This window comes from Acartia tonsa, chromosome 4 (assembly GCF_053477335.1).
Source record: "Acartia tonsa isolate MP-2025a chromosome 4, ASM5347733v1, whole genome shotgun sequence".
NCBI lineage: Eukaryota > Metazoa > Arthropoda > Copepoda > Calanoida > Acartiidae > Acartia > Acartia tonsa.
In genome coordinates this window covers 26,775,147-26,886,373 of record NC_137263.1, presented here as the reverse complement: position 1 = coordinate 26,886,373, position 111,227 = coordinate 26,775,147, and the positions used below count along the sequence as shown (strand labels likewise).

The 111,227-nt window shown below is 33.2% G+C and overlaps 6 protein-coding genes and 1 pseudogene across 12 annotated transcripts; 2 read left to right on the top strand and 5 right to left on the bottom strand.

Annotated features, from left to right (window-relative positions):
- Positions 1 to 3,543: 3,543 nt before the first annotated feature.
- Positions 3,544 to 17,160, bottom strand: LOC145316614 (uncharacterized). The gene is made up of 12 exons (XM_080157252.1): positions 16,534 to 17,160; positions 15,224 to 15,332; positions 14,418 to 14,557; positions 14,022 to 14,089; positions 8,498 to 8,746; positions 7,968 to 8,042; positions 7,167 to 7,346; positions 6,570 to 6,703; positions 5,751 to 5,923; positions 5,127 to 5,250; positions 4,522 to 4,982; positions 3,544 to 3,908 (listed from the first exon to the last, which is right to left on the bottom strand). Exons 1-12 carry the CDS (start codon positions 16,687 to 16,689, stop codon positions 3,843 to 3,845), a joined length of 1,935 nt encoding a protein of 644 aa, XP_080013378.1. The 5' UTR covers positions 16,690 to 17,160; the 3' UTR covers positions 3,544 to 3,842.
- Positions 17,161 to 20,553: 3,393 nt separating this feature from the next.
- On the bottom strand, positions 20,554 to 31,968 carry LOC145318281 (uncharacterized). The gene is made up of 5 exons (XM_080159597.1): positions 31,888 to 31,968; positions 31,237 to 31,406; positions 22,492 to 22,651; positions 22,213 to 22,270; positions 20,554 to 21,926 (listed from the first exon to the last, which is right to left on the bottom strand). The coding sequence occupies exons 2-5, from the start codon at positions 31,356 to 31,358 to the stop codon at positions 21,292 to 21,294; spliced, it is 975 nt and encodes a 324-aa protein (XP_080015723.1). The 5' UTR covers positions 31,359 to 31,406; positions 31,888 to 31,968; the 3' UTR covers positions 20,554 to 21,291.
- A 423-nt stretch (positions 31,969 to 32,391) lies between these two features.
- On the bottom strand, positions 32,392 to 37,241 carry LOC145315412 (uncharacterized). Its single transcript, XM_080155394.1, has 6 exons — positions 36,975 to 37,241; positions 35,171 to 35,318; positions 34,704 to 34,936; positions 33,986 to 34,053; positions 33,076 to 33,200; positions 32,392 to 32,486 (listed from the first exon to the last, which is right to left on the bottom strand). Exons 2-6 carry the CDS (start codon positions 35,295 to 35,297, stop codon positions 32,392 to 32,394), a joined length of 648 nt encoding a protein of 215 aa, XP_080011520.1. The 5' UTR covers positions 35,298 to 35,318; positions 36,975 to 37,241.
- Positions 37,242 to 39,467: 2,226 nt separating this feature from the next.
- LOC145316613 (actin-related protein 2/3 complex subunit 1A pseudogene) lies at positions 39,468 to 40,890 on the bottom strand (annotated as a pseudogene). The gene has a single exon (XR_013878622.1). The product of XR_013878622.1 is annotated as an actin-related protein 2/3 complex subunit 1A pseudogene (transcript).
- A 250-nt stretch (positions 40,891 to 41,140) lies between these two features.
- Positions 41,141 to 67,547, bottom strand: LOC145316612 (uncharacterized). The gene is made up of 22 exons (XM_080157250.1): positions 67,062 to 67,547; positions 64,328 to 64,387; positions 61,619 to 61,726; positions 58,750 to 58,936; positions 58,385 to 58,522; positions 55,227 to 55,355; positions 51,722 to 51,884; positions 50,598 to 50,713; positions 48,665 to 48,814; positions 48,254 to 48,373; positions 47,500 to 47,692; positions 46,898 to 47,226; positions 46,226 to 46,531; positions 46,017 to 46,105; positions 44,774 to 44,848; positions 44,334 to 44,522; positions 43,992 to 44,055; positions 43,475 to 43,576; positions 43,007 to 43,080; positions 42,753 to 42,822; positions 42,116 to 42,413; positions 41,141 to 41,701 (listed from the first exon to the last, which is right to left on the bottom strand). Exons 1-22 carry the CDS (start codon positions 67,136 to 67,138, stop codon positions 41,511 to 41,513), a joined length of 3,228 nt encoding a protein of 1,075 aa, XP_080013376.1. The 5' UTR covers positions 67,139 to 67,547; the 3' UTR covers positions 41,141 to 41,510.
- A 3,888-nt stretch (positions 67,548 to 71,435) lies between these two features.
- LOC145316611 (glycine receptor subunit alpha-4-like) lies at positions 71,436 to 83,201 on the top strand. 2 transcript variants are annotated; one of them, XR_013878621.1, is made up of 8 exons: positions 71,465 to 71,880; positions 74,069 to 74,151; positions 75,056 to 75,265; positions 75,753 to 75,853; positions 76,542 to 76,977; positions 78,971 to 79,016; positions 79,458 to 80,416; positions 80,806 to 83,200. XR_013878621.1 is itself a non-coding variant. In XM_080157249.1 (7 exons), exons 3-7 carry the CDS (start codon positions 75,065 to 75,067, stop codon positions 80,192 to 80,194), a joined length of 1,521 nt encoding a protein of 506 aa, XP_080013375.1. In that variant the 5' UTR covers positions 71,436 to 71,880; positions 74,069 to 74,151; positions 75,056 to 75,064; the 3' UTR covers positions 80,195 to 83,201. The 2 variants fall into 2 exon arrangements, 1 of the variants encoding a protein (XP_080013375.1); XM_080157249.1 differs by having other exon boundaries at positions 71,436 to 71,880; positions 79,458 to 83,201.
- Positions 83,202 to 89,251: 6,050 nt separating this feature from the next.
- On the top strand, positions 89,252 to 99,436 carry LOC145316610 (ribose-phosphate pyrophosphokinase 2-like). Of its 5 annotated transcripts, XM_080157244.1 has the most exons (12): positions 89,276 to 89,332; positions 90,102 to 90,139; positions 91,657 to 91,787; positions 93,011 to 93,127; positions 94,060 to 94,209; positions 94,692 to 94,809; positions 95,521 to 95,628; positions 95,861 to 96,011; positions 97,208 to 97,289; positions 97,687 to 97,765; positions 98,430 to 98,515; positions 99,076 to 99,436. In XM_080157244.1, the coding sequence occupies exons 1-12, from the start codon at positions 89,304 to 89,306 to the stop codon at positions 99,220 to 99,222; spliced, it is 1,236 nt and encodes a 411-aa protein (XP_080013370.1). In that variant the 5' UTR covers positions 89,276 to 89,303; the 3' UTR covers positions 99,223 to 99,436. The 5 variants fall into 5 exon arrangements, with proteins under 5 accessions (XP_080013371.1, XP_080013370.1, XP_080013374.1 ...); XM_080157245.1 differs by lacking the exon at positions 90,102 to 90,139 and having other exon boundaries at positions 89,252 to 89,370; XM_080157248.1 differs by lacking the exons at positions 89,276 to 89,332; positions 90,102 to 90,139 and adding an exon at positions 89,570 to 89,606.
- The last annotated feature ends 11,791 nt before the right edge of the window (positions 99,437 to 111,227 follow it).

Sequence of the window (111,227 nt, the reverse complement as noted above, 5' to 3'; positions counted from 1 at the left end):
TTAAAATCATTTATTTTGTTAAATGACTGTTTGGGCTTTTTTGTAACGCTTATAGATTTGCTACGCTTTCTACCTAACTGTTACAGAAATCGTCATGGAAACTTTCAAATCAATGGGATAGTTTTAACATGCTTAAATTCACGATAAGAGAAGAAATCTGTTGTAATTTATGGTGCTGAAATTTTATGCTTTATGGTTACTGTGTTGATATGCAACTGATATCCACATCTAGAAAAAATAGTTTCATTCGGATATCAAAGTTGTGAGGTTGAAAATATTTTTCCTGTCCTGACCAATCTAATCTGGTGTTGACAATCATCCTATCCCTCATGGCCTTCAAAAAATTCTTCTGTCTTTTTGGTAAATATATAATCTTTATGATTTGAAATTGGACCATATCAATCATAATTCAATGACAGTTTAATTATTTATTTTACTATTGTTATTTGTGAAAATGATTGTTGTAGTACTTATCCATTTTAAAATTTTTAATGGCTAATCCTAATATAAAAGTAACAGAAGGTTTTTCTGCGTGTCTATTCAGAAGGATCTCTCTCGCTAAACACTGGACCGATATGGAACTCCTTTGCAATGAACTTCTTATATTTCAAGGGAAGGTTTGTAACTATTTAGGAGGAAGGTATCTCCACTTCGACAAATAAAAATGAGATCCCCTATTTTTTTTTTTTTTTCCTGACACTAAACATAAAGTGGAGGGTCAACTCCTCCCCCCCCCCCACTCTTCCCTCCAGTGCATTATAAACACGAGAGTAAGAAAATCATAATCATAGAGAATAGAATATTGAATGCTTATATTATATTCTTTTTAAGAAAAGTTATAGTTATCAACTTTCCAACTTTCTTTTATAAGAATGCTTGTTTACATCAGAATCTTGGAGATTTAGTGTTTATAATACCATAAGAGGTAAATAGGTTGGGGAGCTGTACAAAAAGTAAAGTAAATCTATATTAGGTTGTGATATTGAACTCTCTTATGATAACTGCTTTCCAGAGGTTTTTTATAGTTTGATTTTTATTATTCTTTAAACAGAATTATAAAATCTTGTAAAGTTCACGGTAAACTCTTGGTAAAATAAAAATTGATTTTATGTTAACAACGTTACAAGATGCATACGAAGGTTTACAAATGAACTGGAAGAGCTTAATCTCGATGCACAGCACAACGTCAACTCGCAGTTGACACAAATGCGACATATTTTACGTGTTTTATCTATAGCAAGACATACAAATGCCTCTTTTATTTTGTTTCAAGTAAATTTTCAAAATAACAAGTAATTCTATTAAATATATATTTTCTTACCCTTCTTACCCATACCAAACTTTTTTCACTTCATCTTATTAACCGTAAAATATGAATTATGTGTGGTGATTTTTTATTTATTAATTGGGCGGAATTGTAGAGTAGGAAATAAAATATAGTATATCAAATCAATCTTTGTCTAATAATTGTGTATTTTAGTCCATAAGTACGAGTTACATGCCATTAGATTATCGAATTAATGACGGCCAATACCATATAGTCAACGTAAATATTGTAAAAAAAAATATTTTGAAAAAATCATGTCGATATTCATTCTGCAAGGAACATTTTTTTTATCAAATCCATATTATTAACATATTCCCTTGAAGTTGCGTATCTATATAATACAAACAATATGGAAAGGAGGTGATTAAGAGTGGTCTTCTCTATAGAAGAGATTTGAAAAGATCTGAATCTACCATTTATTACTTAGTTTTTTTTTTATCATGAACTAGTGGTTTCGCCTCTAGCCTTTAAGTGAAGCCCCCCCCTCCCTAAGAAATCTTTTTTAGTTATCTCCGATAATTTGCATATTTTATTTTGTCTTATTTATATTTGGAACTATGTAAGATTAGTATTTGTAAATTGGTGTAGTATTTTGAATACACGATAGACTTAATTCTTACAAGAATTCGCTATGCAGAATATTTTTAATTCAATCTTTTCATCGAGTTAATTAAAGATCCTATTAAAATAGTCACTCTAATATGCCGTAATCACTTTATTTTCCCCAGTCTGAAGCTTTCAGAAGGTGTGAAAATATATGAATATTAAATAACATATTTGTTTTCCCCACTTTGCCAATGCAATGTGGCAGATTAGGTTTGTTATCACTTTCTCACATAAACACGTTTAAAAGAATCGCAAATAGAAAAGTACTGCATCCAATTATTTAATTTTTATTATAATCTGCAAACATAAAAACATAAAGCAAACGATAAAAGAAAAAAAAATCAATGAGCATAAAACTAGCATTGATACCATGAAAGTAAAAATAGATTGCCTTTTTGTATCTAGTATTTGACATTTAAGATAAATTGCAGATTTATTAATTTTAGATCGAGAATTTGCGCTTCTCACATCTGAGCGGAAATTACGGGACACCACCAGATTATGTCCAGGTTTATAAAAGGTATTTATTCAATTGCACATTATTTGATGTAGTACAATCAAGGAGTATTCTTTTATTAATGATCAGAGTCATGCACAAAGTTTTATAAAACGAGTGTAAGTCATAAAAGAATGAAAAACGCAAAAGACATTGGTATCTTAAATTATTTCCCTTGGGGAGTGTTGATCTCCCCCTCCAGCACGATTCTAAATTTATTCTAATATCAGAATTTATCACTTTTTTAACAACTATGCCGATCTAACAGTTTTTGACGGTTTAAGAAATCTACTGTTTCGTGTTTCGATATTTGTTGCACGCACCTTTTAAAATATTTGGAAAAATGTATAAATATGTACAATAATAAATATTACATTATGAGAAGAAATATCAAAAATCTAAAGCTTAATGTAGACTAAGCCCAACAAGTCAGAGAAGAGGACTAACGAACATAAGAAACATAAAGTAACAACGCATTTAATATTGAAAAATATTACAGAAAGCTAATGATTGTTTTTTTTTAAATAATTACTTTGTATATGGAAATATATATAAAATATATTCTTTAAAACAATCTAAAATATACACAAAAATTTTTTTTCTTTGAACCGTTATTTCAAACTTAAATATAACTAGATGAAATATAACTGACCCAACATTAACTGGTTGTCTGCGCGCGTCAGTTGCGCATTTCAGAGAGCATAAGCGTAAAAAGCGTATAAAGATCTAGATATTATGCATTCAGAAAACTTGTATTGGTCAGATATGTTATGGGTATATGTATGTAAGTACACCAATTTAAATTTTTTATTTGACGTAGGATTTTGTTTTCATAAACATAATGATTTCAAGAAAAAATAAATAGAAAGAGGTTATTTAAAAAATAACAATTTTGTTACAACTTTTAAAATATTTTCTTCTGCTTTCTTGTTGGTTCTTCATATACTAGCAGATACGCCACTAGAGGCCTCTTTGGTCTCTAGAGGTGGTTGAATTCGACCCCTCAACCCCTTTTTTAATATTGTAGTTTCAGAAGGAAAAACTAAAATTCATTGTGGAGGCTTATTCTACATTTTAGTATATTTAGGTGAGAAAATATATAAAAAAAAGAAGAAAATTTTATATTTCTATTAACTCTATCACAGTCTAGTTAACTTGTTAACAACAATTATTCTAAATGTTGCATAAATGATTTATAATTTAATATTTACATACAAAATTGTGGTTTCATATAAGGATTCTTGAGACTTTCAATAAATAAATTTATTTTACAATTTTTTAATTCTAAAAAACACTCAAAAATTATTTTTTCCTTTTTTATTGTTTGAAAAAAGATAATTTCTATAATTTATGGAATATATAATTTAAATGTCAGAAATTTAGCATCATAAGAATTTGAAGGATATGATAAGTTTATAAGTCTGATGTTAATCTCTTTTGTTTCTTGTATGCCCAGAGCCATAATATCAGCACCAACATCTGAATAATTCAGAATAATAGAAATACAAAATCTTATTAGGAAATTTCATTCTAAAAAAAATTGACTATTTGTTCATTTGAACAAAAAAAATATTTTAATTTGAAACATAAAGTGTAAAGAAAGAAAGTCAATGGGTGCTTATCCCTTAACGGTTGGGCCCCTTGCAGCACCTTTATCGGTCGAGGGTGGGGGGGGGGGGGAGGGGCGTTCAACGCCCCCCTATTATCTCAGCTCCTATACCTCCTATTACAGCTAGAGGGCTAAAATATTTTGTGCATGTCCCCTGTTTGATAATAAATTTCCTACTATGAGTGAGTCAAAGTCAATTTTTGCTTCCTTCACCCTTTTATTTAACAACCTTTGTTTTTAGAGATAGAAAAAACCGAATGGTTAAATAATGATGAAAATTAAGTTGGTTAATTTGTCAAATAAAAATAAATCTATAATATTTAATAGTATTTTCAAGATAAAATTTTTAACTGTGACCTCCTATGAATGCCCTTTACTTAAAAAAAATGATCTATTTTTATTTAAACATGGACAGACATTAACCAACATTCAACAATAGAATATAATCTTATAATTGAATAAAAACTAGCTGTACCAGTTTACCTGTACACAGAGTAGCAAAATCCAGATAAGAACTGCCGAGGGACCACCACCACCAGTTATACCTGGCCTTACATTACTCTCCACTCTATCCGTCCTGTTCTCATTGGATATATTGAGACTATCCTCATTAAATGGAAACCTGTCCATGATAACCATAATACCCGCCACAATCACTGTCTGGTTGCCTACAATTTCATCCTCATCAACAGCCATTCTCCTATTCCTTGTGGAATTTAAACCTGGGATGCTGGTTGCTGTTTCCTCGTTGATATAATAATCGTATTCTATATGATGTGGTGGACACTGTACAGGAGCACAGGTTGGCATACACAGGGTCACCAGAGCCTGGAACTGAACAGTGTCACTGCTGGGAAATTTGAAGGCATCAAACTTTGTCCTGAGAGAGCTGGAGTTGGGCACTGCCTCCAGGGATTCCATTAGGCCAGGGTTTGATGGACAACCTGAATAAGACATCTACTTTAAAACATGTCGAATGAAATAAACTAATTCAAAAAAATTAACATTTTAATAGTTAAGATATTTTAAACTACTATGTTGCGTCAAAATTTTTTTTTGTATTCTTTAACTGTATTAAAGGATCATACCTTTTGAGTCAATAAGAAGAATTTGATTGGTATCAGCTCCGTCCATTGCCATGAGATCCTTGATAAACATTCTGTAGCCACTCTCCTCGCCAATATCAAATATTAAGGACAGGGGATCACCAATCTAAACAATTCTCTGTATTAAACTGTATCCGTTACTTAAGCGCGTGAACAGATATTCCCCAGAGGTGTACTGTGTAGGCCATTATTAGATAACCTACAGGGAAGACAATGTCACAGGATTCTGAATCCTCATCTCGCGCGCCAATCATGTTCTTTAATTATCCCACAAAGTGTTGTTTTATTTGTGACTTTTATAATATAAACCAACCAAAAGCGTGCACAGGGTTTTGTCAGGGTGGAGTATTTCTTAAGAGACAGAAAAGAGGGGATTGCAGGCATTCCCAATCTTAATTTAAAGGGGGTGTTAAAACCCACATTCCGCACGCTTTTTTTATGAATTGCTGAAACATGAAAATCCAGATATTAACCACGCTGAAGACCCAAGGTAAACCAATTGGAAAACCTATGCACTAATGTAACCTAATTCTTTTACTATTCTAACCCAACTTTCCTAAATCTATTTGTAAAACATATGGTTGGTATTCTAGGCCTACCACTCACCTTAGCTGTGTTGATATTATTACCATCTTGATCCGCTATTCTCATAGTAATGTTTGGAGGTGCTATAAGAGCTGCGGCTGTTTCTGTATCACTATCAGTTATATCCTCGGGTAGTTGGAAAGCGGTCTTTACATGGAGATTATTCATTCCATACTCACATCTTGCATGGAATCCTAAACAATAAAATAAGAATATTAGGTAAGGACGAATTTGCACCCAAGAATAATAAATATAAATTAATCTAGTCTATGCCTAAATATTGCTGTGAATAATTTTCTGAACTCCTCCGCTCAACATCATAACCCCAGGCTTTACAAGATGACATCAACTTGATTTAGAATAATGACATCAGCTATGTAAAACTATCCTATTATCCCCGTGGGGTCACTACATACATACATACCAACATCTAGACTAGTGATGACAACATCATTATGACTGTTGAATAATGACATCATCTATGTATAACTATCCCTCCTATCCCTGTAGGGTCACTACATACATACATACCAACATCTAGACTAGTGATGACAACATCATTATGTTGAATAATGACATCATCTATGTATAACTATCTCTCCTATCCCTGTAGGGTCACTACATACATACATACCAACATCTAGACTAGTGATGACAACATCATTATGTTGAATAATGACATCATCTATGTATAACTATCCCTCCTATCCCTGTAGGGTCACTACATACATACATACCAACATCTAGACTAGTGATGACAACATCATGATGTTGAATAATGACATCAGCTATGTATAACTATCCCTCCTATCCCTAAAGGTTCACTACATACATACATACCAACATCTAGACTAGTGATGACAACATCATGATGTTGAATGATGACATCAGCCGTGTAACCGCCAGTTGTGTCTCTTTGAACAGAACATCTGACATCTTTGTAGCCAATACTCAGCTCAAATTCATTACTGGATCTAAAAAATTATACATTTTTTGTAGTTACTAATAATCATTTTCATTTCTTTATCTGTGGTCATTGGCTGTCATTCATTCAATTAATTTCATTTGAAAATTTATGTTTCGCAACTGATTTTCGGCTGTCTTGTGTCTCATTGCATTCAAAAGAGATATTTTACCCAGCTCTTTATTGCTCTTTAGGGCCTTTAAAATTTTTTGCCAGCCTGGGTGTTAGAAAAAAAGGATGGGAGAGGACATAGGACTTTTTATTACACTAGTCCTTAAAAATTTTCAATGAGGTTTTCTTATTAGTTGGCTGAATTTGGGGAATTTTATTGAATCTTTAGTGGTTGGGTCATTAAGTTGAGTGTCCAAATGTTTCAACCACTAAAAGTAATCTACAAAAGGGGTAATTTTTGTTAATTTTCATTAGATGTACATCTTATCTTATCCCTTTAAATCCCTGAGAAAATGTATTACCTGACGTCATTCATACAAGAATGTGGCCTAGTCATTGTATAAATTTTTCCTCTGAAGATGGACTGTGCCTGGACCTGGACAATCATACTCTCAGCTGTACACACCACTGTCACGTTATAGCACGGGGTCATCTCATAGATACGAGCTCCACTCAGAGATAGGTATCCAGAGTTTATATACCTGCAACAAAGGTCAAAATTAATAACAAAGAAGTTTTGGAAATTTTTGAGCCAAAATAGAAAATTTTTTTTTACATTACTGCCAAAAATTTGTCACATAAAAGTTTGAAATAATTTAATTTATCATTGAATGTTTCTTTAGATACTGTGATAAAGGTAGTATTACTTTAAACAAATCAGAGAGAAAAAGAAAAATAGAAAAAGGGAAACAATTAATCATTTACCATCATTGGTTCATAATAAAATATATAAAAGATTATTTTAGAAAAATCGTTTATACCCTCAGTAGAAAACTCGCTAAAAGTTGCCTTATAAAAGGCTAGTAGTTCATCCCCTTTGGGGACAAAACATGAATTTAAATTTGTTTGGACAGGTAGCTAAAGATGGCCCACTGGTTAAATAACCACATATCTTTGAAGACCATATATCTGACCAAGAAGACCATAACTATGACCTAGAAGACCATTTACCAGACCTTGAAGGCAACATATCTGACCTTAAATACCACATATCCGACCTAGAAGACCATATATCCGACCTAGAAGACCATATATCTGACCTAGAAGACCATATATCTGACCTAGAAGACAATATATCTGACCTAGAAGAATAAAAATCTGACCTTGAAGATTGTGTAGTATGATGACTGAGTCTACATACTCCAAATCCAATTTCATTCCAATCGAAACTCCGACACCTATATAAAATTTTTAAAAATTTACATTTGTTTGTGTCTGACTGTCTGTCCTTCTGTCTGTTAATCGGTACTGCTAGGGTTGCCTGTTAATTAAAGGTGCAAGATATTAAATTATGTTCACTTCATCATTACTTCCCTTAACTTCCTCCTCCCTTAATTTCCTTCGTCCTTATATTTATCTTTCACTTACCCTTCACTAACCATAGACATATAAACATTCCATAAAGAGAAGAATGAGGGCGTGATTTCCGGTCGGTAAATAACATAATTATGCATGAATTGGGATCTGATGTGTTTGACAACGTAACTGTAATTTTTTTATTACCCCTTGTCCCTGGACGGTACAGTCACTCAAACTTTCTTATATTTGTTTCTATATCTTTCTCTCTAGATTCATGTTAACAAACATGATATGACTTCAACGGATAAAAATATTTGATTAAGGACAAACCTACCTGAAACTGCTTTTCTTGCAAAGTTCTTTACACTGTGTCCTTGTAAAAACTCCTTCATAAACACTATCCACTGTCTTAGCAATCCTGCCGGACATTTCAGTGATGCCACAGGTATCTGCTGCCAGCTGGCAACCTGGCTCCAGATACACAGCTCCAGGTGAAGCCGTCAATAATTCATCTCTCAGAGTTGTGTCCAGATTCCATTGGGAGAAATGACAAAGTCCTCGTTTAGGATCAAAACTTGCTGAACTAAAATATAATATTAATTTAAAAATATGGCAAATTTTATGATTTCTATGAAAACTATTAAAACTTTTAAAAAATTTATCTAGAACGGTTTATTAAACTCATTTATGATGAAAATTACAAAGCAACAACAAAAAAAGATAAGTATTATGATTTTTGTATTAGCCATGAGAAAATTTTATTAAATGAACCACTATTTATAATTCTTAACTTTAGACAAATTTTTAAATTCTAACATTTTTTGCTAGCTTAATACCATAAAAAGTAAGGACTTCAAGACAAAAGCCTAACAATTAAAGGTTTCGTTATCTGTCAAAATTTGTACAAATAATGAGGTTGTAATAAACTCAATCTCAATTGGAATAACGGCTTAATAGCTGTCAGTATTCATTGTTTTTGTTAATGTTCTCCTTCATGGTATACAAACGGCTAAGGAGGAGGATATTTTTTTGGGAGGATTTGGGAGATCGCCCACCCTCTATTTTTAATTTTAATTTTTAAAGGAAAAATGCAAAAAAAATATTGGGAACGAAGATTTTTAGGGTCGGTTTCTCTTGGGAAAAGGTGTTTTCCCCCAAAACAGTTAAAAACCTTCACAGGACCTATGAGAAGCCACATCGTAAAGTAGAAGCATATCGGTTTAGAGGTTAGCGATATCCTTCGGTACAGACAGACAGACACAGAATGATTCTGTTACTTTTTTATAATGATCACTTTTAAAATTTTTTTTTGCAACTTTGCACTTCTGAGTATTGTTCTTCTTGGTCTGCATAAAAATATTGGTATTTAACATATGTGTATTCACTTTTTTTTGCATACAAATAAGAATTGTGAGAATTAAATATGGCTGTAAGGAATGCATATATCACAAATATGAAAGTAAAGCTTTCCAAATCATTAATGACCATATGGCCGCTAAATAACCATAATTTTAATTAATTACTTTTAATTTCTGATTTTTATTACAATTTGTATAAGTATTATTAAAAAAACACTAAAAAAATTGGTATTTATAAAAAATATGATATAAGCAGCCGCACCTAATTGCTTCGCGACTACGGCTGAATATTAATTTGCGTTTGCAGCGTGGCTGCGACTGAGGCTGACGAATAAGAACCAAATCAGTCTGGCCATTCGAAAGATCTTAACAAACGGACCTTACCAAATCATTAAAAAATATAACGTTATTATATAGTCTTATTTGCAGAAAAGTTGTTTGTTGTAAATTGATATAAAACTTTTGACAAAAGCAAACCTTGATAATAAGATAAAAAAATGTGCCTAAATTATCCATTGTTAGGGTTTACGCCTGACGCAATTATGAGACAAGCAATTGCGTAACTCTCCGTAGGCAAATAATCTTATGAGTTGGCAAAGATTTGAAGTAAAAACAAGGTTAAGTTTGCGCAATTTTCTGGTAAGATAAGCATTATTTTCACACACCATCATCTACAAAACAACTTTCAAATTAATTCTAAATTGAAATAAACTAGCGGGTGTGCAACTACCATATTAGGACTGTGTCTTAAAACTCTTAAAAGTAAAACTCAATGCAAAAAAAACGCAACAGAATGTATATGGTTGTGTCTGTCATAAGCGAAGATTCTCACTAACCACTTAACCAATTTGGTTGTCATTTACAGTTTCTTATAGATACAGAGAAGGTTTAAAGAGGGCAGGAGGGGACATACACAATCCCAAGAAAAATTGTCCATAGAAATTTTTTTTTCAAATTTTTTTTTATTAAAGCTAAAATGATAAGGATCGACTTTCCCTTCCTTGAGGTTCCTATGAAAGTATTTATGGGCGTAGTCTCTAGTTATATATAAAACATAGAGTGATCAACACAGTTTAATTAAACATGTTATTTTTATTTGATAAGTCCAATACACAATGTTTCATGTTAAACAAGGATGACAACATCCATAAAAGCGAAGCACTGAAACGGTAGGACAAACAGACATTAACACTTGTATAGTATCTGAACTGAATAATCAGAATTTAAAAGTATAAGAGTCGAAGCAAAATTGTAAGTAAATATGTTGAAAAACTGCTTGAATCAGGATAATGTTTATGGACATACTTACATTTTTGGACTTGATTTTAGAGTTGCTTCGCTTATAATATTGTTCTTTGTTGTCCCAGGAATCAATATACCAAAAATCAGATCAAACGGATAATTAGAACACTTGAAAATTTGTTGTTAAAAAAGTAGAAAAATCAACATGTTTAAAATGGACGTACGGACATTCTGGTAATGATTATAGAGTTGCTACGCTTTCTAAATCGTACCTAACTACTACAGGAATCATCATGCAAAGTTTGAAATCGATAGGACAATTCTAACATGCCTAAATTAACGAATAAAAGGTATCTATCTCGGACGGACGGACGGACGGACGGACGGACGTACGGACGGACGGACGGACGGACGGACGGACGGACCGACCCTAATTATAGAAAAGCTTCGCTTTTAAAAATGATAAAACAATCTACAATAAAAAGAAGCAATAAATAGAAAATATGCAAACAAAATCACTTGACTGTATATGTATTTATATACATATATACATGTATATATTTTAATGTAGTCAATCCATGTAAACTCTGATATTATGAAAAACACACTATTGTATACTAGGGGTACTAAAGGTTTTATGGGAAAACAACTCCTCCTCAATTTTCAATTTGAGTTTTTAAAAGAAAAGGTATAAACAATTTTTTGGGGATCATTTTTAGGGGGGAGGGTGAAGATATCCACATCAAAATTAGTTAGAAACTTTTCCTGGACCTATAAACTTCACCGTAAAGGAAACCCATATCCTACGCAACAGACAAAAAGGTTACTACTTTATATAATGGGATATAGTGTATTGTCGTGATAAGCTTTCAATCAGTAAAACAATATAACCGCATTTGTTTCGTAATTGATGCAATATTCATGGGAACACGGATGACAGTTAGTAAGTTTTTAACTTCTACAGATGGAATAATAAATAAGGCTATAGATACAAAATTACAAGATTTAATATGGACGTTTTACTCAATGTGATTCTTTTGTAGAGTAGCTTCGCTAGTAATATTATGATATAAAATGTAAGCAAAATCCTAGGAAAATTACATAAAAATCTTACTTCAGGAGGTAGTCAATCAAAATCGAAAAAGTGCCCGACATTTTTTAGAGTACCATAAATACATGAAATGTTACTAAACTATTGACACAGGAATCGTTACAAAAATCAAACTAAAAAAGCTAATATTATAAAACAACATTAGTTTCATTAGTAAATTGTTAAAAATTGGTTGAATGCCAAATTTTGATAGTTATTTATCGCATGCATTATAGCTTTCCACGGATAGTAAAGTAAAAAATTAAATTCCAGTTTTGTTGACCCCGGGCCAAAAATTACTTGTATTAATTTTATGATTTTTATTACATTTGTAGAAAATTGTCTATAAAACGGTAAAATACACGATTTTTCAGTATTGCATAAAACTGTTTATGATTCAAGGAGTTAATAATACTGGAAACAAATATTTATACGCCGCGCCAGTGATAAAAAAAAATTGAGAGAAAGTGTGAAAAAGACGCATGTTCACGAATTTAAATGATCTTAAGTTTAATTAAACCTTAGTTAAAAGTATCCAGGCAAGCAAGAATAATCATCATAAAATTAGAAAGTAAAAAATAACAAAACATCAATTAAGGAAAATATTTTTAAATGAATTATCAATGTTTTTTTTTAGTGCTTAAAGAAATATTAAAAGATGGATAATAATAGAGTTGCTGTAACTAGCTAATTCATAAAATTATAAAAAAAAAACGAAATATTGTATTTTAATTGTTCAATCTATGTAAATAAGTCACGGATTTCTATCCAGATAAAGTTCTATGATAAAATCTTCTGACGAATGTAAAAAAATTGAAATTTAATAATATTAAAATCATACTAAATCAATATCACTTTACCTGGTAAAAATTATTTCCTTATCCTATAACCATCGAAGCAATTAAAAAAATTATTCATAACTAATAAACCTAATTTTTGTATATTTTTTTATAGTTTAAATAAATGATGAAATGTAAATTGATTCTAAATTAAAATATCACAATTTCATGACATTAAGTCCTTGGTTTCAATTGCTTAGAAAATTGTGTGAAGGTTTAAAATGTTACAATCTAAATGTTGATATCATGCAAATTAAGTAAAGTAAATTCATTAACATTCCACAAACCTTTCATTAGAAAAAAGAGGTTTGATACGAGTTATTGGTTAGTGAAAGTGGAATCGCACCTAACATGTAGTTTTCAATTTACAAGTTTTTTTTCAATGTCTAATCTTTTCTACATAAAAGATCAGTTCAAATGCATTAACCGTGCGTGTGAATCCTATTAACAGTAAGAGGTAATCTATTGATTGGCAAGCAAATCTAAAAATCTAAGACATTTGAGCAAGATAATCTTACGACAGATAATAACAATGAACTTTGGTTAGAAAACAAATAAAAAGTCAGGATTATTGAGCTTCATTTCTCAATCTCAAATGTCCGTCTTTGAGAAGCAGTGAAAGGGAAACGTGCTTTTAAAGATATACGACTAGAATTATTTGAATTTTCTATACCAATGAGCATTCAGTAAAAATTTCCTTGGAACGTCAGTCTGTCGGTCATGCTACAAAAGACCAATATTTATATTTAATATAAAAAGGTTTTGTGATTTTTACTATCTAGATATATGTTTATTTATTAATATCACTGAATATCTGCACTATAAATCACTTATTCAATTGGCCTTTCCACATTTTTTTGCGTTCGCTACTTATGGATGTTGTCATCCCTGTTTTAATACATTATAGTTAATTTCTATACTTAAATGCCTATAGGTGCACTTTTTGTTATCGTAGTTTAGATATAAATCTATAGATGAATATTTTTCAATCAATTCATTTCCGTTGAAAAAAAACTGTGACATGAACACATGTTTATACTGATTTTATAGAAAAATTACTTCAAAAATAAGAGGTCTACAAAAAAAAACGATTGCATATCTAAATTCTATGGAAAATTTTACATCTACTACTTACTAAAAGCACCGACTAGCTATCTTAAATAAAAAGCAAAAAAACTAAGACAGCTTCTTTTCCATGAAAATAAAATAAAATAAACTTAACTTTTAATCAAGGTTCAGAGCCTGTTTTTATCCAGTGCAGTGCATGGAATTAAATCAATCAAATTCAAAGCCGTGCTGGAAAATATTACAAAGTTTAACTTAGTTTACCTGCATTTCGTCTTCTTTTTTAAGCATTTTACAGCACAATCAATTTCAGAGCTTGAATTTACAGATGTCTAAAAAATAATGTAATAATAATTTCTTATTGTACATTTTTATATTCGTAGAAAGCTGGATATAATACGATGCTAGACATAGTTTTTTTTATATGAATGAGAACCGGTTCCTATCCACCGGATTCGAATGAATACGAGAAAAAGAATGATTTTCTTGTCTGATATTCAAGATAGACGGCTGATTATTTTTATGTAAATATTCTTTATACCATGGAGAAGTATATTCTATATACTTGGTTCGTCTGTCGGTAATGGTCTTATCATCTAAAAGACTTTAAATTACTATTGGAGAAATCCGTAAGTCTTTAGTATAATAAAATATTTTCACCTGGGGATTTTGTATATTGAAGTTATAAATAGTCTCGACCATCCATGGACTATTAAGAGGACATAATTGTAGTAAATCAGGTACACAAATCTTCTCTCCATATATATTATATTCATCAGAAGTCAGATCATTTGAATCATCTAAATATTAATTAATCCTATTATATAAAGTAATAAGCTTTTTTTGTCTGTAGCAAAGGATCTCGCTAACCGATATGGTCCTTCTTTACGCTGAAGCTTCTTATAGATCCAGGGAAGGTTTTAAAACTATTTTGGGGAAGGGTATCTCCACCCTTCCAATAAAAATGACCTCTCCCCCCAACAAAAAAAAATTATATTTTTTTCTTTTTCCTTTTAAAACTGAAATTGAAGGGGGGGGGGGGGGTCAACTATTGGGCATAGCCGCTAGTATTTTATATTAACGAGCTTGATTTCAATATACACTTGATTGTATTCAATGCAATAAAAAAATACGATATTAAAATTGTTTATAATAAGACAGAGGATAATTTTAAAAAATGATTCAGCCAACGTTATAATTATCCTTATAATATGATTCCTAGCACAACAAGGTATGACATTATAAGCGTAGCATTTCTTTAAAAAGCCCAAAAAATGTAAAAAGTTCTTGCATACAATATTTTTCAGACCTAGAAATATATATTATGCCAATCAAATTCTGACACTCTACATATATTAATGTTTGTTTGCCCTACCTTCTAAATTTTAGATCTTAGCTTTTGTGGTTATTTTTTATTTTCTTTAATTTTTCATACTTTCTTTAATTTATAAAAAGCAACAACTTACCTGATTTTTTTGCTAAAAGTTGACACTGTTGTGTTGTCTTGAAATTAAAAGCTTGGCACTTTTGTTCTGCTTTACAATATTGTATACAGTCCTCTACTTTATACACATCCTATACATATTTATTCATTGATTCGGCGATTTGGTTTTAGTAAATAGATATAGTAGAAAGACAACCTTACCCAAATGCTTTATAATAAGAAAATCGACTATTTATAGCACGGCATCATTATGCAAATGAAACGAAACAAGGATGACAATAAAAGCTAATAAAAAGATGAATTGTCAGAAATAATACGTTTTTCCTATATCATTTTTAAATGAGGCGTTGACATCCCCTTACTATACGCCACTGACTACAATACTTGTGTCAAAAACTAAAATATCTCCTAAGTCATAACCATCCCGGAACCTAATGTTAGCTTCCTATAAATGGAGAACTCATATGGTTTAGTGGTTGGCGAGACCTTATTGGAAAAAATAGAAACCTTACTACTTAAAATAATATAGATAGAAACACAACTTATTGTTTCTCATTTTGTTCATGGAATACAATTGTTTGATCAGTTCAATTAAGATGTTAGAAAAAAAGGAATAAACAAGGATGACAACATCCATAAGTAGCAAAGCTCAAAAATTATGATTGTATATCAGGAAATAAAAAACTATAAAGCAGTGTCATATAATAAATATTAATATTGGTAAAATAGGGAAATCATCACGCAACCTTATAATCATGAAAACCTAAAAATCTATAAATCGATCTAGCACCGCAATTAATAGACAAATCTTAATGAAACTTGATGGAAATATGTAGAACAATATCATACTTAATCCCTGATAATTTCAACCTCAATCCTGAATAGGAATTAAGAAAACCATGAAAACCTAAAACATCTAGGAATCGATCTAGCACCCCAATTAATATAAAAATATTGATAAAACTTGGTGAAAATATGTAGAATATAAAATTAATTAATCCCTGAAAATTTCAGCCCTTTATCTTGAAAAGGGGTTAAGAAAATCACGAAAACGTAAAAATCTAGGAATCGATCTAGCACCCCAAATAACAAACAGACAGACAAAACAATGTAAATATTAGATAGGCATATATAGTGGGAATCTTCACTAAAAATTTCAGCTGTCTATCTTGAATAGGAGCCGAGAAGATCACGTTTCCCCCAATTCATTAATAACGGACAGACGGACGGACATTGTGAATTATAGAGTAGCATCGCTACTAAAAATATATGTCTTTTGAATCTTTAAAGAGAGTTTATATTATAGGATATTTGTTTTATAAGATATCTTACCTTAACCAATCCAATAACATTTTTGGTTAAAAATTTGTTTCCAATGGTAATAGAGAAGGATATATCTCCGGGAGCACAATCAAGTGACAGAGACAACACAAATTTCTCTGTGAGAATCATCACAACAAAAATAATTAGTTTTATAATCAACACCATCTCTCATCACTATTTGGTAATTTTAACAATTTCTTAAGCATTATGGTAAAAAAGACTATGTTTTATATAACTAACTTTTCTTTCCTTTTTAATTCATGTAATTATATGAATTTAAAAAGGGTATAAAATAACACTTGTAAAAGTATTAATTTAGTATTGTGTTTTGTGTGAAGTGAACAATTTGGAAATTTAGCTCCGGGTAGAAAATTTAATATCGTCGTGGATATAATAATTATAGGTTCATATTTCCTTACTTCATATTATAATCACAGTTCCAATTTAATATTAAGGTTTCATGGAACATGTAACGTTAAAATTTTAATATGTCTATTTTTTATCAACTTAACTTTTTAAAAACTTTACACTAGCTATTGTATTTTTGCACAATGTTCTTGGATTTTATTATGATATCATGATTAGATTTAAAGCTATTTTCAATGAAGGTAACCGCATGCAATGCAAACACCAACTATTTTGCGTCTTCACTCTGGGGCAGGGCGTACTAGGAGAGGGAGCTAGGGTACCGGGGGGGAGGAGGGTACTTTACAATGGATTTAAAAGGAAGTCTCCGTATTTCTAGAATCTAATTCAATCCTTGCCAAGCGATTTGGTTTCCGTCGACAAACAAAAGGGGAAACGAGACGCGCTCTGCGCCATGACCCGGTGTGATAATAAGCGCAGATTAGGGAGGAATAAAATTGAAAGAATTAAATCGTTTGGACAATTAGAAAAGGGTTAAAGCTTGCATATTGGAATGTATAACTGTAAAAACTCTCAATGAGAAAACAAGAGAAAGGAGCAAAAATATACTAGAAAAAATCTGAAAAAAAAACTTACAATCAATACTCTAATAGCAGCCTTTTAAATCAAAGTTGCAATTTTATTAAAAGCTAATGAAACATTTGGATTTTAAATGTCCTGATTTAATTTAAGGCTAGCTTGCACACTTCTTCTACTTGGATTCCAATCTATACTTTGATTTTGAGTTTGAGATAACTATAGTGATGTAAGGCATCTAGAGGAAGACTATATCACGTTTATACTTTTCATCAGTTTTAAATAATAGCTATTTTGCTTAATGAATAATTAGCAGGGATCTTACGTGATAAGACAATGAACGATAAATTGATTCATGGATGCTACTAGTTTGGAACCAACCAATTAAAATTCAATAATAGAACCCAAAGTTTTTGAGCCTATGAATAAAACACGTGGAAATAAAACTCAGTGTAATGTCCAATGTTGTTGTTGTTATAGCCATGATTCTCTGAAGTTAGGACTCAGATGCACACGGAGACTGGAAGTGAGAATCCTTTGGCCAATCTTAGATTGGTAAGCTTCGCGCACAGCTGATTGTATTCTATGTTACATTACAAGCTGACCCGCAATTCTCGTGGAAGCTACTCAATTATTACGTCACCCTGGCCTAGAGTTTTGGCAGGTGTTCCATATTAAGCCACCCTAATTAATGCCAATCTCATACGAGGAGCATGGATGAGGGAAAGCATGGTTAGAGCTGCTTGATTTGTAGAATCCTAACTTCCTACAAATTTCCCCCCTTACAACCCTAGGGCATCTTAGGGAAGGTTGCATGATCATAATCTGACAAATTGCGACAGCATTTGTCAACCAAGTGCAAAGTCTATGTGGGGACTTAAACTCGGTTTTTCCCAACCACAGCGTAGTGCGCTAACCACTACACTATGTCCAATGTCCCCTCCCTCCTCGATAATTTGATCAATTACCAATTAATTATTAAGTTATTCAAAATTAAACAAATTTCAATGTTCTTGATTTGTTTGTTTTGATTTTTTCTGGTTGCTGGCGAATAAAATGATCCCGCTGTGCTCCTCATATATTATAAAACAGAACCACCTATTAAATCTAACTAACTTCCTCTGCGCCCTATCCACCCTCTCCATCTCCCTCTCCTTCACCTCGTAAGTAAGGCACATGTGTCACGTATAGTATACAGGGTGTCCTTAAACCATATACAAATTTTCTATTTTTCTATTTTCTATTTAAAAGTGGTCAAATCTGATGAGATAACGATATATTTGAGAAAAAAAAACTGCTAAAAAATATTTAAAAACCATGATTTTGTGTAAAGATAAAGATATCTGAAATTGCTGGTAAGAATTGGATATGGTTTTTATGGGAGCTGGGGTACTTTGAGGCTACTTTCCTAACCTCCCCCCTATAAGCTAGGTGCCATGCACTAGTCATTATATAACAATTAGTTAATAACTGAAATAGCTTTAATATGAAAGATGAATGAAAAGAAAGAAAGGTGACCCCGTATGTGATAGTGGTTTCTCTTTACTATTTTACTTTAAAGCAGCTTCTCCACTCTACGATACACTCACAAAATATCTAGATTAATTAGAATACACGGAGTCTGTAGCCAAGATCACAAATAAACAATAAAAACTTTTTCTTGTAAAAACCTTGTTTTATTTGTCCATGTTACTTTTTAGAAACTAAGTAAATAAACACCATCTCCGAATAGTTTTACTAAATCTTGATTTATTGATTCAAAACAAACTATCAGTGTCAAAACTTTTTAATCAATGATATTTATTAACAACAAGTTGATTTTGTTTATCACCATTGGAGATGTATTTTAAATTATCGTCAATTGTCTATCCGTTAAGATTCCTGTATTAAATATAAGGTTTATAGTGAATTTGATCAACAAATATCTTAATTTAGTTACAAACTTACATAGGTTTTTATTGGCCTATTTCTAAGACTAGTTAAATAGACTAGCAAATATAACATTACCCTTTTAACCCAAGGGTTTTTATTTATGACTTGTAATTATATGTAATGTGTATGTTTGTGTGTGTGAGTGTGTGTGTAGCAAAGCGTGGGAAAGAGTTATTGTCGTGTAGTTCATCCATCTCACTCTCCTTTTTTATCACAACTAAATATCCCCTCTCTGTGAAGATGTGAATATATTCTTCAAGCCAAGCATGAATACAAAAGTTGGTCGAGGCGTCTCCATGTTTTATGACACTTACCTGTCTTTCTAAATAATGAAGAAATAACATAGATAAGAACCTACCCGTAACCTATATCAAGAATCCCTGAATTGAAGAACTCACTTGTTTCTATGGTTATATAGATATTAACGGACAAAAAAACTTTTATACTGTTTATTGTATGATATACATACAAAGTAGACATTTAATTACTTTCTATTTGTAGATTTGTTTTCTAGCTGAAGCTCAACCCCGATACCTTCTTTACAGCTATCTCTCTATAATAATTAGAATAATGTTTACCGAACTTATTGCACGAAATTGTTCTTGTTTTCTTGACTATGCCTTTATTTATGTGAGATTTCTCCATATTGAACTGTCGAGAGATGTTTCTTTTATTTTACAGGGATACAGGGATTACACATTTAAATTTATCTTTCTCCAACATCATAAATTTGTTAATTTCACTTTTACTTCCTCAAAACTAGCGAAACTATGTAATTTCTTGTTCATAGTTGATCAACATCAACAAACTGACAATATTTTACATTAAAATATTAAAAATAAAACAGGGATCCAATAAGAATACAGCAAATCTTAAAAATAACTGCTCCATTTACATACCCTGCTATAAAGTAGTTTTGCTTCCAACTAATGTTTATCCATGTATGCAAGAACAACCAAGCTTTTTTTCAAGGGGGCAAAATGAGGGGTTTTATTTTTTGAGGTCTATGCATGTATGGTTAAAATTTTTCACGTTCTTAGATTAAAATAAATTGTATATTTTGTTATCTTTATTATAAGTAACAAACTAAAAAATATATTCATATTTATATACAAAATTCATCATTACATGAAAATTATAAGTGAACAAGCTAGACAATATTTCATCGTTTAAAATAAATGTGCCTAGAAAAATTTCTATCGCTAAATTTCATATAAGGTGTTCATTTTTGTTTTAAGAGCCCATAACTGCTGTGCCACTTTCTATTTCACTTTAAAGTATAAAGTAAAGTTATTTCTTTTTATACAGGAAAAATTTATTTCTGGATTTTCTGTAAATTCAAAAAATTCCAATTAGTTCATTTTAAGATGAGTGTAAGTTAAGGAACTTTTAAATTGATAAATTTTAGCTATAAGGAATAGGTACTAAACTAAGATTTTAGTTGTATACAAAAGCAAAGGGTATGAAAGGAAGAAATTAGGAAAGGTGATTGAAAAAAAGATTTAACACATTTCAATGCCTAATATCCTAACCTCACCATGATTAACTTGATAAAAAGAGACGCATCTGGTAAATATATACATAGACATATTAGACAGCTAAAAATTTACCTATAACTTCTAAAATACATGAGATAAAGATCTTATTCATGGCGGTCCATAATTTGTATTAATTTTTATTAGAACTTAGTAAGACTTACATATGATCTGTTTTAGCTTTTTACTTTGGAATGTTTTTAAATGTACTAGATACTTTTTTTTCGGGATATACACATTATTATTGTCAACTGTCTACAGATATTACATTTCTACAATAAAATAAAACTGAATGAATGGATATAATATACGTGGATATTATGACAAAGTAATTATTTATCGATTACTGAATGTCACATTAAAGAACTTTCGTTTCTCTGCCTGAATAAATTGAATTTACATCACCGAGTTGGAGAGCATCTGAATAGTCAGGTAAGGAGGGAGACAACAGCAGGCTTGTCGAGCTTGCCAAGGGTAGGGACGCAGCGCTGTCCACAGGTAGCGATGATGTACTTTCCACGGGCAGCGGTGCAGTGCTATCTAAGGGTAAGGACGCTGTGCTATCCATAGGAAGAGACACTGTACTGTCCACGGGTAGGGACACTGTACTGTCCACGGGTAGGGACACTGTACTGTCCACGGGTAGGGACACTGTACTGTCCACGGGTAGGGACACTGTACTGTCCACGTGTAGGGACACTGTACTGTCTACGGCAGGGCTATTTAGGGGCAAGGAAGGAGAGATCTCCAGGTGTGACAGAGAAGGAGAAAGTACTGTTGGCAATGAAGGATTGTTACAAATATGCTGCAGAGATGGTGATATAGGGCTTGAAAGAGCAGAATATCTTGGAGGTCTGTCAGACTGGGTGCTGACCTCCTCAGAGGAGCTCTCATAAGTTGGAGGCCCATGGGAACATTCTATATCAATAGAACATGCGGATTTTACAGAATTGTCCGCATATTTTTCGTCACCAATGATACTCTTTTCATCACCTGTAAATTCGTATGCTAGAATTATGCTTATATGTAGTAGGATTTTGATCATAATAAATATCTTATTGACATCAAATTAAAAAAAAGTACTAGGTTAAATTTAAAAAGACATTAGACCAAATCCTAAAATTTTTTAGGATAGCCTGTGAGTAAGAATTTTAACTACGATAATTAATAAGAATTTAATACTGTTGGCCAAAATTTAGTTGAAATAGTTTTTCTTTCATTAAATCGATACAGTTAGGAAAATTTTATGGCATTGCAAATAATATCAAGATGTTCTTACTTTGAAATAAAGACTCAGTTTCAGCTATAGAACCAAGTTGGGCACTTTCCTTTACAATCTAAAATTGAATAAAAATAATGAATAATGATAATTAATGAAATAAAGTTACATATATATTCTTTGATTCGCAAAGAATTTAGTAATACTAAATATTTAATAATTTTTGTTATAAGTGAAACTCAATTCTTTCATTAAATTTTAAATTGTTTAAATCAAATTTCAATGTAACTTAACGATGCGTTTTACTGAATTTGCTTTTCTAAATTATAAAAAAAATACCTTTAGATAAGGTTTAGCTAATCTTTGTCTTGCTGAACCTCCAAATAATTTTTCTGATAACTTTTTTAATGTTTGTTTTTGTTGTGTGTCCAGCAGGGCAAATGTGAGATCACAATCATCCTCATTGAGCTCCGCTGCTTGGCGCGCAGAATATCTTTTCCTGAAAGGTTTAACGTAAAAAAAAAAATATATTAGATCTAGGTATTTTTTCATTTAGTCCATATATTATAATATATTCTTAATCATATTGGACAAAAATGACTAAAGTTAAAGAAGACTATTTGTCTGCTAGAAATTCTTTTTCCAAAGATGGAAAGATTATTGATAGATATGACAGACTAGGGCTCAGTAGTTACGGGCGCAGCTATAGCCACCCTCAACTGCGTGGCTTGAAGAATGCACATAACAAGCCTCAGCCACAAGTACCAAATTTTAATTTAGCCATTCCGAGAATAGAAACTCAGTAAGGGGAGAATAGAAATTAGATCCATTGGCAGACAGACAAACTAATGCTATAAATGCATTGTTTATGTGGTATCCGCCGAGGATAAATGGCAGACACCGGAGTTCAATTAGATTACGGCAGTGTGACAGACGTGGACACCTTACTATAGAGAAGCTACGCTTCTCTAGCATTCACTAGATAATAATCAACATCTATTTCAGTTGTCACTTTATTGAAGGTTTAAAGGATACTAAAGCTATATACAACAAACAATAACTACATGGATAGGAATAAATAATCACAACATAAAAGCATTATAATACATATACAATAGTCAGTTTGGGCAATAATGATCCCCCATCCCTGGAAAGGGTGGGGGGAATTAAGAATACAGTTAACCATAATAAAACATGACAGATTCAATCATTAATTCTAAGCATAGGGAGGGGGTCGTCAGACCCCTTCCCCAGGACTCGGGGGAGGGCCATTGACCCTCCACCGAACCCCGGTCAGGGGTGCCATATGCATGGCTCACGGTTGCCGAATACCACAACTCTCCCCTCGGAAGGCTGGGAGAGGATTCCCTACCAGACTTCCGACAGTGGTTGAGGCCTTCGGTCCGCTTCCTTAGGGCTAATATATATGTACAAGCGATAATGATTCAATGGAATCCTAGTGGTGAGTGTTTCTCAGGGTTGGTGGGCTCCCAACGTGGGGTAAAATGCAGAGGCTGACTTTGGTTGGACACGTTGTTCAACGCCGGCAGGTGTCAGGTTGGCAGGTGGCACAGTTGCTGCTGGGACAGTCAGCAGTGGGGCATGCTGGTTGTTGTTGGCCGCGGCTGGGGCACTGGCGGCCAAGTTGACCGTCTGGGCAGCGGCCTGCCCTCCCGTGGGGCCGCGGGGTCGGCCAGAGGGCGGTCCTGGCCTACCTGGGCGGTCATGCCCGCTATCGGTGGATTGCATGGACACCATTTCCTCGGCTGCTTCCCGGCCGATGGGTATGGCATCCCAGTCTACTGAAAAGTCCCGGGACTTGGCATGGGTGAGCCTGGCTCTAGCCAGGGCCTTCCTATACAAAGCTGGATGGTACAGGAACACTTGTGACACCGCATTCAAGGCCGCTCGGACGCCTCCCTGTGCTGCTGCCAGGGAAATGATGGTTAGGTCCCCCAGCAGTTTGAGGATCAACAACAGCAGACACAATATGGCTGCGCCATCTCCCCACTCGTGAATAGCTTGTCTGAACCCAGCCCAGACATCCAGGGCGGCCTCCCCTTCCTCCGCCAGTCGGTCGATGTTGTAGGACACTATCCCATGGTCGCCTGTGGCCGAACAGCTGCCTTGCTGAACGCATGACCCATAGGACAGGCCGGTCAGCATGGCGCTCTTATATGCTGGGAACGCCAGCAGCTGCTGCCAGTCGTCCAACTCGGCCTGCGAATACAAACCCCCTGAACTGAAGTCATCCAAGGGTTCTGTCAACAGCTGCCTGGGCGTATCCAGCGGGGGTGGCCTCTTCTTAGGAGCGGGGGTTAACTCTATCCAGCCTTCCTCCGCGTGCACAGTCAGGGGGTAGGTGGAGGAGCAGGGAATCTTGGTGGCGTGGCCGCTGTACACTCGTGTCACGGCGTCTACAAACCCTGTGGGCTCTACTGGCACTTTGTCCCAACACTCCTTGTGTTCACGGACAACATATTTATTGCGTTGGCAGGTCAGCTGGAGCAGGACATCTCCCCTCAGCACCGAGAACGTGCTCCCCTGGACGCGCACCGGGTGGGCCGGGTCTAGTTGCTGGAGCTTCCAGCAGTTGGCCGCCACTTCTTCTGCTGCTGTGCTTTTCATGCGGGTCTCCAGAGTAAATCCAATGTAACCTGCATGTATCTGGGCCTGCAGGGGAACATCCACATCCCTGGCCGATACTCTGGGTAGCGCTGCCGCGGCGGGGTCAGCTGCCACAAACAATGCTGGGTGGTTGGTGGCATGGGCCTCAAAGTTGCAGTTCACTATTGAGGTGGGGTTGGTCATGTTGATGAAAAACTGGGCCTGATGGTCAACCAGGAACGCATCCATCACTAGGCTGGGCTGGAGGCTGCGAATCAGCCTCAAGGGGCAATCTCTCCCCAGGTGATCCCACACGTAGGTGGCTTCCCCAGTGATGCAGGACAGCTCTGAATGGGGACACTCCAAGGTCAGGTGGTCAGATTGGGACTCCACCCGTCCATCCTCTACTACATAGGTCTCTTCCTTAACCAGCAGCCGTCGCTCCTGGAGCACTAATTCATTGCGGTACAGCTGGCCCTCGAAGTGGACGTCCTCCCCTTCACAACCCACCCCCTCGGGGCTGTTGACGAGGGCGCCCACCATGTCGAGGGTGAAGAACAGGGGGTGGTTCAGTTGGAACGTCAGTGGCTGGGTCTTGCCTGGCAGCGTGTAGACACGGTTCCTGGCCAGGTCTCGGCACGTTTCTGGATCTATCTTGGTTGGCCTCATGAGGGTGGGGACCGAGGTCACCTTGAGGTGACCCCATACCCCACACCTGAATGTCCACTGGGACACAGTGAGCTGGCAACTGTATCCTGTTGTTTCCCTCACCTTGACTTGCTGCAGGACGTGTACTTCATGGCCCAGGGGCACCTCCTGGTGTAAGGGTTCCGTGTTACACATCTTCTCCTTATTGTAGGCTGTGACGTGGGTGGGGTTGGCGCAGTCCCATCCCACCAGGACGTAGCTGGTTGTAGGCCACACGGCTGCCAGCAGGAGGCCCCACAGGACCATCCACCAGTGAGAGAAGCTTCCAAGCAGCCATCTACCTCGCACACGCGGCTGGGGATCTTCGGCTCGGGTCACGGCTGCTTCTTGGGGCTGGACACGGCTGGGCTGCTCCTGGCTAGATACAAATTTCCATTGAGCGTTATCTTTGTGTGGCCGGGGCACCCCGATACCCTCCCCAATGACAGACTGGCAGGCGACTGGCACCTGCCTGGGTGTCGGCTCCCCTAGCCCCAAGTGGTCCCTTCCCTGATCCAAGACATGCCCAGTGGCATGGGGCTGAAGTGCATGTGGCACAGGCTCGCCCTTACTCACGTCCCTCCCCTGCCCTAGGAACTCAGGTGCATGAGGCACAGGCAAGTCCTTATTTTCCCAAATTTCAATCTCCCCAGCCTCTGGTGCAGGGGGCACAGGCAAGGCTGGGGTTTTACAATGGCTTGGATACAACACATTTATCAAATTTAACTTATCCTGGCTCGACTGGGGTTGCTGGGTAGTTGGGTTCCTTCGGCTGGCAGGGGGCTCTGGATGGTACATAGTTGGGCTCTCCCTGCAGGTTGGTGGCGCTGGCTGGCTGGGGGTGACGGGTGTCACCCCTTCCTCTGGGACTGCTGGCTCGTTCCAGGATCCAGGTCTCTCGGTGGCGGCGACGGTTGTTGCCCCAGGCACCAGGTTGGAGGCTGGCTCGTTCCAGGATCCAGGTATCTCGGTGGCGGCGACGGGTGTCGCCCCAGGCGTCAGGTGGGAGGCGCTGGATAGCACCCCCCAGTCATCACAGGTGGCGGCGCCGGGTGGCGCCCCATACATCGATGTTGATGCGCTGGCTAGCGCCTCCTGCCTCTCTCGTTCAGCGGCCGCCAGGGCCTCCCCGTACATCGTCTCAGTGACGCTGGGTAGCGTCCCTCCACTCTTGCTGGGTAGGCTCGGCCGAGCAGGCTCCATCATGTTGAGGCTAAAAGGCTAGGGCCTCAGGACCTCTGGCTCGGCGATGTTGTAGGGTTGCACCAGCTCCGGCCCCAGGTGGTTGAGACTGAAGCCCAGGCCAACCCGGTTGGGTTCAGCCGCGCCGCCCAGTACGTTGATCCTAGCTGGAATGGTCCCAAACTGCGGCATCCCGTCGGCTCGGTCCGCGGCTTTGGGGGCGGCTGCTTGCTGCGGTGGTGCTGGGGGCGCGCTCCCTTCCATGTGGGCCACTCTGCTGGGCTTCCCTGGAGGGGCACCCTTGTCGGCGGTGCGCCTGCGGCTGGCTACCTGGGCCCAGTCAGCTCTGCACTCGGCCGCCGTGTGACCGTCGTAGTGGCAACGCTCGCACTTGGCAGAACGGTCACGGCGTGGCTGGGTGCGTCTCTCCTCTAGGCTAACTTCCATCGGCGTCGGGCAGTCTCAAGCTCTGTGGCCTCTCCCCTGGCAGCGGAAGCAGCGACCTGGAACCTTGTCATCTGGAGCGACCCTCCCCATCTGGTGGAGACCCGGAGCCAAGGCGCCAATCTCCATTGGCTCCGACTCGTCATATTGGGGCAACTGGATGCAGGCAGATCCAGTCAGCCCGTCGGTCGAGTCCACCAAGCACACACCTTCCTTCAGTTGCTTAGTAATCATGGTGACGGTAAACATGGCCTTACGAGTGTACTCAGGTACACTCGTAATTTCATGGCCCATCATGATGCGTTTTACATTGGCGTTACGAATTCCACGATTTAATTCGTCCACCAACAACTCGAGATCCTCATGGCTGTAGGCGTCCCTATACAAGGCACACTTAGTTGATATGTACGCTTGTATAGGTTCTGTCGAGTGTTGCTTGTAATCCCTAAACGCTTGTTTAAGCGTTTGGGATTCAAAAGCAGGACGAAATAGCATTTCACACTCGGCCTTGACCTGTTCGTAGGTCAAGGCTTGGCCTGCCTCGCCAAACAGATGGGACGCCATTTCCGCCGCTTGCCCTACCAGTGATAGTAAAAGGGCGTTGCGGCGGTTGAGGGAGTCATGGGGTGGCACGCGGTAAGCCGCCCATGACATCTCGAGTCTGCGGATATGTGAACTCCAGGATTGCTTGGGCGGTCCTCTAAACTCTGGCAGGTTACTCAGCATCAGCTTGCGGTACTCGGCTGGAGCCGGCTGAGGGTCATCCTGGAGCCATCCTGGGGCTTGGTCACCTCCTGGCGCTTGCGGCTGTTCCATCGGGGCAACGGTTCAACGGCGGGACGCAAAGTTATAAAGTAAATAGAATAAATGGTTTGTCACTAGAGGCTTTCTAGCCTAACAGCCAACACTGTTTTTATCACTAGGTTGGTAGCTTAGTTACAAAAATATAGCTTAGCTGTGTTTATCACTAGTTGGAGTCTGAGGTGGTAGAGTAGGCTGGTAGGGGTAGATAGATGTTGAGGGTCTGAACTGCTGTCAAGAACTGATTTGGTTTTCCTCTATCACACTATAGCTAGGGGGAGGGAGCTTAGAATTCTTTATTTGTTTTCTAAAAATATCCCTGTTATATGCTATGGAGTAGCTCCGCTCCGGTGTGTGTGTGTGTGAAATCTCCGGTCCTTGCAACGCACTTATGCACTGCAAATCCGCGCACCCGGGTAAAACGCGCACTTATCCCTCAACTCGCTCTCTCATTGGTCCGCTTGTCCGTTGAATTTTATGATATTTCCGCACTCCGTTGCGCTGTCCGTAAATGGCGCTCTGTGTTCCCGGTCACTAGCTCCACACCGTCGACGGACTTAGGTTAGTGTGGGTAGGAGGGGGGAAGCGCGTGAGGGGACGGGGGTAAATCCGTCCGTTCCCCCTGTGAGGAAGGGGGGAGTGCTGTGGGTTTGGAATAACTGTGTGATGAGGTAATGATGCCTTTTCTCCTTAATCCTAGGCTTATCTATTATATCACCTTGATTGTATTTCCTTCAGTGGAGAGTGGGCTCCTCCCTTTCCTCTGGAATAAGGGGTGTATTGTTGTTGTGCTGTAGGCTTGAGGTGATTAGATTGTATATCAGGGGCTTTGTTATATTACATTTAGCTTCTATTTGTGTCCTTATCACAATTACATAACAGATTCGTTTGCCAACCCTGTTCTATTTTTAGTTGTTATCACAATACACAATAAATCCAAGCCTGTTCTATTTTTAGTTTTATCACAACACAACAATTTGTTTACCAATCTTTGCTCATAAATCTATTGTTTAGCCATCACACCAGGGTGGTAATCCCTGCAAATGTGATATAATATCTGTTTTTCTAGATGGGCGGCTGCGTTGTAGCCTCTCAGGATACTTGGAGTTGACGTAGTTTTCTCTGTTTTGGTGCACTACACTCGTATGTTGGCTCGCAGCTCGCAGCTATGTGGCATGTTTCAGCCTATCGGCGGCAGGGAATGTCCCGTCCTGCTAGCGCCGCTGATCCAAATCCGGCTGATGGCGGCAGGGAATGTCCCGTCCTGCTAGCGCCACTGGTTCGGATCCTGCTATCTCTTGCAGTAAAGTTGGCCTATTTTCAGCCGTTTACACTTATTTGGCTTGTTTCAGCCGGTCCGCAGGCCTGTTTCAGCCCTTTGAGCACTCAATTCTCCGTTAGATGTCGGCGCTTCTCGCGGTTCTTCGTCAGGTTTCGCTGTCTCGCTTCCACAACTGCCGGATGCAGAGTTAGACTTTGCTGTCCAGGGTGGGTAATTCAGGTTGCTTGTGTCAGTTTTGCCAGTTTCACTGCTGGGAGTACCTTGGCCTCAGATGCGCGTCTGCTCTACACTTGTGGTTTGCCGTAATCTCACACAGCTGTCACCAAAAGTTGTGGTATCCGCCGAGGATAAATGGCAGACACCGGAGTTCAATTAGATTACGGCAGTGTGACAGACGTGGACACCTTACTATAGAGAAGCTACGCTTCTCTAGCATTCACTAGATAATAATCAACATCTATTTCAGTTGTCACTTTATTGAAGGTTTAAAGGATACTAAAGCTATATACAACAAACAATAACTACATGGATAGGAATAAATAATCACAACATAAAAGCATTATAATACATATACAATAGTCAGTTTGGGCAATAATGATCCCCCATCCCTGGAAAGGGTGGGGGGAATTAAGAATACAGTTAACCATAATAAAACATGACAGATTCAATCATTAATTCTAAGCATAGGGAGGGGGTCGTCAGACCCCTTCCCCAGGACTCGGGGGAGGGCCATTGACCCTCCACCGAACCCCGGTCAGGGGTGCCATATGCATGGCTCACGGTTGCCGAATACCACATTTACATCAACTAGTGACATGATCCACATTGGAATAAGGAAACTTAATCTTAATATATGGGGTGGGGGGGGGGGGGGACGGAGACAAAAATGGACCAACAGACATTCTGAATATATTTGCATTATTTCTGCAGTTGGAAACATGAAACCAAATCTTATTGAGTAGAACTGAAATGATAAACGAGTAAGCATACAATAATTAAAAGAACCTGTTTTGTAAGAGGTAATTTTGTTTTCTATGCAAAAACTTTGTGGATTGTGTCAATATCTATAAGTAGTTACTGTAACTTGTAAGCTTTTGTTAATTTTTTTTTTGATGATTTTTGAAATAAAAAATGAGCAAACCTATCAATAAAAATCTCATCTCTACATTATTAGAGTTTTGTCTTTCCTAACATGATAGTTAAGACTTCATATACCCAACTGAATTATGAATATAATATAATATTGATTATTAACAAGTCTGAACCAGAAATATATTATTTATTACCATATTATTATAAAAATTTATGTATAGTTGTGCAATAATTTCCAACTAACTAAAAAATCAAATACAGCATTTGATCATTTTGTCAAAATTTTATGTTAGCCAAAATTAACTTTTTTGACCGAAAAACGCTAATTAGGTTTCTATCAAAGTATCATAAACGACAAGCTTTAATGTTAAATTATTGCAGTTAAATGATACTACATATACTACAAAAGAATCCATATAAAATAAAAAAAATTCTATTAAGAACTATTATTAGATATTTTAGCCCTGCTATTCTGATTTTAAGATTTAATAAACTGGCTTTTATGCGGCGATGATTGAAGACCATATTCATGATGCAGTCAAATATATTTATTTATTCTGCATTGCAGTTGTTTAAGCAAACTTAACCAGTTTTCTGTAAACAATTTTCGTTCGTTTATTGCAGTGCAAAAAATAGCCGCCAGTTCGTCCACTTGTCCCTTTGTCTGGCTAAGCAATCTATGTAAATTTTTGTAGCACACTAATAATCAATGAACAAACTAATTTTTTTTTTGGAGGATTTTAAAACAATTTAAATAGGCGATTTAATGAAAATTTAATATTTATTGACATTACATGTTATAAATGGATAGGTTTACAGGAGAAGAAAAAATAGTATTTGTGATGGATTTGCAATGAACGTTATAATTGGCTGATTTAGTGAACTAAAGAGAATCTTCAACTTTACTACTAAAGATAAATTATTTTTGAGAACCGGTGCTAATCCAGCGGATATGATTGGTAGCCATACTGTAAAAAGATGATACTTACTTGACAGTGAGATGTGTAGTTCTATCAGACAAAGTGATGGAAAGAACTGTGCCTAGAGCTGGCACCATCAGGACCAGCAGGAACAGGACCTGCTTCAGGGTGTGCAGGGTAGGACACAACATTCTGGTCCACCACACATTCTTGTACAATAAGATTCGAACTGGGTCACCCTGAGTTAAATATACAAATGTAACTTAGAGTTTAATATAAATTTTCAGTTTATGAGTTTAACAAAATTTAAAGCACTAGATATATATTAAAAGGAGTACTTTAAACCCATCTCTTCTTAAGAAATTATAATTTAGAAAGAATTTCGTCTTTAACTATTATGAACGTGATCATAATACAAATGAATATAGACATAGCACGAAAAGTCGCTTTTGTCTATATTGTAAAATTAACAAGGGGTATTCGAGGCGTATATAAACTTGTTAGAGGTAAAACTATTGTTATAAAACAAGCAAATTGTATTTCAACTTTAAAACAGACATAGGTATGACAAGATTATTTTTCCTTAAAAATCCGAATCTCTGATAATCGTAAACATTGACTTTAAAGCAGGTTCTTTTACTATGGTAGGTGTCTACACAAACATGTACTAGATCTGATTATAGGACATGTAGAGCAGATCCGCTACTAAATACTACATACCCGTATTTTGTACAGGTTAGGGGATAATGGAAGACTGATTTGTTTTGTTTTAGATTCTAAGACTAAGCCAGGTACTCTGCTTCCCTGGAAAACACAAAATTTATTTTTTTAATGCAGAAAGCATCGTTTTCTAATATGTACCCCATCAAAGTATTACCAAACATCAAAAGCAATTTTTTTATTAACTTACTTACTATCCCTTTATCTATGATTATTAGCATGATTTTTATAAACATATCTCTATGAAATAAGTGTATTTTCAATAACTTACATTGTCTGTCCACAACCCTTTCAATAGATTTCAATTTAATAGAAAAATATTTTTCTTTGAGGTATAAGATTTCTATGACTAATAAACATCTATGTTATAATTCGTCCGTTCGTTGGTATGTTAGGCGTCTTTGATAATATAGTAAGTTGTATAAGGGACAAATTTGATTTATATTTATATATATATTTTTGAGCTTTGATTTAAAGTATGTTGTCATCAATGTTTTAGTTTTTTTATAATAATTTTGAGTTTGTTTCCTGAATATGTGGTATTTTTGGAACTCTACTTTCTATGTACAGGCCGGTTAACATTTTCTCACATTTCTCACCTTATAAAAAGTTCTTTTCTAGTATGGCCTCGAAACCGATTATCGTTTTATTAGAACCGATTCTGAACCATACTAAAAAATCAGGTAACGTATTGTATTATAGACAATTTTTCACAAATAATTAAACAAAAACTAAACGGAATTTAAACTTTATTTATATTTTTCCATTTTACTACTATTATATAAATAAGATAGATTGTCTTTTGTTTTATCTTTTAATAAGACACTTTTATTTAAAATAATTTTCTTTACAGAAAACATTGTGAGAAATTACCGAAACATACACGCTCTCACTCTCACACACACACACACAAACTCTGCTTTTATAATAACTTTGCCAAATTCAATTAGAATATAATACATTGTAAACATAACAAGAGGCCAACTGACAATAATGTTTTAGATTCAAACATGCCCCAGATTTTGTGAATCTAAACAAGTTAAACAAATTTGGCCTTCTCCACAAAAATATACCTCTTGAACTTAAGTAAGTCACGCATAGGTTTGACGTCACAATTAATCAAAATTTACATTATAAGCATTACAAAAATAATTGTTAAAACTTGGAATTGTCTTAAATAGTCAATACCTGAACTGTTTTGATTTAGAAGTTGTTGAATAGAAAGATTGATATCGTCCCTTGCCTCCATGTTAAGTGGAGCTACTTCAAGACAAAGCTTTAAAACTTCAAAAACTCCTTTCATCTTCTCTATCCTTAAAAAACAAGTTTTGATATTAAAGCTACTCTATATGTCATGAACCATACGAATAGGTATGTATGTATGTAGAGTACATAGCAGAATTCTTACTGCAGAACATTTTGTTATGTCATTTCATTTTGATGTAAGATAATATTTATATCAGTTTGTCAGTTAAGATTTATTTTCTGGGTGGGGGTTATCTTCATCTTATTAGAGAGCGGGGGTAGGGTTGGATTGGGGGGGGGGGGGTCAGAGTGTAATCAAATATATTTCTAGAAATTTTACATAGGGGTAAACAATGGACGTCCCTGGTAACAAAACATTTATCTGTAACACGAAGTAGAACGTTGTCCTTCCATATTAAACACTAGGGACGAACTAATAGTAATTATACGAAAAATCGAATATTGAAATGCCCATTATTACCTTAATCTCTAAACTGTAATTTTTTTATAATAATATAAAGAAATCATATTTTCACGGAACATTAAGCAAAGATAATAAGGTCTGTGATTCAGATAATGAAAAATGATCATTTCCTTATGTATATTCATTCCATTTTGCTGAAAATTTTTATTTATTTAATATTTTAATATCAGTCTATTTAACTTAAATAGCTATTTTAATTATCTAATTCTTTAACAGTTTTTGTAAAATGATCTTTTAATTGGTTCATTAACAATAAGCACTCCGACTGCTTTGTGACTGACTTTAGACGTTCTATTCATTGATATAAATTCACATGATTAATAATTATGTGTTGATATGTGAACTAGAGAGTATTGTTTTTGTTATTACCTTGAATAATCTGTATTATCCACCCATTCTCTTGGTCTGTACATTTCATGAGCACGTTTTCTCAGTTGCTAAACAAATATTGGATCATGGAAGAAAACACAATAGCGGGTTTCGTCGTATTTTCAATGTAGATTTTGATAGGTTACTTAGGTTAGTTTAGGTAAATAAATGTTAATAATTACCCCACAGGGTTAGGAAATTTGCATCACAGGATTAGAGACTCCCGCAGGGGCTAGAAATATGATAAAAGCGACTGTAAAAATACGACAAACCCCGCTACTTAGTTTTCTTTTCATGATCCAAAATATTTTGTGCAAAATAGTGGTAATTTCCCTAAAAGTATATAGATAAATTAAAAATCAAGGTGGGGTGGGGACTATAATCTTTGGTGGCTTTATACCTGCGGTGTCCTGTGAGGCTACCTAGTGCCCAATATAACCTAACCTAACCTTAACTAAAAAAAAACGAAAAACTAACCCAACCTGGCACCCATCTTATTTTCAATTTACAAATAAATTTCTGAATTCTGTGAAGAATATGATAACTTTTAGCGTTAGATAATTCAACGGCATAATTCGAATGATATCAAGAAAGAAAAAAAATCAAATTTGCGGAAAACTAGATACATAATAGTTTTTTTTGCCGTTGCCGTATCTTCGATCTTGTTAAGCCCAATATAACATAAAGTGTGTCCAGTTCGACCGACAATTATTTATACCTGATGAAATGGTTGATACTGAGTGGGGGTTGTCATCAGATCTTGTTGTACAGTCACCTTCAGACCAGGATCCAGGGTCCGCAGTCTGTGCAGCATCCGTCCACATGTGGGGTGGCACATACTTACATCTGGGAATGAGGCTGCCCACCAGGAGATGTTGTCCAGGGTGGCGGTAACCAGAATTAGAGCACAAATAACACAGGTACACACCAGGCCCACCAGGTATCTAGTGTCTGAAAGAGTTCTATACTTTAAAGTTTATTAACCTATTCTTTATTCTTTAACACTCTTTTCTATCTCTATCTATGTGGATGGCTTTATATTTATCTTATAATTTCAAAAGACTTCGCAACTTATCTTACAACCTACAACTAAGCTGTTTCAATTGAATGAAACATTTACACAGTTAACCATTGATCCATTTAACATTTACGCTATTTATAAAATAATCATCATTTTAATTTTACCTATATGGCAGTTTGGTTGAATGGTCTGATCACACGTGGATTCATCAAGGATCAGAAGAACACAAATAGCGAGGACAATATTGGCCACCAGGACAGTCAGAATGGCGAATATTTTGATGGCGTTCATCCTGAGATATGGTAATTGTCACTAACTGCCACCTTCGAAATTTATGTGCTTTAAAATTAAACAAGGATGACAACATCCATAAGTAGCTAAGCAAAAAAATATTAAAAATTCAAAGATTAGTTGTCAAAAGCATATATATTAGGAATAAAATCATGAAACCTTTTCATCGTTTGTTTTTAATTTCTTAATATTTTTTTTCAGTACTATGACTAACAGACTGACGGTCAAAGTAAATGGATGTTCAAAACAACGGGAAATTTGACTTTGATATTTTTAACTACAAAAATTTTAAAAATCGGGCCATAAACACCAAAGATATGAGGAAAAATGTAAAAAAAATAAAAAATAACAAAAATAGCCAAAAACCTGCAAAAAGGCAGTCTGATGTTTTCTTGAAACAGGAAATTTAATTTTGATATCTATAACTGAAAAACTGTGCAAATCGGACCATAAACACCAAAGGTATGGAGAAAAATGTGAAAATACAAAAATAGCCTAAAACCTGCTTTAAGGCAGTCTGGCCGTCATAATTGTTTTCTTGAAACGACAGGAAATTTATTTTGATACTATAACTGAAAAATTTTGGAAATCGGACCATAAACACCAAAGATATGGAGAAAAATGTGAAAATACAAAAATAGCCTAAAACCTGCTTAAAAGCAGTCTGGCCGTCATAGTTGTTTTCTTTAAACGACAGGAAATTTAATTTTGATACTATAACTGAAAAAATTTGGAAATCGAACCATAAACACCAAAGATATGGAGAAAAATGTGAAAAATACAAAAAATAGCCTAAAACCTGCTAAAAGCGGTCCTACCGCGGTCCTATTGATGTTCTATAATTAATTGTACTCCTTAATAATGGAAATATTGTCAAAAAATTTCAGCCTTTTATCTTTTATAGAAGCCGAAAAAATCACGTTTCCCTTAAACTAGGACATACGGACAGAAGGACATTTCAAATTATAGAGTAGCTTCGCTACTAAAAAGATCTAATAAAACATTTTATATTGTTTAGAATATTAACAATTTATTAATCTTAACCCTTTCTTAGATCAGATTTTACAATGGGCAAAATTTTTTTTATCGTAAAAACTCTAAAACAAATAAAAAATGAGTCTTTTAGAAAAGGAATCTGTAAGAAGAGCAATTGTAACTTCTTTTTTTGGCGGTTGCACTTTGGCTGCAGCGCTAAAAAGACAATGTTAGCGATGTTTAATTGACCTATACAATTAGAAATTTCTCTTTAAAAGAATAAGTATATTTGTTTCGTTTTTAACTTGAAAACTTAGGATTGCATCCACGAGTTTGACCCAAGCCCCCAAAGCATCCGTGAGTGGCTTAAAAATTTGCAAAAACCCTAACACTGCCTGGGGCTAGCCTAACTTGACTTTCACAAACCTTAGCTGACCTATCCTAAGATATTTCATTCTATTATGAAAAGTCGTAAGCTTTTTTTTGTATCTTCCAATAAAAGATAACCTCCCCCCCCCCCAATAAAAATTACTTTTCCGTCTTAAAAGTCAAATTGAAATATAGGGGGGGGGGGGGGGTCGTCCTTAAGTGTCCTTAGAGGCTTCTTGGGGCGTAGCCGCTAGTCTATATTTATTTCAATACCGTGTGGATACAAGTTTTTTTACCATTATCAAACTTTATGGAAACTTAATTATCAAGCACATTCCTTAATATTCTAAAGATATAACATATCCTGTCTTTTTTGTGTCAAATATTTATCCAACTTTTCTACTGATGTCATTTTTAATTCATTTTATGGGATCACTGAAATATCTATTTCACTATCATCAAAATTTTATAACTGATTTATTTTCATGTTTTCACAGATAGTTTTTACATCATAGATTATATTATGATGATAATAAACGAGAAAAAGGTAAAATATATCTAGACCATTAGTTACAGGAAAAGGCAATGACACTGATAATCATTACTCTGGTAAATGTTTATAATCAGAATACAAAATAGACTGAATATTTATATATAATATATTCAGTTGTCCTACAGATAGACAGTAACAAAAGTATTAAGTAAGGGAGGCTGCAATAGAGAGAGGGATATATAGAGAAAAGAGAGAGAGATAGATAAAGAGAGAGAGAGAGAGAGAGAGAAAATTAGAGAGCTTTGTTGTGGACTCAGTGAATGCTCCTCGTCATGCAACAGTTTGTCCAATACTATGCGCATATATACCTCTGCTACTACAGCCAGATAGTAGCACAGATCATATTTATTAAACCTTGAGGGGTTTACCAACATAATTATGGGATCAGAATTCTGGCTAACAATATTAAGTAAACACTTCTAATTGGCTTTGTATATTTCTTTTATACCCAAAACCAATTACTCAATTCCCAAAACCGGTTACACCTTTTCTATACCTTAAAGTGAAGCTTCCTATGGGTCCAGGGAAGGTATATAACTATCTTGGGAAGTGATACCTCCAACCTCCTAAGAGAAATCTCCGCTAAAATACCCCCACCCAGAATTTTTTATTAAAAAAAAAATTAAAATCGTACGGCCGCCATTCTACCCTCCCCTTCCATCTAGAGGCCTTTAGAGGCGTAGCCACTGGTATAATTATAAACTATCATATTTTTTTGTATCCTATTAAAAAAGTATGGTTATTTTGTCTTTTTGTTAACGTCTAGACCAACAGAGTTCTTCACTCTAGGATAGCTTTATATAGATCCTAGGATGGTTCCTACCTCCCCCCTCTCCGTTTCCCCTTTGTATAGAGATCCTCTATGCCAGGGGCGACGCCATAAGTATATAAATTGTAATAATTTTAAAGGAATTATTTTTTAGTCCGTTAAGATCTCGCTATACACTGAACAGATTAAGTTCTTTAAATTAGTGAGCTTCACTACAGGTCCATGGATGGTTTTGACCCTTTTCATTTTTAAAGTTGATATGATTTTAAGGCCATTGTCTGCCTCCTTACTAATTTACAGAGCTTGGGGTGCAGTTGCTGTTATAAAACATCACAACAAGATTTGGGTTTTTAATGGATATATTAACTAAGAATGACAACATCCATAATGTGTATTGTGTATGTGTATAACGAGACAAACGAACATTGACAAAGATTAAAAACGGCTTTGGTATTTATAAGAAAAGGTAAACCAAAAAATTTTTGAGATTGGTTAAAGTTCACTAGGGACAATTTATCTTGTGTAGTGCTACCTACCATTAAATAGTTATAAACCTTCTTAGGACATGAGAAGCTTCACTGTAAAGGAAAACTATATCAGTTCAGCGGTTATCAAGATCCTTTGGTACGAACAGAAAGAGGGGCAGACAAACACACTGACTGTTATTTTTACCGACGGATAATAAATGAAAACAAACTATCTAACGAGCATAGAACTCCTATGTTTCTTGATATTGAAATATGATTCTTATACCAGAGTTTGACGTACGACAAAAAAAGTTATACAGACGCTTTGTACATTACAGTGCGAAAATCTTTATTATTAGGTTAATAGAACTCTTTTGAGCAGAAACAAATCATATATTTATTATGTATAATTAAATTTAGAATCATTAAAAGTACAAAATATTTCAATACATAGGCGAAATTTTATTTATCACAAATACAGTGTGTTTTTTTATGAGAACTTTTTAAAAGCAATTTTACCTCACTTATAGTTATCAGAATTTAATTATTAACGGCTTATTTTCTTCGATTTTTATAACCATTTATAGAACATGAAACAAATATTTCAGTTTTTATTTAAAAAGTACAGTAAAATCAAAAATTCAAAACTTGGGTGTCAACATCTAAAAATGGTTTTAGCGCATTTTTCTTAAGTACAAATCTTCTACCCTTTGCAAGAAAAAAATTGGATTTTCAATAGTCGACTTTGGGGGGCTAGTACTCCCTCATTGGTTGAGATATGGCTTTTAAACTTTGATATGTTCTAGTACATGATCCCAAAAATATTTGTATTAATTTTTAACTATGTATATCAACTTTGAAGCGTTTTGCAGCCATTCTTGCAAAGGATAGAAGATTCGAGCTTGAGAAAAATGCGCTAAAACCATTTTTAGATGTTGACACCTAGGTTTTGAATTTTTAATTTTTCTGCACTTTTTTAATAAAAACTAAAATATTTTTTTGATGTTCTATAAATGGTTATAAAAAACGAAGAAAATAAGCCCTTAATCATTAAATTCTGATTACTATAAGTGTGGTAAAATTGCTTTCAAAAAAGTTCTCATAAAAAACACACACTGTATAATAATACACAAAAGTTTAAATCTTTAAATTTCCCATTTTACTGGCAATATTATCTAGATGCCAAATGACAAGCTTTCCATCTCCAGCACAACTAGTCACCACCTTCTCACCAGCCCCAACCCTGGCCACCCGCAGCTCGTTGATCTGGTTCCTGTGTATGGTGGCCACCTCGGCAGATCCTGCAGAACCGCTGATACCCAAGTCATCCATGTTCTGGAACATTTTCCTGGCATTGTTGAAGGCTCCAGCAACAGCCTTCTTTTCTGTTTCCAACTGGCCGACCTCTTCAAGGCCGCCAGCAGCAGTGTTGTGCTTGAACAAGATCGGCACATAATTATGGCCGGCACCAACAAGCTTATCTCCAGACACCCAAATAACAGACAGCATAGGCAACCGGTTAGTGCGCATGCGTGCAACCTTCATATCATTTTCTGCGTCGACAACGTTCAAGCTTGAGTCATGACCGACCCACGCAACTTTCATACCATCCAGAGAGAAGGCGACAGAATGAATCCATCCTCCTCCCAGCTCAGAACTGTCAAACTCTGCCATCAAATTTCCGAAAGTGTTTTTGCGTCCCCAGACAGTCGGCGCTGGTTTGTCCTCCATCTCCTTGATGAAGGCAGAGTACACTCTAACTTTGAAGTCTGTAGCACCAGCTACCAGCAGGTTGTTGTTCGGGTGCCAGTCCACAGTTGTCACTGTTGATCTGATGTTCTTCTTAATATGTTTTGCTACCCACCAGTCATATTTGTCGTCATAATAGCAAACATTTACAATCTTAGCTCCAGATCCGATGGCAAATTTATTTTCCTGAGGGGACCAGCGGACACATGTTGCTGCACGATTTATCCTGAGCACAACCAGAGTATACTTCCAGCTGCCATCCTTTGCCTGCTCCCACACATACGCATTGTGGTCCTCGCTGCATGTCACAATTCTGTTAGACTTGGGAGCCCAGTCGATGCCAGTAACGCGCAAATCGTGTTGGTCAAGAGTTTTTTCTTCTCTCCATGTTACCCCGCCGGCAGGACCGGACTCCTTCCTGTAGATGCCGACATTTTTCTGGTTGAGAGACAGTGCCAGCCTCTCGGCGTTAGCGTTCCAAGCATGGCAGGTGATGGGACAGTTACCAAACTTATGAACAGTTGTCGTTGCCATTTCTTTATTATTTCCGTGGACTCTGGACATTCAACACGGAAAAATAAAGTAGGTTGTTATAAGTCTGTTTTTAAACTACCTTTTCCGATATATTTTGTTTAACCACAAATCAGAGACAAGATAAGTTGCCACAAAATTTATGATAACATTGCTTTTATAGAACTGACACACCGGTGTAAAAACAAGTCCTATGGCAGGTAGATTATCTCCCTCTACCCTACACTTCCCATTATCCCACAACCATTTGCGTGCGTGCGCGTAGTCATTCCACAGAATGTCGTATTTGTAATTAAGTAAATATTTTAGGGAAAAATCTACTGTCCTTTCTCATTTTTGCTCCATAAACACAAAAAATGTATTTCAATGTCTTTATTTTATATAATTGTATGATTTGATTTCAACTGTTAATTATAAAATTGAATAACAATTAGGATTTCAAATATGTATTAACGTGGTGATTGTAACACTCAAATTACATAACTTCACTTATAATTGTCATAAAAATTTAAATATTATAATAGCACTAGAAAGCAAAAATAATTTATTAAAAATTTTATATTTAATTATATTAACAGTTAGTTTATTAAATTAGCCTGGGCTACAAATAGAAGAAAACTAGGTTTTTGATTTTTAATTTTGTATAAATTTGTTTTGGTTAAATTTCAATTGTTATATCAGACGATATTGGATTGATTCGCCGGAGCTTATATTTGGACACAAAAATTAGAGTAGAAAAATTATTCAACTGTTGTCTATTTATAAAATTAGAGCATTTTAATTTTTGAATATCTGAAAATTTATTCCTCCCCCATCATTTCTCTATGCAAACGGTCAAACTCATCTTCAATTTCTTCAAAGTCAAGACCAGGAATATTACTGGTATTGCTGGCAGCTCCTGCAGCACCTGTAGTACCTGTTGGCTCGTCAGAACAATCATTTTCACGTTCAGCACATCTGTTAAAGAGAGCCTTTCCTCTGCTCTGACCACCTAAATTATATTCTATAAGAGGAGGGGGTTCAAAAATTTAGATTTGTAAGTTGGTTGTCCTAACTTGGAAGATGACTAAGATTTTTTTTTTTTTTTACTTAATGATGTGTTTTATATTCGGACGGCTGAAATTTTGCAGTTTGTGCTAAATCAAGCAAGGACCATTACGTTCAATAGTTTGAAGTTAATATAATGCAAATATAATTGTTTGGTTGTATATAAATACTTAAATAATTTGGATTAGGCATTGGAGAAAAGTTAAAAAAATATGGGGTTAAAAAGTCGTCTTTTGGAGTCTAAATACTCAAGAAATATATCAACAATAAAAAATATCTTAGCCATGTACAATAGTATGCTAAAATTATTGCAATTGCGTTCTGATTTTGCATAAGATAGAAAAAATATTAAAAATACCTATAGGCAAAATAGACATTCCAATCCTACTGGCCTTCTCTCCTTTACTTGATAATGTTGAGCTCGACTCCTGCATACTCTGGAAGAATTTTGCCTTCGCCTCCCTAACATTGACCTTGACAGTGTCCTGGTCAGTCTCCCTGTCTCCAGATGATATGGCTGTTCTCTTGCTCTCTGCTACAAAAGTCTCAGCTCTCCTCAGGGAGGTTGAGGACTTAGTAGTAGATGATGTTCTGGTTGATATTGCACTGTCGTCTTGGGTTTTCATACGGAATGATTGAGACTTCTTCTCTTTAGCCTACATAATTATATCTTTATTCATTGTAAACAGTTGTCCACGGATAAAAAATGATATCAATATTAATATTCGGTGTTCCAGAGGGGCCAAAGGTCTGGGACAACAAAACAGGGTTTAATCCTATTGTTCGATTTTTTATTTTGGTTCGTCGAAGAATAAATAACATATCAGTTAGAATCTCCAATTGCAACAAAAAAATGTCGTTTATTCTTATTCTTGGAAGATTTTTAAAATATTTTAATTTTTTAGACACCACTTTTCGGTGTAGATTTATATAAACTTGTCATTCAAGAAGCTGGATATATGATTTAATAAATAACAAAAAAATATTTACTACACCTTTTTAGATGCAGCCAATTGTTCTTCATATTTTCTTTGCATTTCAGCCGCATTGTCCAAATTTCCGCTTCTTTACATTGAAAATTATTATCAAAAAAGTGTATTATTTCATAAGGTAGAAAAGTAAACCAATTATTCAGACATTAATGTTTGGTGTGTTATAAGAGTTTTGTTTTGAGAAAATAAAAAAAAATTGTTTTTTATTTGACGCAATCGTTCTTTCAGTTAGATAATTTAAACATGATTTTGATTACCTAGATTTTCTAGTTTTTGTCTGCTTGTCAGAATCTTGAAAACTTGGGCTAGGATTTAGGAATGCACTGGCGCTCTAAAATAATATGAACATAAGCAGCTCAAAATTAAAGGCTTTAAACAGTGTTGTGTACTGTACGTACATGTTTCTGCGAGTGGTATGCGCGAATCGCACAAGAAAATTTTTACTCCCAACTTAAGATTTTTGAAACCCTCCTGAACTAAAGACTACAAGAGGGGTGTTATTTTATAGCTAGGGGGTGAATACACAGTTTTCAATTGAACTTAATAGATATTTTATCTCTGCTGCCAATCGGGGTAATGAATGAAACTTGAGGGTAGAAGGTTAAGTGTTGTGTATATTGTGTTCACAAGTTACGAAGTGACTGATAAATTATATCGCTTAACATTTCTGTATTTAATTTGAAGTTTTGAAAAAAACCCGAAAAATATGATCCCTAACTATCTACCTTTGACACTGTCCCAGCAGGAACTATATCAGTATCATCTAATTTTTCAGTTTCTTCTAGTTCAGAACTCAATTTGTATCTTGTCTCATCCAGTTTTCTCACCTGTAAAATAAAATCATTTATTATAGTATTTTAAATATAGGAAATAATAAGTGATTTTAAAATTTTGATGGTGAATAGTTGTGTATAGCTGTTAAAGCTGTCAAGTTTTCTAATTGAGCTGTGATAGAAACATATTTGCTAGATCTATTAAGTGCCAGCTTTATTTTTATAAATATCCACAGCTTTGTACAGGTACACTGGTACATACTTTATTGTTTATGGTGTACTTAGTGAATTTGAGAGTTTCTAAAAAAGCTATCTACCAACTGGTTTACATACATTAAAAAGTATATTTTTGTAAGCAATATACAAAGTAGAATTGTCATTTTTTATCCGTCTTAAATGATATTTTTTTAAGCCAAATGGCACCAGAAAAAAAATAATTTTTGTGTAGGAAATCTTTATTAATTTTAACCTTAGGAGCATTTGAGCCAGAGTTGTTATTTAGATCTTCCTTTTCCTCTTGGCCTAGCTTATACCTAAAATAGAGAGAAAAAATTACAACCAAATTTTCTAAAATTAGAGTAAGCATCTTTAAATCGACACTATATCAGTGCTAGGTCTGGAGCATTCTAGATATAAAAGAATTGTCTGCTAGTCATTAAAAGTCAACATATTTTATATGAAGATTTCCAAAATCAGTATATCAAAGTTTCTTTATTTAAGCTCGTCAAGTACCAATTAAAAAATATATTACGCGTTAAAAATAATTTTTAGGATTGTATTTTGGCTTCAATACTACCCTATCAAAATTTACCTATCAACAGATAATTTTCCAACTCTGTTGATCATATCTGCCTCAGTATCATCAGCAAGGTTGTCCTGTCCAATCTTGAGCCTGTCCTCAGATAGTTTACCAACTCTGGCCTGAGCATTGCCAGCACGCTCTTCTTCCTCTTGCTCATCTTGACCGATCTTTAGCCGGTTCTCTGGCAATTTTCCAACCCTAGAGGTCAAAATCTTAGGTGAATTGGTGTCTATTTTGATTTCTACTGCGCTGTTGACAAATTTGGGGTTTTAGATTGGTAAGACTTTATGAAGACATTCTTCAACGAGGGCTAGAGAAATGAAGTTTGTAAATAAATAAATCAAATCAATCTCAATAAAAAGTTTTCTAGATAACATTTTTCGAAAATATGGAGTTTAAAATGGTCTAGGAAAGGGATTAAGAATAAATATAAATTTGCAAATATCTACCTTGGTATTATAGTTTGTGTTTGTTCTGTTTCTTCCTGTCCTATCTTTAATTTGTCTCTACTCAGCTTCCCAACCCTAGATATACAAGTATCACTCAGCTTCCCAACCCTAGGTATTCAAGTATCACTCAGCTTCCCAACCCTAGGTATTCAAGTATCACTCAGCTTCCCAACCCTAGGTATTCAAGTATCACTCAGCTTCCCATCCCTAGATATTCAAGTATCACTCAATTTCCCAACCCTAGGTATACAAGTATCACTCAGCTTCCCAACCCTAGGTATTCAAGTATCACTCAGCTTCCCAACCCTAGGTATACAAGTATCACTCAGCTTACCAACTCTAGGTATACAAGTTTCACTCAGCTTACCAACCATAGGTATACAAGTATCACTAAGTTTCCCAACCCTAGATATACAAGTATCACTCAGCTTCCCAACCCTAGGTATACAAGTATCACTCAGCTTCCCAACCCTAGATATACAAGTATCACTCAGCTTCCCAAGCCTAGGTATACAAGTATAATTCAGCTTCCCAACCCTAGATATACAAGTATCACTCAGCTTCCCAACCCTAGGTATACAAGTATCACTCAGCTTACCAACCCTAGGTATACAAGTATCACTAAGTTTTCCAACCCTATGTATACAAGTATCACTCAGCTTCTCATCCCTAGATATACAAGTATCACTCAGTTTCGCAACCCTAGGTATAACTATACAAGTATCACTTAGCTTACCATCCCTAGATATACAAGTATCACTTAGTTTCGCAACCCTAGGTATACAAGTATCACTCAGTTTCCCATCCCTAGATATACAAGTATCATTAGTTTCCCAACCCTAGGTATACAAGTATCACTCAGCTTCCCATCCCTAGATATACAAGTATCACTCAAGTTCCCAACCCTAGGTATACAAGTATCACTCTCGCAAGACTCTAATATTATGAATCTACATCATTAAAGATATTATTAAAAACAATTCATATTGTAATATGTCATAATATTTTTCTACATTTAAAACTAAGTTTAAAAGTGCGTACTTAACTCGAAAATAATAAATTAAGAATTAAATGTTAGACAAGAGAACATATTATTAAACGGTTCTATTAGAATTTAGAAGAAAAACACTTCAAAAACTCATTTATTAAAATTTCGAACCTTTAATACCAAGAGCAGCTACAGAGAGAAGAAAAGAAGATGTATAGAATACGCATTGCGTGAAAGTAAATATTTATTTTATACCTTTGTGATAGGTTGGGGGATAAAGATTTTTCTTTCTCTGCAGTATTAATCATCCACTCACCATCTGTGTTTGAATTCCCTGTCGGAGACTGAATAATAAAATAATTGTATAGAAGCTTCTTTAACATTATGTTTTTGACTGTATGGTTATAATCATAGCAATTTTTTTCAAAATACGAAGACCTAGAGTTAAATTAGTAAAATACTACCTTAATTTTCAATTTGCCAACGTTCAATTTTTCTCTTGGTTTTTCTTCAGGTTCATTTTTTGGGAAAATATTGTCTGTGTTGAGCTTTCCTACCCTCTTCACTTGACCTATTTGCCCTTGATTTGGTTTTTCTGTTTCAGGTTTGAAAATTTGCGCGGCATCCAGCTTGCCCACGCGCACACAGCTCTTCTGAGATTCTGGTTCTGTTGAATTGTTATTGAGGAAAGACGCTGCATTTACTATTTTCCCCACCTGTCTAGGTTTATGTTCTGTGGGTGAATCTGTGCTATCAGTGGCCTTACAAAACTAAAAATAAAGGAAAATTTATACAAATATTTGCATTGCATTGGTGACAAATTTGCTAATTAAGAAAAATGACAATGATAATCATCAGACCAAACAACTAAGCGTAGCATTACATGCAGTTCACTCTTTAATCTTTAAACCTTTGCTAAATTTTCAATACCAATGAAAACACCAATTTCAATTATTCGACATTTCCTTTGACTCTTCATGTCATGCATCTGACATGTAAGCAGCAAATATATTTTGATATCTTTAGTATGCTGCAGCTATGCAAGTTTATTAGACCATGTCATGACAAAATAACTCTAATGCTTCTTGGTTAGTTTTATAATTCAACATTTGTATTAAATACAAGGTAAAAGATACCTTTTGTGAAACAGCCTCAATATGTCCTTTATCCCGGTTGTTTGTTTCCAGTAGTTTGGCAGGTATATGACTAGAGCTGGTGCTACCAACAATATTACCACTCTGAAATCTTGACAGATTAGAGGAGACAAGACCTTCCATCTTCAGCTCAGATATCTCACCCAGGGGAGAGTCAATATCGGCCATACGGTCCCTGGCTTCTCTGGACTGGTCCTGCTGGCTGTTTCCTGGCGAATTTGAAAACATGCTTTGAATCTGGCAAAGCCTTTCCTTGCCAAGGTTGAAATGCTCCTCAACTTCTAAATCATTCTCATCTCTGTCTGCGCCTTCTAATAAAATAGTTGGTAATTGATTATTCATTGCATTTAAATTTTCTAGGCTGTAATAAGATTTTTGTTGCTATAAAAAAATACATCAGAGACATTTTCTACTTAAATACATGTATAAAAAGAGATATTTCAATATTTTACTTCTTAATAACATGTATAATTGCTTTAACTTTGTAAACTTTTTAAAGACAAATAAAGTAGTGAGTGTTTTCTATTTATTTTAACTTTCGGCAGACAAAACCTTATTATACAGCTGCGCATATAAGCATCTACCTGTATCAATATTGCTTGGCTGTTCAGTTGTAAGATTATCAATAAGAGTTGAAATACGGTTAGCCTTGTTTAGCTTCCTGGCTCCCCGCAACTTTGGTTTGTCATGTTCTTGGTTAGGCTTGGCTTCAAATACTGAAGAATTAATTCTTCCAACTTGAATTGGACTTGTACTTTTCTCGGACAAACTTTCATCCTGCATAAAAAAATAAAATACAAAAATATGTAAATTTATCGAGGGAATCTACACAAATAGTTTAGGTTGCTATCATGAGAAGAAAAACGAATGGTTAAGGAATATGATGCTTTTACACAAAGTGCTGTTGAGTACTAACAGCCGAACTCCTTTTTTTGTAATTAATTTGAAATAAGGTGGAGGGATAGTTTTTTCCCCTATGCTTTACCCTTTCAATACAAAATAGCAGTACTCAATTAGACCCTTTATTTGAAAAGGCAGACCTCTATCTTTAATAGTTGGTAATAGAGAAAATACATTAGATATATATTTAGCACAGGAATAAGGGATAGCCAACAAGCGAAATAAATCTAAAATTATAATTAGGGGGCATATAAAAATTTCGTCAATTCAAGTGTTGCTACCCAACGACAACTAAAAATCACGTATGCATTTCGTGCTTTTTTCCGAATTAATTTGTTATAAGCTGTATATTTAGTAACTCCTGGAAAAACAGATGAACGGACAGACTTCAACCATAGAGTAGGCAGGCAAATAAGTATATCTTAATAAAATGGTTACATGTGAGAATAATTTAGCTGTATTGATTTTTCCAGGTGTATGGTTCTTAATAAATTGTTTGTCTTCGGTTTTGCACAGAAAATTTTCTGTTACAAGCTTTCCTACTTTTATCTCTTCTCTCTGAAACATAAAGATTTGAACATATTGAACCATAGCTCAGCATAGAGTTGATTGTTGTGATTTCAATAATTCATATTTCATACCAACCAAAAAAATATTTTTTTTTTTATAATTGTCTAGGTTGGGGGGATTAATCCTACTTTTAGTATACATGCATATCTGAATGGTCCTAATGGTTGCTAATATAGTCCTTACATATTGGTCAATACATTCTTCTATGGTCCTAGAGCGGATGGGGTATAGGCACAAGGGAAAGTGGAGGGGACAAAATTCATAATTGTGAAAAAATACCTGAAATTCTGAGTTATTGTTGTTGTTTTCATTAACTGGAAAAACTTGATCAATTTTCATCTTTTTGGGTTGAACCACTGGCTTGTAAAATTTGAATCCTTCAGAATTAGACTCTTCAGTTTTAAAAATATCTTGTCTCAATTTACCAACCTAATTAAATATGAATAAGTTAATGTAACACATTTATTTAAAACTATACAGTGCTGAGAAGGTTTTAAAATATGAAGACGTATATGAATATTTGCTAAAGAGGAAAGACATATTTGTCCAGTGGTTAGTGAGATCTAACAGACTTATATAATACTTCTTTATTTATGAAATATTTTATATAGAAAAGTAATCAAGAGCTTAGATTTAACTCTATTGCATTCATTTGTACGTTACATGTACATCTTTTACATTTACCCTTATCTGTTTATATACTTTACTAGTGGCTACGCCTCTAAAAGCCTTTGAGGGCACTTATGGTGGGAGGGGAATTTAATCTCCACCCATTTTTAAAAGTTTTAAAAAGAAAAAGTAATATTTTTGGGTAGATGTTATTTTTTATTAGGAGGGTGGAGATACCCTCCTTCAAAATAGTTAAAAACCTTCCCTGGACCTATAAGAAGCTTTTTTTTGTAAAGGAGAACCATTTTGGTTCAGTGGTTAGCGAGATCCTTCCGTACAAACACACAGACATCCTTTTACTTTAGTATAAGGATTATATACAGTGTGTTTTTTTTTATGAGAACTTTTTTGAAAGCAATTTTACCCCACTTATAGTTATCAGAATTTAATGATTAATGGCTTATTTTCTTCGTTTTTTATAACCATTTATAGATCATCAAAAAAATATTTCAGTTTTTATTTAAAAAGTATAGTAAAATCAAAAATTCAAAACCTAGGTGTCAACATCTAAAAATGGTTTTAGCGCATTTTTCTAATGCTCAAATCTTCTACTCTTTGCAAGAATGGCTGCTTCAAAGTTGAGATACAGAGTCAAAAATTGATACAGATACTTTTGGGGACATATACTAGAACATATCAAAGTTTGAAGGCCATATATGAACCAGGGAGGGAGAACTGGCCCCGTAAAGTGGACTACTAAAAAATTCAATTTTTTTCTTGCAAAGGGTATAAGATTTGAGCTTAAGAAAAATGCGCTAAAACCTTTTTTAGATGTTGACACCTAAGTTTTGAATTTTTAATTTTACTGTACTTTTTTAATAAAAACTGAAATATTTTTTTGATGTTCTATAAATGGTTATAAAAAACGAAGAAGATAAGCCATTAATCAATAAATTCTGATAACTATAAGTGGGGTAAAATTGCTTTCAAAAAAGTTCTCATAAAAAAACACACTGTATATAAACACGGGTTAGTTTTTTGACATAATCCTATTATATAAAGTAGTAAGCGTTTTTTGTCTGTCCCAAAGAATCTTGCTAACCGCTGAACCGATATTGTTCTCCTTTACAGGGAAGCTTCTTATAGGTCATGGGAAGGTTTCAAACTATTTTCGGGGAGGGTTTCTTCACACCCTCCCCCAAAATATTTTTATACTCTTTTGAAACTCAAATTTAAAATGGGATGAGGTCGACTTTTCCCCCTCCTACCTTACGTGCCCCTAGAGGCTTCTAGGGGTCGTAGCCGCTAGTAGGAATATAAGGTTCCAGGAAAAACGCAGGAGTCCCAAACGGACAAACGCAGGAGTGTGAAAAAAAAATTAATTTTATTAAGTATTTCTATACAGATTAGGTTAGGTTAAGATATAAATGAACAAATAAGCCCCCCGCAGGGTTTAGGCATTTAAAAAACCTATAAGATGGTCTAAAATAGGTTAGGTTAGGTGTCCACTCCGACGTTTGTCCACTCCGACGTTTGTCCACTCCGACGTTTGGGACTCCTGCGTTTGTCGTAGGACCGAATATAATTATGGAGATATTGAAACCTGAACACTGTTCTTAAGATCTTGCTGTTCTCTGTCTTGTTCTATATGTTCAAATGGATTGTTTACAAGTTTCCCAACTTTAGGACGAGATACTTCTTCTGTTGGAGAATTCTTTTCTAAATATGTCATGAATTATTGTTTAAAATAGATAATAAGCGATATCACACTAAGCATCCTCTTAAGCACTGATAACATCCTCCCCCCTCCCACCAGGTGGGTGGGGGGGAGGTGGGTAGTTTTCGTTATTTATGTATTATTAGTAGCGAAGCTACTCTATAATTCGAAATGTCCGTCCGTCTGTCCGTCCGTCTGTCCGTCCGTCTGTCCGTCTGTCCGTCCGTCTGTCCGTCTGTCCGTCTGAGACAAAGTGGGGGAAACGTGATTTTCTCGGCTCCTATAAAAGATAGACAGCTGAAATTTTTAGTAAAGATTCTTATAACATATGCCCATCTAATCTATACGTTATTTTGTCCATCTGTCTGTTGTTTGGGATGCTAGATCGATTCCTAGATTTTCATGTTTTCGTGATTTTCTCAACTCCTTTCTAAGATAATGGGCTGAAATTTTCAGGGATTGCTTAAATTTACAATCTACATATTTTCCTAAAGTTTTATTACGGTTTTTTTATTAGTTGGGGTGCTAGATCGATTCCTAGATTTTTAGGTTTTCTATGGTTTTCTCGATTTCTATTCATGATTTGTGGCTGAAATTATCAGGAATTGAATATGCTCCTATTCTTCATATTTTTATCAAGTTTCATTAAGATATGTCTATAAATTGCGATGCTAGATCGATTCCTAGATTTTTAAATTTTTGTGATTATTAAGGTTGCGTGATTTTTAAGGTTTCCTTATTTCCCTATTTTATCAAGATTAATGTTTATTGTATGAAACTGATTTACAGTAATTTTTTTGAGCTTCGCTACTTATGGATGTTGTCATCCTTGTTTTATTTCAATCAAACTCATGTGTGTTTTGTCCTTTCTACTTTAGATATGATCATTGTTCTATAGAAGAGGATACAATGGTATTTCTTCCCAGAAAGATAGATGTTTACTGTGCAGACCGATCTTTAAATTTAAGTGCCATCAAGAGGGTCGATCAAGTAAGAAAAATTAAATTTACCTGAGTTTGAAAAATCCTCTGGGAGCTTCAACTTTCCTACCCTAACCTCCTCCTTTGGTTTTGGCTGTTCTGTTTGTTTGAATAAAGCTTCCGGATTGTTGAGTTTACCCACCCTTACTTCCGGAGGGTCTATAATCTCTTTGGATTGCTGGTAGAAAGTTTCCTAAATATGTTAAAGATGTTTTCTGGTGATATTGAACAAACAAAACCCTAAATTCTTTAAAGTAGAAATGTTTTTTCTTTGTACCTGGAAGACCCTCCTAGGTTTGCTCGTGTCCAGTAGCTACTAGGCTAATCATATAAAAAATATTTAATTCCTAGTTGGTTGTAATTATCAGAGTTATAAATTATGTTACTTTAGCCTTCTACTCTTTACCCCCATCCCAAAGTATTAACAAAACAAAAACCTAATATAACTTCCTAATATAAAATTTATTTCAATCCTACTAAATTGATGTCAGTCAAAAAAACCTTCATTTCATTCAATTCATTGTTTTCTTTTGTAAAATAAACTTCGAAAAAGGTATTCTTATAACTTTTAAAAGTACGTGGAACGAAAACTATCCGAGTTAGATTTCTATTTAGGGTCTAACTAAGGGTTTTCTTGGGAAACTGTAATACTAAACCATCAAACTCCTTCCCTTATCACAATCAAGATCCTTTGACGAGACACCAAAAAGACCAATATATAGCCGATATAACCAACGATATAAAAACAAAGATTCTTTTTCTAAAACCATTTTCCAAGAAAAATGTCTCAATGAGTCTAAATTCAGCGCTAAATTCAAAATAAAAATATTGGTGTTCTAAAACAATTTTGTTTAAAAACTAATTACTCTTCACAATTCATCTAAAAAGAAAATACAAATATCTCTCTTTAATACTTAGATTGTTCTCTTTTAGTTTGAAAACAAAATGTTTTAGTTTTATTAGGGTGAGGCGTAAGCATTATCAAACTAACTTGGTCACAAATTTAGAAGAGAATTTCTTGGTAAACTAAAGTGTTTACTTTTTTTGTACACACTAAATTAGAATCAATGCAACTCCACAGCTCACATTGTCTGTCTTGTCCGTCCGTCCTTGAGTGTTGAGAAATGTTTAGGATGGAATAATCAAACAAACCAAACAGATATTAGAAAAAATGTCTTCAGTAGATACTAAGAACAAGAAATATTTGCAACTAACTTCTGATGTAACAAAGGTATTTATTTACATATTTTTTCCGTCAAAATATTGACTACAAAGTTTATACAATGAGTTTATAATTGAGTGCCTTAGATAACTTGAAAGGGATTAAAATTTGAAGAAATAATGTCATGCGCTGTTTTAAATATTTAACTTTTGTCAATACTAAATTTTAGCCTAAAATATTGGTAAAATCACTTATTTCCATTCCATATACTGTCACTATTGACTCCGCGATATCGAAATGTTTCAAAAACACACAATTAGAACGATAATTGAATCCAAGTGTGGGTGGAAAGGGTTGTTTACACGGTACTACGTCAAACCCTAGATACGTCAAACAGTAGATGCGACAAACGCTAGACAGACAAACAGTAGACAGACAAACCCTAGACACGACATACGCTAGATACGACAAACACTAGAATGCGACAAACGCTAGAATATGACAAACACTATATTTTTTCTAAAGGCAACAAACAATAGATACGACAAACGCTAGAATTAATCCTATTGTGTAAAGTAATACGCTTTTTTGTCTGTAGCGATGGATCTCACTAACCGCTAAACCGATATGGTTCTCATTTACAGTGAAGCTTCATATGTGTCCAGGGAAGGTTTTTAACTAATTTTATGGAGGGTATCTACCCCCCCCCCAAAAAAAAAAATATTTTATTTTTTAAAACTTAAAAAGAAAATGAAACAATCTTTTTTGTATGTAGCAAAGGATCTCACTATCCGCTAAACTGATATGGTTCTTCTTTAAAGTGAAGCTTCATATAGGACAGGTCCAGAAGGTTTTTAACTAATTTTGTGGAATTTAAATTATATTGCCTATTACGGACTAAAATTATAAGGTGATTATTATTTAAATAAGTGCCTGTGGTAGGGGTTTGTAGAGGGGTGACAACACCTCCATTTAAGTTTGAATTAGTATTGCCTGCATTTCCCTATTTTTTCCAAAAATGACCCCAGATGAATCGCTGCACTGATTCAAAGACAAGGACAATATCATATGTAAGTAGTGCAGCAACATTAAAGCAAGATTTTTTCTCTTGTAATAAACAAGTATTGTTAGTATGAATCTAAAAAGAAAAATTTCATTACAATTGAAATTATTTTATATTCATTATATTTATTTGATTTAACCCACGGCCTAGGTGAAATAGATTTCTGTAAAACGTTTTAGTCAAGCAATGGATTGTCAGAATAATAGATATACATACATACACTTACTACTAAATAGCTGCGCTGTTGAAATAGTGTTGTACGGCGAAGTCATAAATGGTCAAATAATTAATGCTCATAAAATATTGCTCATCCTAAGTCTTTATTACTCCGCCCATTTATATCTCCCTTTGATGTTTAAACAAAGCAACTGTAAAAAAAAACTTTATACAAACATGTCATTTAAAAATAATTATATTCAAATTACTAAAATTCTTTATCTCTTTAATTATATTAGACTTAATTTAATAAACCTTCTTTGATGTATCTTATAACTGTTAATGACTATAAATACCAAAAAAATAACACATGCTGGTTTAGTTTTAACTGTATTGCAAAATCACCTTTTCATTGCTATATCACATTTTCTGCAGGGAATGGACAATGATAGCAGAGCGAGAGGGGACAATGGGCTGTTTAGTACACTAGTCCCCAAAGTTTTATATAAACGTTTTCTTAATCGTTGGCTAAACAACTTTTGTTACTTAAATGAATTATGATTGGTTGGTTTAATAAGTTGAGTGTTTAAACGTTTTAAGTTTTAACCACTTTTTTTGCTATAGGGGATGTACATAGATTTTTACGGCAATTATCTTATCCAGTTAGATATATAAATAGAAATAGAAATTTAGTATTAATGAACGAAAAAATTTATAGATATTTTATAATTTTATATTCTAGCGTATGTCGCTTCTAGTGTTTGTCGCATTTTACAAATTCTACTGTTTGTCGCGAAATAGCAAATTCTACTGTTTGTCGTAGTCTAGTGTTTGGCGTATCTATCGTTTGTCTGTCTAGCGTTTGACGCATCTACTGTTTGTCTGTCTAGCGTTTGTCGCATCTACTGTTTGACGTATCTAGGGTTTGACGTAGTACCGTTTACACCAATCAAAAATTCAAAAGATTTCCCTCCTTAAAACTTTGAAACTTCTCATTTTACCCTTCTCAAAATAAAAAGCTTTGTCGTCCCTGATTGGGTTATTGCACGATGAGAGAGAGAGAGGGGAAGCAGTTGAAAAGGAGATAGTGCTGTAGTAATAATTTGCAGTGGATTTGTGGCGGGTCCGCTAGTGAAATAAGTTAAAATTCCAACCTGGATATTAAGTTTTCCAACTTTTCTGATTTGAGTGTGTGTGTCTGGTGGTTGGGTGCTCTCCTCAGCGCAAAATAAGTTATCAAAGTCAAGTTTTCCAACTTTTCTATCCACTATATTCTTGTCAACCTAAAATAGTTATGCATCTAAAAGATGTTTGAGAATAGATATGCAATAAATAAATAATACATTATGAGCTACATATACTTCAAGCCAGGGAGGGGACATTGGTCTGTTTAATAAAGTAGTCCTTATTTTTTTAATAGCGTTTTCTTATTCGTTGGCTAACAACTTTGGGGGCTTTTATTAAATTTTGATTGGTTAGTTTATCAGGTTGAGTGTCTAAACGTTTCAACCATTTATTGTAATCTACAGAACATCTACTATCCTATCATTCTTTAACTTTATTATGCATCTCATGGTGAACGTGGTTTCTCAAAACTATTAATGTTTTTTCAAAAGAAGTTGTATCAACTTTTTTGCTTTTTATTTAAGATAGCTAGCCGGTCCTTTCAGTAAGTAGTAGATGTAAAATTTTTCATAGAATTCAGATATGCAATCGGTTTTTTTTGTAGACCTCTTATTTTTTAAGTAATTTAAGTTTTTAAAAAAAATAATTAAGTCGGTTTTAAGGTACTAAAACGCAACAAAATAAAAGAAGAAAATGGCCAGTATGAACAAAAATAGTAAGATCTTTAATTTGACACCTTACTTTTAAAATTCTGTTGAGTAATTATTGAAAAAATCTATTTTTTTAACCTCGGTTTAATAAAAACTTTAGACCTAAATATTTTCTCAAACAGACATAAAAAACATGGGTTCATATATACCTTTAGAATCAGAAAAATATTACGAATCTATTCTAAGCAAAATTGAAAAAGTTTTATAAAACTATAATAAAAAAATAAGTTTATTTTAAGAATCATAATTTTCGGCTTTAAAGGGTTAGCTTGAACCAAACCTGAACAAAACCTAAACAAAAGACAATGCAATGTAGCAGATATTTTTTAAACAAAAGAAACAATAATGTATTTTTAACTGCATTGTTTTGAAGTTTATAAACAGACTGATGCATATTTGTTCATAATTTTTCATTCTTTACATGTTCTTTAATATCACTATATTTATTGTAGTATCTATTGTATATATTGTATGAACGTTCTCCTTTTTTTCTGGCAATTCTATAGGTTAATTTTATAGATTAAGCTTCCCGATTCGTCAATTTTTGCGATTTGTGATTGGCTAGTTTAGTAGTTACAATTCTTAAAATAACTTTTTTATTTTTTCTATTTTTTATTACAATTTTTTTAAACTTTTTCAATTTTGCTTACAATGGATTCATATTATTTTTCTCATTCTAATGGTATATATGAACCCATATTTTTTATGTCTGTATGAGAAAATATTTAGGTTTAATGTTTTGATTAAACCGAGGTTAAAAAAATAGATTTTTTCAACAATTACTCAACAGAATTTTAAAAGTAAGGTGTCAAATTAAAGATCTTACTATTTTTGTTTATACTGGCTATTTTCTTCTTTTATTTTGTTGCGTTTTAGTACCTTAAAACCGACTTAATTATTTTTTTAAAAAACTTAAATTACTTAAAAAATAAGAGGTCTACAAAAAAACCGATTGCATATCTGAATTCTATGAAAAATTTTGCATCTACTACTTACTGAAAGGACCGGCTAGCTATCTTAAATAAAAAGCAAAAAAGTTGATACAACTTCTTTAACCCTTACAGCTCGGGCCCCAATTCCCACCTTAATAGATCGGGGGGGGGGGGGGCTCCAAGAGCCCCCCCCTCTATCTCGGCTCCTGTTACAGATAAAGTCGTAAAATTTTTTTCTGGTGGTTCATGTGTATTTTTAGAGAAAATTACTTTTACTAGTCATAGCGGCCAGGCCGCTCCTTAGCCGCTTTTTAGCGGCCAGCCGCTAAATTTTAAAACAGCTGTAGAGCGGCCAATTTTGCAGCTAGGTTGACCAAATTTTAGGACGAACTATTATTTTTCATAACAAAAAAATTACTTTTTCTGATCATCGCCGAAAAACGGCAAATAACGGAAACCGCCATTTTCGGCGGTTACGGCGGTAAAACGGCGGTTGGCGGCGCCAATTAATATTTTTATCAGTTTGATGTTGCTCAAAGATTTACCAAAAAAAATTATAGGTCTCTAGCTGTTATAGAAGCCACGATATTCATGATATATGTCTGTAGTAAAAGCCGGACAAAAATCGGTCATAAAGTCGGTCAGGGAGCGGTCAAACGGTCATAACACAACTTTTCTCAGAAGGTCATTGATATCTAAGTATTCACCAAAAAAATTTTAGGTTTCTCCTTATACACAAAAGTCATAATGTAGAAATTAAGATTTATTTAGAATTTTTTTCTAATTTTGGTGCTACCCAACCGACTTTGACCGGACACCACGACCGACACAGACCAGATATCCTAATAAAATCAACTCTTGCCGACGTATAATTACTAAACTTAAAAAGTCATGAAGTCACAGCACTCCATCTTACCTACAAAAAAAATGAGATTGAAAAATCTAGAGGGGGGGGCTCTTGGAGCCCCCCCCCCCCCGATCTGTAAGGGTTAACAAATCTAATTAATAAACAAGTTTAGACTATTTTCTATGCCGCACATTTTTTCCTTCATGAAAGCAAATATATTATACATTTAGAGTTTGTTCTTATGTCTGTCTTTCCTTAAGAATTGACAGCTTTATTTATTAGAGATTTTGACACGAAAAGTAATAAATTAGGAAGTTTATTAATTCTATAGTAATTTAAACTAGTATTTTGACACACAATTTTCATTTATCTAAATCTTTAAAAAATTAGATTTAAATGAGTAGGAAAGACACATAATAATAGCAACTAGACAGAGCTATCTTTCCATATAGCTTAATGACATAAAAAATATCCCTATATATTTACTTGCTTTTGAAACTTTTCTTTAAACATACAAACAGGGGAACCAAATCGGTCGAGCGGATGGCAAAATCTTTCGTTAAAGGCACAAGACATCCTACTTCTTTAATTTTAGGCTATTTCATAAATTTCAGTTTACCTAAGAGTATTGTCACGTAAAGCAATTGAATGCAGACAAGTCTTATAGAGTAGCGTTGCTATCAAAATATTTTCCTCACCTGAAAATCTTCGTCTTCTTGTTTTGATTTGAATAAATTTTGAGTGTTGAGTTTTCCCACTTTTATAGCTGGCTCGGAGGTGGATACACTTTCTTTGACCTCAAATAACTGCTGGGGATCAAGTTTTCCAATCTGAGCCTTGACAAATATTTCAATTTATAAGGTTAACTCACAAATGTTAGGTTTAGGTAAAATGTTAGAGGATTGACAACAATCATAAAAAGGATTCAATATATGGTCCTTTGCTTATTATGTTTCAAATAAATGATATGGGGCAAAATCCTATTAAAAAGTTCGGTCTGGCCTAAGGGTTAAAGTGTCATATTTTCCTATATAATGCTAAGGAAATGCTATTGTATTTTTACCTTTGGTTTTATAAAATTATTGTTTTCTTCTTGGTTTTGGAAAAGCTCTTTAATATTTAGTTTTCCAACAGGTTTAACTTGAGCAAGATCTGGTGGCGGCTGCTGCTGACCATCTCCCTCGCCTGCACCGGGATACCATACACTAGACACCTTCACCTTGCCAGGAGGCTTCACATTCTCTACAACACTGAAACATAACAAGGTTAGATTTAATAAAATCTGACGACTTTGTATTTCCTGAATCTAAATATCTAAAATAAATTTCTACACATTATAAGCCACATGAACTTTAAATTCAGTGGAAAAAAGTAAAAGTGTAATTAAAGGATAGATTTGGTGCAATATTATATCAACCAGGGAGGAAAGGGACATTTGACTGTAAATTACTCTGATACCAAATGTTTCATACCAACGTTATCTTATTCCTTGGCTCAAAAAAATTGTGTACTTTTATTGAATTTGTACTATCTTAACATTTCAACCAATAAACCAAATTCATACTAGGGTTATTGTTGTCTAATATCATTGGAGAATAGATGTATATCAATTCATCATCCCCCGGCCCTGTGAATCCATATTATCAAGAAATTTCATAGTTGTTTGACCATAACTTAAGCAGAGATTTAGAATTTCATGAATAGAGATTAATTGAAATAATCATTCAATAAAAATATTAAATTTAAATTTGCAATTATATTACTTGAAACATTTGATTAAACATTATTGATTATTTTGTTCTTTTCATCGATTTTCTAACTGAATTTAATCTTCAGATAAAAGGACATGAAACTTAAAGAAAGATCTTTTACCTCTGACTTTTGGTCAGTTTTTAAAACAAATATTGCTTTCTCCATTTAAATAATGACACAATGATTAATGTAGCAATATAAAAAATGCCCAAAATAAAAGATTTTGGACTGGCGGATAAAGGGAAAGCAAAATGATCGTTCTTCAGGTAAAATACTTTTTGTAAATCTCACTTTAATTTTTTGTGTGGAACAAAACAAGAGCTGAGCCAATGTTTTACCCAGAAAATTGGTCTACATATAGTTCACATCAATATTCGTCATCAATAAACAAGAATAATTAAGTCTTTAGGTAGCGAAGCCACAACAATATCTCCTTATTTAAAAGATGTCTGTCTGTAGCTTAAGATTTCACTAACCGATAGACCTATATGGTTCTCCTTTAGATTGAGGCTTCTCACAAATAAGGTTTATATTAAAACTATTTTGGTGGAATAAATTGCTATGTTTCTTCTATATTCTACAATTTATTTTTCTTTTGGTCATACGTTTCAAAAGTATCACGTAATTGATATAAATTAAAGTGGCAAATTTAGCTTTTAAATAAGATGAATTAAAAATATATAATAATGATTTTTCTAGATAATTCAAATAAAAATTATGGTAATATTATAAATTGTATGTCGAAAAAAACTAAAAAATTTTAAGTCACCATAATATATGTTTCAACGATCAATGACGTATATTAGTTGTAGAGAAGCTACACTATAGCTAGAATTACAAAAATAATACAAATTAAGTATCATCTATTTTATAACTTTGTTACTTGTAATTTTAATGTAAAATGAAACTATGATGACAAATATGATTGATTATTGTCCTGTGTGTATTATGAAACTGTTGTTCATGTGCAACTCTCATCTTTATTCTGTGATGAAAGCAAACTAAAAACTGTGCGCAAAATTTTTCCTATTTGATCCACCCAAATGAACCATCACACAATTAATGAATAAAAACGCCCAGTACCGTGTTAGCATTTGGACACCCTTTTATGTTTTACCGTTTAGTTAATTTGGCATAATTTACAGTTTTTTTTTTGTATTTAATATGATATTTGTTTGATAAATAAATTTAAATTAAGTAATAGTAATGATGTATATCCTAAAATAGTAATAGCGAGAACCATTTCGTTTTTTTATGTGGTTGCAGTAAGTTAAAAAAAATGTGTTAGCTGCATAATAGCCAAACAAAAAATAAAGGATGGAAGCCCCCCCCCCCCCCTCTATTGTTTCAGCTTTTGATGGAGCTTGAGTGTGAGAAATTTTGTTTTGTTCTCATGATAGCCAGTTCATTTTAGACTATAATATTAATATTGGTTGAAATTAATCAACATTTTGCTGTCCCAACTCAAGCCTATGTCTGGTTTTTTTGCAGCAAAGTTTGAGGATTAACAAGTTCGTTAGATCATTTTTCTCTTAAGGGGAAGAGAATGGAAACTGTAACCATGAAAACATCATGATCACTACTTAGACGAAGTTTTTATATAAAATATTTTTTTGAAACACCCATTTTTAAAAGCGAAGCTTTTCTATGATTAAGGTCGGTCCGTCCGTACGTCCGTCCGTACGTCCGTAACGGATAGCTTTTTTCGTTAATTTAGGCATGTTAGAATTGTCCTATCGATTTCAAATTTTATATGGTGATTCCTGTAGTAGTTAGGTACGATTTAGAAAGCGTAGCAACTCTATAATCATCACCAAAATGTCCGTACGTCCATTTTAAACATGTTGATTTTTTTACTTTTTTAACAACAAATTTTTATGTGATCTTATCATCCGATTGATCTGATTTTTGGTATATTGATTCCTGGGACAACAAAGTATAATGTAATAAGCGAAGCAACTCTATAATCAAGTCCAAAAATGTAAGTATGTCCATAAACATTATCCTAAATCAAGCAGTTTTTCAACAAATTTACTTACAATTTTACTTTGACTCTTATACAATTATATATGATTATTCAGTTCTGACACTATACAATTGTTAATGTCCGTTTGTCCTACCGTTTCAGTGCTTCGCTTTTATGGATGTTGTCATCCTTGTTTTTGTTGTAAATGGCTAACCTTGAATCTGAATGAAACATTTGTATGAATGATTGTCTGTTGATTTTACCAGGGACAAACATTGGATATCCAGGGCTGTCACATGACTCACCACCACGCTCAAACATCCTTAATAAAGTTTTTTTTAGTTTTAAAGTCTTATACCGACCCTTGAAAAACTATGTAGTTATAACAACAATAGGTATTTGGCTATCGATATATTGTTATTATGTCAGAATGACCAATTTTTTATTGGACCATATGTCTACGTAAATATTGTCAAAAATGTTCAAGAATAGCATGTTGTTGTTATATCAGCCACTGTATTTAATGTTTCTGCCAACTCCATGAATCTAAGAATAATCAAGTTTCCCCTGAAAAATCGAAATAACTTCAAAGCTCTACTGACCGACCGACTGACAAAATAATGTATAGACTGAAAGTGCATAGGTCATGGGAATATTCAATAAAACTTTTAGATTTATTATTAATAGAAGCTGAGAAAATAACGATTCCTCTTTGCTTTACAAATTGAGATATAGAGTAGCTTTGACGGTAAATGGAAATAAGTTTGAAAATATCTTGTGATATTCAAACATTAGAAGTAAAAAAAATAATATTCAAATTAATCAAAGATTCATAGTAGAACAGGCCTACCTTTCAACAAAATATGAAATAAAAACTTGTATAATTTAAATGTATTTATTTGCTAATTTTGAATTGGATTCTCTCTACAATTTACTTTTAACTTCATTTAATACATATTTTTTTTTGCTTTGGAAGTTTAGCCAATTAGTTATTCACATGAATTATACTATAATGTATAGTTATACCAATATACTAAAAAAGATTAGCCTTAAAGGTTTACCTAAATACTTTTCTATGTGTGGTACGATATTGTAATATTATATTTAAAAGTTTTGTTCTTTATAAAAATACTAAAAAAATGTATTCGAAGATTATTTATGTTTTTATCCTTGTTATTTACTATACGTATGATTTTTCCAATATAAGTCTTTAAAAGTGTTTATCTTAATATTTTTAAACAGGGCTTGTCAGTTGCGCGATGGAAAGTAAATTGTTGAAATAATATCTTGGATGTATTTGCGGAGCTAGAGGCACAGCTGCAACTACGGCTTGTCATGGCTTGGCTGCTGAAATTAAAAAAAGACACAGACATGACTGCTTTAAAGACTAAATTCAGGAAAGTTTTTGCAGCTCGGGTAATAAGAAACGAGCCAACAGAACGGAATGATGCTGATAATCTCGAAATTTAGATTTACTCAAATTAATTACAGACATTCTCAATTAGGACTGGAGAGGGGGGGGGGGGGGGTTAGGGTGGCCCACCAGTTACAATTTCAGGAGTTCAATATCTTTGATGCCATTAACATGATAATACTAGCGACTGTGGCTAGCGATTCAAAATTGTGCAGCTGGAAGCGATTGCGGCTGCCATGCTTGAATAAAAATGAATCCTCCCTAACATATATTAAATCACGCACTGACAGTTTGACAAACTGATAATAATCTGAAAGCTTATGATTTCATTTTTAATTATAAACATCTAAAGGGTGTTTTAAAAAAAACCAATCGCTTCACTCTTTTCAATATAAACCCTACAGTTTTGGTCAAAAACTAACAAAAAATGACCAAAATCATGTCCAAGCAACAACAATGAGATAACACTATTGAATTTTAATTTCTACTCACCTCTTTTGAGCACTACAGCTCGAGTCCTAGCCCTTGTGGAAAATTTTTCTCTACGTGGAGAGTGCATATTTCATTACAAATTAAGACAGTTTTGTCTTTTTTGAAAAAGAATAAACTGTCTAAAGTATTTGCAATCTTGTAGATACACCCCATAATGTTTAGAGTTTTTGATGGGGCTTATAAAGACCTTTTTATAGACGCCTTAATCAGATTTCTGACCCAATCCTAGCCTTTTTGGCATCCAAAAGACAGACCCATCAAACATTGAGACATGACTGCTCTGTCTTTAAAAAAAAGAACAAACCGTCTTAAGTACTTAAAATCTTGTAGATAGACCCCATAATGTTTAGAATTTTTGATGGGTCATGTCAATATCTTTCTATAGACACCTTACTCAGGTTTCTAACACAATCTTAGCCATTTTGACATCAAAAAGAAAGATCTGTCACACATCAAGAAATGGAGAGACCCGTCATGTCTAAATGTTTGATGGGTCTGTCTTTTTAATGCCAAATTGGCTAGGATTGAGTTAGAAACCTGGTTAAGATGTCTATAGAAAGGTCTTTACATGCTCCATCAAAATTCTAAACATTATTGGGTCTATTTACAAGATTTCAAGTACTTAAGACGATTTGTTGATTTTTTATCTCCATGTAAGGAAATATTCTACACAAGGGCTAGGACTCGAACTGTAGTGCTTAGGAGAGGTGAGTAGAAATCAAAATTCAATAGTGCTTTCTCATTGTCATTGCTTGGACATGATTTGTGTCATTTTTTGTTAGTTTTTGACTAAAACTGTAGGGTTTATGTTGAAAAGAGTGAAGCGATTGGTTTTTTTTAAACACCCTTTATTCATTATTAAAAAAAATTCTGATACAGTACAGAAAGGTATTTGAATACAATTATGACGGACAAGAATAAAAGTGAAAATTCAAATGATAGTAATTATACATTTTATCTTTTGATATTTATGGTTGTTGTCATCCTTGTTATATGAAGATAAAAATGAAAACTAACCTGGCTGTAGAGAGAACATTCTCTCCTTTACTAACTTTGTCCCAGTACTCACTATCAACTCTAAACATTATAGTTCAATGTCATTATATTATTCTTGAAGAAACTGAGTAATTATGTATCATTATAGTATTTATAACGAATAATAAAATAAGAATCATAAAATTAATTTAAGTTTTTAATTTTACTATCCGCAGAAATCTGTTTATTATTCTATGCGATAAATACCTATATAGCCCATTTTAGGAGTAAAACATGTATTCTTAAAAAAAAGAATGCAAAGCACACAAGTTTAATTGTTTCTTAAATAAAAATTTATCAACTGAAAATTATTGTGAGTCTTATATACTGTTTCATATAAAAGATTTTTCTGTAAACTGATATCTTGAACACAGTAATAGTGTCTGACTGATTATGACGTAACAAAAAAAATTAGCCAATGAGAGGCCACTATAAATTTTACCATTGGTCAATAACGGCCTCTCATTGGCTAATTTTTTTTGTTACGTCATAATCAGTCAGACACTATTACTGTGTTCGATATCTTTAAAAACGGAATTTTTATTGGTATCGACCACGATTATATTTCTTGTGCATGTAGTTGTGAATCATTGCAAACTTAATAATATAAATAATTTATTTATGTAGATTAAAACTGCTTATGAATTTTAGAACATCTTTATCTAATAACTCTTGAAGCGATTCCCATTTATGCATTGATGTACAGAAAAAATCTCAAATTATACTTTTTACAAAACTTCTTTTGAAAACAAGGATGACAACATCCAAAAAGCGAAGCTCTAAAATCAGAAGAAAAGACAAACGAACAATTACTCTTGTAGAGTGTCAGAACTTAATAAGCAGAACATTAATTTCGAAGAATTTGATTATAGAGAGACCTCGCTTACAATACTGTACCTTGTTGTCCTAAGAATCATTATTCCAAAAATCAGATGAATAGGATAACTATGTCCTACAAAAAATGTTGTCAAAATGTTAAAAAATCAGTGTGTTTTAATGGACACACGGACTATCTAGTAACAATTATAGAGTTGCAACACTTTCTTAATTGTACCTAACTCATAAATCAGCATGTTTTAAATATACATACGGACTTTCTGGTAACGATTATAGAGTTGCTACGCTTTTTAATTCGGACCTAACTCATACATGGATCACCATGCAAAGTTTGAAAACGATAGAACAATTCTAACTTGGCTAAATCATCGAAAAGAGCTAACCGTTTCGGACGGACGGACGGAGGGACAGACCTATGGACCGACCCTAATTATTGAAAAGCTTCGTTTTTAATACGGACATACCCTAATTTTAGAAAAGCTTCGCTTTTAAAATAGTCTGTAGACATATAAAATTGTAAATAAAATTATATTCATTGCAATAGAAAGAATGACCTTACTAAAAAAAGTTCGTACGTCTAATAAAAGTCACGGATTTTTTATTAACATAACACTTTATTAACATTTCCACATTTTGTCATAAATGACAGATCACCAATCATCTTTAAAGTTTTGCCAAAGTTATAACGTTTAAAATTGATTTCTGAACCTCGACTAAATTTATGGATGTTGTCATCCTTGATTTATTTATGTATCACTTAGAAGATATATTTTTTTTATATTAAAAGTATGATATTTGTAAACATTGAAGTGTTAATCCAAGGTGTTAAGTTTCCAAACTAACAAAATTTGCAATTTTTTTGTGTGGAATTCTTTAAGGTGTCAGAATACTTATTTATTTTTTTGGAAAATATGTCATGTAAGCAATAAAGATTAATTTACTAAGATTCTAAATTTTACAAATTCACATAAACGATCTTTCCAATCATTTCCATAAATAGCTGCGCTACTATTTAAGATTTTTGTTCAAAATCTTGTCATAAAATTTTTATATGACTCACTCAAACTTATGAGACATGTGAACGTATTTTTTTCGCTGTATTTTAAACAAGTATGACAACGTCCATAAAAGTAAAGTTTTCACTTTCACACAAAGTGCCCTGTTGAGCACTGATTTTGAAATTAATTGAAAATACAGAGGGGCGATGGGTTGTTTTTGATTGTTTGTTTATTATATTAGATCAGTTATGATTATGTTGTATTGGTATATGGGTAGCCCTGAAGGATTAGTTCATTGCAGGTATAGGCATTGCAGAGAAGCCCCAACAGGGACTCGGCATTAGGTAAAAAATAACCCACCCTTTTCTTATATTCAAATTAATTTTACAGTTTTTGCAGGTAGCAAATTATAAATTCCAGGATTGACGTACCAGATAAATTACAAAATAAGTTTTACGTTTTAGAAAAGTTTTCTTTAAACAATTCTTGAAAAAAAAATATTTTAGAAATAATATATTGTCAAAATGATTATAATTGAATTGAATATTCTTTTCAATCTAACGTCCAGAGGCCTTTTGGTCCATCTAGCATCTGTTTTTCTTGTTCCAGGTAATAGTCTAGCAACCCTTTGATTGCAAATCTTTTGTCTGGAGGTCAAAAAGTAAAATGTAAATTGTAATGAGGTAGTAATTCCTAAATATACTTTAATTAGTACAATACATGTGACGTAGTATTTGTGTGAACTATTTTTAAATTCTTTGATATGACAGGCTCTGGGTATGAATACGACCCCCTTTAGCTAACGGACTGCCGGCAAGTGTGCAGTGCAGATATTCTTTATACTGACAGCGGCGGATTAGAATGATATAAAGAAAATTTACCTATTCTGTTCCCGTCTAATCATCAGATTTGGATTTTCAGGGTCGACCACCCAATCACTACGAACTATTTCACCCATGGCTATTTATCACATTAAACAATTGCTATTTATATTATTAAGCCCTGTTTTTAAAAGCAATGTTGTGAATTATTATAAACTGCACAATATTATCACATGTAGATATGGGTTGCAACTAATTGTGTCGAGCACTGACTTTCCTTCACTATATGACCTATAAATATATATACGATACAATATTATTCTTAGTGTCTTTTCTTTTCTTCTACACTATTAAATGGCCTGTTTGAAGGAAAACAAAAAAGCTAAGTGCAAATAAAAAGCATTGCGCGCGTTCTTAATTTTTGGAGATCCGTTCTAGGATTATCTATGTTAGTAAACTAATGTTTATTTAAAGAAAACGCGTTGAAATTCGCTTTCATGGCAAAGGCTTAGTCCTCTTTATAGAGGTTGTTAAGTTTTAGGGAAAGAGAGCTTTGCTATTTTCATGTGCTACAGATGAAAGGTTTAAAAATGTGAGTAAGATCGCAAAAGGGCAGGGGGTACATGTTTCGACGGGGGGTGGGGGGGGGGGTGAGTTAACTTCAATATGCAATATTTACCTCAGCCTAATTCTTACAAATATATCTATATCCCTATTCACAAGAATTTCATCTTAAAATTAGATGGAAAGGAAGGGCGGAAAAGAGACAAAAATATTAGAAAACATTGAAAGTAATAAATAGAGAGTACTACAAAAAAATGAAAGAAAAAGAATAAAATTGATAAAAATAATTTTGTTCCTGAAAATTAAGAAAAAATATAAAGAGAGTGATAATGAAAGAAAGTTTGTCTTAAAGAGCAACTTAAAGGGGAAGGTGGGCGGCGAGAGAAGAGGGAAACGGATAGGATCACATAAAATGACAATGATGCACCAGCACCCTAGTTCATTACCTCATAGGGCGGGATTCTTTTTAGATTTCATATAATCATCTAAAGCAGCCAGGGCATCATCCGCATTCCACTTGTAATGGGATGCATATTCTAATTGCACTGGGATATTAGGTTACGTTATATCCATACAGACAACCAACAATTTAATTGCGCGACCTTTGTATGGAAGTCCTAATTGTGCACGGTAATAGGTTGCGCCTGTTTATGGGCATTGGCATTCTCACTACGCTAACTATTAGAGTCACGTATGCAACATAGCAGCCGTAGGTACCATTGTAACGTCTCTAGTATGACGAAGTGTGAACTGGACACGAACCTGACATCTCACCGACATTAAGCAGGCACTCTCAAACTCTGCTGGGTCTCTTGACCTAACTTGCCGATTAGATAAAACAAAAACAAAACAAGATTATTTCCACTGCACTGGTGATATGAGAGATTTTGCCGCATATAATAGGGAAGGTTTGGGGAAATGTCTACTTTGAAAATGAACTTTTTAAGGCCTGAAGCGCAGTTATTCTTTAAATCAATTTTGGGAAAGATTTATTTTTGACCACCTTATAAATTTTGTTTAATAAGATAATGCGTTGTTTTTCTATGATTGTTAATGTTCGTTTGTCTTACCTTCTGTTTTATCGAGCTTCAATTTTAATTTTCAATGTTGTCAACCTTGTTAAAATAAATAAGCAACATAGGTATTAATTTAGCTTTATTTCTTTGGATTTTCTTATTCTTATTTCAAATACCTTCACTATTTACAAATATAGCTCATTTCTGCTTCATAAGATATTGTCTAAACAAGGATGACAACATCCATAAAAGCGAAGCTCTGAAACGGTAGGACAAACGGACATTAACACTTGTATAATGTCAGAACTGAATAATCAGAATGCGAATGTATAAGAGTCAAAACAAAATTGTAAGTAAATTTGTTAAAAAACTGCTTGATACAGGATAATGATTATGGACATACTTACATTTTTAGGACTTGATTATAGAGTTGCTTCGCTTATAGTATTGTACCTTGTTGTCCCAGGAATCAGTATACCAAAAATCAGACCAATCGGATAATTAGGTCACATACAAATTTGTTGTTAAAAATGTAAAAAAAAAATTAACATGTTTAAAATGGACGTACGGACATTCTGGTAATGATTATAGAGTTGCTACGCTTTCTAACTCGTACCTAACTATTACAGGAATCACCATGCAAAATTTGAAATCGATAGGACAATTCTAACATGCCTAAATTAACGAAAAAAGCTATTTAAAAAAGTAAAAAAAATCAACATGTTAAAAATGGACGTACGGACATTTTGGTAATGATTATAGAGTTGCTACGCTTTCTAAATCGTACCTAACTACTAAAGGAATCACCATGCAAAATTTGAAATCGATAGGACATTTCTAACATGTCTAAATTAACGAAAAAAGCTATCCGTGACGGACGGACGGACGGACGTACGGACGGACCGACCCTAATTATAGAAAAGCTTCGCTTTTAATAAATTAGTAAGAAATTTAGTTATTTAATGTTATTACCAAGTGAAATAATATTTTTTTTGTCATTCAAAATATAAATGACGGAATAATATAGATTAGATTTTGTTAAAGAATTCCTAAAATAATTGTTCCTTCAGTTTTTAGTATCGCAACTACTTTATATTCGGGTATGTCCTATACACATTTAAGCACTGTTAAGTGAAACAATTTGATTTCGTGATATCAACTTTTTAAATTTCCTTTTCATATGCTAGGTTTCCTTTTTTCAGAATATATTTTGTTCAATTCTGCTAAATGTGGTTCATTTAAAAAGAAATTTGCTAAAAATCTAAATTTTAATTTTTTGCATACATTGTCGTTGAACATAAAATTGTACAAATTATTTTACAAAACAAAAAGTTTATTTCTATAGTATATTAATATCATACAAGTGGTTTGCTCCTGTATCTAGGATCAACGCTCAGAGGAAAGTGATAGGACAATGGATATAGCATATACGTGGATATTATGACAGGGGAAAAATTGTCGTAAATATAGGTTGCTAACATAATAATCATTTATTGGTCAGTATGTTAATCCAGTTTGAGGGGAAAGGATTGGGTGTGGGAGTGGATTGGATGATTGGAGGAGGGTGAGGGGGGGGGGGAAGTGTTGTGGGGTTAGTCGTTACTTTAGCCAGCTTTAATGTATTAATAATTAATAATAAATCCATTGATAGGACCCTGCATATTTAATTATTAAAAAACAAGGATGACATCATCCATAAAAGCGAAGCACTGAAACGGTAGGACAAACGGACACTAACACTTGTATAGTATCAGAACTGAATAATCAGAATATAAATGTATAAATGTCAAAGCAAAATTGTAAGTAAAATTGTTGAAAAACTGCTTGATACAGAATAATGTTTATGGTCATACTTACATTTTTAGGACTTGATTATAGAGTTGCTTCGCTTAAAATATTGTACTTTGTTGTCCCAGGAATCAGTATACCAAAAATCAGATCAATCGGATTATTAGATCACATACAAATTTGTTGTTAAAAAAGTAAAAAAAATCAACTTGTTTAAAATGGACGTACGGACATTCTGGTAATGATTATAGAGTTGCTACGCTTTCTAAATCGTACCTAACTACTACAGGAATTACCATGCAAAGTTTGAAATCAATAGGACAATTCTAACATGCCTAAATTAGCAAAAAAGCTATCCGTTACGGACGGACGTACGGACGGACCGACCCTAATTATAGAAAAGCTTCGCTTTTAAAAACTAAAAGGAATTTTCTTTTCTTTTAGATTTGGGGTAAAATTATTTTACCTACAGTACTTAGTAATATCTAATAGACAAAAATACATCCTGTCTTTTCTATATATTAAGTTAATATAAATGTATATATGATGCAACAGAAGCAATTTATTTTTTAGAATGTTTGCAATTTTAAAATTAAATTTGCATATAATTCTGTTTTCAAGAGGTGAATGTAACCGTATCCTCCACAAAACCTCTTCCATCTTTTTTTAAAAAAAATTCTAAAATTTAAAATGCATATATATGTTTTTTTTGTTGTATATCTTAATGATATTATTATACAAACAAATATCGCTTTTTGTTTACATTTTTTGCCGGTACTTTGAAAGGATGTAAGTAACATTTCCTGGTGGCAGCTTCTCTCCCCTGTTTTCTTATTTCCTACTTATCTCTTTATTATATATGACAAATTTTGTGTTGCTTGACCCGCTGCCAGCTGTGAGTGCCTGTTGCTGAACTTGTACTGGTGTGTGTGTGAGTGAAGCTGGACCCGTACCTATGTGTGTGTGTTGCTGGACCCGTACAGGTGAGTATGAGTGCGTTCCTGGAACAACTCAGGTGTGCATGTGTGTGTGTTACTGGACCCACTCATATGTGCGTGTGTGTGTGATGCTGGACCCACTCAGGTGTGTGTATGTGTTGCTGGACCCGCGCCAGCATTCCGGTCACACACACAGGCGATCCCTCCTCTAAACATTAATACAAGTTCTTTGTAGCTACTAACACACACATACACACAAGTACACTGCGCACAAACACACATATCTTTAACACACACACTAAGATTGAGACCCCCTGAAACTGTATCTGAATATTGTGCTTTCAATACATATTTGAGACCTTGATAAGAACTACAACAATGTTAGTGGATATAAGTTTAGAGTGTACACACACACAACATTATACCTGGCAAGGCAGTGATGATACCTTGTTATGAATAATGGGCCTGCCACAGCCTCAACCTGGTGATCTTGTCATTAAATTCTGGAACTATCCGTGATTCATCAGTTTATTTTGAAACAGTGAAAATAGAAACAAATTTTTTCAGCATAAAGTACGTTTTATTTTTGTGAAATATGCAGGGATACAGGGATGTTGCACACCGTTGCACACACACACAATATTAAAATATTTTGACTCTTAACTGACTGTAATTTTCATATTCTTGTTAGAAACAAGGTTGATAAACCTTGTCATCCATAGAAGCGAAGCTCAATAAAACAACAAACATAAAAAAGTATAAAATGACCGCACTTTTTATACTGAAACAGATTTTTGTTTAGAAGATTTAATTAAGTTTAGTACAAGATCCCTCATATTGATGTAATAATTTGTAGACTTTGCGTTAAAGTCTTATTAATCACCGAGCCAAAAATTATTCCAAATAGATAGTTGAAAAAAATGATGCAAAAAAGCTTTAAAATAAAACTGTCGATAATCGTTAAATACTTGATACACTTTCTAAATTATACAGGGCTGTCATAACTGTTACAATAATCTATATGCAAAGCTTGAAATGGGTAAGAATATTCAATATGTCTTGGCAGGAAGAACAAGGATCGGAGTTAGTTAGACAATACATACCCATCAGCAATTTTATATTAGATTAACTACTGTTTGATAATTGAAAGTCTTAAATTTAAAAGTGCAAATTATAAGAGTACCAACAAAATATATTGAAAAATAGCTCGCATCCATTTTCCAATGCAATGTTGAAATAATTAATATTTGTATCTATTAGTCAAATGTTTGCTTTGATATTTGAGTAATAGTAGGTTCAATATTCTCAAAATTTTGCTTTTTAAATGTGTAAATTTTAAAAAAGATTGTAATTACTTCTGTTGGTTAGTTTCATTTTGTTCACAACTTTATAAAAACACTGTCATATTGTTATCCTAAATATAATAGGGAAGGTAACATCCATAAAAGCAAACCTTATCAAATTCAGGGATAAGGGATAGGAAACCTGGCCATAAATTAGGTCTCGGCCTGGTTTTAAAAGGGATCATGCAACTTTTACCATTTGCCTAATTTAATGACCTTACTGGCGGACGGCTCATATTGGCTACCGCTCTAAACCAATAGTGTTCTGTGATTTGGGCTTGTTTTGTATCAACCAATCACCAATTGGCGGAAATTTTAGAAGCAGACAATTCTAGAAAAAATAATGATTTGTCTGCTACGAAAAAATAAATATAAATGGTGTTAGATCACATTAGTTTAATTGTTAAATCTGCTTAGAGTTAAACATTAAAAAAGGGCCATATAGAAAAAACAAAAATAATGGGATTATTTTTTTGGAAAGAAGGTAGCTACGAATTTTCATTTGGTAGTTTATAAATTAGATGTTGTATTTTGAATTTTAAAAATTTAATACGGAATTGATACAACACCTTAACCCTAATTTTTGTACAATACAACACAGTACAGATATATCATTACATTATAGTATCCAAAGAACTTGATAGAATGTTACCCAAGTGCATATTTATTTATTTATTTTGAATTTTAATTAGCAATGAAATTTTCAAATAAAATTTTTACTCATTAATAAAAATGCAAATAATACAAACTAAAATCTGTCTGAGGGAAACCCAATGATAGCTTTCTGACAGTTCAAATTACCAAAGTAAAAGATGAAAAAATTTTGGGAGAGAAAAAACTTCATTTTAACAAAAGCCATTAATATATAGGTTTATAAAAAGTTATGTTTTTTACTTTAAACTAGCTACCTGAATTTGATTCTATACTTTATCTACACACACACACACAACTTTTTCATTAGCGTTTAGGACGAACCACTGCGCCATCCCAAAACTGGTTTATTAGGCCTAGGCTTGAAATAGGCCTGAAATAATATTTTCCTACGTTTCCCATTCCTTATCCCTGATCAAATTAGACTGACAAAATAACATTGATTTACTTTAATTATAGTATTTGAAACAGCTTGAATACAGGATATTTGATATATCGACGAACCAACTTTTTTATTCTTGATTCTAGGTATCTTTTGCCTTCATTTGGGGCCTTAATTGTCCAAGAAATATATTTTAAAAATCATGGCTTTAAGACATCATTATACATTATGGGAAAAAATGGAAAAAACCTATCTAAAACATAATCTAATTTTTTTGTGCATGAAGCAAAACCCTGTGTTCGCCACTGTACTGCTGATCATTGTTTTTCGTCGCTATTTATATTTCAAAATTTTTAATGTTTTATCATCACTTACTATATTTTAGTATGTTTTTTTGGATCATGATGTTCGGCCTTTTGGTTCTAAATCCATCCTTTTCTAACTTGTCCAAGTCCTCATAAAAATAAGGTAAATTTTAAATTTCTATCTATAATTGTCAAATCTAATGCTAAGAATGCCATAAAATTTGTGTAATGTTATTATACAACTAAAATTTAAATTCTTTCTTATTTTATTCCTTTTACGGAAAAAAATACCGAAGAAATTGTCTTAAAGTAATAAATGGTATAATGCAAAAAAGAATTTACATGCATAGAAAAACTTTCGAGTCTTGAACGTCCTGGTACAAATTTTTGCTGATAAAATCGTAACTTAACTTTCATATGCAACAATTTTTTTAAAAGATCAGAAATTTTTCTTAAAACATGCCTTACCGACAGACAATTGAAGAACTTTCTAGAACACTCTGTGTGAGTTTAATACTGAGATATGTTTACAGAATAGAGCAAAAATTTAAATAATTTTCTTGATTGTGCGCTGCTGACATACATTCCATTTCCTTGCAGGCATGTACTTTTAAAATCACGTAGACAAATATTTAGAGAAAGGTTTCTTATTTTAGATAATTGTATATATGTAGAAAGGTATTTGAAAGTTTCTCAAAATTTTAACTTTTTCGAGATGAATAATGATATTTAGCTGAAAATCTAAAAATCTATTCCTTTATTATTGTTTATCTTATCAATTTGTTTCACGGAGACTGGCTGTGGACAGGTAAAAAATGAAAACACAACGAACATACCCAATTGACCTGTCTGTAGTCATTCATCTGTGGCGAGGAGATAACTTATATTCAATCCTGCTCACTTGAATTAGGTTTACTAATGTTCATATAATAAATTGATGACTTGAACCAAAGCAAACCTCAACAATTCGGCCCATTGACCAAACAAACAATGAAAATATTAGGATGACTGATAAAACGATAGCAACAGAATTTCATTTATCATCATTAACTGAAAAAATATTTTAGGTATAAATAATGAGGTGGTTAATACTTCCCTACCTCCTGACACTGTTGATGCATCCCCATCCCTCCTCTGGTGAACAGTCGCCAGCTACAAATGAAACCATCTCTGTCCTGAACTTTGGAGCCGGGCTGACCGACAAGCAGATGCTGGACAGGTTATTTCACAAGCACAGATATGATAAAAGAGTGAAACCAAAGTTAAATCCGTTGAAGGTAAAGCAATATTTTAAATATATAAGTAGATATCTTTTTCTCATTTAGAAACAAATATATGCAATATCTTCTGATTTTCAAATAAGGAGTACAAAACTAACTACTAAGTTTTTTCCTTAACATGGAAATATGAACAGACTAACGCACAAAGATTGAATTTTCATAAATTGAGGATTTTCTTAAAAGAAAATACATATTTTTTTTTTTATATAGAAATCTTCGCAAATCCAGCCAATAGTGTTACGGTTTGTTACGGAAAGACTAACGGACGGACGGACATTGGTATTTAAAGATAAGGTTCGATACTAAAAAGTCACCTAGCTGAGTGCTACGTAAACATGACTCTGGAGCCCATCTGTTATCATTGCTGATGGAAAAATTCTTAAAATCTAACCTAAATCAATAAATAATGTTTCATAAAGATATTAATTAATAAAATATCTATGACGTGTAATTTGACAGTTACATGATTTAATTATTTTGGTAGGTAAATGTAAGTATGGTGTTGTTGTCCCTGTCTTCCCCAGATGAGTCCAGTCTACACTACGAGGTCGAGTTTCTTATGCATCAAATATGGATAGACCCGAGGTAAATATATTTTTATAGTTAATTTCAATTTTGTTTTAACTTTTTCCACCAATTTAAATTTGAAAATTCTTTCTCGTCATGTGTAGTGCCCCAATGGCCTTTAATGAATTGTCTCCAACAAGTTTATCTGTCTATCACACTTTTTTAAACTTTAAAATGAATTTAATGTAAAATCTTTAAGAGAATTTAATTATGATTATAAAGAAGATATGCTATTAAACAAAACTATGCAAAATATTTATTATGCAGAACACATTTTACCTGCAAAAATTACGCAACACAGTTCTAAATTTAAAAATAAATATTTGTTAATTTTTTGGTAACGCAGCTACTACATGACTAAAGTTTTCCCTCTTGTCCATTATCTAAAATTACGTCACTTAAAATCAGAGATATCAACGAATAAGAAAATTGACGATAAATTGATGTACATAAAAAATTACCTCATCTGTAAATTAGAATTAATATTTGGACCAAACAAAAACTTATAATAAAATTACCAAAAGTTTGAAGCCTACAAATCAGAGAGGAGGAATATTAAACTTTTGGTAACTGTATATTTATGTTTTACCGTTCAATGTCCCATTCCACCTTGGTAAATATTTGATAACGAAAAATGTCGTTTTTGCTATGCTGGCTGCCTCTAGACATTATTGGCTTTGTTGCCTAATGAACAAAATATTTTCAGATTATCTTTCTATGACTCGAAGGGACGAAATTTCCTGAACGGCTTGGCCCACCATAAGGACATCTGGAAGCCAGACATATACATTCTGAAGCATGGATCATATAAAAGTATATCTCCAACAGAAATAGCATTGAGAATCTACACTAATGGAACCATCATGTACACAATGAGGCGGCACTTGGTGCTCACCTGCGAGGGAGACCTACATATCTTTCCTTTTGACAGCCCCATGTGTACATTCTCGGTTGAGAGCGTATCCTCGCCCCGTCCCGCCATGGAGTTTGTGTGGACTGGCCCGAACAGGGTGCCAGAGGACGAGGAGACGGGGAGCCTGGCGGCCACCAGCAAGCTCAAGCAGCTGAATGCGTATCTGATTAAGAATGAGACTCTTTACTGTGATGGACAAATGTGGAGAGGGGACTATAGCTGTATTAAGGTCATTCTTTTTTTTTCTTTCACAGTAGACTTCCTTATTACCCTTGATTTCAATCTCTCAAGTAGATTTCAATTTGGTGCTTTAGGAAAGTTTTAGAAAGCCCCACAGGGTAATATATTTGTAGGCTAGCCACTTTATTAAAGAGATCTTTAGCTTCAGACAAACAGACGGACAGACATATTTCTACTTTGTACTATAGATGTATTTCTCCGCTTTATTTTTACAATTTTGTTCCACAAGGTTTTGAGAAGAAAAGATTTGTTATAACTTTGGTCTATACGTCAGAGACAGTTACATCTATTGGGTTGCAGATTTAATAGAATTGTCTGATTGTCATCAAACTTTCCATTAATGTTGATTTCGTAGGTCCTCAACTCGATTCTAGAATGCCAGCTTTATGTCAGTAAGTCTTTTTGAAAGTAAAACAGATTGTTGACTATGGTTTTGTTCAGTTTGACAATATTGAAAGAGAATCTACTCTACTATACTATTGATGTAAAAGTGAAATATGTCCCCCCAAAAAATGCATTTTTATGTTGAAATCAAAATCTCCTAATCTATGATAATAGCCTGAAAAACAGCATGTTCATTTTGGATCTTCTCTTTTATTATTTTTTCCTCCTTGTTGTAAAAGGAATTTGATTGAAATTTTTGTGCTTGGTGTTTCTATTGAAAGGAAGGGATAATTCCACATACCAGATAAATTCAAATATATGGCTATAGTAATACAAGTATATATATTGTATATATTAACAGAGGCGTATGCAAGAGTAAGGCAGGGTAGGGTTCGGCTTATACACTAACCAAAATATGGCCGTTTATTACTCCAGGGACACGGGATACTGTTTTTCTCGTAAACGTGATTCGTTTTCCATATCCCGGTTCACGCTTAGTGATAATTTTACTGACAAGAAATGTGTCGCTATGCGCAGCCAATGTTATCCTATTAAAATAATTTTTATGTCTTAAAGGATTAGTGATGTGGGGAGATGGGGAGAAAAAAAGGAGAGGGAAGTTAAGTGAACTGCAGTGATGGGGAAGTGAAGGAATGGGGCCACACTGTCATTAGCGACAGTTGGACATATTTACACAAATACTTTTATAGTGGCTATGCTACTAATAATATTTGTTTACACAGATCCCGCACTTGGATAGCCAAAGTCCTAGGCGTCCGGGAGTGGAGTAGTAATTAAGTCTGGCTAATTTGTGTCCATTCAATGCTTCGACACCACTGGCTTCCCGAATCACCTTAGGTTTTCGTTTAAAGTAATCAAAATATAAAAGACATACAATCCTACGCCCAAAAGATTATATTTTCTACACATACATACATCTCGTATACGATAGAAAGAGTGTATAAAAGAAAATGTAACTCTTCTATTTTTCAATTTCAAGTTTCATTTTATTCATTCTCAATAAGGTATACCAGATTTTCAAAATTAAAATTCTATTCAAAAATGCGTCGTTAAGGCTAAGTGTTTTCAGTAGAAACACAACAAAACAAACAAACAATTTTTAACAAAAAAGAATATTAAAGGTTGTAAACAGAATAAAGGAAATTTAAAGACAATATGTACTGACAAAACAAAATCAGATCTTAACTAACCATTAATCTTGACAGGCAAAGTGTGGGATAAAACCTTTAGAAAAAGCTGCAAGATTTATCATCTTAAAAAGCGTGTGCCTTAATGCTCAAGGTTCGAAACAAAGCATAATTCAAATTCATCTATTAATCATAATTCTAGAATTAGAAAAATTATAATTAGACGATAAAACTACATAGAACCTCAATAATGATAAACAAAATCGCCCCTTCTCTAAAATTCAATTAAAGTTTTTTTTGCGGGTATGAGTTTAAATTGGTGTGGTGTTTGAAAAGTGTTTTTCTTCAATATGAGTGAATAACGACTATACAATTTTCATAATTTTTAAATCTATCGCATTTTTTTTTTGTATCTTTAAAATAACAAATAATAACAGTTTTCTTTAATAGGTGAACCTGCATTTCACACGCGATAAATGGTTTTATTACACTACAGGTAAAAGAATGTTTATTTATTGCAAAGTATAATAGACAGCTTTTCGCGGATATTAAAATGAAAAAGATCAAAAATAGTTTTGCTAACCCCAAAGAGGTCGAAGGCCCGGACGAACAAAACTGGTATTAATCTTATGATCTGTATTAAATATTCGTGAAAATTGTCTGTAATACGATGTTATACATGATTTTTCAATTTGGCTGAGTAATGGTTGTAATCCAGTGGATATTATTCAATTTCGAATCCATAATGGAATAGTTTTACTGAATTTACCCATGTATGACCGTTTTTAGTTTTGTTTTTATTTTAATATAACTAAAATTTTTTAATAAAAAATATACATTTTCTTTTTTTACTATTTAAACTAATACTATTATCACTACTCTCATATAAATTTTTAACCACGTTTTTGACAGATTAAAATTTTTTCTTATATTTCAGTGTTTGTTCCTGGACTGATCCTGGTAACCTCCAGCTTTGTCACATTCTGGATAGAATGGAACGCGGAGCCTGCCCGAGTCATGCTTGGTGTCACCACTATGCTCAACTTCTTCACAACCTCCAACAAGTTCCGGTCCAAGCTGCCAGTCGTGTCCAACCTGACAGCGATGAATATGTGGGATGGCGTGTGTATGTTCTTTATTTACGCCTCCTTTTTAGAGTTTATAGTTGTCAATTATTTGTGTCGCTGGGTCCAGGACCCGGAAACAAAGGCTAAGAAACGTGAAAATGCCATTCTTGATTCTTTAAAGATAGTGACAACAACGCTGGATATGAAACACCCAGAAAACGCTGGAACACTTGGCGGCACCCTGCACAATGTTGCAGGCAACCTGGAGACTAGGTTGAAAGAGGTGCGCCAGCGCAAGATTACGGAGTTCACCGGACCAAACTTTCGGCACATGCCAAGTTCTGCGTCTCCACAAAAACATTCCAGCAGAACAGACTATTCCCCTGAGCCTAGCCTGGCGGCAACCTCGCAGATTCAGCCAGGTGGCGCACTCATACCCACGCCAGGCACCCAGGATACGCCAGGTCCCGGTGGTTATACCTTAAGTTCTGTGAAAAAGATTGACATTTATTCTCGTCGAATTTTCCCCTGTGCATATATCCTTTTTGTGTTATATTTCTTCATTAGGTACCATCATATCGAAGGCGCCCTTTCTGTAGACTATTAAACTCAACTTATTAAAACTACTGGAAAATGAATAAGCATATTTACTATAAAGATATATATTTTTTACAAATCTATTTTTGACCCAATTGTGTGTAAAAGAACGTGATACAGCTGACTTGTCAGAATAATGATAAAGTACCATGTATAAAAAGTAATTATTATTTTATTCCGTCATTGTCATTACATATTTATTATACTACCTTCTCAACTAATCAAATTCATGGTTAGAATATAATTTGCCTCGTGTTTTCATTTACAGCTTTATGTTTTTTTTGTATACTTTTTCATTCCTTCGTCACATTCTCTAAAAATGATGTATCGACAGGAATTTTAAAAAATTCAAAAAGTTTTTTTTTCTTCAGATAATTGATATTTTTCTTTTTTTATTATAAATCTCAACTATAAAAACTTGTTGTCAATTATTGATTTTAGTTAAATTAAATTCAAAACTATCATTTTCTCATCGAAATTTTAATTAGACTAACCTGTTAAAAAATAATCATTAATTCAATTAATTGGATATTGAAATATATTTTTAAAATCTTTAAATGAAACATTTAGTTATAGCATGAAAACTGAAGGCAAATCTAAAAAAACATAGATTTTTATAAGGCATAAAAGAAAATTAAAAAAGAAATATATTTTATAAAACTATTTATGAAAAATATCAACCCTGAAACAATCATGAAGGAAATCACCGATTCCATTGAAATTGATTATGAATCCTATTATTTTATGTTTGTACCTTAATTATTGTAAAAAAAAACAAGAACGGAAATTGTCATAATACGCAAAGATGTAAAGAAAAGTAAAAAAGAAAAATAGAGGCAAATACAGTGTGTTTTTTTTTATGAGAACTTTTTTGAAAGCAACTTTACCCCACTTATAGTTATCAGAATTTAATGATTAACGGCTTATTTTCTTCGTTTTTATAACCATTTTTAGAACATCAAAAAAATATTTCAGTTTGTATTTAAAAAGTACAGTAAAATCAAAAATTCAAAACTTAGGTGTAAACATCTAAAAATGGTTTTAGCGCATTTTCTTAAGCTCAAATCTTCTACCCTTTGAAAGAAAAAAATTGGATTTTCAGTAGTCCATTTTGGGGGGCCAGTACTCCCTCTCTGGTTGAGATATGGCCTTCAAACTTTAATATGTTTTAGTACATGTCCCTAAAAGTATTTGTATCAATTTTTAACTCTGTATCTCAACTTTGAAGCATTTTGCAGTCATTCTTGCAAAGGGTAGAAGATTTGAGCATGAGAAAAATGCGCTAAAACCATTTTTAGATGTTGACACCTAGGTTTTTAATTTTTTATTTTACTCTACTTTTTTAATAAAAACTGAAATATTTTTTTGATGTTCTATAAATGGTTATAAAAAACGAAGAAAATAAGCCATTAATCATTAAATTCTGATGACTATAAGTGGGGTAAAATTACTTTCAAAAAAGTTCTCATAAAAAAACACACACTGTAGTTATAAACAATTTATAGAACAGACTCTGCGTGTTATTATTTGGATCATGTGAAGAAGACTCATGTTTCCATCACAAAATGAGAGGGCGGCAAATGTAAACGCAGGGAAAATCTGTATTTTACGCTCGTTTAGGATGATTGTTGTGTTTAGGCTATTTAAGATGTGGCGGTTTCGATAAAAGTCGGATTTGACCAGCCATTTGACTATTCAAGTTATCTTTAAAGAACATATGATAGGATATTGATTCTTCTTGACATGATTAGAATATCCATATTCACAGAACATTATATTAAGTGCCTATTATGACTAGATGTTTTGAGCTCAATTAAAAAGATATACACCGTTTGTTTACAAATTGAAAACCAAAGTCTTTAATATAACTTTTTAGAATAATTAAGATATTGCCGTGTATGTATTGATTTTTTATAAATTTTTGTCTCCCGAGAATACACTGTGCTATAATACAAATTAAGTTGATGGTACAAGTTACAAGGCAAGGTACAAGGCTAAAAGTAACGCGCAAAAGTTCTTTGGAGCACTGAGGACTTTAACAGTTACTGTTATAAAAATACAACCTTTTTTTACAATTCTGTAGATCTGAAATATATTTTCCAAACATCTTTTTGTACAAAGAAGTTGTATCAACTTTTTTTTTTTATAGCTAGCCGGTTCTTTTAGTAAGTAGTAGATGTAAAATTTTTCATAGAATTCAAATATGCAATCGGTTTTTTTGTAGACCTCTTATTTTTTAAGTAATTTAAGTTTTTAAAAAAAATAATTAAGTCGGTTTTAAGGTACTAAAACGCAACAAAATAAAAGAAGAAAATGGTCAGTAAGAACAAAAATAGTAAGATCTTTAATTTGACACCTTACTTTCAAAATTCTGTTGAGTAATTATTGAAAAAATCTATTTTTTTAACCTCGGTATAATAAAAACTTTAGACCTAAATATTTTCTCAAACAGACATAAAAAACATGGGTTCATATATACCATTAGAATCAGAAAAATATTACGAATCCATTGTAAGCAAAATTGAAAAAAATTAAAAAATTAAAAAATTACAGAAATGGCCAATTATTTTTTTTGTTCAGACAACACTATTGTCTTCCCTTTTTTACCCCCTCTTTACCCCCTTCCCATTTTTATACTCAATTGAAGAATTAAGACGTTGCCTGTACAACATAATATGATATTTTCATATAATTCCTTTTATTGTAGTTTATATACTATATTGTAAACTTTTTTTTTCAATTTTGCTTACAATGGATTCGTAATATTTTTCTGATTCTAATGGTATATATGAACCCATATTTTTTTATTTGTGAAATAATAAAATTAAGTTCAAAGTTTTTATTCTCGTGGGTTTAAAAAAATCGATTTTTTCAATAATTACCTGACAGAATTGAAAAAGTAAGGTGTCAAATTAAAGATCTTACTATTTTTGTTCATAATGACCATTTTCTTTCTTTTTTTTGTTGCATTTTAGTACCTTAAAATCGACTTAATTTTTTTTTTTTAACTTAAATTACTTAAAAAATAAGAGGTCTACAAAAAAACCGATTGCATATCTGAATTCTATGAAAAATTTTACATCTACTACTTACTAAAAGAACCGGCTAGCTATAAAAAAAATAGTTGATACACCTTCTTTAGTAATGAAAATGTGCTAGCATATTTTTCTGCCAATATAGTCTATAGCAATGAAATGCCATTGAAACTTATAAGTCAATAATAATATAGATTCTTTATTTCTTATAAGTTATTTTGCTTTTTTATTATTATTTCAACCTCCCAACGCTTTTTTTGTGGTAATCTTCATAACTTCAACTTATTTTGTATTCTAACAAATATAATTTTTAAAGCAGTGTGTTTTTATATTTTCAACAATTTCTCATGTGTTATTATTATAAATCCTTTAATTTCCCTATATTTTCATTTATGAATGTTTCTTTTTATCAACCGAATAAAACATAAATCTTATTGTTTTTTTTTATTTTTTTAAAAACATTTTGTATAAAATAATGCAAATTTTGAAATATGCTCTTTCAGCATATTTCTTTTACATAAAATGAAAAACATCAATATCCATTGATTTTTTTTTCTTTGGGGGGCGAGGGGGCGGGGGTTCTAACGGAGAATGTAGTTATACTCCTCCAAAAAGCTATGATTATTCCCTGGAATTATTTGAAAAGCTTCTTTGTTAAGGAGAATTATATCGGTTCAGCAGTTAGCGAGACCCTTCCCAAGGACGTCCAAGGGTCGGGGGGTATAGTGATGATAACCCCCCCCCCCCCATTCAAAATTTACCTTTACCTTGGGGGCACCCCCAACCATTTATGAGGGGGTATGTACCCCCCTCAATCAATTTACCCCCCCAAAATAAATAATACCTAACAAAAATAATTTTGGCGCGCTTCGCGCGCAAATTTACTATTAAATATTTATTAGTATTTACATTACCCCCCAAGCAAATTTTACCCCCGGGGTAAAAATTTGGGTAGGGAGGGGGTAAACACACAGTGAGACAGACAGCTAGAATTCTGTTACTTTTTAAAAAAAATTCTGGATTATTCTAGGTAAAAATAAATATTGAAATATTTTGACATGATGGAATTGTCTTATTTAATTGAGGTTTGAAAAGGCGATTGCTAGGTGGCCTACCTCTAAGTAAAACTCGCTAAATTTATAAATTATTTTTAAAAAAAACTCACTAACAATCGGACACCCTGTATATGTTGACAATATTTGCTTTTAAAAATATCATTGATTATTTTTCTGGGAAAAGCGTGATTTTAGCGTGTTAATACTTATCTACACAAACACGTTCGTCTAATTTAAGGGCAACTATATAGTATATAGTACTAAAAATGTATTTAGATGGAGTTCATCCCATCACATCCCTCCCTCTTCAACTGAGTAAGCACAATAATAATTTAGCTCTCCTTACGCAGACCTAATCATTCAGTGCTTCAACTATCAAACTACCACAAACAATTAAAATAAAAAGGACAAGAGGGAGGGATGATAATTCTTCGACTAACAGAATAAAAGGATTTTAACAAAAATTTTGTTGATTGTACTTATAACATTTTAAAAGCGAAGCTTTTCTATAATTAGGGTCGGTCCGTCCGTTCGTCTGTCCTTACGTCTGTAACGGATAGCTTTTTACGCTAATTTAGGCATGTTAGAATTATCCTATCGATTTAAAACTTTGCATGGTGATTCCTGTAGTAGTCAGGTACGATTTAGAAAGCGTAGCAACTCTATAATCATTACCAGAATGCCCGTACGTCCATTTTAAACATGTTGATTTTTTTTACTTTTTTTAACAACAAATTTTTATGTGATCTAATTATCCGATTGATCTGATTTTTGGTATGCCGATTCCTAGGACAACAAAGTACAATATTATAAGCAAAGCAACTCTATAATCAAGTCCTAAAAATGTAAGTATGTCCATAAACATTATCCTGTATCAAGCAGTCTTAAACTTAACGGTAGAACAAATGAACATTAACACATGTAGAGTGTCAGAACTTAATAAGCAGGATACAAATTTATGAATCTAAACCAAATTATAAGTAAATTTGTGACAAAACGTTTTAAATACAGGAAATTGTTTAAAGACATACTTACATTTTTTAGACTTAATTACAGATATGCTTCGCTGATAACATTGTACTTGTTGTAAGAGGAATCAGTATACCAAAAATCAAATGAATAGGATAATCATATAACATAAAAACTTGTGTTATAAAGGTTAAAAAACAATATGTTTTCAAGGGACGTACAGTCTTTCTGGCAACAATTATAGAGTTGCTAAGCTACCTAAAACGTACCTAACTGTAAAAGGAATCATCATGCAAAATTATATGTATAGATCAATAATAATGGAATAAATTATTTTTCTTCAAATGCTTATTCCGAAATCCGTTTAAATCATTCCAATAAGCAAGTCGGGGTCTTGTATAGGGGGTAGGTGGTAGGTTACATTGCATTCAAAGAAAGGGAGTAAATAATGGGGGCGGGGAGGGGTTAAACTCATAAAAACCTGTTGAACTACATGTCTCTTATGTTACTTAGAACTGCCCAAATAACATAAAATTAAAATAATCACGCATTTAGTCGACGACATACTTACAAAATCATATGAAATATTTAATTTAAACGAAATTTTGCCTTCGATGCTACTTAAATTTTGTTATCTATAAATATTAATGAAGTGTAAATCTATTTGAATTATCGTAGACTTAATTTTATTGTAAAATTGTTGTGCATGCACCAAACAATTTCTAAATTCTTACTCAGTTTATAGTTGCATTTTAATGTGACAACAGTTAAAACAATGTTTAAATAAAGTTTAATTACATATTTTGAATAAATATTAGTGTGTTCATGTTAATTTGAAATAGTGATTGCTAAAGTTATTTTATGATATTTTGTTTAAAATTTTATTAGATTATTGCAAAAGTTAGATTTTCAAGATTTATTATCATGATAAAGGTTAATGTAGAATTAATCGGTGGTATAAGGAGGAAATACGAAAAATTGTTTTAAAAATATAAGTGTAATCTAATTATAAGAAAAAGTTAAATTGATTAAAATGTAGCCAAGTTGTGAATTTGTTAAAGTACAAATAATATTTGTTTCATTGAAGAAATGTATTCTGTAATCCAAAACAATAAATATATGAATAAGCAATATTTAAGAAACTCTAGATATAAATAAGAATGACCAGCAAAGATAAATGCGTTAGTTTCGGATTAAATCTAGATTTTTCCAGATTATGACAATATTTTGTTGATTACCAAAGGTAGGGTATATTGGTTAATTGGTTGTTAAAATAAATAGGGGGGGGGGGGGGGGCTCAGTGCTTGACCAGCATCTTGTAAGCTATTACCCAACATACTTCATTTTTAATCAGGGACAAGGGAAGTTCTTTCTGATCAACAATTCTATTAAAATCACGCAACTAATTCACGAAACCTTTAAAAGTTTTGAATGTTTGGGATGATTCAACTATTATAAAAAAGGGTTTATAGTAAAGTAGATAAGGGTTTAAATTCGCTAAATCTCATCACAAAACCTCACTATTAGATAAAAAATTAGCAGACCGTTTTTCAAAACAAATAAAAGAATTCTTACCAAACAATTCAAAAGTAGGGAGATTAAAAAAATATTTTTAATTACTTCGTAAAATTTAAATCTTTAATTTTTTTCTTTTCCATAATATTTGTAACTGATTAAAGACAAAAAACAAAATATTTTAATAAATTTTTACTTTGATGCATTTTCAAACACTTTTATTAACCCCTTAAAGCAAGTTAAGACAAAAGTTTCATATTGATTCAATGATTAAAATACATCTTACTTTAAAGCTCAAAAATAAAATTCATTGTTCATTACTTATTAAAACAAGGATGACAACATTCATAAGCGAAGCGCTGAAATTGAAGGACAAACATACATTAACTCTAGTAGAGTGTCAGAACTGAATAAACTGAATATTAATGCATATGTCTACAAAATTGTGAGTAAATTTGTTGCAAAACTGATTAAATACATGTTACTGTTTAAGGACATAATGACGTTTTTAGGACTTTATTATAGAGATGCTTCGCTTATAACACTTTACCTTGTTGTAATAGGAATCAGTATTCAAAAAATCTGATGACTAGGATAATTTTAACATACAACAAATTTGTTGTAAAAAAGGTAAAAAATAAGCCTGTTTTAAATGAACGAATGAACTTTCTGGTAACGATTATAGAGTTGCTGCGCTTTCTAAGTGGTACCTTACAGCTATAGGAATTAGCATGTAAAGTTTGAATTGATAGGACAATTCTAACCTTTTTAAATTAACGGAAACAGCTAACTGTAATGGAAAGACGTACGGACTTACGGACCGACCATAATTATAGAAAAGCTTCGCTTTTAAAAAATAAATAAACATAAAATACTAAATTCTATTTGACGAACACCTTAATAACAAATAAGCATAAAAAATATATATATTGGTGCCTTACCACAAAGTTGCCTATTAAGCACTGATCCCCCTCCTTATTAAGATTATATCTTTTGGTTTCCTTAATGCTATACCAAAAGGACCCCCGCCCCTTTGATCGTTTACAATTTGTTTTAAGTTAATGGTGGGGAAAGGGGGGATTCTGTGCTCTACAAGGCACTTTGGGGAAAATTACCCATTTTTAAATTCTGTAATAAGTTTGTAAATTGTTAATATTCGAGAAGATTAGTTGTTTTTATGTTCAATATTGCAGGACATGATAAATCATTTTATGATTTCAGGGAAGCTCCTTATTTACATTTCCTATTTCGACACTTCCCTCCAACTTGTTTCGCAATTAGAGGCAAGATGTTGTCAAGAAATACCAAATTAAACCACAACATATATTATAAAATTTAGGATTTGGAAAAGAATAGTTATGTAGTTCAGAATTTTATTGATAGGTGTCGTAAAAACTTTTTTTATGTAAAATTTTTTGATGAGATAAATATCTAAACAATCTTAAATATTTTTGAAAATATTACAGCTATCCACTCTTTGGGATTTTCAATAAATTTTATTCACTATTAAACATATAATTTACGAGTAGTCTATGATTTAGATAAAATATATCAAATATGTAAAAAGCATTATTCAACTCGTTCATCTCAAAACTGAACATGGAACTAATCTCTGACTTATCATTTTTGCATGGCTTGTAGTAAAGTGAGCAAAAACTAATAAAATAATGCTTGAGATTCTTATCAAATTCTGCCAAAAATTGCATAATCTCATCATCTAGTTTTAACTGGAAATCTATGAAATCAGCTCTAAAGCATTGTTTGCCAGAATAGCCTTCCCTTGTCCCTGATTTTTAATAAATAGTAAATAAGTATTATTTACTTTCAATACACAGCTTCACAGAGAAGCATATTTGGTAGATGCTTAGAATATAACTCAGCCATATATTGAAATATGACTGCATTTGTTATATCACATTATTTCGGTTCTGTATCGGTCTTGGCAACTTTACCTACAGTCTTATAGCTGGCTTCCAGACGTTAGGATTTTGTCGTGCCAAAAACATTTTAGAAATGACTAACTTTATTTACTTAAGAAGAACCTTGATACATATTTTTCTTGTCGATTTACTGCTAAATTGACTAATTTATGACTTATTTGCCATTCTCATGATTTTAGCCAGGAAAATCTTCACAATGAATGTTTAAACCTTACCTACGTTTACTTAACAATTATAGGATAATCCCAAATAAAATATTCAGACGTCTTCCTTAAAATCAGCATAAAACAATAAAGCTTCCTTTAACGCGTTTCAAATGGGAAGACAGACTGAGAATTAAAGTAATTTGCCACTAAATTAGACACATATGTTTAATCATCTAAACTCATTGTTTACATTTTAAGTTAGTTTAAATCATAGATAATAAGAAAACAGAAATGTAAGTACAAATTTAAGCTATTTCAAGCAAAAAATCAATGATTGTAATTATAAGTAAGTAAAATAACACCATGTATCGGAGACAAGCCCACACACATTGTTTTATAATTTTGAACTATTTGAACTTTTAAATTTAAATACAATTTAACATATTTTTAATAGACAAAATGGCAAAATATTTTCGGAAAGGAAGTAGGTCCAGTATGATGGTTCTGGGGGGATCCTCACACCCAGGTATAGATAGATAGATAGTAGGTCTAGTATGATGGTTCTAGGGGGGTCCTCACACTCCGGTATAGATAGATAGATAGTAGGTCTAGTATGATGGTTCTAGGGGGGTCCTCACACCCAGGTATAGATAGATAGATAGTAGGTCTAGTATGATGGTTCTAGGGGGGTCCTCACACCCAGGTATAGGTAGATAGATAGTAGGTCTAGTATGATGGTTCTGGGGGGATCCTCACACCCAGGTATAGATAGATAGATAGTAGGTCTAGTATGATGGTTCTAGGGGGGTCCTCACACTCCGGTATAGATAGATAGATAGTAGGTCTAGTATGATGGTTCTAGGGGGGTCGTCACACCCAGGTATAGATAGATAGATAGTAGGTCTAGTATGATGGATCTAGGGGGTCCTCACACCTAGGTATAGATAGGTAGATAGTAGGTCTAGTATGATGGTTCTGGGGGGGTCGTCACACCCAGGTATAGATAGATAGATAGTAGGTCTAGTATGATGGTTCTAGGGGGGTCCTCACACTCAGGTATAGATAGATAGATTATAGTAGGTCTAGTATGATGGTTCTAGGGGGGTCCTCACACCCAGGTATAGATAGATAGATAGTAGGTCTAGTATGATGGTTCTAGGGGGGTCCTCACACCCAGGTATAGATAGATAGATAGTAGGTCTAGTATGATGGTTCTAGGGGGGTCCTCACACCCAGGTATAGATAGATAGATAGTAGGTCCAGTATGATGGTTCTAGGGGGGTCCTCACACCCAGGTATAGATAGATAGATAGTAGGTCTAGTATGATGGTTCTAGGGGGGTCCTCACACCCAGGTATAGATAGATAGATAGTAGGTCTAGTATGATGGTTCTGGGGGGGTCCTCACACCCAGGTATAGATAGATAGATAGTAGGTCTAGTATGATGGTTCTAGGGGGGTCCTCACACCCAGGTATAGATAGATAGATAGTAGGTCTAGTATGATGGTTCTAGGGGGGTCCTCACACCCAGGTATAGATAAATAGATAGTAGGTCTAGTGTGATGGTTCTAGGGGGGTCCTCACACCCAGGTATAGATAAATAGATAGTAGGTCTAGTATGATGGATCTAGGGGGGTCCTCACACCCAGGTATAGATAGATAGATAGTAGGTCTAGTATGATGGTTCTAGGGGGGTCCTCACACCCAGGTATAGATAAATAGATAGTAGGTCTAGTGTGATGGTTCTAGGGGGGTCCTCACACCCAGGTATAGATAGGTAGATAGTAGGTCTAGTATGATGGTTCTAGGGGGGTCCTCACACCTATGTATAGATAGGTAGATAGTAGGTCTAGTATGATGGTTCTAGGGGGGTCCTCACACCCAGGTATAGATAGATAGATAGTAGGCCTAGTATGATGGTTCTAGGGGGGTCCTCACACCCAGGTATAGATAGATAGATAGTAGGCCTAGTATGATGGTTCTAGGGGGGTCCTCACACCCAGGTATAGATAGATAGATAGTAGGTCTAGTATGATGGTTCTGGGGGGGTCCTCACACCCAGGTATAGATAGATAGATAGTAGGTCTAGTATGATGGTTCTAGGGGGGTCCTCACACCCAGGTATAGGTAGATAGATAGAAGGTCTAGTATGATGGTTCTAGGGGGGTTCTCACACCCAGGTATAGATAGATAGATAGAAGGTCTAGTATGATGGTTCTAGGGGGGTCCTCACACCCAGGTATAGATAGATAGATAGTAGGCCTAGTATGATGGTTCTATAGAGTTGACAATTGAGTTGACAAGTTGACTATTCAGTCCAGGTGCAACTCACCCACACGAAATTAACACTAGAGATGCTTCGCTTATAACATTGTACTTTGTTGTCCTAGGAATCAGTATTTCAAAAATCAGATCAATCAAATAATTTTATCACATAAAAATTTGTTGTTAAAAAAGTTCAAAATCAACATGATTAAAATGGACGTACGGACATTCTGGTAACGATTATAGAGTTGACATGCTTTCTAAATTGTTCCTAACTACTACAGGAATCACCATGCAAAGTTTGAAAGCGAAAGGATAATTCTAACATGCCTAAATTCAAGAAAAATAATATCCGTTCAAGACGGACGGACGGACCATAATTATAGAAAAGCTTTGCTTTTAAAAATATTGAGAACACTTTTATTTACATATAAAACACATAGGTAAATATAGACGTGGTCGTGGGAAGGGGAGAGGGGTTATGAAGTATTATTATCAATTAAAGCAGAGTACACAAATAAAAATATTTAAAGCAGTTTACTTTTAGAGCTGACTGCTAAAATTGCCCGAAAAGTTGGAGTTAAAACTGGAAGAATTGAGTTGGGACAATTTAAGAATGGAGAAACAAATGTAATGCTGATGGATAATGTCAGAGATAAAGATATTTATATTATTCAGGTAAAATAATTATAATTTATGTGTTACTGGCGGCTGCTCCACTAAAGGTCCTATATTCGAAGGAATGGGGAAGGCAGAAAAATTGCCTAAACCCATTTCAATCTGAAGGTAAAATAGATTTAAACAATTCTGGGACAAAAATCTTACCTAAAATGAAGTAATTATTAGGTTCAATAGTTGAACTTCAGACAAAAACTACTTTATATAATAGGATTACATGTGTTTATGTGCCTAGGCTAAGGTAGACGGGTCCAGATTGGAAGTGCCTTTAGATTGGAAGGACTGATCGAGAGAGTATCTTATATCTTAGCATTGCATTGGTTATATTTATACTAGGATGACAGCATCCATAAGTAGCGAATGAAAAAGAAATTATGGATAAACAGAAAAAGTGATGTACAAGAAACCTTTCCAAAAATAATTATATTTGTGTTTTATGGCCTAACCGACAGACTGCCCACCCCCCTCCCCCCAAAAATATTTTTTAAAACTCTTTTGAAACTCAAATTAATTTAAAATGGTATAAGGTCAACTTTTCCCCCTCCTACCAGTGCCCCTAGAGGCTTCTAGGGGGCGTAGCCTCTAGTAGTTAATACAGTACTATTAAAGTTAATGTACAAGTTTCTGAAAAACCAAACTATTAAATGCATTGTTATTTCTCTAAACACATATGGAGATTTAGAAAATTTTAAGCTTGTGATCACTTTAACTAAAAATAAAACGAGAAGAAATTAGTGTAAACAAAATGGGACATACGGACAGACAGACAAAATTTAAACATCTATAGGGACCATCGTTTTAGATGTCCCAAGTAAGATACTAAGGACGAGAAAGCATTAAAAAAGACATTTGGAATTAACGGAAGAAGTGACAACTTAATGTTTTTTTTTGTAAAAAATGCATAAAAAATACAATTTAATTTTATGGTGTGATTTACACAATTGTTACACCATGTGTTAGAAATGGCTTCTTTAACACAAATGTTTATGGTCACATAGCTGTTAAACTTTGATTCTGTGTTGACATAAGCTTACACTGGTTGATATCAACTAAAAGCTGTTTTTTTTTAAAAGTGACCATTACTGAATTGTTGTCAACAATATGGTAAATTGGCGGGACATTTACATCGACAGTTTAAACAATATCAAAATGAATATAAAACCATTTGCTATATTCTAAATTTTTTTCTTATATTTTGTATAAATAAGCTTATTTTTTTTTAGACTGGAGGTGTAAAAAGTAACGACGCCATAATAGAACTCCTACTGATGATAAATTCTTGTAAGCTTGCTTCAGCTGCTTCCATCACACTCATCACTCCCTACTATCCATATTCTAAGGTAAACATTAGTTACATAGCTACTCTTTAATTAAAATATTCCAAACATATTAGTCCGTCTATGCATCGCTCCTTAAAGGTATTTCGTTTATGGCATGGATATGGAAGAGAATCCTTACAAAAAAGTATCAGGATGTTTTTCTGGCTGGATGTCTGTTTGTACCAAAGAATCTGGCTAACCGTTGAACCATTATGGTTATCCTTTACAGGGTAGATTACAGTAGGTCTGTTATAGCAGTTTTGCAATTGACTGTTCTACTACGCTACTTATAGACAAAATTTTCAATTGATATATTCATGTTTACTTTTAATATTGAAACTTTATAATTTTATCACCAATACTATTCATAGTATTTTTAACAAATAGTCTATTTTTACGTACGACGATAAAATTGCTGTACACTTGAAATTGTTAATAAATAGTAAATAATGTTTTTTTTTGTAAAATAGGAAAATTCTAATAATTCTGATAAAATTGCATTTTTAGAAAATGAATAATTTGTATTTCTCGTATTCATTCGAATCCGGTGGTTAGGAACCGGTTCTCATCCATACGAAAAAACTATGTCTAGCATCGTATTATATCCAGTTTTCTACGAATATAGAAATGTACAATCATAAGATTAAAACCAGTTTTTTTAGCCGGTGCCTCCGGCACCTCGGGGCTAAAAAACTAGTTTTAATCTTATAATTGTACATTCTATATCCGCGAAAAGCCGTTTATAATACGATACGAGAAATAACTATTCCATAAATAAAATTTAGTTATCAAATTTTCTCTCAGCTCTATATTATTTTCATTTCTACTCAACATTGTATAGGGATTTGAAAATTATTCACAAAAAATCAAATGAAATTATGAACTAACTATACTATATTGTGCTAGAAATATTTTCCTATATTAGAAATAATAATCTTTATTTTGGTACACAGGGAGACCAGAAGGCCTCGCTGAGATCCCCAATAACCTCCAAGTTGTTGGCCAACATGATCCAGAAATCTGGAGCTGAACACATCATGATGTTGGACCCTCACTCTCCTCAGCTTGTGGGTTTTTTTGATATTCCTGTGGACTCTTTAAAGGTGCAATAGTTTTTTTTCACTTAAACATATACATACTTTAATTGAGATAGCCAAACTTAAGAAAAATAAATGTGTATAAATCAAATAAAAACTAAGTTGAAAGGTTAATTTTAATTTATGTTGAGCTTTTCAGTTGCTAAAAGGTACTTTGGCCCTTTACATACCCTTTTACTTTCAAAAAAGTTATAATATTCTAAACTTGTATAAAGCTGGAGCCTCTGTTCTGTACCTGGATCAAGAATAATATTCTAAACTTGTATAAAGGTGGAGCCCTGTTCTGTACCTGGATCAAGAATAATTTTCTAAACTTGTAAAAAGGTGGAGCCTCTGTTCTGTAACTGGATCAAGAATAATTTTCTAAACTTGTATAAAGGTGGAGCCCCTATTCTGTACCTGGATCAAAAATAATATTCTAAATTTGTATAAAGCTGGAGCCTCTGTCTGTACCTGGATCAAGAATAATATTCCAAACTTGTATAAAGGTGGAGCCTCTGTTCTGTACCTGGATCAAGAATAATATTCCAAACTGGAGAGAATGTACAGTTGTGTCTCCAGATGAAGGTTCTGCTAAAAGATCTACAATGATTGCAAACTATCTGGGTGAGACATTTATAATATTTTTAAAAATCGGATACTTGATATAAATATTTATGTTTGTACATATAGGCTTGTATAATCATATGACAATTTTCTGGAAGCTAAGTATTGGTCCTTGGCAGGTTATGGGATATTTGACGTGATTGTTAGTTAGCCAATTTAGGTTATATTCATTCAGGAATGTCACTTTTGTTAAGATAAATTCATATCTTTTTTTCCCCAAAAATTACTCACCTTTATATTAGGATTCTATTAACAGTTTAATTTTAGTAAAATCAAATGTTCAAACTTATTATTTCAACAAAATATTGATAAATTTTTAACCCTGCTGTGCTCAACCTTTATCATGATTAACCTAGCCTGACATAACCCAAGATACTAAGTTTTCCCCTAATTTAAGATGCAATATACCCAGTCTTATTTTAGTTACTAAGTATATTTGTGATATATTAAGATAGGGCAATGCAATGGAAGAAAAAGATTAATATTCAGGGATAGAACATTGGAAGAAAAAGGTTATTATTCAGGGATAGGATATTGGAAGAACAAGGTTAATATTCAGGGATAAGACAATGGAAGAAAAAGACTATATTCAAGGATAAGACAAAGAAAGAAAAAAGGTTATTATTTAGGGATAAGACAATATAATATAATTTTTTAGGTGGTGCCTGCACCAACCATTCACTAGTCATACATTTTGTTTTCCTTTCTCAGAATTGGAGTTTGCAATGATTCACAACAGACACAAGAAGATAATGACAAGTAGAAAGATATCTAGAGAAGAGTCGCCTACAAGAGAAGATGTTCCACAAGATGTTGATGGTAAATATGTTTCTTACTTCAAATCAAATTATTTAGAAAAGAATCTAATTAAAATTTTTAATTTATTTTGTTAAAATAAACATAAATATATTGAACATGTGCAAAACCTTGAAGAATTTTATAACAAATATTTATTTAATGTTTTCTTACTATCCTTTTTATTTTTTCATGACTTTTAGTATCTTAAGAAATGAGGTATTTATATATTAGTTTTAATAGCATTTTTTTATAGTGCGATTGAAGATAACCTATCGCATGGTTGAAAGTCTGATGAAGATATCCGGAGAGGTTGAGGGTTGTGACTGTATTCTTGTTGATGATATGATTGATACTGGGTCAACTATGCAGCTTGCGCTTGATGTACTACAAGCTCATGGAGCTGGGTAAATATACAACTAACATATGCCCAGGAGGGAGGGGACACTAGACTGTATATTATATTGTTATCCGTAGCCTTAAAGGTTTGGTACTTGTTTTAAATCCTGATTGGTTTGTACAAACTTTCAGTGTTAAAACTTGTCATCAAGTGTACATCAATTTATCGTCCATTGTCTTATCTCCGAAGATCCTACATATTCTTTAATTTATTTGTTCCTACTAAAATTGGCTAAAATTGAATCTCTTTTTGTTCTGATTCTATATATTTACTTACCGTAAAAGTGTAGATTCTTTAATATACATTTAGATTTTTTCTTCTATGTTTTCCTTCAGATATTAACCTCAAAATTTGTTCCATTGAAACTTTCAAAGATAGCATTTAAAGTTACACCCTTCGGACAAACAACCCATCGATTGCTTATTTTATTTTGAAGAAAAATTGTAAGTTTACAAAATGAGTTGGGCCTTTTTATTGGCATACATTGCTGCATTTGGTCCAGATTTTAACCCGACATTTTGTCGAATACAATCCTCTTTCAATTTCCTTTTATTATAATAGTTTTTTTTTAGTCTGTTATTTCTTATACTTAACTTATTACTTAACTGTCAATAGATGATATTCAAAAGCCATTACAAATTTTTTCTATATATGTTATATTCATTTAATCATGCAATTTTACTAGAACAAAGAAAAACTTTTTAGATAATACCTTTAAATTTGAAATTTGAAATTATATTAAATTCAATATTTAAAATTTGTACGCAAAAGTACTTTTGTACTTGTGTATATAGTTTCTAAATCTTTTAAAATATCAAACATAAACCTTCTTATTTCAGCAAACAAAATTGAAAATATTTGATCCTTATACAACTTTATCTTTCCAACCAAACACAAAAATAAAACCAATTTTGCATTTTTGCAAAACTCACTTTTATTCAACAGATTTCAATATTTTTATAATGTAAATTTTTGTGATTAAAGAGTATAAAATAAGGACGATTATTGACTTTGTAGACCATTCCTTTAAAAAATAGTGTCGTTATAAAATATTAAACAATGATAAGTAGTTATGCTGTCATTTTTGACAGAGATTAATATGTATGTTATTTACGCTATACTGCAAAACAATTGCTTTTAAAGACCAACAGACAGATGGTAATTTTCTTTGTACTTAATTCTTTTTAATTAGTTAAATTTTAGGAAAGTTTATATTTTTGCTGCCCATGGAATTTTCTCAGGAGATGCTTATGAAAATTTCAAACAAGCTGAAAATTTAGAGAAGGTTAGCTTTTTCATAAGGATTGGGGGAATTGATCTTAAGTTGGGGTTGGCTTCATTCCAAAATTTATAAGTAAGGCTTTTTATAGAGCAAACAGTTGTGGGTTGTTGAAAAACGGCGATTAAAATAAAAAAGTACTGTATCCTTTGCTGAGATATAAAGTTCTAGAGAATTAAAGAAAAATGGTACAGCTGAACACACCTGCAACGATGACTGCCCAGCTGTAATAAAAAGAATAAATGACATATAAAAAGATTATTTTATGACATTCCAAAATAAATCTTATTTCCCTGATTTCTTTAGTTACATATAGCTGGTAAATATTAGATGGGTAGAATAAAAGAAGGGGTGTAGGTTAATTTTGTTCTTTACCCTCCTATAGAAAAAGATTATAATTCAGATAGTTGTGACTAATTCTATTCCACAAGAAGAATCCAAAGAGAAGCTGGAATCATTACTCCATGTTGTAGATATTTCAGGTATACGTATACCATTAAAGTAATATTTTTTTTTGTCTGAAGCTTAAGATCTCAATAACTACTAAATTTTATGTATAGGTCCTGTGATGGTTTTAGGCTATTTTATTTTCCGATTTAATTCATTGGGTGATTTTTAGCTATTTTTCTAGCACTTTGAGTACAGAGCCCCTAGATGCATGGGGCGTAGCCTCTAGCATATTCTAATAAAACTATCAACTTTAAGGATTCTTTAAATTTTGTACAAATAGTTAATAGTTATTTTGAAGACAAATTTTAAATTGTATATAGAAACAAAATATTTAAACATAAATTAAAATTAAATTTAAAGAGCATACAATGTTGTACATTACATATACATACAATGATCTATTTCATTAAAAATCTAATGAATGAATAAAAACAAAAGATAATTTCTGAAAAAAAACACACACATCAGTCACTGTCGTTTTAGAGATCTTTAATACCCTTGCGGTAATGGCCTCGTAGACTTTTTTCTGTCTGTTTTGCAGATTTTTCATAGTTATCCCATAAAACGGTCAATATTAGGCTGTCGATTCTTTTATCTTATTTTACTAAAATTGCTTAGATATTAGGGGAGTAATAAGCAAGGAGGAAAAACAGTTTACGCAGGACATCCTGTATTTAATAAAATTTCACATTTTAGGTATAATCTCTGAGTATATCCGAAGATGTCATTACAATGAGAGTGTCAGTGTTCTGTCTGATGTAGGAGGAGAATTTGATACTAAGGTCAACATTTTTAATAAATTCTTATTTGTAAAGCTACCTTTAGTAAGGTCAAAACAAAAAATAAACCTCCATTGGGGGAAATGAACACATATGAAAATGTGAGGTGAAATGGGATGGGGTCCGAAATGCCAGAGTTTAATAGTATTTAGATTGTTCAGACTATTTAAATATGAAAATAGAGGTATTGGACAGATTCAGGGATAGGATTGGCAGGACCGTATGGGCAGTTAGGGGATAGCATTGGTGGTGTGGAGGTATCTTAGGCGAAGTTAGTTATAATACCTTTCAACTATACATTCTTTAATTTGAGATTCTTTGTATGACTAATTACATTAATAACGCTATTAATAGCAGCTCAAACCAACAACGAAATTAATTCAAAAAAAAAATTTCGAAACATATACGTCATTTTCATTTGTTGTTGGGGGGAAACACATAGTAAGTTGACGATTTTTTATCTGCCCCCCAAATATTATTTTAGATTTATTTCGCTTGTTGACTATACTTTACATTGATCGTATTTTTTCCTATTTGAAATATAAAATTAAATTATATTGCAGGATCAAATTTTGCGTTCGTTGATCCGTCAAGAAATCGAACGAGAACGCCATGCCGAGGGGAGCGAAGGTGATGGACAACCCTCTGGTAATCCTGCAGTTGCCAGGGTCAGGAGAGGATACAGACTCGACTCTGTCTGCTGGGATTAACACAAGATCTGTGTAAAAAAAAGTATATATATATATTGTATATAGTAGTTTGACTAATCTTTTTTTGAAACATTTTATCTATTATTAATTTTTATTAAAACATATTATTGATAAAAGCTAGCATTTATAATAAAATTACAGAAATATTAATATGACTGAATAATTCTGTACATTATTTAATTTTATAATTGGTTTAATAAACTTTGAAAATTTTGCTTGTAGTGTTAGTTACATTATTCTTTACCAAAATTAAATTTAGATGCCAGTTATGTTTTTTCTTTACGGGTTAGAACTTCTTTGCATCAAGTAGAAATAATGCGTATTTGAAACCGTGACGTGAAGAAATCCAGCTTTGCTAATGTATCCAATGTATATAACATTAACCAGATTATCTGAAATCAAACGTTGGTTCTAATGTCATCAAAATGTCTATTAGTATTCACGCCATATTAGAAAATTCAGGGGTGTGTTTAATTTAATCGAATCCTACATAAACAATTCCTAAACAAGATAAATATTTGTTTCATTTTCAGTAAGATAAGCAGAGATGTTTTTTGGTAACTTTGATGGCATATTACGGCTGAACTGCTGACCGTCTAGCCAAGAATTATCATAACCTAGCCAAAAATAATATAAAATTGCCCAGGGAGCACAGTTATAGAATCTCGACCATAAAGATTTTTTTATCCAATTTTGACGAGAGGTATATTTGGAAAAAGGAATATATATAGAAAACGCCTATGTAAATTAGAAAATCCGCAGAAATCATATTTGCAAAAAACTGCGATGTTAATTTGCAAAATTAATTTCATGCCTTAAATGACAGATTTAGAAAACAATCTTTTTATGAAAGCATTACTGAAGTAGTGCATAAAAACTCTTTTTATGAGGTAACTAAACAAAAAAATGCCAAAAAACCAACTACAAAATGGTCTACTGCATTATAAAAATTGCCTAATTGTTGATTTGAATTTATTTTGTTTAATAACTTAATAAAAAGAGTTTTTATGTGCTACATTGGTAATGAGTAAACCTAAAAGTGCATTTTAATCAATGATAGGGTTGAAAAAAGTTATAACTTGTTTTATAGTTTTTGATCACTAATTTTATATACATTTATCTGATATGTATATCTAAATCAAAAAGAACTATTTTCTGTAGATTTTCATACTTTGCAAAAATGTCTAAGTTCCTTTTTGCACTTTATTTGCTCTAAAAAGGATTCTATATATGATTTTCACATTTAGGATGATAGATATTATGCCAGACTTTAAAAAAACCATCTTTTTTGTTTATATACCTTTTTTCTCACAAAATGTGAGAAACAGCTTTTTTCATATATAAGGTGAACAAGGATGACAACATCCATAAGTAGCGAAGCACAAAAATCATAGATGGGAATACATACAAGTAGATTTAAAGGGTATTTATTAAAATCAATAATAGATTTATTGGATAAAATAAACACGAAACCTTGTTTTATTTTGTATGATGACGATGGTCAAAGTAAATTACATTAAAGATGCACATAACAATGGGGAAAATTATTTTGACCCTAATATTCCAAAAAAGTTGGATAAAAAAACAAAGATATGAGGAAATATTTAAAACATATAAAAATAGCCAAAAACCTGATAAAAGGCAGTCTGGCCGCTATGGTTGTTTTCTTAAAATGACAGAAAATTAAATTTTTATATCCTTAACTAAAAAAATTTGAAAAATTGGACCATATACACTGAAGATATGGAGAAAAATGTGAAAAATATAAAAATAGCCTAAAACCTGCTAAAAAGGCAGTCCGGCCATCATGGTTGTTTTCTTTAAAAGATGGGAAATTTAATTTTGATATCCTTAACTGAAAAAATTTTTAAAATCGGACCATAAACACTGAAGATACTGAGAAAAATGTGAAAAATATAAAAATAGCCTAAAACCTGCTAAAAAGACAGTCTGGCCTTCATCATTGTTTTCTTTAAATGATGGGAAATTTAATTTTGATATCTATAACTAAAAAAATTTTGAAAATCGGACCATAAACACTGAAGATATGGAGAAAAATGTGAAAAATATAGAAATAGCCTAAAACCTGCTAAAAATCGGTCCGACCGCCAATGATGTTTTATAGTCAATTGTGCTCCTTAATAATGGGAATGTTGTCAAAAAATTTCAGCATTTTATCTTTTATAGGAGCTGAGTAAATCCCATTTCCCCCATAGCATTACGGACTGACGGACGGACATAGTGAATTATAGAGTAGCTTCGCTTCTAAAAAGTAACACTGAGGAAAATTTTATTGTCTTAAGTATGCTATGGATAAACAACTTTCATTAAAAGATTTTTTTCTAAATCTGTCATCTAAAGCATGAAATTAATTTTGCAAGTTATTTTTGTAAATTTTTGCAAATATTATTTCTGCTGATTTTCTAAATTACATAGGCGTTTTCTATATATATTCCTCTTTCCAAAATAACCTCTCTTGTCAAGATTGGATAAAAAATCTTTATGGTCGAGATTCCATAACTGTGGGAGCACGCAGCGAAAGTAAACAAGGTAACAGGACCAATTTTACGCGCATTTTCTTTATTTGTATATTTATTATTTTTGCAAGTTTCAGCATCCAGTTTGACCGTACAAGTTTTAAATATTAATCAAAAATACATTTCTTCTTAAATAATTTAATCAAAATTTGCTTTTCTTTGTGCATTGTTACTAATGTTGTCATTTTTCCTAATCAAATGGCTCTAGAACCGGCCTGTATATCTAAATAATATTGAGACTATGGAACTATCAAATTAGAATTGTGTTTGAAGTGCTAAACAAATAAAACTACACATAAAGTTGGAAGGAATCTCACATCATTAGCCTAAAGTTTTCATTATATGTTTCAAATAACATTCATTTGCTATATCAAGGATTTGCCAGATTTTTTATTTGGATTTTTAGAGACGTTTGTTGCACTGAGCAAGTCTGACAGCAATTATTTAACGAGAGCAAGTGATTTGAAGCACCTTTAAGCATTGAACCTGAATATTTTTGTGTGAATATACTTGGTTTATGTTAATTTAGTTATATCGACTACAAAAATTAAGTTTGACCATGGTTTTATATGAAAAAAAATAGGAAATGATTAGCATTTTTGATGAATTGTCATCAAATGTTTTGTTGAGTTCAAACTGATGTTTCAAGAGCTTTGACACAAAAGTATACATATTATATTGATGAATAATGTATGTTTAGAAAAAGGGGTGGTAACTTGTAATATTGTGAACAGTTTTATTTAATGCTTTACAGCATTTAGTGACTTTTTATTGTGTTATTTTATTTTGTCTATGGAATCAACAAAACATTTGATGATATTTGCACCAAAAAAATGCTTAGTATTTCAAAGTTTTTTTCATATCAAACCATTGTGAAACTTTATTTTTTTAAATTCAAATATTATTAAGACAAAACAACAATTTTAAATTGCATTAAAAAATTTATTTATTAAACTATTTTTAGTTAATAATCAATACAATATATATAATTCAAGTATCCAAAAAAACGCCTAGGGGCGGTGTGTAGTCAATATATTAATAATAAACCTAAACCTAGTATTTGAATCAATAAATACTCAGGTTCAATGCTGGAAGGTGCTTAAAATCACTTGCTCTCCTTCGTGCATAGTCCGCTTTGACACAAGATAAACATTTTATGGCACAAATTTAAAGACACTGCGCTTGTAACATTGTGCCACTATTAGTTTACAACAGCTAACGTGGTAGCGGCGGAGCACGTGTCAAAGCTGTAAATTCAACAGGATAAAAGTCGCACCTTACATGGACACCTCTCACCTATTCAGATAATTGCCAAGAGTTTACAAGTGTAGCAATTAATAGAACCTAACAAGATCATTACATGACACGTAGTTTTTCTTCATCAGCATGCATTTTCAATCTGGAGGTTTCCATATGGACATATGTTCTTATCAAAATGTCATAAGTAGAGCTAATTTGCCCAATATTTACGTCGACATTATGGCAAACATTAGGCAATTATTCACATGTGACGATATAGTTCATAACAAATGTAATATTACAATACATTGTAATCTTTCTGTAGGTTCTTGAATTAACTAGTACTGAGGCCAATTTCTTTTTATATATATAAAGATTAAATGATCATAGGTATTCCTGGATCATAGGTATCTTTTAAACTTATCATAAAAAGTAAAGAATAATTAAATTGATAGATTATATGCTGTGAATGTTTTGATGTACGCTTCCTATACGCATTATAACGTTCAGAGATCCTTTGAATTGGACCGTATTTGAGTGCAGAAACAAAACATAAAAGGAAACGTCCAATAGTAGTAAAGCCTTTGGAATTTTTGTAACAAAATATGTGGCTAACATTGAAAGTGTGAAAGAAACAGGGACCAACAGAACTTTAAAACAAAGATGAATGAAAGTCAAAATAAAGAAGAAAAAAAAGAGAAAGAAAGATAAAATCCCACTAGAGCATATTTTGTATATGAAAAGAATGAGAGAACAAAGAAAATAAGCATGGACAAAAGGCGACGGTATTTGGCTTGACTCTAAAATCAAATTTTAAAGGATTCCTAAAAAATGTAATCACGTTTTCTTTTCTATGTCAAAACAAGGCCAAAATCATTGGTACCTCTTATTAGTATGTAAATACTATTCATGCACTAGGTCTAGTCAGACAATTAATTTATTTAATGAAAGAACAATTCATCAGGGGTGACCCCTAAAATGGTGGGTCCATGCATTACGTGCATGACAGATATCTCGAGTTTTTTCCGTCTTAATTTCTTACGACTTACGTACGGGGGGGAAAGTACCAATTCAACGGTGGGCGTTCATTTCCGCATGCTATCACTTCAGCATATTGTTTCATCAATACACAAAAGCAAATTAAATTAGAAGGGGTATACAGTAGTGGGTATAATGGATCTAAAGGGATAATGATAATAAGACAATGGCCGATAAATTAATATATACCCCAATGATGATACTTAGAATAACCCCTTCAGTAGATTAAAATTTGTGGTTGAAAAGTGTGAACAATCAACCTAATGAAGCAACCAATTTAAATTGACCCAATCCCCAAAATTGTTAAGCCAACTAATGAAAAAACGTTATTTTAAAACTTTGGGGACTATTGTCATTGCCCACTCTTTCTCTGCTGTACAAAGTTTATACTGTGTTAACAAGGACAAAAGGGATGAAAAGTAGAAAATATTTTTTTTCATGAAATAAAAGAAATATATTTTTTTCATTAAATAAAACAAATATATTTTATATATCAAAATATTGTAGATCCTAAATAAATTGAGTTGATTAATTTAACACATCGTATTATAGACATCTTTCCGTGGATAATAAGTGAAAACAAGGTTCCAAATGCCTGAGCTAACAAAACTGGCGCTAATCTTATGATATTTACTTTCATACTCATGTAAAATTTCTGTAATATTAATAGTAATAGAGTAGCCCCGCTACTAGAAATCATTTTGTTTTTTACCAACTAAGAACTTACGGCAAATTTTCAGATATTTAAATTAATTTTTTTAAAAGAAATAATAGTTGATTATTAAAATCTCTTCTTTTCCAACTTTGTTTCAAAAATTAATTTAAATACTAAGAAGAAAAAAATAATTAATCTTGTGTACTTTCTTTAAGAGAAATAATTCTTTAATTTATACATGGGAACGTTTTATGGGGGCGGTTCAAAAAAGTGGTTTATTCACCACCAATAATTAAGATTTAAAAAAAATAAAAATCTATATAATAATGTATTTTATATATGTTATAAATTTAATTCCTTAGCAACGTTTATTTGAACAGTTACAAGCAACTTTAGATCAAGTATCTATTAATTTGAATTCGTTCGCATGTGTTCAAATAAGTTCGTATCAAAGTGAATTATGTTTACAGGAATAAATTTAGTTGAAATATGGATCTTGAAATTGTTGACGAAGTTTATCTATAATTTGAAATGTCTGTCAGCTTGTCAATGTAACTTTTTTTCTGCTTTTATTTTTAATTTTTTATATTTTTTTGTATTTTCCTCAGAGCTTTTGAAACAGAGTGACAGATTAACAGGTAGAAAAACAAAGTGAGTTACAGAGTAGATTTGCTTTAAAAAATGTGTTTATCTGCCAACATTTTAATTTTGTTAGTGAGTGAATAAATATTAGTTTTTTAAAAGCAAAGATTTTCTATAATTAGGGTCTGTCCGTCTGTATGTGAGTTTATCATTATGGGACAGTTAGCTATTCTGGTTAATTTATTTGAAATATAGGTGTTCCAGTCAATTTCAGGCTCCAGGTATGATCCTGCAGGTCCTGATCCTCCAGGTCTCCAGAATGATTTAAAAGCCTCCTGTGACCGCAATTTTTAACATAGAGCCTTCAAATTTTAAACTTAAGCTTTTCTTACACGCCTACATAACGTATCAAAATTTTATTAAGATCCGCCGTTTTCCCGCTGACCGCCGACTGCGGTGGCTGGCAGGTGCCAAGTACAGCTGCGGCCGCAGAAATTTATGTTTTGAGATTTCTAATATAAAATTTATATAAATATAAACATTTTCTGAAAAAAAATATTTTTCTAGCTTCAAAGATAAAAAATGAAAATTTTAAGTAGAAAAGGACTTAAAAACAAAGGTTGTTAAATTAAAGGGTGAAGAAAGCGAAAATTGACTTAGGTTCAGTTATAGTCGGAAATTCATTATCCAACAAGGGCCATGCACTGAGATAATAGAGAAGGGGGGGGGGGCGTTGAGACCTACCCCCAACCGATAAATGTGCGGCAAGGGGCTCCAGGTTCAGGTGCTGCAGGCTGGAAGGTAACTTCTGTTTTAAGAGTTAGAGATCAACTTATTTAACCAAATATGCATCTTTTGGGATGTCATGAGCATATATAAATAAAAAATAAAAATCAGCCTCCAGGTTCAGGTCCTGCAGTTCTCCAGGTGAATTCTGGACAGGTAAAAACTGAAAATTTTTAATTTTATAGTTAGAACAGAACTTATTTAACAAAAGTTTCTACTTTATTGATGGTATGAACTAATTTGAAGAAAAACTTGAAATCAGGCTCCAGGTTCAGGTCCTACAGGCCTCCAGATAAATTCTCGACAGGTAAAAACTGAAAATTTTTATTTTTGAAGTTAGAACAAAACTTATTTAACAAAAGTTGCTACTTTATGGATAGTGTTAACATATTTGAAGAAAAATTTTAAATCGGGCTCCAGGTTCAGGTCCTACAGGCCTCCAGATAAATTCTCGACAGGTAAAAACTGAAAATTTTAACTTTTAAAGTTAGAGTATAACTTATTAATCAAAAGTTGCTACAATATAACTAGTATTAACCAATTTGAAGAAAAATTTTAAATCAGGCTCCAGGTTCAGGTACTACAGGACAGGTTAAAAACTGAAAATTTTTACTTTTGAAGTTAGAACATAACTTATTAAATTAAAGTTGCTACTTTATGGATAGTATTAACATATTTGAAGAAAAATTTGAAATCGGACTCCAGGTTCAGGTACTGCAGGCCTCCAGGTGTATCCTGGACAGGTAAAAACTAAAAATTTTAACTTTTAAGGTTAGGGCATAACTTATTTAACAAAAGTTGCTACTTTATGGATAGTATTAACTCATCTGAAGAAAAATTGGAAATCAGGCTCCAGGTTCAGGTGCTGCAGGCCTCCAAGTGGATCCTGGAAAGGTAAAAACTAAAAATTTTAACTTTTAAATCGGGCTCCAGGTTCAGGTCCTACAGGCCTCCAGATAAATTCTCGACAGGTAAAAACTGAAAATTTTAACTTTTAAAGTTAGAGTATAACTTATTAATCAAAAGTTGCTACAATATAACTAGTATTAACCAATTTGAAGAAAAATTTTAAATCGGGCTCCAGGTTCAGGTACTGCAGGCCTCCAGGTGAATTCTGGACAGGTAAAAACTGAAAATTTTTACTTTTAAATTTAGAACATAACTTATTAAATCAAAGTTGCTACTTTATGGATAGTATTAACATATTTGAAGAAAAATTTGAAATTGGGCTCCAGGTTCAGGTATTGCAGGCCTCCAGGTGGATCCTGGACAGCTCAAAACTAAAAATTTCACTTTTAAAATTAGGGAATAATTCATTTAATAAAAGTTGCTACTTTATGGATAGTATTAACTCATTAAATTAGGGGTATTGTGTCTACTTGTTGGAATTTTACCACAGGTAGAGCAGTGTATTTCCTGCAGGCTTCCTTTAGTGACTGACCTGTTGACAATATGTTTTTTTAGTCAATTGATATTATTTTTTTTGCAGATATAATTCAAAATGTAACAAAATGGTTGGATTTAACTTGAACCTTGAGCCCGATTTAAAATTTCTCTTTGAATTAGTTAAATAGATATAGTTCTAACTCTTAAGTTAAATATTTTAATTTTTACATGTCCAGAATCCACCTGGAGGCATACAGTATATGAACTTTGAGCTCGATTTCAAATTTTTCTTCAAACAAGTTAATACTATCCATAAAGTAGCAACTTTTGTTAAATAAGTTTTAACTTCAAAAATATAAAATTTCAGTTTTTACCTGTCCAGAATTCACCTGGAGGCCCCGCAGTACCTGAACCTGGAGCCCGATTTCAAATTTTTCTTCAAATATGTTAATACTATTCATAAAGTAGCAACTTTCTTTAATAAGTTATGCTCTAACTTTAAAAGTGAAAATTTTTAGTTTTTACCTATCCAGGGTCCACCTGGAGGCCTGCATTACCTGAACCTTGAGCAAGATTTCAAATTTTTCTTCAAATGAGTTAATACTATCCATAAAGTAGCAACTTTCTTTAATAAGTTATGCTCTAACTTTAAAAGTGAAAATTTTTAGTTTCCCCTATCCAGGATCCACCTGGAGGCCTGCATTACCTGAACCTTGAGCCAGATTTCAAATTTTTCTTCAAATGAGTTAATACTATCCATAAAGTAGCAACTTTTGCTAGATAAGTTATGCTCTAACTTTAAAGGGAAAATTTTTATTTTCTACCTATCCAGGATCCCCCTGGAGGCCTGCAGTACCTGAACCTGAAGCCCAATTTCAAATTTTTCTTGAAGTTAGATAATACTATCCATAAAGTAGCAAATTTTGTTAAAGAAGTTATGCTCTAACTTTAAAAGTGAAAATTTTTAGTTTTACCTGTCCAGGATCCACCTGGAGGCGTGCAGTACCTGAACCTGGAGCCCGATTTAAAATTTTTCTTCAAATTAGTTAATACTATCCATTAAGTAGCAACTTTTGTTAAAGAAGTTATAATCTAACTTTAAAAGTGAAAATTTTTATTTTTTACCTGTCCAGGATTCACCTGGAGGCCTGCAGGACCTGAACCTGGAGGCTGATTTTTATTTTTTCTTCATATATGCTCATAACATCCCAAAAGATGCATATTTGGTTTAATAAGTTTATCTCTAACTCTTCAAACTAGTTTTTTTCATTTATACCTGTCCAGAAGTGACCTTCCAGCCTGCAGCACCTGAACCTGGAGACCTATCAAAAAAATTTTAAATATAAGGAAAATACACCCCAAAACTAAACTTTTTTCCCAAATAACCTATCCTCTCACTCCTAAGACAAGGCCTATACTCTCTGTTTACGCAAAAGTGTCAGATCCGCCCCCCCCCCCCACATATCAATCAAACAACAAACCTTTTGATTTCATGAACTTTTTTTTGTAAGGCTCTTGTGACCGCAATTTTCGACTTAGAGACTTGAAATTTTAAACCTAAGCTGTTCTAACATGTATACATGACATATTTTCTTACCGACTTTTGTCTGCAGCGTCCGGAAACTGCCAAGTACAGCTGCCGCCGCCGAAATTTATATTTGGGATTTCTAATATTATCCTATTATATAAAGTAGTAAGCGTTTTTTGTCTGTCCTGAAGGATCTCGCTAACTGCTAAACCGATATTGTTCTCCTTTACTGTGAAGCTTGTTATAGGTCCTGGGAAGGTTTTGAACTATTTTTGGAGAGGGTTTCTTTACCCCCCTCCCCCCAAAAATATTTTTTAACTCTTTTTAAACGCAAATTTAAAATGGGATAAGGTCGACTTTTCCCCCTCCTACCAGTGCCCCTAGAGGCTTCTAGGGGTGTAGCCGCTAGTATATACATAAAGGTAAACATTTTCTGAAAAAAATTCTTCTTCTAGCTTTAAGAGTACAGAAATTACAGCCTTTTGAAATTTCTAAGTAAAAACGGCCCTAAAAAAACAAGGTTGTTCAATAAAAAAGTAAAAATTACTTTGATCCACTTATTGTCTGAAATTTAATATCAAACAGGGGACTTGCACAAAAATTTCTAGCCGTCTAGCTCTAGTAGAAACCGAGATAACAGAGTGAACGTTCAATCCCCCCCCCCCCTCCCCTCGACCTATTAAGGTCAATAAAGGGGACCAACCGATAAAGGTAAAACATAGAGTAAATTCGCTACTAAAAATAAACTGTAAAGTCATCCTAGAATTAATCAAAATTTTTACTTAGTTTCTTGCGAAGAAATCTGCGATACCGTCGCTAATTCTTAAAATCATTATCTATGCTTTTGTCATACAAAATTTAATTCTTTAATAATTTGTATTAAATTTAAATATGGAATGTAAATATCATAAGTAGAAATTATTTGTTTCTATCAATGCGTTGCAAAATTTTAAGTTCGCCAAATTTAAGATATGTCAGAGAGCCAGACCCACCATTTTAGAAGTCACCTCATCAGGGGCTCAACTATTTTCATATTTACACGTGTTGTTTGTGTTGGATGCGTTCAGTCAATTCTTACAAACTATTTTGTTTACAAATAGCAAAAATTAATAAAATAAATATAGATAATACAAATTTTGACTGTTCGATTCATATACAAACATGTTCGTTAGAGGAATACCGGAGATCGGTTTTTAATAAATGCCGCGTTTTTTCGACAAATTTTTAGACATTGATTGATTGAACGAAGACGATGGGAGAGTATACAACATAAGAACTCAAAATTTTAAAATTATTATTTTAGCCATTTGTATAATATCTAATACAACTTAAATCCATTTTCGCTGCATATTTATTAATGCGTCTTTTTAGAACTGTGTTAGACATTATACAAATGGCTAAAATAATAATTTAAAATTTTGAATTTTCAAGTTTTGTATACTCTGTTAAAATCGTACGGGGCATTGATCTTCAAGATGGAATAAGGTTTTTAGCAGAGTATACAACTAAAGTATTCAAAATTTTAAAATTATTATTTTGGCCATTTGTATAATGTCTAATACAGATCTAAAAAGATGCATTGATAAATATGCAGCGAAAATGGATTTAAGTTGTATGGCTAAAATAACAATTTTAAAATTTTAAATTCTTATGTTGTATACTCTCCCATCGTCTTCGTTCAATCAATCAATGTCTAAAAAATTGTCGAAAAAACGCGGCATTTATTAAAAACCGATCTCGGGGGGTTCAGTAGTCCTGAATCATGTACAACTTTCTTATTGGTCTGGGGGTTTTATTCTACGTTAAAAGAAAGAATCTGGTCTGTTTATTTAAAACAAAGTACGATTTTTGTTTCCCAACCAATTTTTTTTTTTATAGTTTTATGGTGACTGGATTATTTTTTAGGAGAGAAAATCTACATCCCTTACATAGAAAGCCCTTTTAACACTTGTATATAGTCGAACATCCACATTAAAAAATATAATTTTGTAGGAGGGGCAAGGACGACTTTCTTTATACAGTTAGCCTCTAGATGTTTATGGTTCATAGACTGCAAATATGTAAAAATAATTTTTCTCGTATTCATTCGAATCCGGTGGAAAGGAACCGGTTTTCATCCATACGAAAAAACTATGTCTAGCATCGAATTATATCCAGCTTTCTACGAATATAAAAATGTACAATCATAAGATTAAAACCAATTTTTTTAGCCCGTGCCTTCGGAACCTCGGGGCTAAAAAAACAGGTTTTAATC

Excerpts from the sequence above, each read along its gene's own strand:
- LOC145316612 (XM_080157250.1), bottom strand. The coding sequence starts at position 67,138 with ATGGGTGAAATAGTTCGTAGTGATTGGGTGGTCGACCCTGAAAATCCA. Across the intron at positions 47,693-48,253 it reads CAGCTAAATTATTCTCACAT|GATGAAAGTTTGTCCGAGAA; the intron begins GTAACCATTTTA and ends TTTTTTATGCAG. Across the intron at positions 41,702-42,115 it reads AATGTCTATTTTGCCTATAG|GTGGTCAGAGCAGAGGAAAG; the intron begins GTATTTTTAATA and ends AATATAATTTAG.
- LOC145316614 (XM_080157252.1), bottom strand. The coding sequence starts at position 16,689 with ATGGTGTTGATTATAAAACTAATTATTTTTGTTGTGATGATTCTCACA. Across the intron at positions 5,924-6,569 it reads CATCACTAGTCTAGATGTTG|GATTCCATGCAAGATGTGAG; the intron begins GTATGTATGTAT and ends TTTATTGTTTAG. Across the intron at positions 4,983-5,126 it reads TCTTCTTATTGACTCAAAAG|GTTGTCCATCAAACCCTGGC; the intron begins GTATGATCCTTT and ends TGTCTTATTCAG.
- LOC145316610 (XM_080157245.1), top strand. The coding sequence starts at position 89,304 with ATGGCAAAATATTTTCGGAAAGGAAGTAGGTCCAGTATGATGGTTCTG. Across the intron at positions 89,371-91,656 it reads GGGGGGATCCTCACACCCAG|AGCTGACTGCTAAAATTGCC; the intron begins GTATAGATAGAT and ends GTTTACTTTTAG. Across the intron at positions 97,766-98,429 it reads CCATGTTGTAGATATTTCAG|GTATAATCTCTGAGTATATC; the intron begins GTATACGTATAC and ends TTCACATTTTAG.
- LOC145318281 (XM_080159597.1), bottom strand. The coding sequence starts at position 31,358 with ATGTTGTGTCCTACCCTGCACACCCTGAAGCAGGTCCTGTTCCTGCTG. Across the intron at positions 22,652-31,236 it reads ACTACACATCTCACTGTCAA|GAAAAGATATTCTGCGCGCC; the intron begins GTAAGTATCATC and ends TAAACCTTTCAG. Across the intron at positions 21,927-22,212 it reads AACTGAGTCTTTATTTCAAA|GTGATGAAAAGAGTATCATT; the intron begins GTAAGAACATCT and ends ACGAATTTACAG.
- LOC145315412 (XM_080155394.1), bottom strand. The coding sequence starts at position 35,297 with ATGAACGCCATCAAAATATTCGCCATTCTGACTGTCCTGGTGGCCAAT. Across the intron at positions 34,054-34,703 it reads AGTATCAACCATTTCATCAG|CAACTGAGAAAACGTGCTCA; the intron begins GTATAAATAATT and ends ATATTTGTTTAG. Across the intron at positions 33,201-33,985 it reads GATAATACAGATTATTCAAG|GATAGAGAAGATGAAAGGAG; the intron begins GTAATAACAAAA and ends TTGTTTTTTAAG.
- LOC145316611 (XM_080157249.1), top strand. The coding sequence starts at position 75,065 with ATGAGGTGGTTAATACTTCCCTACCTCCTGACACTGTTGATGCATCCC. Across the intron at positions 75,854-76,541 it reads CAAATATGGATAGACCCGAG|ATTATCTTTCTATGACTCGA; the intron begins GTAAATATATTT and ends AAATATTTTCAG. Across the intron at positions 79,017-79,457 it reads ATGGTTTTATTACACTACAG|TGTTTGTTCCTGGACTGATC; the intron begins GTAAAAGAATGT and ends CTTATATTTCAG.